The following is a 144,179-nucleotide window of genomic DNA, read 5'->3' on the forward strand; positions in this document are numbered from 1 at the left end:
TCTCATTATAACCTCATTGATCTTCTCATTATAACCTCATCTGGGGATAAGCCCCGTTTTCCACTAGAGGTTGATCTCTCACTGTTATCAAAAATATTGGTATCCCATCCAATTTTATTCCAGGTTTGGTCACAATTTGTTTTCCCAATTTATTTTTAGGAACCTGTTCTGTCTTTTTCCTATTAGCTGTTTTTGGGGACACTGGAAACATTTTTTCATTTGTAGGGTGCCACACAATATCCCATACCACTTTCTCTGTAAAACGGGTTCCCCTAATCATTCAAAAATTTACTAGGTGTCCCAAATTTGCATATTACTTTGCTGCAGTGGTTACATTTACCCTTTTAGTCCAGGAGGCCAGAAGGTTTATTCATATACTTGTGTCTGCCCCTGGCTCAACTATATTTCAAAACATGTTTACTTTTATACTCTGGAACAATTTGTTCCACCTTTTGATAAGCTGTATAATCCAAATTAGTATTTACTCTTCCCTTCGTTCATTCATTTTCTGAACCCAAACCCCCATTGTGATGCTAGATAGCACCAGGCGGACTGAATTAGCCCATCATCCCTCAAATTTGACAAAAAGCACTCCAGTTAACTAGAATTGGGACACTGCATCACCGGCACCGTCGTGTTATTATTTTGCAATTTCCCATTTGTCAACATCATGTCACATTAAAACTTTCCGGTCAGGTACGACGCATAGCATTGTGTTCCCCTGCAACCACCTGTACTCCACCTGTAATAATGCCTCTGGCACCTCCCTTTCCAAACCAGTTAGTGTGCCTGCAAATTACTGGAGATGGCGCTCACCAATATGCCAGGTTCTCCGAATTCTCCTGTAATAAGCTTCGACAATTCATGTGATTTAAAACATCTCTGAATAACTCCATTGGACATGCGTGCTGTCCCAACACACATGTACATCCATGGCCCATGGAAGGGTTGTACCCACATTAATTTGGGAGTCCGCACCTCAATAGCTACTTTTACACAGCTGTTCAGAATTTATTATTCGTATGACCATGAAATTATTTGCCACCTTTGCCAGAGGAGAGGTTACCCCACTTGGTCCCGTTTGTTTGTTTCTGCACTTTCCTCTGCAACTTTTCGGCCATTTGACAATAAATTTTTACCACAGGCCCACTTCCACCTGTAACATCTCAAAAGATAATTATGATATCTTAGGCCATGTGGTTTGGTGGCTGCAATTCGAACAAAAATTCTTCCTTAAAATTGTATCTCTTGAACCGCTTTATTGATTAATGCAAAACTCCAAGGTAATGTAATAGTCATAAAGCGGGTCACGCATCCAAATCCCAATATGATTGGCCTCACAGTCTTGCAGCCAAGAATTGTTATTGTTTGGGAAAAGAAAAACTCCTACCTCTTCTTCTTCTCCAGTCTTCTGAAAAGGTCTTCTCCAGTGGAAGTCTTTTAACCATCTCACTGTTTGAAGTCAGTGACATCCTGTTTGTTACTTACGTTGTCTGTTGCCCAGAATGCCGGTAATAGCTTGCCTTCTCTCCATCTCAAATTGTCACTCCGATCAACCTCCCCTCGATGAGAGAAAGACTAAAAAATGTTGAGTCTCCTCACAGACTCGTATACAACAACAACAACAACAACAGGCATTTTAAGGCCATTTTCCCTGTAAGAGTGGGGGTTACCCTTGCGGTCCCCATGACAATCATCGCCATTTTGCCCTATTTTCTGCATCTCCCCTTGTTAACCCCCTTTCCCGCATTTCTTCTTCCACAATCTTTAGCCAAGTCTTTCTCGGTCTTCCCCGTCCTCTACTTCCTTCTACATTCATTTCCATCACTCTTCTCAACCAGTCACTTTCATCCTTCCTCAACACATGATCAAACCATCTCAACCTGTTCCTCTTCACAGCATCTATCACAGGCTCTATTCCCATTATCTTTCGCAATTCATCATTTGTCTTCCTCTCTCAACGATACTCCACACATCCACCGAACCATTCGCATTTCCACCCTTTCCAGCCTTCGTTGCTGCTCTACGTTCATTACCCATGTCTCGCTCCCATAAATCATAACACTTCTCACACATGCAGCATACACCTTTCCCTTCAGCTTCAACGACACTCCCCTCCTCGTCAGCATGCCACTCAGTTCCCGAAACTTCTTCCATGCACATCTCACTCGAGCAACCGTTGCCGAGTCTGATCCACCTTCTCCATTCAGCATGTCTCCTAGGTAACAAAACGTTTTCACACCTTCCAGCTTCACGGTGTCTCCAAGATCCAACTCAACATTTCCTCCATCTGCAGCTCCCTCTGTGCACATCTTACACTTGTTCATTTTCTCCTTCAGTCCATCCATACTTTCTGCAATCAACACCACATCATCTGCATACAACAACTCCCACGTAAACCCTCCTTTACGTTCCGAGCCAGCACCTCCATCACAGCTACAAATAGTAGTGGACTTAGTATCGACCCCTGATACACTCCCACCTTCACCCAAAACTCACCACTGTTACCGTCCTTCGTCCTTACAGCTGTGCGCGCTCTTTTGTACATTGCCAACACAACTCTGATCAACCATTCCTCCACTCCTAACTTCCTCAATGCCCATGTCACTACTTCACGTGGAACCCTATCGAATGCTTTCTCCAGATCAACAAACCCAAGAAACAACTTCTTCCTCTTCTCCATGTACTTCTCCTGCAACAACGAACAACGACAATGATTTGTCCTACTTCATCCTTCAAGCAACTCACCCCCATCACATCACACCTCCCTTTCGCTATCTGCTTTGCAATCCTGAATACTGCTCTCTGACCCTCTTCCGTATCCAAGCGTTCTCCGAACATTTTCCTACATGCCTCCTGCACCTTTGCTACCTCTTTCTTTGCAGCCTTCTTGGCTGCCTTATAACTTTCATGCTCTGCCTTTTCTGCCCCCATACCCTTCGCCTTCTGCCACTCCTTGAACTTCTTCCTCTTCTCATCAATCTTCTTTCCAACTTCGTCATCCCACCACCATGTTTCCGAGTGCCTCGGTGGTCCTTTTGTCCATCCACATACCTCACCAATGGCTCCCAACAGACTATCTTTCATTGACATCCAACCACTTTCAAGCTCAACCACATCATCCTCTACCATACTCAGCCTCTCTTTTAATGCCTCCCTCACTGTCATCTCTTTCAACCTCCACACCTTCATTCTCGGTTGGTACTTCACCCGCCGAGCTCTCCTCACACCTTTCATCCTTATGTCGCAGACAACCAAGTGGTGCTGTGAAACAGCCTCCTCTCCCGGGATCACCTTTGTGTCCCGGAGGTGCCCCCTATCTCGCCTATGCGCCAGCAGGTAGTCAACGGTTGTCGTCGACCCACAAGACGTGTATGTAACAAGCTTATTATCATCTTTCTGGAACTGAGTATTACAAATCAACAAATCAGCTCCATCAGCAAGCTCCAAAATCCTTTCACCTTCTCCATTTCTCACACCATATCCATAACCCCCATGAACTCCCTCAAAACCGTCCATACTCCTTCCCACATGTCCATTTAGGTCTCCTCCTACCACAACTTCCTCATCTTTCACGTTTTCCATCAGCTTCTCTATTGCACACCAGAACTTGTCCTTCTCTTCATCGCTCCGACCAACCTGCGGAGAATATCCTCAGATGATGTTCACCAAGAGCTTTCCAATCATCATTTTCCCATTATCATCAACCTTTCACTCACTATCGTCACACTCACCAGTCACCACACTGTCTACAAACTCCTCAGAAAACAGGACATCAACACCATTCACGCCCTCCGGGCACCCTTGCCACACAAACTTGTATTTCTGTCCCTGCCTACCCTTCACCATTCTCACACCACTTCCCTTCCATCTCGTCTCTTGCACACAACATATGTCCACTCTTCTTCTGACCAATACTTCCACCACTTCTCCTGATCTCCCTGTCATTGTCCCTACATTCTATGTCCCAAACCTTAGAAACCGATCTCCACGTCGGGCATCAGACGTTTCGTCGTCATAAATGCAATGATTTCCACCCTTGCTCTGATCGGGTTCCCCACCTTGAGTTTTGACGAGGGGAGTGGGGTCCCCCACCGGGTACTTCGGGCTGTACCCTGCCCATATGTAGTTGTAATTGTCATGGTTCTCTTTTTGAGGCAATGTTTTTATGGCCGGATGCCCTTCCTGACGCCAACCCTTTTCGTCGCCTCTTACGACACGCAGGGATACGGTGTACCTATTCTAAACCGGGGTACACACCGGGATACAAGTATACAACACAAGGGGATAATGAAATAAAAAAGAAAATGTAGTGTGGTGCATTGGCTAATAGCCCGCCTGGTGTCCCTGACCAATCTTGGAACCACCAAGCGGCAACCGCACAAGATGGCGTGCAGTTGCGCCCGTAGCAGCCACCGACCCGTGGAGTGATGGCCAACCCCTTCCTCCTCCTATTGTCACGATCCACCACTCGCTTCACCAGCATGCCCCACTCCACACGCAGCCTAATCCGTTGAGGGCCCAGGGAGAGAGAGAGCAAAATGCGCCCGCCTTCCATGCAGCCAGGAACACATAGAACGAGAATGCGACTGCGAACGAGAATGCGACCAAGCACACAACAAGAGAGAGGAAAATGGCAGTCGTTTCGCCTTTTCGTTCCTGGTGCTCGAATGTTTGACAATGACGTCACACTCTCACCAATCACCAAGTGCCGTTGAATCGTCACAACGAATCGTCCTCCAGGGCATGGCCTCATAGCCACACTTGGCGCCCATCGGGAAGATTTGGCTGGGTGGTGTAGTCGTGTCTGGGTACCATCGGTGATCGCATAGTTTGAATTAGGTGCTGATCACATGGTTGGCCGAGTGTGCTTTACAAGAACGAAGGGAAAAATCACAGAGGCGATAACACACTGGGAATTTATTCATATGCCCTTGCTAATTAGCATAGCTCCACCCCTCGCATGGAGACACATGACGCTTACACGGACATCTGGCCCTGACTTAAATACATGAAGGTTTCTTCTTCGTGACATTCGGAGCACACTGCTCGATACAATTCTACCTCGACTAAGGTATTTCATTACCTTCCCCCACACACGTAACAATATGTTTTATGTGTCCGTTTATATTTTTTGTGATTGTCAGCTCTTACACGAGCCTCAATCTTTCATACAAAAAATATATGTGTATAAATATATCCAAAAAGAGCTGTTGGTCTGTCTGTGTGTGTCGCCATTTTTCTCAGAGATGGCTGAACGGATCTTCGTCAAACTTTCAAAGGTTCAATGACTGCTTGGGAGTGTTTAGGTTAAAAAAGAAAGTTGGTTTTTTTGTATTTAAAAAACACTGTTCTGTCGTGCCGAAGCCTTTTTGATTAATGACGGTTTAATATACAAGTACACATTCGCATAGGTAAACATAAAGCAATTACCAGACATTTGAACACAAAAATCAAACAATTCCGGAAACGGTCAAAGTTGGTGGTAAGGCTTCTTCTTCTTCTTCCTGAACATCATCATACTTAACTGAGAAATATGATCAACGGCACATTCAGCAGCATATATTCAATGAAAAGGTAAAATGATTTACATTTGCAATGGATTCTGATTTGGATGCAATTGCTTCTTTTTCGTTTGAGCAGCGCCAGGTACTCCAGTTATAAACACTGATATACTTTAATCAAGGCACAAATACAAATACAACTTTGTGTGGCGAGTAACATATGCTATGTGGCTATGGCCTCATGTGTGGGTGTGGGGGACCAGGAGAAGGGTGTAAATTCTCGATGTAAATGTGCCACCTGATGATGGTGGCAGAGGGTATTACAATTTCCTTTTTCACCTGGGCAACACTGAGGTTAAAGCACTCTTTGCACAGGAAAATTTTTCCTCCTTCCTTTCTTCCCCTCCTCCAAAAAGGAGGGGCTTGTCAAAGCCACCTCCTCCACCCTCCAAAATATGTAAATGTAGGATATTGTTACATTTTGGGGGGTAGATGATGAAATGTCTTCATAAAGATAGGTTTGTATAGGTCTAGCATGGACGGTGGACGCGTGGGAGACATCTCGATGTATTTAAGTAGGGAACATGCAGCTTAAGATTGTTTATGTGTCAGCACAAGGGGAGATGGGGGGCTGGGTGAAGCTGTGTTAACGAGATAGGTTAGTTTTCCCCCACTATGTCATTGCCCCTGTGGCTTTTCCCTATGTTTTAACAACAAGGCTGGCCATAAAAACCTCCGTTTAAACAACAACCACTGACAAAGGCCAAGCAAACAGGCTCCCAAACTAAACCCCGCCTCCAAAAGACCGTAACCGGCACGCCATGCCCCTGATCTTGTGATTGGTCGGGGTGACATCAGAGCAGAGAAGCTTTGAGCAAGTGGAGGGGTCGCTTTGGTCTTTTTGCATGGACAAGAAAGCTGGGCCATTTTTGTCCGTACTGGGAATTTTCTGTGCTTGTGCTGTGGAGACTTTTGGTGCATTGAGGAGGAGGCTGTTGCGGACGTGAAAGAGCAATAAAGCGGCGGTCTTGGTGCTTCAAGCAGAGTGACACGAAAGAGGACGGCCCTCACGAATTACCTAACATTCGTGGCGCCGTGGAGAGCGAATCCGCACCATGTTGTTTGCTTCCCGTGCATTGGCTTCGAGGTTCGACGACCACCAAGCTCCTAAAAGCCATTTGGGGCCAAAGCTGAGCACCGGTCGGCTAAAGGAACATTTATTTTTATTTTATCTTTCCCCTGTGTTGTTTATGTGACCAAATGGAGACATCTCACAGTAGAAAATCTTAGTTTACCTCAACAATCATTTTCTTTTTTGATTTAATTTCATTGTGTAGCATTTTTCATTTGTTGTATTCATTGTGCGTTCAGGAATAAACCTGTGTGCTTCCGTTCAGGTAAGCGCCTTCGCTGCCTTCTATCCCATGCACACCATAAAAATAACCGTCATCTTCGGCAACTCGCCTCGGAATTAAGGACCGTTCGGCTATTCGTCCAAGGCTGGTGTACATCGGCTACAGACAGTACAATATCTTTCCAGTCCCCTCCCCCTTCCTCTCCCCTCACTCCCTTCCTCTCCCCTCACTCCCTTCCTCTCCCCTCACTCCCTTCCTCTCCCCTCACTCCCTTCCTCTCTCCTCACTCCCTTCCTAACCCCTCCATATCCTGCTTCCCCCTCCTTCCACCCTGGCTAGTTTATTTATTGTATTTTTTTTTGTATTCAAGATCAAGGCTCGTGATGATGTTCCTGTGTCCACCGTATGCAATGTTATCAGGAAGTTTAAGGCCCATGACACTGTAGCAAACCTGCTTGGCTGCGGCTGCAAGTGAAAACTTGATCGAAGATTGCAGCAAAGGATTGTTCGAATGGTGGAGAAAGAACATCGATCAACTGCCAAACAGATTCAAGCTGACCTTTCGACACAAGATACGACAGTTTCCACTCACACCATCCATCACCAACTCAATGAAAGGGGCTTCTCTGGTAGGAGACCCAGGAGGATCCCACTGCTGAGAGAGAGATATAAGATAGCCTGACTGGAGTTTGCCAAAACACACCTGAACAAGCTAAAATCATTCTGGGAGAATGTCCTGCAGACAGATGAGACCAAATTACAGCAGTTTTTAAGTAAAGCACATACTCTCTATGTTTACAGAAAGCCAAATGAAGCCTTCAAAGAAAAGAACACCTTCCCCACAGTCAAACGTGGAGCAGGTTCAGTGATGTTTCGGGGTTGCTATGCTGCCTCTGGCACTGGGTGCCTTGAATGTGTGCATGGCATCATGATATCAGGAGATTACCAAGGCATTTTGGAGCGCAATGTTCAACTCGGTGTCAGAAATATGGGTCTCCGTCGAAGGGCATGGGTCCTGCAGCAGGACAATGCCCCCAAACACTTCAAAAAGCACCCACGTATGGTTCAAGCCAAAACGCTGGACTGTTCTGAAGTGACCAGTAATGAGTCCAGATCTAAATCCCATTGAACACCTGTGGGGAGATCTAAAAACAGCAGTTGGGAGAAGGCACCCTTCAAATCTGGGAGAACTGGAACAGTTTGCACAAGAAGAGTGGGCCAAACTGCCAGTAGAGAGGTGTAGGAAGCTCATTCATTGAGGAAGCACTTGACTGCAGTTATTTTGTCCAAAGGCTGTGCTCCCAAATATTAAGTCGAGGGTGTCAATAATTTTGTCAATGCCATTTCTTTTTATTTTCTGATTTAAAAGGATGTATTAAGTTCTGTATCAAAAACAAAGGTTCTGTAATACTAACAGTGAAATAAAGAATTGTGAAGACCAAATACTTTTGTCAATTTTAACTTATTTTTCTAGAAAATTGTGAGTTATTTGAAAAAAGTGCAAGGGTGCCAATATTTTTGGCCACGACTGTAAGTGATTGTGTGAGAGCGAGTCAGTCAGTGAGGGGCTGAGTGAGTGCATCAGTGAGTATCGAAGGCATGAAATGTGTCAAGGGAGACGGCTCTGATTTCCTGTCTGGCGTTGAGGACATCCATTTTTGAGACACCCGAAGGAGCATATTGTACAGAGTGGAGTAGCCTATCTGAATCCATATTGATGATCTAAGATCAAGCCATTGGATAAGAGGAAGGATTTAATGTCAGAAGTGATGATGGATTCCATGACCTTGCTGATGATTGGGAGAAGGATGATTGGTCTGTAGCTGCAAGGATGGTTTTTGAATTTTTTTTTTTTTAGTTTTTGGAATAATTCTTTCTGCTTGGTCTGACCAGTGGCCGCATCGACTTAAATCTCAACATTTTAGGGGGGAGTGGTGAGTTCCCCTCTTCTCTTCTTTAGAAGTCTGTGTTCAAAGGTATGCTAGTTAGGTCCAAAACTTCAATTCCGTGACCATTTTCTGGCTAGTAAGGTTTGACGATTGATTTGACTTCTATTGACATTTTATAACAAAAATAGCCTGTATGTCCCTCCCAAAAATCCCGGCATTTTTCGCCAGAGGCCCGAATCCAAGATGACCGCCGGCACTATCTTGAAAAATTAAGTTTTGAACCAGAACACCTAGAATCACGTGCAAAGACACTTTTTTGGGTAATTTGACCACGAGGATTCCGAATCTGACATTAGTTTGACGTTATGACATTATTTTGACCCAGAAATCCAAGATGGCCACCATCCAGTAGAGCGAAAATGCAACTTTTGTACTTAAACATGTTAAAGAAACTACCTCCATAAGGATATCTTGCAGTAAAGTAATTGATGATTGCATGACAAGTAAACTCATTACACTTCAAAATAAGATATTTTTAATAGCTGTGACTTGAACAGTTTTCAAATGAAGTAATTCATCAATATGACCTTTAATTATATGATTAGTCCGAATCAGAGCATTCTGCTTCACTAGAATCTGAATCATCAGATTCCGATGAATCGCCCCGCCTTTGTACATCATCATCTCGCTCCTCATTCCCCTCCTGGCTCTCATCTTCCTCACTCTCTTCAGCTGGCCCTGGTGCAGGTAGATGTGTCGGGAGAGCAGGTTGCGTGTGGCGGACAGGGTGACAGCGACCACCCACCAGCTCCCAGCCATGTCTGAGTGGCGAGGGGTGGTGTTTCTTGGAGGGATGACACACAAGATATGCCAAGTAGTTTGCTCGGAGGCAGTGTTGGCGTAGGCTGTCTGCATCTGGAGGGAGACGGATAAATGATTTGTTTTTCAGGGTCTTCCACTTTGCTGCACGGGCCTCAGCCATGGTGCTACTCTTTTCGTCACCATAGATGACATGTCGTGTGAACTGGAAGAGCTCCTCTAGCACCTCCTCCTCAAGGTCAAGGCTATCTCCACACAGCGAGAGCTGCCGTCGAGCCACAGGGCTCTTCGCCACCCGGTCATACACCAACTTCTTACCCTTGCCATAGAAGCCTGAGTTGGCATCACAGCCTGTCATTGATGGCGGTAGTGGTGGGTCGCTTTGTAATGTACTGCGTGATGAGAGAGGTGAGAGAGAGTGTGCTGGGAGACAGATCTACCTCCTTCTTCCCCTGCAAAGCAGATAGCAGCTACACCATGAGAGGCGAGAGCTCTTCCTCCTCTTCTAGCTCCTCGACTCTTGGCGGCCATGGGATGGGTTTGATCGACTTGACATCATCCTTGAGCCGCTTAGCCACATTGTGCACCAGTTGTTCACTGCTAACACCGATGGCGGAAAGTGCTGCTTCAACATATGAACCACCCCCAGACGTGTCATAGACTAGGTCGCTCTGGTTTCTCTGAGGGCGGGAGTGGAAGCCGATCTTGCCCTCAAACTCCCGGGTCAGGATATCTTTGATAAAGGATGACTTGATGCTGGATGTTGAGAAGCCATACTGAGATATGATAGAGCTGTAGTCTTTGAGGAGGCTCTGTAGTGACCTTAGCTCACGTTCCTCAAAGATAACTGTTCTGATGTGGTCAAAGAAGATAGTCTGAGCCTCACGGAGATTGACATTGTGCATGCGTGGGAGTTTGTCATCTTCACTCATTTTCTGGTAACTACGCACATATTTCAACCAGCATTTGTTGTGATATCTGATCTCAATCGCATATGTGTCATCAGCTGCATAATCGGACACACAGTCGATTCTGTCTCGCATGCTCTGATCTTCGAGGACCACCGTGTGACTCTTGAACGTTGCCCATGCATTATCATACGAAATCAGGGACAGCTTTGATTCTGGGTGCTTTGCCGACTCCGGTTTACAGCACCAGACACATTTTGTTTTTTCATGTATCAGCCCTTCTACACTTGATCGCAGCCGCTTGGCAGGTGGAGAAGCAGCCGGGGGGAAAGCCTCAGACATGGACAAAGACTGAGATTGGCATTCCTTGACTTCTCGTTTTTTCTGCCTTGTCTTGGCCTGCTCCAGTTTATTAGCATTCCATAAGGTCAGCCTACATGATTTATGGACACATTGTCTGCCGGGACCATTATCCCCAATTGACTGTTGCATAAACGTCTCCGAACTTGTCAAGACCGCTCCATAACAGGGCTTTTTTCTTGAGATTTTCCCAACTCTCAACGGAGGTAACGACATCAGTGGCTTCATTGTAAAGCCCGCCACACTGGAGGACACACGGAACGGTGGACATTCTCTTGACAGCTATCTTCTGAATACTGCGCTTCTCAGTGCTGTCTCATTCGCTCGTATACTCCCTGGAAAGACAGAAATAAGTATATGACATTACACACACAGACAAATAAAAAACAAGAAAATAGCAATTCACTAATCAGGACCTCAATTCCGTGGCCAGTATAAATTTAGCCAAAATAATGTGTTAATTCATGATCATATGTTCTCCCATTTAAAAGTTGCATTTTCGCTCTACTGGATTTTTTTTTTTTTTTTTTGTACACAAGATCGAGGCTCGTGAAAGAGCGAACATTAATCACACAGAAAGACAAACCGACACATAAAACATATAACATCGGGAGCGGTAGACAATATGGGGAGAGATGGGGAAGGACACAAACACAACATTTGAGAGCAAGGACCGAGAGACATGGAGACATCGAGAGATCTGAGAGAGGGCGAGGGCTTTGGGGGGGGGGGGGGGGGGGGGGGATGGGAAGGGGGCGGTGGGAGAGGTATAAAACATATGGACACTGCCAGGACTTCCAGGAAAGAAGTTGGAATTTCAAACAAGGTGGATCTGGGGTGAATTAGCGGGGGTAGAAAAGATCAAGGTTTTGAATGGGGGAAGATAAGAGATGGTGGTGAACGGCTGTTTTAAAGACCTGGAGGGAGGAGTGGGATTGAAGGGAGTGAGGGAGTTTGTTCCAGAGGCGGGAGAAAAGAGGAATGAAAGAGTGAAGGTGAGCAGAGAGCCGAGATTTCGGCAGTTTAACCATCAGAGGGTTGCTGGCAGATCTTGTGCGACCTGTAGGAATATTTGGGGGACAGAGCACAGAGAGAGCTGGGGGTGCAAGGCCGGAGAGGAGTCGGTAGAAGACAGAAAGACCACCTACCTGCCTGCGGTGAGTGAGTGAAAGGCCCTCAGAGATAGCTTCATCGCGGGAGATTCCAATAATTCTGAAAGCTTTGGTTTCAACAGCGTGAAGCCGAGCTAGGTGTGAGGCAGGAGCACCGGCCCATAGGGGAGAACAGTATTCCATTGAGCTGCGGATGAAAGCCTTGTATGTGGTGAGGAGCTCAGGTGTGCCGAGGAAGGACTTCGCACGACGGAGGATGCCCAGTCGGCGACTGGCTTTGGAGGCCAGCTTGGAAATGTGGTTTTCCCAAGAAAGATCATGGCAGATAGTGAGACCCAAAAGCTTGAGCGACAGAACTTCTTGGAGAGAATTGTTGAGAAAGTAGATGGGAGGGTTGTCCAGTCGATCTTTTCGGAGAGACATAGTAAGAGTGTGAGATTTGTCAGGATTGAAAGACATGTTCCACTTGTTTGACCAGTCTGTGATTTTGTCCAAGTCTTCAGAGAGTGAGGAGGCTGCAGACTGCCGATCTGAGGGAAGAGGAATGGAGCGGCAGAGAGTGGAGTCATCAGCAAAGAGATAGAGAGGATTTTCAAGAGAGTCAGAGAGATCATTGATGAAGACCAGAAAAAGCACGGGGCCCAGAACACTGCCTTGGGGAACTCCAGCCTGAACAGGAAGAGGAGATGTGAGAAACCCATTCAGGGCCACACGTTGACGACGACTAGAGAGGAAGTCCGCCAGCCATGCGTGGAGATTTCCATGGATACCAAAGGAGGAGAGTTTGGTGAGCAGAGCGGGGTGCCAGACCGTGTCGAAGGCACGTGATATGTCGAGGGAGACAGCTCTAATTTCCTGTTTGGCATTGAGGACCTCCATCCATTGTTGAGACAGCAGAAGCAGCATGTCCAGAGTATAGTGACCTGGTCTGAAACCAAATTGATGATCAGAGATCAAGCCATTGGAGAAGAGGAAAGATTTCATATCCGAAGCAATGATGGATTCCATGACTTTGCTGATAATTGGGAGAAGGCTGATTGGTCTGTAGTTGCTAGGATCTGTTTTTGCACCTTTTTTGTGCAAAGCGGTGATGTTGGCTGATTTCCAAGCAGATGGCAGTTGACCTTGAGCAAAAGAGAGGGTGGAGAGAACAGAGAGAGGGTGAGATAGAGCAGCAGAGCAGGATTTTAGGACCCGTGGGCTGATGCCGTCGGGTCCAGTTGCAGAATCAGAGTCGAGGGTTGACAGAAACTTTTCCACCTTGTCAGGAGGAAAGGACCCGGAGTCCAGGAGCAGCAGGGTACGACTGGGTATGGTGGGTACAGAGAGGGGTGGGTTTGGGACACAAGATTTAGAGGCAAACACAGAGTTGAGGCATTCAGCTTTTTCACGTGCGGAGTCAGCTGTGTAGCCGTTTGAGGTAAGGGAGGGGATGGAAGGGGAACAAACACCAGAAACGGATTTGACCAGACGCCACCAGGATTTGGAAGAGGGAGACAGATAAGAGAGTTCGGTCTTGAGAACGGAGAGATATTGTTTCCTGGCTCTCCTGAGGGTGGACACACACTTGTTTCGGGCTTTGTGAAAGGAAATGAGATTTCTTTCCGTTGGATTTGCTTTCCAGGAGACGAAGGCAAGTTGTTTCTGGGCAACAGCCTCACCACAAGATTCCATGCACCATGGACGGGAGGAAGGGTATGACAACTGAAGACGAGATGGGATAAATCTGTGCATGAGAGAGAGCAATTTACTTTGGAAGAATTCCCAGGATGAGTTGATGTCAGAGGTGGTAGATGATGTCAGAGGAGACCAGTCAAGATGATTGATGGCTGCTTGAAGACCGTGCCAGTTGGCCTGTGTGAAATGCCAGACTCGTCGACGCTGAGCAGGCTCCCTGAGGATGGTCAGAGAGATGTCCACTTTAACAAGGACATGATCAGATGATCCGATTGGAGCAGAAGAAGCGCAGCAGACATTTTCAGGGAAGTTAGTCATAACCAAGTCCAGAAGAGAAGATGTTCCGTTGACTGAGATCCGGGTCGGGAAATTGACAGATTGTGTCAGTCCCAGTGAGTCGCAGAAGTCCTTTGCTGAGGAGCCATGGCTGGTGAGAGAGGTACCCACACCCAGCCAACTGGCATGATGACAGATGAAATCACCACATATGAGGAAGAGAGAGTTGGGATGAGTAGATAGAAGTTGGTCCATATTATCAGACAGCGAGATGTAGATGGAGTCATCACTGTTTGGTGGACGGTACAACACACATATGAACAAGAGGTGGGAGCGAAGGGGAAGCCGTAGCCAGAGGTATTCCTGGGGGTGAGGTGGAGAGAGTGCAGTGCAGGGCGAGTGAGGAAGAGAGTTTTTGATAAAGATAGCAACCCCGCCTCCAGGACGAGGCTCAGGTCTATCATACCGGAGGAGGGAGTAGCCCGGGAGAGATACTAAGGAATCAGAGACATCATAAAGGAGGAAAGTTTCTGTTAAGCAGTTCACGTCTGGTTTGACAGAAGCAACCTGTATGGAGAGATCAGTTAAGTTTGAACGAAGGCCCCGGATGTTTGAGGTCCATACCGTTAATGAAGAGGAAGGGGGATCATCAGATACAGAACAGGGGGGAGGAGGGGTAGGGTAAGATGTGGAAGAGGTGGAAGGTGTAGGGAGGTGTGTGGAAGAGGTGTAGGGAGAGCTGTTGAAGGTGTGTCAGAGATTTCAGAATAGCTCGGAGAAAGGGAAGGATGGGGCGGACAAAAGGTTTGATGGTGATTGGGTGAGGCACAATGAGGTGTTATTTGAGGAGGGGGAAGAGCGAGGCAGAAGGTTGGGGGAGATGGAGGTGAGAGTTGGAAGGGGGAAGAAGCGGGGAGGATGCTTTGAGGTGGGGGAGTGAGAGGGGGGAAATTGAGAAGCAATGAGGGTGGGGAGATTTGAAGGGGAGGGGTGAGGGGGGAGTTTGGGAGGGAAGGGACAAGGGGAGGGATTTGAAAGGGATGGGATATGGGGGAGATTTGGAGGGGAGGGGTGAGGCAGGAGTCTAGGAGGGGAGGGGCGAGGGGGCGTCTTGGCGGGGAGGGGGTAGTTTAGGAGGGAGGGGGCAAGGGGGGAGATTTGAAAGGGATGGGTGATGGGGAAGATTTGGAGGGGAGGGGTGATGGGGAAGATTTGGAGGGGAGGGGTTATGGGTAAGATTTGGAGGGGAGGGGTTATGGGGAAGATTTGGAGGGGAGGGGTGAGATTGGATTTTAGAAAGTGTACGATTTATGGGAAACGAACATTTATCTCCTCTCCTTCTCCCTCCTTTGTGCTTTGAATATTTCCCTATTGATTCTTCTTTTTTTGCAATTGTCTTTATGTTTTGCTATGCATTATGTTTTGCACTCTGTCAAAGCGTCTTTGGGCTTCCTGAAAAGCGCTATATAAAATAAATGCATTATTATTATTATTATTATTTATTGCAAAATGAGTTTCTTGTGACCTTCGAGTTAAAAATACGTTTAAGGACGCTGGATGGAGGATGGAGTGCAGGAGAGTTTAGGGAATGTAGAAAAAAGGCACTATAGGAGATGGATATTTTTTGGGGGATGAATTGATTTGGTGAGCAATTCGAAAGCAGCCTTTTAAAGAAGAAGAAGAAAAAGGTGTTATAAAATATGACGGAATACATAACTTGAGGGGAAAGTGTAAACATTGAAGGTTAATAACAGTGAAAACTATCTGGGGAAATGGGGGAGAAACACGTGGTCGAAGAACGAACGAACGAATAAGAATGAATAAACGAATGAGAACAGAGAAGGAAATGTTTTTTTTTTTGTTTTTTTTTAGTTGAGATTTACACAAGGAAGTAGGCTATGGGTGAAAAGACTGGGAATACAGAGAACGAAAGTTATTGGATCACAAACGACGGACCGCTGAGAGAAAAACAAAGCCTCAAGGTTGTACAGTGTACACTGTACAAGGCCTCAAGACACGACACGAATTAACACAATTTTCAATACAGGTATGAAAGATTTGCACCGAAAAATCTTCGTCGGGACACAATATACGTACAACACCATAAATAAATACAGTTTTAACGAAAATACAAATGGGAACAATCACTTAACTTCGATTTCAAACCGTTCGCGACGCGGCAAAGGCCTTGCTCGCGACACGGCAAACAGACGATCAATTTATGAAAGATAAACACCGAGAAACAACCAAAGTTGCACACAATAACTTCACACACCGAAAGATAAATACAGTTTCAACAAAATACAATTGTGAACAGACTTAACTTCGAAAAACGTGGAGACCGTGTGGAGCTTCGAAAATCCCTCCCACCGTCTCCGAGATCTCGCGAGACCATCTTGGATGGTGGCCATCTTGGATTTCTGGGTCAAAATAATGTCATAACGTCAAACTAATGTCAGATTCGGAATCCTCGTGGTCAAATTATCCAAAAAAGTGTCTTTGTACGTGATTCTAGGTGTTCTGGTTCAAAACTTGCACAAGATAGTGCAAGATTCAGGTCATCTTGGATTCGGGCCTCTGGCGAAAAATGCCGGGATTTTTGGGAGGGACATAGAGGCTATTTTTGTTATAAAATGTCAATAGAAGTCAAATCAATCGTCAAACCTTACTAGCCAGAAAATGGTCACGGAATTGAAGTTTTGGACCTAACTATGCCCTCCATTAACAATGCTTTACCATTGATGTTGAGAAAAATGTGGTAGCAACCTGCTGTGTGGCTTCCACGTTGGGACCTGTGTAAGTGAGCTGCGTGGCAGGAATCGGTGATGGCATGAAGTGCAGTCAAACAATGATGGTAAATGCTATGCAAGGCTTTCGACTGGTTTGGTGATCAAGTCTCGGTTTGATCAAGTTTACTTCTGGGGATATGGACAACTCCAAACTCTCCACTGACTGATAAAATTGATATTAATGTGCCATTACATATTCACAACAACACAGGCAGTGCATTTGTGCTTTGAGGACCTCTCTTTAATGTGAAACCATTAACAAATTCAAGTTTCATGAAAAATATAGGCAGAAGTGTTCTTTTGATCAACAATTTTACAACAAGGGTGTTCTCCCAATATCACACATGGCAATGAAACATGGACTACAGCAAAGATCGAGTAAAATTGATGTCCAAACTGCCATGGAAAGATGCCATCTGAGCATAACCAAAAAGGGACAAGAAAAACAACGAAATCAGATGGAAAACAAATTTTCTAGACACTGGTCACAATCAAAAAACTCAAATGGAACTTGGCTGGATACATGGGAAGGACAGAGACAAGAATTACAAAACTGCATTCCGCCAAGGCCCTGGAAGAAGCACGGTGAGATCCACGATCAGATTGAGAGATTAAGTTGTGTTAACGTACAGGTTTTTGGCATCAAGTTTTCAACAATGCTCTGTTATGAGAATGTGGAGAACCAAATTAATAAATTTTACATTTTTTTTACCTGTCATCTTATATAAATTTAGCTTGAGTTGGGTGGACATGGATGGGCTTAGCATTCTGAGATTCTTGTTGCCTTTTGGCATCAGGTTGCAGTCATTGTTGTGGATATTCTGGTGAGAGCCAGCCATATGGCTTTCATCAAGGGGATCAGGGGTGCTGGCTGGTTGTCCGGAGTTACAGGTGGTTCTCTGAAGAGTTGTGCTCACATGGTATATGCCAAAAGGGCTGTACGCTTTCACAATCGCGTTCTCTTTACTGGTTCACTGAATATCTCGTTTACTGCTGCGGAATGCTTACAGGAGGGGCATGCACAACCTGGTGTGGGTAATGCTACGTGAATTTAACAAACCTTCATCAGCAAAACTCTTCCCACAGTCAGCCATTTTTTTATGTGAGCACTCCAGCGTGGGTTGCACGATGGAAGTTCAAGCTCTATTTAGAAATAAAATCCTTGTCACAAAAATAACTTTTGTAAGGACACTCTTGTTGGGTTGTCATCTCCACATGTGGGTTTAGGAGGTGCGAGTAAGTTCTCCCAGAACTCAAAATCTCCACCTCCTTTTTCGGTAAAGGATCATTGTTCATGAACCAGTTTGTGAAACTTCATTCTCATAGTTGTATTCCAAGGGCTCGTTTTAGAATCCTCACAAAACCTCTGACAGCCTCCACCTGTAGCTTGTTTGTGGCGATATTCCCTGGAATGCTTTTTATGTGCTCAATTGGTGTTTTCTTGATCATCCGGATTTCCTGTTGCTCTGACAATCACTGGTACAATTTCAGGTTTCTTCCATTTCTCAATGCTTTTGACGTTATTTTTTAAGTCCTGGTATTTCAGATTTCAGGTCTCATGTATGGATGTTGATGTGCCTTTTCAAATGGCTGTTATGATGGAAAGATTTATCACATAGAGCATTTGTGAGGTTGCTCTCCTGTGTGGATCATCATATGCTTTTTCAAACTGCTGTTTTGAGAGAAACCTTTATCACATATCGAGCATTTGTGAGGACGCTCTCCTGTATGGACCATCATATGCTTTTTCAAATCACCTTTTGCAGAGAAACCTTTATCACATATCAAGCATTTGTGAGGACGCTCTCCGGTATGGATCATCATATGTTTTTTCAAATCGTTGTTTTGAGAGAAACGTTTATCACATATCGAGCAGGTGTAAGGACACTCTCCTGTATGGATCCTCATGTGTATTTTCAAATGGCCTTTGTGAGAGAAACGTTTATCACATATCGAGCAGGTGTAAGGACGCTCTCCTGTGTGAATCCTCATATGTAATTTCAAATTGCCTGTTTGAGAGAAACGTTTATCACATATCGAGCAGGTGTAAGGACACTCTCCTGTATGGATCCTCATATGTTTTTTCAAATCGTTGTTTTGAGAGAAACCTTTATCACATATCGAGCAGGTGTAAGGACGCGCTCCTGTATGGATCCTCATATGCTTTTTCAAATTGCTGTTTTGAGAGAAACCTTTATCACATATCGAGCATTTGTGAGGGCGTTTCCCAGTGTGGATCCTCATGTGTATTTTCAAATGGCCTTTTTGAGAGAAACGTTTATCACATATCGAGCAGCTGGAAGGACGCTCCCCTGTGTGAATCCTCATGTGTATTTTCAAATGGCCTTTTTGAGAGAAACGTTTATCACATATCGAGCAGCTGGAAGGACGCTCTCCTGTGTGAATCCTCATGTGTATTTTCAAATGGCCTTTTTGAGAGAAACTTTTATAACATATCGAGCAGGTGTAAGGACGCTCTCCTGTATGGATCCTCATATGTTTTTTCAAATTGCTGTTTTGAGAGAAACCTTTGTCACATATCGAGCATTTGTGAGGACGTTTTCCAGTGTGGATCCTCATGTGTATTTTGATGTTACACGTTGAAGCAAAATCCATTCTGCACACATTACACTTATAACGTATTTGCTTTTCTTGAACATTTTTGTGTTTGTTTAATTTCATGTTAATCTTGGTGTTGCGAGGCCCAGATAAACACTTGTATTTTATGGGAAGTGAGTGTTGATCTTGTGATTGTTTCTTCAAAAAAGGCTTCTTTCTCACTGTCAAGCTGCGACTGGACCTCATTTGTCCCATAATATTTCTTGATTGTCCTGCAGAAATAAAGAACACAATATTTTCTTTTTTTGTCAAAATCAAAATGCTAAATATTTGACACTTTTCTGAAAATTTTATATTTTCGCAACACAAAAGATTGTATGTTAATTTTTTTTACGTTTCCACTCACCAGATGCAAAACAGGCAGCACTTCCGTTTGTCATGTGAATATCATCTGAACCTTCCTTTGCAGAAGCACATTTTGAATCTTCTGTGACAGATGAATCGTTGTCGTGTTGTTTGCCTTCCACATTTACAGGAGAGACATCACCTGTGTACAAATCAGCGTCAGTCTTTTGCAGGGAAATGAGATTGAGAACCATATGAAGAGTTCATAGAACATGTTACGCCACACAATGTATACTTCAATTCAAATATAACAATGAAGTTAAAGATTGTTAAATAAAAATTCCGGATTTTAAGTCCGATTGAAGCAGTCTTCGACATCACCTTTATACACCACCCTATTTGACATGTCCAAGTGCTGCTATACTGGAGGTTTTTTTTGGGGGTTTTTTTGGATACTGAATCGAGGCTCGTGAAAGAGATAACATTTATTTCACAAACAAATCAACCAGACAAACAAAATATATAAAAAGAGGGAGCGGAAGACAAGATGGGGAGAGAAGGGGAAGCACACAAACATACAGAATTAGGTTATTGGAATGAACAAGAAGACGATTTATGTTAAACAGTGTTCAAGTATTTAATTCAATTGAAATAAAATAAAGATTGTGAAAATTTTTCAAAAAAACTTCTGGAATTTACTGGCATTGTGGTGTAGTCGCTATTACCTCACTCTATCTAACAAGTTACATTAGTTATTTGTGCCTGTTGTTTGTGTCCTTTATGATGTCATTCCAAACATTAAGTTTCCTGTTTGGAATTATTTTCAATTTTGTTTGACTGCCAAATCAGCAGACAGAGTGAAAATATTGTTGCAGACACGGGGTTTGGGGTGCATCACGTGTGGGACTTCTCGGACTCTCCCTGACCTCTGAACCTGCAGGCCGCCGTGCCGTGGATAGGTCCCGGGCCCGAAAAGAAGTTAAGCGACTAGTGACACTGATTGAGACCGCCAAACATAGCAACACAATTGATCTCGGCAGGCGATCCGTCCATGGCATGAACAGGCAGGAAGCCTCTCCTTGGGTGGCCAGCGCGTTCAAACAGCAGCGAATGCTCTGGCGTTGCAGCTTTTAAGCTGCTTCCATACTCAATATTCTATACTCAGTCAGCCCCTCTCTGTGGAGAAGTTTGGCGGTGCATCCGTAGCCTGTCAATTAATTTAAATTTTCGCACTGGCATTCAGTGGATTTCCTAAAGCAGGGGTTCCCAACCTTTTTTGTGTTATGGCCCCCTTGGCTCCCAGAGCACATCCCCAGCACCCCCCTCCCTTTCACGAGGGTCGAGTGGCGGAGCGCATGCAAGCAGGCTAGGGGGGTCTGGGGGCGTGCCCCCCAGAAATTTTTTGATTTCTAGATGCTCTGTGGTGCATTCTGAGAGGTGTTTTTTCCTTTAATTGGCTATCTTTTTTGAATGAGAATTGGTAAATTATTACACAGAAAATGAGGAATTCCAAGGAGCCAACATGAACATTTAGTTCTATAGTTTTTTTGTTCCTCACTGGCTCCCAACTACATCGTTTTTGGAAGAAACAAACAAAGCAACGTCGCTCGAATGATGCATGTTTGATATGAGATTTTAATATTATCAGTAGCAACACTATGGACAGCATAAAATAGAACTGTCACACAAGAAAACAGCATGAAAAGGTTCCAAGTCAAGAATATGTGAAAACTAAAAACCTCTTGTGTCTGTATTTAACGCAGTGTGTAATAATCTCACAAAAAGAAACTCAATTCGACAACAACTCAAGTAATTAAAACTAGGGACGTGGTGCATGCGCCGTAAAAGTCAATTAAAAACTCAGTGGGATGGCTGAAATTGCATTTTAGCTACCAATTGGGGTATCTGTGGTTGAGTCACAGTCAGGACACAGCGGAGGTCATCTTCCACATGGAGCCGATTACGCTGTTTCGATTTGATATTCAACAGCGTGGAAAACCCCGCTTCACAGAGATAGGTAGATGAGAATGGCAGAAGCACCCGGATAGCTATCTGTCTGATATTAGGGTAGCGACCCATTCCCACCCAAAACTCCATCAAGTTCTTCTCTTTGAATGTGTCTTTGGCAAATGAATCGTTTCGGAGATCCAGGAATTCATCTTGCATTGCCTCCGGCATGCTCTCCATGCAAAGGTTGACGGAAAAAGGATTCCTCACAATTTTTGCCTCATTGTCGTCGAAATCAGGAAAATACTTATGAAATTCTAGCTCCAGTGACTGCAGATGCTCAAGAATGTCATTTTTCAGTACAGGATGAAGCTCTTTTCCCATGCTGTCTTGCAATTCAGACATTCTTTCGAACATAGCAATGTTTCCTGTGTTCACTTTCCTGCACCAGTTTTGGAGCTTGGCAACAAATCCTCTGAGATGATCGTGGAAAAGAATAATATTAGTCGCTCTTCCTTGGAGCTTGAGGTTCAGCTGGTTCTGCTGAATTATTCTGTGGTTCTGTGTTCAGAATTCTTCCTTGATATCATCTCCCTTGACATAGCGAACGAATGCCAGTAGCTGGGAGCAGGAACTAACATCGGTCGATTCATCAAGTTGAAAAGAAAACAAGCCGAAAGTCGCCGCCTTAATCTCATTGATGATCTGTTGTTTCACATCTACCGACATGTCACGGATACGACGCTGCACTGTGTTATTCGATAAAGACACCTGTTCAACTTTGCAAGCCTCTGCCTTGCCGAGAACCCGTTCAACAATGAGGAGGGTACAAGGCTTGATGAGTGTCTCCCCAATCGAGTGGGGTTTTTTCTTCTTTGCAATTTCAAGAGAAACTTCATAAGAAGCCTGTACAGTTGCTACATTTTGTTGTTGAAAAGCTCCTCCCTCATCCAACTTCTGTCGCTTTAAATTTCTTTCATGCCGCTTGAATAATTCAGGATCCTGCTTTGCATGTTGTGCGTGATTCGTCTCAAGGTGCAACTTCAACTTGAATGGCCTCATGGATTCAGTACTCAAAACCTGGACACAGCACACATTGTGGTTTCTCTTGGCCAGACACGGTAATGGACGTAAATCCAAGCTTAATGTATTCGTCAAGATACTTAATTTTTTTACTCCCAGAAGCCATAATGTCAAATCTGCAAAAGGAAAAAAACAAAACAATATCAAAGACAAATAATAATACTAAGAAAGAAATAAAAAATCGTTTTTAGTATGGTTCAAATTGCCCCATGCCCCGCCCCCCCCCGTCCTGAGAAATTCACCATGGCCCCCCAGGGGGCCATGGCCCGCAGGTTGGGAACCACGGTCCTAAAGGGAAGCCAGACGTGTTCTCCATATTCACTGCTTAGGCTGTGGAACCTCTGCAGAAGTCACACACATACATACGCCCCGTAACCTTCAACATTCCCACACTCACACCATGGTACTTCCCCAAACCATGCACGCTTACAAGCCGCCTCGCAGACCAGCACCCACAACTTACACACACCGGCCATCTCACGATCCCTCGCACACCAATTATTCACACAATCAACTACACAATCATTCTCACTCCATTCACACACATGGGCCACCCCATGACAGTTTACATACTGGTTTACAAATGAGCCATCCCACTGAGGCTTCTCCACACTCTGCCTTATCCTCTCATCCAGAAACCTCTCCAGCACCTTCATGACATGACAAAGAAGTGTAATTCCCCTGTACTTCCTCAGATCTTGAACACCCCCCATCCCCTTTCAAATCGGCCCAATTAACCCTGTCCTTCACACCTCCGGAATTGACCCACCTCTCATACATATACACAAAGAATTAAGTTAAGCACCCCCCCCGTTTTTTTACAACCTCGCACATTACAAGTTTGTTGTCGTCAAAACAGTGTAATATACCCATGATATTGCTATATTTTCTGGAGAAGTGATATTATGGTCACATAAAAACATAACAATCATGCCGTTTTCAATATTTTATTCTGAATAATTTAAGGTGAAATTTTTTGGGAATTTTAGGCATATTTTCACCTCAATTTAAGTATGGAGCTATAGGTCCATCACGGACAGTGTGGATGACGTTTATGTTTTCTAACGTACAGTCATTGTTCTGAGAAGACCTCTAGCGATCTTTGCGTCAATAACGTGTGTAGGACCCACGTGATCGGATCACTGACTCAACCCTACGTCTCATAGACCCTGTAAGCCGTCGTATGCGTTGCTGTGGCAGGTTGTTCCATTCCCGATGTAATGCACGTTCCAATTCATCCAGATTGGCTATTGGAGGGACCATCTTCGCAATTTGTCGTCCCAACATGTCCCAAACGTGCTCGAGGGGGTTCAGGTTCAGGACAGGATTAGGGGGTGCTTAACTTAATTCTTTGTGTAGGGGTGCTTAACTTAATTCTTTGTGTATACATTTAAGAACCTCTTTGTCCACCTGACTCCAACATCTCCTGATGCAAGTATCATTTGTGTTATACCTCAACACCTGGCGCCCTTCCCTTTTTCATCCTCTTCAATGCCGTCCGCACTTCCTTTTCTGTGATCTCGACTTTTCCCTCCACATAACTCTGCAGCTACAGCTCGCTGTTGCTTCCTTCCCGATTAAACAGCTCTTTGAAATATCCTACACACACCTTCAATCATGCAACAGTCTTTGTCACTAGCCCTCTGCTTCCCTCCTTAATCTTCTGCAATTCCCTTGAATGCCTCTCCATACTTCTTCCATTCCTTCTCCATTTCATCCGTTTCTTTGCCAAGTTGCTCATACCTGGCCCTCAACCTCCCCTTGTAGACTTGGGTGACGATTCCCCGACACCATCCCCATGTAATAACCTTCTGACCCCTGCTCTCAACCTCAAAACCTTTTCTTCATCCTCACCACATACATCACAGGCTTGTGCTGGGAGGTAACATGCTCTCCTACCATGACCTTGCAATCCTCAACCCTCCACAACCGTCACTTCCTTACCACCACCAAATCCAGTTCTGTTCTGTCCACTCCTATTGGTTACCGCTTTTGAAAGAATTAACCAGCTATGGCCATCCCATTCCTTGACATCAATGCCACCAGCTCTTGATCCTCTCTATTCCTTTCCCCCAACCAAATTTACCAACACATTCCTCTTCACCCGGCTCCGCTACACCGACATGAGCGTTAAACTCCCCCACAATGCAAAGCATCACCTCCATCCTAACAATTCCTGTCATCCTCTCCAGTGCGTGCCTGAATTTCTGCTTCTACGTCCTAGACTTTCCCGTTGGTGGCCTATATACAGATATAACACACACCATTTCCCTCTAAAACACCACCCATGCCATAACTCACCATCCCCCCCCATGTTTCCACTCTGACCACCTGCTTGCTGATCTCTTCTGAAACTATTATTCCAACACCATTACTCATTTCATCGACACCCACATGCAACAGCTGTACCCCCTTCTGCAAACCTCCTGGCCCTGTCCCCTTTCCCTCTGGTCTCCTGCACACACAACTCTTGCAACCTCCTTCTCTGCATCATCTCCACCACCTCAACCCCTCGCCCTCCTCCACCCCCTCCCCCCTCCTCCACTTCCCCCTGCCATTGATCCCACATTCAAACTACCAAGCTTAACATCGCCTCTGAATCTCTGCCCGCCTGGCAGTGCTAATTACCATCTTGATTAGTTTGGGACACTCAGAGAAAATTTTAAAATATGAATTATGCATTTGTCGGAGTGGGAAAATGGGAAGGTGATTTGGGGATTGGGGGAGGGAGGAAAGAGGTTTTGGTGTTTGGGGTAGTGAAATTAAAGAGAGGGTAATTCATCAATGTGTGTGCCATCCCTTGGATGTTCATTAAACTGGCATCTCATCTGCCGACATTAGTTGGTGGGCATTAGTTGGTGAGCGTTAGGCAGGGAAATACTGCTGGATTCTTATGTTGATGCATCGTTTTACTGTTTTATCGGAATAGGTGAGTTCTCAAGGTTTTGAGGAATATACATTTTGAAATTAGTTCCCTCTTCCAGATCACCTTCACCTGCACGCAAGTCGACATTTTATTTTCTTGTCTACAAAGTCGAGGCTTGTGTAAGAGCAACACATAAAGCACAAAGACATAAACAGAAAACACATAAAACATAAAATAGAGGGAGTGGGAGACAAGAGGGGGAGAGGGAGGGAAGCACAACAACAGTAGAGAACAGGGACTGTTGTAGATCTGCAGAAGGAAGAGGACGGGATGGCGGGGGGGAGGGGAGGGGAAGAGGAGAAACGGTGCTAAACAAATGGACACTACTTGGACAATCAGGAGAGAAGAACGGAATTTGAAAAAGGTGGATTTGGAATGTATTCACGGGGGTAGAAAACATCAAGTTTTGGATGGAGGAAGAGAAGAGATGGTGGATAAGAGAAGATAAGAGAAGTTACCCAATATTGCACATAGATGGTAGATGTCCATACTGCAGTTTCGGAAATTTTGTTCATTACGACTCAGGCCTTGATTTAGGTTTAAATAAACATTTCAGAATTAAACAGATTCTTTTCTTGAGAAGAAAAACCAAATTGTTGTTGGGAGGAAAAAAACAATTTCCACATTTTGTTCGTTTTGTTGACCAGTGGGGTTTTTTTAAATTTCATACATATACAAGATCGAGGCTCGTGGAAGAGCTAACATTAATCACAAAAAAAACAAGCGGACACAAAAAAACATACAATAAAGGGAGCGGCAGACAAGATGGGGAGAGAGAGGGAAGCACACAAGTACAACAGTGGAGAACAGGGACATCGGGAGATCTGTGGGAGGGAGAGGGCTTGGCACTGGGAGGGAGAGGGCTTGGGACGGGGAGGTATGGGAAGGGGGGTGGGGGGAGGGAGGTATAAAACACAAAGACACTGCTAGGACTTCCGGGAAAGAAGTGGGTGTGGAAGTGTAAATTTATGAAGCAAGCAATTTCTATGAGCCTCAACCCTCCATTCCTAGTCTGCAGGTGTCTTTTTGTGGTTTCCATGCAAATTTGGGATCCCCTGCAGTTGGCAAGTTGTCTCCGGCACTGACCAGAATCGTGGCTCGAGAAGAGTAAAAAGCAATGGTGAACCACATGTTGTCACCAATGACTGATGGAACATTATTACAAATAGGGGAATATGTAATACAGATGGGATGTGTTTTTGGAAAATAATGTGATGTTGGATCGAGTGTCTATTTGAATTATATAAGCAAGTTGGAGAAAAGATATTGTTTTCTTGGTAAATAATTAAATAATACAACTGATGCCACAATGTCTAACTAGATAATTGCTGGATCATCAAGGTTTGCTTACCAATGTGCTCGGTGAGCAAGCTTTCATTGTGACTGTGAGTAATCGACTCAGCACGAAGTCTGAACTAGATAAGTGAATGGAAAGTACTCGGTAATTATTGCAGAGTCGAACAATGGAAGCGGATAAATCGCTCTGCGCTGACCGTTGTAAAGACAGTTCAGTGGACGCTTTTTTCTTTCTTACTTGGAGTTTATTTAATAAATAGTTTTATAAAATTGTCAGCGTTCTCAGGAAAATCTCTCAACAAGAACGATAATTAAACACTGAATCAAAATAGCTTATTAGTATTTGATAAGGGTTAGTCTAAAAAAAAACTAAAAAAAACACCTTTAGAGGCCATTTTCCCCCGCAAGCGGGGGTTGGCCTTTTTCGGGAACTGTGGTTGTTGTTGTTTTTCGGTCCCCTTTTTGAAGCAATGTTTTACGGCCGGATGCCCTTCCTGACGCCAACCCTTTTTGCCACCTTTAACGACAAGCAGGGAATTACCAGTGAACTGGTACTCAATTTGCCGACCTCGGAAGGATGACAGGCTGAGTCAACCCCCCTGGCGTTAATTCAGCGATTGACCAGGATTCAAACCCAGGATCCTAGGATCCTAAGCCGGCACCCTCGCCGCTAGCCCAACGCCGGGAGATAAGGGTTAGTCTGAAATATGAAAAATCACTCTCTCTGTTTTTTCTGTTCACTCTGTTCACTGTTCTGTTCACTCTCTGTTTCTCAGTAAAATCTTTTGTGGGATTGCAGTAGGATTTGACTTATGAGAGAAAAGATGAGTTTGCAGATTGAAAAGGGATGGGATTGCTATAGCTATTGAAGTGACTGTTTTGATTGAGAAAATACTTTTCTTATTGCATGCCTATTTTGAAGTTTTAACATGACTTATCACAACCCATGTTACTCGTGTGTTTATTCGTAATATGGTATAATAACCCTTGCATCAAACAATAAATGAATTACAGATAAAACCACAAAATGGTTAAAAAAATGTGCTTTGAAATACGTAAGTGGTCTTTGTTCTTGTCGTGTCGAAAATGAGTAAAAGATATATCCACTTCACTGAGATGACCTTCAGATGTTCTTGAAGGGATTAGAGAGACGGGGCTCCGAGGTGTTTTGCAGGAGACAATGGAAAAGCAGAAAACCACATTAAATAATTTGGAATGCAAACCTGCTGTCAGCAGGCGGCAACCTAATCCTCGACACCGAGTCCCTCCCACCCAAACTTTGCCCAACCAATCCTATTGCTCTCCTCCCCTCTCTTCGCTCCTCCCCCCTCCACTTGTTCCCTCCCACCCAAACTTTGCCCAACCAATCCGACTGCTCTCCTCCCCCCTCCACTTGCTCCTCCCACTTGAAACTGTATAAAAAAATCAGAACGAATGACCAAATAGCCAGGATACTTCACTTGGCTGGTTGATTCTGTATGTTAACTGTATACTGTGCATGCTGGTGTTTAGTATGATATTTCTTTGTGCATCCCTACTGTACCAGGATTTTCACTCTGGACTTTGATCTAAGATTTGTTGTAAATCTTCCTTGTGTGTTTTTGTGAATCGTACCATGCTCTCCTTGGTTTGATAAGGGTCATTGTTTTCTTGCTGTGTATTTCTGGCAGACAGAAAGTGTTGTCGTCCTCGGGAATTAAAATTTGTGACTCTCTTCTGACAAGTTGATGGACATTGAATTTTTTTGGTTCATCTATTACATACTACTGGAGGAAAATATCCCTAACAGGGCATTTCAAAAAAAGTGGATCTGGGGTGAATTAACAGGGGTAGAAAAGATGAAGGGTTTGGATGAGGGAAGATAAGAGATGGTGGTGAACAGCTGTTTTAAAGACCTGGAGGGAGGAGTGGGATTGAAGAGAGTGAGGAAGTTTGTTCCAGAGGTGGGAGAAAAAAGGAATGAAAGAGTGAAGGTGAGCAGAGAGTCTTGATTTTGGCAGTTTCACCAGAAGAGGGTTGCTGGCAGATCTTGTGCGACCTGTAGGAATATTTGGGGGACAGAGCATAGACAAAGCTGGGGGAGCTAGGCCGGAGAGGAGTCGGTAGAAGAAAGAAAGACCACCAACCTGTCTGCGGTGAGCGATTTTGTTTATTTTATTTTTGTTTATCCCCCACATCCTGGGTTGGAGTTTGGTTTCAAATGAATTTTTTTTTTTTTTTTAACGTTCACATTTGTTCATCCAAATCTTTCCAAGAGAAAGAATTATGCAATGCATTTCACTGTTTAAAACAAGGATAAGAGAAGGTGGAGGTACATCATATTGGATGTGGGGGATCTCTTGAAGATCTCCTGGGAGATTGATCGGCTGTCTCCGTGCAGCGGGCCTGTCCCAAGAGAACTATCCAGGGCTATAGAAGAACAACAACAATAATAATGTTTAAGCCCGTCCATGGGTAAAGAGAGGTACTCAAACTACAAGAGGAAAGCATTGCTCGCCATCGCAAATCCCCATGCTTCGTACCAAAAGTAAAGTAAAAAGATGGAAACAAGTTCCACCAGGAATGACCCAATATCAAATCTTGAGGGTTTCCTTTCCATTTTGACCCGTGACGCTAAATCCTGGGGCATGAACTGAGAGTCAAAGAAAAAGTTTACATATTTCATGTGCCCTGCAGTGCTGATTGCACATACAAGGTTACATTAAACAAGACCAAAAGTCTAACAGCGGCGTAGCCAGGATTGTTTGATACTTTAGTTGAAGAGGATAGTATGATGTGGGTGGAGATACCAGTTAGCAAATAATGTCAGTATTAAATTATTTTGAAGTACTCTCAATCTCAAAGCTGTCTTAAATGTGAAGAGATTGCTTTGGGACACTGGTTTATTCTGTACCAGCAAAAGTACCCAGCGTCGCCGGGTAACGATGAGTCGCTTCCTGATGGGAATATGAATGAGGGGAGGGGGAGAAGGGAGAGAGAGGGGGGAAGGATAGGAGGGGAGGAGAGTAGGGAGGAGGAGGAGAAGGTGAGGGGAGGAGAAGGTGAGGGGAGGAGAGAGAGGAAAGGGGGAGGGGGAGGGAGGTGGAGGGGGGGGGGGAGGAATGGGGAAGGGAAAGGAAAGGGGAGGGTGGAAGGAAGGAGTGGGGGAAGGGAGACAGAGGAGGGAGAGAGAGGAGAGAGGGTGGAGGGGAGATAGAGAAATGAGGGAGGGGAGAAGAAGGGAGGATGGAGGGGGAAAGGTGGGGAGAGGAGGGAGGAGGATGAGGTGGGGTGGGGGAGCGAGGGAGGAGCAAGGAGGAGAGAGAGAAGAAAAGGAGGGTGTAGTGAGGAAGTGGGGGGGGGGGGGAGGGGGGGGGAGAATGACAATTTCACACAAAAATGTTCGTCAATGAACAAATTGGTACGTGAAAACAAAAAGGAAGCTCTGTCTGCTGTAACGCCATGGCTTGCAAGGGCAGCCTCAATTGTGTTTGATTGAGGGCAGCCTTGCCTCAACGGCAGCCTTGCAAGGGCAGAAAGCTGATTGCTTCTGGTTGAAATGGCCGGCGAATTAAAAAAACAGATCGATTTCAAGCAGAAAATAATGTGGAAACCACTGAGAGCAGACAAATTTAAAAAAGGGTGTTGTAACATACACAAACTTCCCCGGCCTTGTGACTAAAAACAAAAAGGGAGCTCTGTCTACTGCAATGCAAAAGCAGCCTGAATAGCATTCACTAAATGCTAAATATGGTAAAATTTTGCAGATTTCACTCCAGATTTGGACATTAGTTAGTCTACAGCATCCAATGCTCATATCCGAATCCAGATTTTGATGATAAGCTTCAATTATGTAATGATAAATAGATCGTGCTTCCAAGGCAAGGCACGTTTAAGGAGGCCGAAACAAAATGGTGGGTTAAGAATCCAGCAAGGTGCAGTGTGCTGACCAAGATGGCAGGCCGCCATATTGATAAGCCACCACATCGGGGTTTTTTTTCTCATGATCACCTCTTAATCATCCTCAAAAAGGGTGTTATAACACACCCAAACACCCAGCTTTCATCTTTGCAATGTGTTGGAAGTCCAGGTGTATGCATGCAAAGTTTGGGGCCGCTAAGAGTAGTCGGAAAAGGTTTGTTCTTTGACACCTAATTTTACATTAAGTGAATGGGGAAAGAGCGTTGGAACTTATGGACCACCCACCCAAAAACATCTGGAAATTTCTCCCTCCCCATCTAATCCATTGACAAAGGTTAAATCCTCAATAAACCCCCAAACCCTTTGTTGATTCTGAAACACCCATATTTTCTTTGAACACCTGAGCCACATTTTTTTCGAAGCCCCGCCCACTTTTTTCTAAGCCATGCCCATTTTCCCCAAGCCCTGCCCACTTTCCCTAAACCACACCCACTTTTCCACAGGCCACGCCCACTTTTTGCAAACGCCACCAACTATGACATCATTTTCAATTCAGCCTTGCCCAGGCTTGCCCAGAGATCTGAGGGAATTTCCAAAGGAAACCACACCCACCATTCTTATATAAAGGGTTGAAACACAGGCTAAATGTAAACAATTTTTTACTTTTATTGAGAATGGACTACTGTGCTGAGCTTAAAAGGGATGACTTTGGAGTTCCTTGGAGTCCGACTGCCGCTGTGGAACTAAACCTTAAGCTTGATTAACTGGATTCAAACTTCTTATCAATGGAGGTAAGAGAGTTTCTTTTAATATTTGGAGAGCTTGATTTATTCATATAATAATGTTGTATTAAATTAATACATTGTTATTTTCCCTCACAGGAAATTGTATCTGAGATACAAAATGAAAATACTGCTTTTACCACAACCTGGGATGAAATTATTGATTTGTTTGAAGACGTTTTGAACAACCAGGACCCACAAAACGAGTTTTACCTTGATAATCCAGCCAAAGAGTTATACCTTGGAGACTCACTAAATTTGGGTAAAACATATTATGAGTTCTGCCGAGATGGTTTCAATACCTACCTTGGAGACTCACTAAATTTGGGAAAAACATGTTTTGAGTGCTGCCTAGATGGTTCTAAATGTGGAGCCTACCTTGGAGACTCACAAAATTTAATAATATCAGGAAAAGAGTTTTAGCTTGGAGACTTTTAAAACTGGTCATTTTGGAAACTCTACTTGTGGGGTCTATCTTGGAGACTCTTCCTATGTTGGAGACTCTTATGGATTATACAAAGAATACTCTTTGGATTCTAAACCAATGAACATTGTTCTTTGTTGGATGGTGTCTTATTTAAGGTAAGTACAGTTGATCGAAAATAAATTAAATTATATAAATGGTATTTAATTCAATATCAGAAATGTAATATATTTATTTTACATATATTTCAGCAATATCAAGAATGTTCTCGGAAGAAAATGCTGGAAAATTCTTCCTCCCCATTTCCACTTCTTCAAACTTGAAAGCCTTGAACGACAGTTGGAAGAAAAGGAAAAAAACAACTAAACATTAAAAAAAAAAAAAAAAAATTGTTGCGGATCCTGGATTCGTCGACGTACAAAGGGGGGTTTATGCCCCGTTCCCCCACGAACTCCGGTTCCACTGAGGCCGCCGACCGCGAGCGACTAAACTCATGATTGACGGATTGCTAAGCAATTCCGGTCGCCAACCTCCCAGCCACGCGCCAAAGAGTTTGCTGGTCAAATATTCCCAAATACCTTCAAGACACGCAACCGAAGAAACCGGGGATCAAACCCTCGCTTCCACACTTTATTGAGTGCCGAGCGGATTTGCACAGTGTGGAAAGCGACGTTACCTCACGTGATTTATGGACCTGATTCAAGCCAAATTCGGTCTTGGATGATGCTCGGCCAATGGAAAAAAGACGTATCCGAACAGGTTTGAATGTAACAAAATGTACAGCCTTTTATTTTGAAGGCACAGAGAAACAGAGACGAAGATATAAGCTTATCAATTCCTTACCTAATAATAAACCCCACTGGCACCTTCACACTCACACAGGGAATAACACTCTGGTTATTGGTACCGATGGTGCTTCGCAGGGACCGACTCGAAAGTGGCCACGTGGTTTGGTGTGCGCAGCTCGATCCTCGATCCGGATGTGCAGCCTGGATGAGGTAAAGTCCGAAGGACGAACCGCCGCCTCAAAGTCGGCACGGACGAACTTCAGCGCAGGTTGAGCGAGATTCAGCGCAGGTGGGATGATTCAGTGCAGGTTGAGCAAGATTCAGCGCAGTTGGGACGATTCAGGGCAGGTAGGATGACCAGCTTCAAGATGGGTCGCGGGAGGGGCCAACGCTTGCAGGTCCACCAGATCAGAGCGAGAGATCGGCGAAGCACAAACCAAGAGAGTCGCCTGGTGGAGCCAAAAGCAAGAGGAGTGTCCTCGGCGATGCAAAATCCAAGAGGTGTGTCCTCGGCGAGGCAAAATGCAAGACAGGCCTCGTCGGTGAGGCGAAAATGCAAGAGGAGTCAAAATCCGATGGGCGGGGGTTTTATCTCACCCACCCACGCCTTCAAAATGTTCCACAGCCTCCCATTGGCTGAGGTTTGTCGCATTGGTGTCGACGTGTTCCGACCCGTCATTGGTCACGTTGGTCACGTGGGCCTGTGCTTCTGGCCATGCCTTCCTGCTCATCAGTAATGACTTCCTGAAACCACACGAAGGTTTGAAATCCTGCCTACTCAACGCATATTTGGTCTCCATCACAACACAATGGGAAAGGGCTAATCTTTACATTCAATAAGAAATAACTAACGACTGCAGGCTGCATGTTGTCATGCAATTAACTGTAGGGGGTTTGCCTTTATGGCAAAACCGCAACAATATATATATATATATATATATATATATATATGTATATATATATATATATATTGTTACGGACGCGGTTTAGATGTTACTTTGGGCCGAGCGGATGGTCCACCGCGACCGTTACAGGATCCCCAATTGGCCCGACTCCCCCAACGTTGACCAGATCGCACCACGGATATTCAATCGGGAAACCTCTAAAGCGACCGAAAGAGAAGGAAGAGAGAAGAAGACAGAGTACGGAGGAATAACAGGATTTATTATGTATTTTCACAAGCCAGAGCAACGAGAGCAATCGGTTATATTCAGCGAATGGAAGGAGCGATCAAAATTATTTACAAGCAATGGATGGAACTGGAAGAAGCAGTCACACAGTGCATCGTTAGCTTATACTAGTCTATTTACTTAACCCCAGGACAAGGATTAGGACAGACTACGTTCACACTTACACGGGGGATATTGCAGGCAGGTATGGCTTGAGGATGGATGGTTGTTTTTGGGAGGCAATGGAGGGTCCAGCGTCGATTGCTGCCTGGCGCGTCCTGTTCGTGGCCTGCGGCCCCTTAGCTGCCCCCTTAGCTGCAGCGCAGCTGGTCGCACGATGGCTCACACACACCTGCTCGTTCAGGCATCTTCCTTCTCCCCAGCAACAACGAGGGACAGCAAGCAAGAGGACGGGGTCAAAGCAAGAGCTTGGAGGACGCAAGAGCAAGAGGAGCAAGAGCATGGAGTGCGTCCCGCGGCGACTTATATTGGTTTCCTCACCGAACCTTCGCGCACTTTCTCGGGGGTTCCCGCTCCGCCCTCTCTTAGCCAAACCCCTTGTTCTGGGTTGGATGAGTGGGGCCGCCTTACTCCTCCCCCCTATGATGAGGGGGGCTACCCGTCTTCTCTAGCCACTCCCCTTGTTCGTAATGGCCACAAATGGCGAAAACCGGTCAGCAGCTGCAGGTAAGGCGCCGTCACATTGCACAGCAGTTCAGTACTGCAATAACCGGTTGCTGTGAAAGCTCAAGTGGGGGAATCCCTGGCACTTGAGCTGCCATGGATCATCGGAGGGGCCTACGCTTTATTTCGTTTGATGCAATGCAGAGTCAATCTAGTGGGAAACACATATTTAGCCTACATAGAATAAGGAAATAAACTATTTAAAAAGATATATCGTGGCCTGTGTGTAAGTTTCATGGAATTAACTAGGAGGACAGCTGCGACCATTATTTACATTACGAGGGTGTTACACACAACAAAACCATACTTTTCACATTCGTTACACTTTCTCCAAAATTGTTACACTTCTCAAAACCGTTACCCTTCTCAAAACCGTTACACTTCTCAAATTCGTTACAATATATATATATATATATGTGTGTACCCCGGTTTAAAATAGGTACACCGTATCCCGGCGAATCATAAGAGGCGACTAAGGGTTGGCGTCAGGAAGGGCATCCAGCCATAAAAACATTGCCTCAAACAGGGAACCATGATTGTCATGGGGCCCGCAAGGCTAACCCCCGCTCTAGCGGGGAAAATGGCCTTAAAAACGATCATTCATTCATATATATTGACCCGGACATTTTAGATAACAACCATATTTTTGTTTTAAACACCTTATTAGGAGTCAAAATGGCCACACAAGAAATTCACACAAATTCACAAATGGGGAAATACGTTTTTGGGGGGATATTCAAAATGGCCGCCAATGGGGCATTATAATGTATACTTTCTGGTAAGTATACAATTTATATCCACTAATTTATGAATGAAATTAGAGGCAAATACAAACAGACCCTATATTGTGTTGTTGTACCAAGTTTATATCTAATATATGCTTGATTCAGAAAGTTGTACTGAATTTAGCAACAAGTACGTGCTGTCAAGTCTTCACATATACATGTATGAATTTCTCATAATGGTGTAAACTTAAGTCATATATATGGATCATTAAAGTTGCATCTTCTAGATATACACATCCCGAGTTATTCTGTATAGCACACCCTGAATTATAGATAGTTATTAGCTGACAGCGTTGATAACATATTTCATCATAAAAATGAACTAATGCATAACCCCTCTAAATAATGTATACACAAAGAATTAAGTTAAGCACCCCCCCCGTTTTTTTACAACCTCGCACATTACAAGTTTGTTGTCGTCAAAACAGTGTAATATACCCATGATATTGCTATATTTTCTGGAGAAGTGATATTATGGTCACATAAAAACATAACAATCATGCCGTTTTCAATATTTTATTCTGAATAATTTAAGGTGAAAATTTTTGGGAATTTTAGGCATATTTTCACCTCAATTTAAGTATGGAGCCATAGGTCCATCACGGACAGTGTGGATGACGTTTATGTTTTCTAACGTACAGTCATTGTTCTGAGAAGACCTCTAGCGATCTTTGCGTCAATAACGTGTGTAGGACCCACGTGATCGGATCACTGACTCAACCCTACGTCTCATAGACCCTGTAAGCCGTCGTATGCGTTGCTGTGGCAGGTTGTTCCATTCCCGATGTAATGCACGTTCCAATTCATCCAGATTGGCTATTGGAGGGACCATCTTCGCAATTTGTCGTCCCAACATGTCCCAAACGTGCTCGAGGGGGTTCAACCTGCCACAGCAACGCATACGACGGCTCACAGGGTCTATGAGACGTAGGGTTGAGTCAGTGATCCGATCACGTGGGTCCTACACACGTTATTGACGCAAAGATCGCTAGAGGTCTTCTCAGAACAATGACTGTACGTTAGAAAACATAAACGTCATCCACACTGTCCGTGATGGACCTATGGCTCCATACTTAAATTGAGGTGAAAATATGCCTAAAATTCCCAAAAATTTTCACCTTAAATTATTCAGAATAAAATATTGAAAACGGCATGATTGTTATGTTTTTATGTGACCATAATATCACTTCTCCAGAAAATATAGCAATATCATGGGTATATTACACTGTTTTGACGACAACAAACTTGTAATGTGCGAGGTTGTAAAAAAACGGGGGGGGGTGCTTAACTTAATTCTTTGTGTATATTATGGCCAGAAGCACGAGTTTACACAATGTTGTGCATGTGCCCCGTGATTTCAATACTGTCACATTGTTCATATTATTGACATATTAAAATGTTATGCTTCACCCATTTATATGCTGTCAACTGTGCGTGAACTGTTTTCACATTGTGCACCACACTTGAATGGATACCACATGCAATGCCTTTCTTGGCACAGCTACATGAAGTACATAAGCGTTGTTTGCTCCTACAAAAGCATCTTATATCAATTAGCAGTTCTGAAGGCGCTGGTGCCTTGTCGGTGATAATGGGTAGAACTAAGCCAGCCTCTACCTTGTATCTATATTCCTCCATAGTTAGCACAGTTTTTAGTTGACGCCATGTACTGACTTGGTGATGTACTCGAAGGCTATGGAAATAAATAGCTCTTCCTGTAGGTGGCATACGCTCAAGAGGCACGTACTTTGGAGATATCACATTTAGATAACGCAGTTCATCCAACCCACGTCTTCCTGCTCCACCACTGTACAAGGACAGTACAAATTTTTCTCCAACATCTTGTATTGCATTCTTTGATGGTGTAATATCTCCAAAGATCAGTACATCTGCTCTCCATTTCTGTGATGACATCTAGCATGATGACTCTACCTTTTCGAAAGGTTGTGAACTTGTTCAAGTCTTCCAAGTCCCGCCTGATGTTTCCTGCACGAACCTCTTTGTGTTGTTCTGACCATGTTCCAGTGTAAGTGTCAGTCATGGATCGTAGTGCATCAGTGTATGGTGCTACTATATGTGCAGTAAGAAGCCATTTTGTTCTGGCCGAGTCCTTGTGCGTGATGTTAATGAGACCACCTTGCGTCTTTCCTGCTCTCATCAAGCATTGCTCAATGGTCATATCAGACCATGTTCCACTCCACAATAGTTTCTTATTCCTTCGCACAGTGAACAGTCCTCGGTGCATTGGTTCCTCAAGACAGGGACACAGTTCCTGAGAATCTTGGAGATAAAGCCGGCAACATTTTGTATAGTTATTGTGTCCAGCAGCTGCAAAGAATGGCAACATCTGCTGAGTCGCCTTCAGATGAAGTTCCCAGTTACCAGTTCTTTCAGCCCTGATGAAATGTCGCACAATTGACACAAAGTCCACATACATAACCCACAGTTTTCCTGTCTTGGATTCTTTCTAATTGTTTTTAAAGTCACAAATATGTTTGTGTAATTTGTCCAAGTGGTCATTAGTAGGCACCTCATCTAATAAAATGCCTTGTGCAACGGTATTCGTGTACATAGTCTTTAACCCTGACCACATATCATCAGTGTCCATGTGTTTTGGGATTGCACTAATATTTGACAAAGAGTCCCTGTTAAATGTAACGGATGGTTCACTGGCATCTTCAGTATTGTTTTCATCAGCATCAATATCGATATCGATAGGCTCGTCTTGCAGTTCCACAGGAAACTGATTGTCAAGCGTTCCTCTGCAAATGTCATCCTGGTCATCCAGATAAGCTGTGTCTTCCAGTGACTGAATTAACAAGAGATGCAATGCAGCATCTGTTAATAGACATGCCCTCAATGTTTTTGTGTAAGCTTTACCTTCCATCATCTTTGGCAGAGAGTTTCTTGCATAAACAGTGGCCCATAAATCTTCCAGTCCACTTCCTTCCATCAGTTTGCAGCCAGCACCAAGGAATGACATAAGTTGATGGAATCCACCTAGACGCAGATACATCTTCTCAAACTCTATACGATTGTCCTGCTTTATTTTGTAGCTTTTTAAGTAGAGTGGCTGATCAAATGTTAGTGTTGCACAACATAGTCCTGCTTTCTCTGCCTGGGACTGCACAAAAACCATGGTGCTGTAAACTGCTTCGTTTGTTTGCGGATTGAGAGGGATCATGGGGTTGTATAATACTGTTGTGCAGTGGCAGCTGCCTTTCGTAATATTAGACATAAAGCCTTGCCAGTTTGGTGGATGTATTGTAAGAAGACTGGAATACGCCCATAATGTGTCCAACTGTTCATATTGAAAGACTGATATATTTACTGGTTTGACAGGCTTGATTCTCACCTCTTCCATAAGCGACTTGACAGGTGCCTTATATGGATGTATTATTGCCCCAAAGTCCCCAGCTTGTATAATTTCTTGAGCAGACACATTTTCTCTGTGTATAACCTCTTCCAGACCTGCCGCATCTGCTGTCATTGTTTGGCAGGCAATAACACCCATGACATGAGTTGTATTATGTCCAGTAATGGTATCTTCATTGTAGTCAAAATTGTCTGCTACCCACTGGCAAAACCCTCCACCTTTGTCTTTCTCTATAAGACCAGCAGGAAGCTTATTGACAGATTGTTTTACAGCTGCTGATCTTTCAAATGCCATGACTTGTTCATAGGAAACACTGAGTCCCAATGAAGAAAGCACATCAATAAGTACCCTTGATCTGGTAGACTGGTGGATAAACAGTCCAATGGATAACAGTAGAGGAGGTATGAAAGATTGCTTTCCAGCTGCTTGCATTATTAGATGACAAATAGAGACCTGCAAAAGTTTCTTTTTCAGCTTTGCTGATTCAGTGCGGGACTCTATGAACATAGATGCAATGAGATGTTTCAGTGTCTCTGAGATACTAGCTTCTAGTTTTTCAAGGTCTATACTTGATGGTACTGGGTATACATCTGTTGGCTGATCTACATTCTGTAGATTTTGCATTATGTTGGACCCAACCAATTTTGCCAGCCTGACGTTTTCTGCATTATCAATTGCATCGCTGGTTGACTCTGCATAGGAGTCATGTAAAATAGACGTTGCTCTATCAGTCAGCGTAGTCATTTGATCTGCCTTCAACCTGTGCTATTGTCACCTCTTTTCCGAAGTGTTCCAAGAGGCGACGTTTTAAGTGTTTGATGCTGCATGCTGGAACATCACCAGGCAAATAACACGTAATTTGGGTGCACAGATCTTGTAGCGTGAATTGGCGATTTTTTTGTTCTAGCTTGGTTAACCACGCACAGAGACTGCTGAATGCCTCGTCATTGACCGTGTTCAGGTTTCAGAGATTTCTTATTTGATCATCTGTAAAGTATGAAATGTTTTTACCAGACATAAATGCCTGCATGCACACTCGATGATATTTCGCCTCAACAGCACGAATGTCCCCTGCAAACAGTATTCTTGCTTTGACGTTTACTGCCAGAGTATCAGTTCTATTTTCACATATATTTTGTAGACTTTTTTGTATAGTACTGTTTTTATCCTTACTGATAATCTCAACATTACTGATGTGAGAGCAGCGTTCAGGGTGACGTTGATTGAGCAGCACCAAAGTCAAGTTTTGCATATTTTGGACAAAATAATTATATTTTTCAAAGAAATATGTTTCTATAATGAGTAAAATTTATTTATTTTATTATTTTATATTTATCAGAAAGTATTCACAACATTTTATGTCATATAAACACGTATTTGCGAATCATTATCATCTAAACCTGGGAAATTTATTATTTACAGTTTTCTGATAGGTCATATACTTTGACCTAATAAAAAACAGGTTTCCCCATTTGTGAATTTATGTGAATTTTGTCTGCAGATACATGACAGTCATATAAAGCATTTCGCACCAAAAAACGGTTGTTATCTAAAATGTCTGGGTTCGGCTATTTTCATGTCAATTTCTACTGGACTACTCTACACCCCACCTCAAATGGCTGACACGAAACTCGCCAACCCTTCTCCCGGCACTCTGCCTCCAGCTCACTGCACTTTCCTCTCTTCCTCTCGTGCACCTCCTCCATGTTCTCTTCCCAAGGTACCGACAACTCCCCTAAGATGACCTGTCTTGTTGCACTTGGCAAAATGACAATGTCAGGCCGCAACCTTATCACACAGATCTCCTCTGGGAATACCAATTGTGGCTTTAGGTCTGCCACCACCTGCCAATCACAAGCATCTGACAGCCCTCTTGCTTTCCACCTCCTCCTCTTTCCACCTCTGACCACTTGGCCCTCTTTGACAAACCACACCTCTCCCCCACCAGTCTCCTTCTCCACTCTTCTCTCTCGATCTCAGCACCTCTTGTTGCACCATCTGCACCACCACCGCCAGCACCTGATCATGATCATGTCGCCACCTGTATCTTCCTGCTGCCAATACTACTGAGAATGCACTCAGTGCATGCTGCACCGTTCCCACACAAATAACATCTCTCCTCCTGCAACAACCCCCACAATCTCAAGTTTACTGGTGACGGAAGCACATCATAACCACAATAAATAACTAACGACTGCAGGCTACATGTTGTCGTGCAATTAACTAGAGGTGGTTTGCCTTCATGGCAAAACCGCAACAATATATATATATATATTGTTACAGACACGACTTAGATGTTGCTTGACCGAGCAGAATGGCCGCCGTGTTCGCACAAGTTACCCGATTACACTCGAACGTTGGCCGAATCGCGCTATGCTAAATCAATGAAGGAAAGGACACAACGGCTGGGATTAAGGCAACGACACAAGGGGTACAGTTCTCAAGACCTCCGGAGGAGGATATAATATTGGTTATGCAGAATGGTTAGATTACACGGCAAGAGGTAAAGCACAGCAATATGGGCACTTAGACACAGTCTTATCTTATTCCCGACAGACCACAGACAAACGGGACAAGACTGACTCACACAGGGATTGATGGCAGGGAAGGGCAGGCAGTCGATAGCTCAAGGTGCACCTTGGCTCAGGGGCAGAATCGACCCGGTCCGGTCTAGAGATGCGGGGAGGTATCGTCGCGCTGGAGGTGGCGTCCTTTTCTCTCCAAGCTGAGGCGCATCTGACGTCACCTCCGTCTTCCTGCGCATGCCCAGCGGGGAGTGACACGCCCTCGGCTCGTTAGCTCCGCCCCAGATTGAATCGGTCCGCCGCTTCTTATTGGGTGCGGGGGGTTACCGGGCTCCGCCCTTGACGAGGAGCTGACAGTGAGCCCCTGCGTGGTAACCCCGTCGGAGCACATGTTCAATGGCGGCTAACCAAGCCAGAGTGAGGACGCACACTCCCCGCGCCGCCGCCACGCCGCCGCTGCTGTTGTTGTTGTTGGTGTTGTTGTTCCATGAGGAAGAGATGCGGGGAGGTATTGGGAGGTCCTAAACTTACTAATGGTGCCATACAATCACATTCTGGTGCAACGAAGAGTCAGAATTAATGGAAACGAGTCCATAACTGACATAGACTAAGAATAACTAGCAAGATGTCCTATAGTTGTCTACGTGAGATGCGGTGAACCTGGGTATGACATTTAATGGGGGAAAAAGGGGAAGGTCGGGGCTACAGAGTGTTGTTTACAGATAATGGGACTAGGGAATGGGGGATTGGGGATAGTTGGGGAGTATTGGGGAAATAGGGGAATATTTACAAGCGGATATGGATGGAGGCCAAATCCCATATCCGCAACATTGCACCCTTCTCTACCTCGGGGCATCACGACCCGATAAATTTTTACCTACGTTAGTGTGGCACTCAGATGTAGTTCCCTCTACTATTAACTCAACCCTGAGTGCGACAGTTTTACAGATGTTCACAAATGAGTAAATATGTCCCCCTGCGACGTTGCACCCTTCTCCTCACAGAAACACACCCACAGGATAACCGAATCGCGGAAAGAATCCTCAAACTAAACATACAGCCGGTAGGGAACATTATTTACACAAGACTACACTGATATTTACACTACGATCCAGGACCTGTTTTGGAGGAACACATGCAGATGTTATGCATAGAGAGAGCACGCATGCCAGCATCGATACACCAACCCACGAGTGCTCTGTGGCCTTACGGCCTTTAATAATGTGCAGAGCACCCCATCCAAGCACCAAAAGCACCACCCCATAACACAGTCAGCACCATCCGGTGCACCAATAAAATGTTCAACGTCACCGGTGGTGTCGCAGCCGGCCGATGTTCTGCCGCTGGTCTTGCCTTCTTGAAGCACTTGGCCTTCTAGCTTCCTTAAAAAATAAAGAAAGGCGCCAACTGCGTCCATTTCTGAATTGTGGCCGTCAGGGGGCCAACGAAAAGTGGTTCACCTGTATGGCATAGGTGCCACGTTGACCCATAGGTCCATCAACGGGTGGTGCTTGCCCACAAGAGAACTGCGGTCCATGGTGGGCGGCCACAAAAATTGCGGTCCATATGGTGTATCGATCCAGGCAGCAAGCAGCGAAAGTACAGGCCCACAACTGCGGAGCCAGCACCTCTCTCTCCTCTCTCTCTGCCCCAAAGCCAGATCCTCGGAGGTGGGAGACAAAAAAAAGAAGACAAGTGAGTAAGGTGGTAAGGGCGCAAAAGTGCACGCAATATAAGATGATGCACACTGGGGGCACATGGGAACCAGGTGAGACAGGTACGTTCCTACCATACGCCCCCCCTCCCCCCACCAGGTAACCTACATTGCCCCTCCCTTACCCCTTACTGTATCCACAAAACACAACACTACCCATAAACATCTACTTTACAAATCAACAAACGTCCCTACTGTCTTCCCCGTTCCTCCCATAAACCAAATTTGTCTTCGCTCCCTCCTAACCAATCAAATTTGCCATTTCCAACTCTCATCACAATTTGCCATCTCCAACTCAACATCAAAATTTGCCATCACCAATTCATCATCAGTCCCTCCTAAGGATGCAATGAGATGTTTCAGTGTCTCTGGGATACTAGCTTCTAGTTTTTCAAGGTCTATACTTGATGGTACTGGGTATACATCTGTTGGCTGATCTACATTCTGTAGATGTCCTCTGTAGATGATCCCGGGTGTGGATCATGTCCCTCTTCGCTCCCTCCTAACCAATCAAATTTGCCATTTCCAACTCTCATCACAATTTGCCATCTCCAACTCAACATCAAAATTTGCCATCACCAATTCATCATCAGTCCCTCCTAAGGAGGGAGAGATGGAATCACCCCAATGTCTCATCCACGTCGTGATGCGTCTCACAAATCCACACAGCAATTCTCATTTCCTGCAACACAGAACAAAGAAAACACAGGTGTGGAGTCATCATCATCACCTCAGGTAAGTGGCTGCGTATGGTGCGACGGGTTCATCAATCCTAACTATTTCCTAAATGACTTTAACAACTTTACATTACCCGGGGTCTTTCCCTGCCAATCCATTGGCCAACTTACACTATGGGTTCTAAAAACCAATTCCCATTGACCAAACTGTGGTGCCTCTCAATTTGGGGTCTCACTCCCCCGATTCATCACTCGGTGCTCTCGCACAATTTCTGGGCTGTGACGTGTAGCTCTCCCAGCAGGTCTACCCACCTGCACACCTCCACCACTGTAGGTGCCACCCGAGCTTACCTGCTCCTCACCCTAACCTAACTAACTGGGGAAGGCCCTCTCGCACTCTCACCCCCTCAGTGCCCTCTCTGGCACGGGCTGCCCGATCCACACCCGGGATCCTCAGGCACCCACTGACACTAACGGCTCCCAGAGCCCACCTGCGGCCTCACCTGGCCGACATCCTCACAGTGGTGGAGTGCCCAAACCAACTACACACACTAACAGGCTACACGCCCAGCCATTTCCACAACACTAATGCACCCATCCACAATACCATTCTGCAACCGCACCACAAATGCCAATATCCAACCACAATTTACCTATGCCCTCTACCTAACACTTACACTACCCGCCCCAGGTACTCGTGAAAGGGGTCCACTCTTCCCCCATCCACACCTTCGCACCATGCACACCACTCCGTACCACTTACTCCAACTCTCTCCACACCACTCATTCCAATACTCCATGTACTCCACACACCTGTACTTGCACACCTGTGCTCTCACACCTGGTGCTACCTGCACCCTTCTCTCCCCAAGCACATTCGCGCTGATCCACAACACTCACTACTCATACACTGCTCCACACACCTGTCCAGTTCTCACACAGCATCATCTCATCTAACTACTCCCCTCTGAAACTTGCGCTTCCCAGTCGTCCCTTTAAACTATTGCGCTCCCTCGTCATTATCATCCATACTAATCTACCTGCGTCCCCTCTACAGGTATCAGTCACTAACTAATCTTAACGTTACCTAATGTCATCTTCGCTAGATCCCTATCAATATAACCTAACCCACCCGGGCTAGTTTTCACTGCCATACACCCCATAATCTATAGCGCATTTGCCCCACCTTTGTGAGGGATGACAGAGTTGCCATCCCACCACATCGGGCATCTCCCACTACCAATTTTGCACATCAAATTTCAACAAATTAAAAATTTGCCAATCACTACTCATCATCTGCCAATCATTACTGCCAATCCTTTGCCAATCATCAAATTTTGTTTTTTTTCTAATTTTGGGTCCAAAACACTTACCTCATCACACAGTCTACTCACTAATGCCTCTCGGTGCGCCAATTCCTGTCCAAAGCCCGGCTTCGTAAAAAGCCGAGCAATGAATGCGGGTTGTTTGGTGCCAGCGGCTGGATACGTCCCACATTCGGGGCAGGGAAGGGGGCTTACCCGGCCCGAGACCCCACGCACCACCTTGGCGTGGAGCCATCCAATGTCCCGATCTCGACCTGCCGGCACGTCTCAACAAAAAGTGGTCGCCATGACGACCCTTCCTATCGGGCTGCCCGCTCCGCCCAGTGGAGCCCGGACGCGGCCGTTCCACGCGAGGCCCAGCGTGGATCGCGCACGGCGGTCCTTTCGAACCCGCCGTGGCTCGGATCCCCGCTGGTCCTCGCGACACGCGAAGCTGCCCGACGCGCACCGAGGGCCGATTCGGCTATAAGTCGTTCTAACCTTTAACCCGGTTACCGTCGATGCTTCACCTGGATGCTTACATGCATACGCTACCCCTTGCTTGCTCCTACCTTTCCTTACACACCCAGGTACCCTCATTCCGCTCACCGACTTGGTCACACACCTGACCACCGAACACCTTGGCACACATTCGTCGCTCGCACACCTCACCAACACACCTCTTTGCGCCCCTTTCTCGGTCACCTCCTTTGTGACAATCACAGGTGTGCTCTCACCCGCACACCCAACCACGTGCCTCACGACCAACTCAAATGTGCATTCCCACACATGCTCTACCATTCCAGGTGTGCATCCTTTCATTCCAGGTGTACATCCTCGCTCACCTGTCACAACCAACTCACGCTCCTTGTCACTCTCACTACTCTCACCACCACTCGTGACAACGCACTCACCCTTACTCCCGACAGCGCACTCTTTCCTCATGCACCTGTCCGTTACACACCTTCCTCGCGCACACTCTCCCGTTACACCCTCTGTAACACTCACCACAGGCGTGCATTCTCCCTTTACACCCTCCGTAACACTCCTCACTACGCGCTTCCATGTGCTCCCTCGCACACGCGCTACGACCGACTCACTCTCGCCAGCACCCTCACTCCTTGGCACACACTTTTTCCTCACACACCCCAGAGTCGGACTTTCTCGCACACCTCCTTTTTCGCACACCAGACCTGTCGCACACTTCACCAATGGCCTCTCACGAACACCCGGGTCCATCTCGACCCCCAAGCTTCATAAATCACCTGGCGCATCATACGCACGACCATATTGGTCACCACTTACACCGGGTCCTCTTCCTCTTCGCTTCTCCTCCATCACCTGCGAATCCCTCATCCGGTTAATGAGCACATCATCACGATCCGAACACAGACTTTGGACTAATTCTTTTACTTCCTCCTTTATCTCTTTCTTATCCTCTCTCCGTCGCTTCTTAATTTCGCTCACCCCTTCTTCCACTTCTTCTAATTTCTGCTTCACCTCCTTCATCTCCTCGTGCGCCCCTTTAAGTTCTTCCTCTAACTCCACCTTATTTTTTTCTATGTGCTCCCGCACCTCCCGCTCTTTAACCTCCATCACCTCTACCACTTTGTTCATTTTCCTCGTCAGGTCCTCATGTACCGTCTAACACTCTTTTTTAATTACCCCTACGTCCTTTTTCATCTCCTTCTGTGTCGATTTTAAACCCTCTATTACCGCTGTGTTCTTCTTTACCTGGCCCCCAACTCCTTTTGTCCCACTGTCAGTTGTTCTACTCCCAGCGTCAACTCCTCTATACCACCTTGCAATTTTACAGTCCCCTTTCTCACCTCCTTCTCCATGCGCTCCTTACAGTGCCTCACCTCCTCGCGCATTCCTCCGACCTCCTCACTCACACCTCTTCTGATCTCTTCTCCCATCACTTGCATCTCCTGCCCAGATGCCACCCTCATCTGCTCCATTTCCTCCCTGTGAGCATCCAATTTCGTTTCTACCCCCATTCTGACCCCCTCTATCTGCTGCCCCATTTGTTTAACTTCCCTTTCCGCTTGGTCCCTCATGTCCCTCAATTTGCCTTCCATACCGTTTTCTAACCCCTCTAACCCCTTTTTCATCCCTTCCATTTGATTCTCCTGAACGGCCATTCTGTTTTCTACCCCCATTAACCCCTCCTGTATTTCCCCTAATCTATTGTCTAATCCCTCAAATTTGTTTCCTAATCCCTCTATTCTACTCCCTAACCCTCCGATCTGGGCCCCCATGTCCTCCCTCAATTTCTCGCTATTGGACCCCATTTCGCCCCCCATGACCCCCATTTTGCCCCCCAATTCGTCCCTCATTGCCCCCATACTGTTTTTTAAACCTCCAATTTGGTCTCCCATTTGTCCCATAAGGGCCCCCATCATTCTGTTTTCCATTTCTTCATTATTCTTGTCCATAAGGGCCTTCATTTGCATAAAAAAAGGTTCAAATCCACCGGTGGCGCTACAACGGTCGCGGGCGCGGTCGCCGTGGCCATGTGCGAGGCGCCATTTTGCGCACCCGTAACCTCGTGCGCGACGACGCTATTTTGCGAACCTGCCACCCTCACTGCTTCGCTCTCCTCTTGTCCCTCATGTCCCTCAATTTGGTCCTGGATCGACCCTGCCTCACTCTCCTCTACCGGAACCCAGCCGTCTTGATCCGCCATAGCGCGACTTTCAAAATTCGGGTTTTTATTTTTGTAAAACAAAATCAAATTTCGCCGTTATAATTTCGAGCGCGTGAAGCGCGCTTCGGGTCCAATCCCACTTCCCGACACCAATTGTTACGGACACGACTTAGATGTTGCTTGACCGAGCGGAATGGCCGCCGTGTTCGCACAAGTTACCCGATTACACTCGAACGTTGGCCGAATCGCGCTATGCTAAATCAATGAAGGAAAGGACACAACGGCTGGGATTAAGGCAACGACACAAGGGGTACAGTTCTCAAGACCTCCGGAGGAGGATATAATATTGGTTATGCAGAACGGTTAGATTACACGGCAAGAGGTAAAGCACAGCAAGATGGGCACTTAGACACAGTCTTATCTTATCCCCGACAGACCACAGACAAACGGGACAAGACTGACTCACACAGGGATTGATGGTAGGGAAGGGCAGGCAGTCGATAGCTCAAGGTGCACCTTGGCTCAGGGGCAGAATCGACCCGGTCCGGTCTAGAGATGCGGGGAGGTATCGTCGCGCTGGAGGTGGCGTCCTTTTCTCTCCAAGCTGAGGCGCATCTGACGTCACCTCCGTCTTCCTGTGCATGCCCAGCGGGGAGTGACACGCCCTCGGCTCGTTAGCTCCGCCCCAGATGGAATCGGTCCGCCGCTTCTTATTGGGTGCGGGGGGTTACCGGGCTCCGCCCTTGACGAGGAGCTGACAGTGAGCCCCTGCGTGGTAACCCCGTCGGAGCACATGTTCAATGGCGGCTAACCAAGCCGGAGTGAGGACGCACACTCCCCGCGCCGCCGCCGCTGTTGTTGTTGTTGGTGTTGTTGTTCCATGAGGAAGAGATGCGGGGAGGTATTGGGAGGTCCTAAACTTACTAATGGTGCCATACAATCACATTCTGGTGCAACGAAGAGTCAGAATTAATGGAAACGAGTCCTTAACTGACATAGACTAAGAATAACTAGCAAGATGTCCTATAGTTGTCTACGTGAGATGCGGTGAACCTGGGTACGACATTTAATGGGGGAAAAAGGGGAAGGTCGGGGCTACAGAGTGTTGTTTACAGATAATGGGACTAGGTAATGGGGGATTGGGGATAGTTGGGGAGTATTGGGGAAATAGGGGAATATTTACAAGCGGATATGGATGGAGGCCAAATCCCATATCCGCAACAATATATATATATATATATATATATATATATATATATATATATATATACATATATATACATACACTCAACCCTCGGCTATCACGCCTAATTGGTGCCGCTATCGGTGCGCGTTAGCCGAAATCGCGATAGCCAAACTGAAGAACGTATGGTGATAATTCTAATTGGTGCCACGACCCCCAAGTTGACCACATATTTAACCTATTTTTGCCACTTTTTTACCAAGTGTTTCTACCATATAAAGAAACATTAACATATAAAGAAACATTAAAACAAATATCACAATATGTAAATAAAAATAAAATGGTAAAAAAGTACTTTTTTACCATTTTATTTACCTTTTTGGGAACGATGAGGGGCTTAGGTGGTTGGGTAGGTTCCGAGGCTTGGGTGGAGTCTTATTGACCACCCCTACGTGCCTCTAACTCGTCCAGGATTGCGTCAGCTAAAGCACCAGAGAAGCGCTCAACGTCAGAGGGCTCGTCAAAGACAGAGGGCTGTGCCTCGTTGCGACGCCATCAGCACGGTCGGCGTCATGGGGGGGCATTCGCGGGGCATGCCCACCCAAATGAGTTATTGCACCCCCCCCCCCCCAACCCACCCGCAGGCCAAGCCTTTGGCGCCAAACTTGCACGTCGGCTATATTTTGTGCAGAGAGAGAGAGAGTGTGTGTGTGTGTGTGTGTGTGTGTGTGTGTGTGTGTGTGTGTGTGTGTGTGAGAGAGAGTGAGAGTGAGAGTGAGAGTGAGAGTGAGAGTGAGAGAGAGAGAGAGAGAGAGAGAGAGAGAGAGAGAGAGAGAGAGAGAGAGAGAGAGAGAGAGAGAGAGAGACTTTGCAGCATGTTTTAAAATTGGAACTGGGTTGGTGTGTTGGTTGTTGACGGCAAACTCTTATTATCAAGCATTTGCATCAAAGATTGAGGTCTCGAACGGCAGTTTGTGCCCACCCCCCACCCCTGCGGTTACCCTAATGTTCCCCGGTTAGACTTGTTCTGACGCCGAATCTGGCCGTAAGAATTCGGTGATCTGGCGTTGGCGGAGGGAGTTGACGTGGGCATGATACTGCTCCTCGTAACCTGCCAATGCCGTATTAATAAAGGAGCACCTTGCTTCACTTTTGATTGTTAAATCTTATCTACGTTTCTACAATAAGCACGGTTTTGGTAAATACCTCGCACTGTTGGCTCAGTTATCCCAAATTTCTTTCCAACACTTCGCTTTGTTTCACCATTGTCTATCAACTGCACAATTTCGAATTTCTAAGCATAAGTTAAGTTCTTCCTCTTCTTGATTTCCCTTGATTTCTCTTTCCCCATGCTCAGTGATGCCGTAGCACCCTTTCCACCATTTCCGGTGCGCTATAGCGCGTATTTGGGGCGCGATAGTCGTGTGTTGTGCAGTTTTTTAGGTAGCCGCGATAGCAAAGAAACGCGATAGCTCTGTGTTTGCCTCAAAATCTTGTGTCCCAAACCCATCTCTCTCTGTTCCCACCTTCCCCAGTCGAACCCAGCTGCTCCTGGACTCTGTGTCCTTCTCTCCTGACAAGGTGGAGAAGTTTTTATCAAACCTCGACTCTGATTCTGCAACTGGACCAGATGGCATCAGCCCACGGGTCCTAAAATCCTGCTCTGCCGCTCTATCTCACCCTCTCTCTGTTCTTTTCACCCTCTCTTTTGCTCAAGGTCATCTGCCAGCATCTTGGAAATCAGCAAACATTACTGCTTCACACAAAAAGGTGCAAAAACAGATCCTTGCAAGTACAGACCAATCAGCCTGGTCCCAATTATCAGCAAAGTCATGGAATCCATCATTGCTTCGGATATCAAATCCTTCCTCTTCTCCAATGGCTTGATCTCTGATCATCAATTTGGATTCAGACCAGGTCATTCTACTCTGGACATGTTGCTTCTGCTGTCTCAACAATGGATGGAGGTCCTCAATGCCAAACAGGAAATCAGAGCTGTCTCACTTGACATATCACGTGCCTTCAATACGGTCTGGCACTCAGCTCTGCTCACCAAACTCACCTCCTATGGTATTCATGGAAATCTCCACTCATGGCTTGCGGACTTCCTCTCTGGTCATAGGCAACATGTGGCCCTGAATGGATTTCCCTCATCTCCCCTTCCTGTTCTGGCTGGAATTCCACAAGGTAGTGTTCTGGGCCCTGTGCTATTTCTGGTCTTCATCAATGATCTCTCCAACTCTCTGGAAAATCCTCTCTATCTCTTTGCTGATGACTCCACTATCTGCCGCTCCATTCCTCATCCCTCAGATCGGCAGTCTGCAGCCTCCTCACTCTCTGCAGACCTGGACAAAATCACAGACTGGTCAAACAAGTGGAACATGTCTTTCAATCCTGACAAATCTCACACTCTTACAATGTCTCTCCGAAAGGACCGACTGGAAAACCCTCCCATCTACTTTCTCAACAATCCTCTCCAAGAAGTTCTGTCGCTCAAGCTTTTGGGTCTCACTATCTGCCATGATCTTTCTTGGGAAAACCACATTTCCAAGCTGGCCTCCAAAGCCAGTCGCCGACTGGGCATCCTCCGTCGTGCGAAGTCCTTCCTTGGCACACCTGAGCTCCTCACCACATACAAGGCTTTCATCCGCAGCTCAATGGAATACTGTTCCCCCCTCTGGGCTGGTGCTCCTGCCTCACACCTTGCTCGGCTTCACGCTGTTGAGGCCAAAGCTTTCAGAATCATTGGAATCTCCTGCGATGAAGTCAACTCCGAGGGCCTTTCACTCACTCACCGCAGGCAGGTTGGTGGTGTTTCTGTCTTCTACCGACTCCTCTCCGGCCTTGCTCCCCCAGCTCTCTCTGTGCTCTGTCCCCCCAATATTCCTTCAGGTCGCACAAGATCTGCCTGCAACCCTCTTATGGTTAAACTGCCAAAGTCTAGGCTCTCTGCTCACCTTCACTCTTTCATTCCCCTTTTCTCCCGCCTCTGGAACAAACTCCCCCACTCCCTTCAATCCCACTCCTCCCTCCAGGTCTTTAAAACAGCTGTTCACCACCATCTCTTATCTTCCCCCATCGAAAACCTTGATCTTTTCTACCCCCGGTAATTCACCCCAGAGACCTTGCAGTGTTCATATGTTTAATACCTCTCCCACCTCCCCCCAATATCCCTGCTCTCAAATGTTGTGTTTGTGTCCTTTCCCCTCTCTCCCCATCTTGTCTGCCGCTCCCCTTGTTTTTTGTGTGTCGGTTTGACTTTTTGTGTGATTAATGTTAGCTCTTTCACAAGCCTCGATCTAGAATACAAAAAAACAAAAAAAAAATAGCCGAGTTCACGATAGCCGAGGGTTGAGTGTGTATGTGTGTGTATGTGTGTGTATGTGTGTGTATGTATATATATATATATATATATATATATATATATATATATATATATATATATACATACATACAGTGGAACCTTGACTTACGAGTGCCCCAACTTACGAGTTTTTCGAGATACGAGCCGTCGCTCGGGCGGTTTATTGCTTTGAGATGTGAGCCGAGATCCGAGTTACGAGCTTTCGCCACCCGGTCACGTGGTTATCTTGCCGTGCAAGTACAGTATCTCTGTCGTATAGCGCTGCATTTTTGTTTTCGCATGTTGGTTATTTTGAGTTTACGCCGCCAGGTGGGTTCTGGTCACGTGGTTATCTTGCCGTGCAAGTACAGTATCTCTGCCGTCAACTTGTTCAGAGTGCCGGCGATAGCTCGCCTTCTCTTTGTGGAAAACACGGTACTGAGAAGAAGAAGAGGATGATGTGCTTGGATATAAAACACGCAATCGTCGAAAAACATGAGCGAGGTGTCGAGGAGGACGTATATAACGGCAGAGGAGAAGAGCATGCCAGGCCACAACTTGTGGATATAAAACACGCAATCGTCGTGTTTTATATAAAACTTGTGCTTGGATATAAAACACGCAATCGTCGAAAAACATGAGCGAGGTGCCGAGGAGGACGTATATAACGGCAGAGGAGAAGAGCATGCCAGGCCACAACTTGTTCAGAGTGCCGGCGATAGCTCGCCTTCTCTTTGTGGAAAACACGGTACTGAGAAGAAGAAGAGGATGATGTGCTTGGATATAAAACACGCAATCGTCGAAAAACATGAACGAGGTGTCGAGGAGGACGTATATAACGGCAGAGGAGAAGGGCATGCCAGGCCACAACTTGTGGATATAAAACACGCAATCGTCGTGTTTTATATAAAACTTGTGCTTGGATATAAAACACGCAATCGTCGAAAAACATGAGCGAGGTGCCGAGGAGGACGTATATAACGGCAGAGGAGAAGAGCATGCCAGGCCACAACTTGTTCAGAGTGCCGGCGATAGCTCGCCTTCTCTTTGTGGAAAACACGGTGAGATCCTTAACATCCAACAACTAATGGGACACAAACGGGGCGCCCAGTTTAGCGGTACACACATTGATGAATCACCCTGCCTGTGATTCACCCATGACAGGTTATAGCTGGGTCGGGATTCAAACCCAGGCTGGACAGTTTAGACTTTAGAGTCAAGTGTGTGTACCTCCAGTCCAGGCCATCCTGCCAACTTGTATGCTGCATACAGGTGAAATATAAAGCGCGAGATATTTTTATATATACTGTATATTTTAAAAAAAATTGGTGTGGTTTTTGGCGGGCTGGAACGGATTAATAGCATTTCAATGCATTTCAATGGGGAAATTTGATTTGAGATACGAGCAATTTGAGTTACGAGCTCGGTCACAGAACGAATTAAACTCGTAAGTCAAGGTTCCACTGTATATACGTATATATATATATATATATATATATATATATGCGGGGCTTGAGACCCCTGCCCCCCTTGTGTCCTTATATTGTTTGACCAATTACCAAATATAAACCAACCATGTTTGCTTTGCTTAAAAATATCATATCCTTTAGATCCTTTGAAACCCTGCTTTTCACTTTAAAAGACTTACTTTGCCTGTCATGTATCTCAAGGATGATATACTTTGTGTGACTTTTTATAGCATGTCTCTTACTGTCGAAATATCCTTTTGGAACTTACTATATCCTTATAAAGAATTATATGTCTTGTAAAAGCCAGGCCCTGATGGTATTATCCTTCACTCTGTGAAGACCAAACCGTATCTTCCCAGTCCCCCTTAACTGTGCTAGATCACTTTTCATGTTTGACATTTTAACGACTTGCTGAACACTTTCCCTCAATTAACTGGTTTCTGGAGAATCGTCAACATGGTTGACCCATGAGTGACACCGAAGACCACTCCGTCCTTCTCTTTGTCTTGAGCTAAAAACCACACCCCAATATTCCCTTTATAAAGTGAAACTCGACCGAATTATTTTAGAGCATCATGTTGGAATCCTGGTCCTTGTGGGCCTCAGTTTAAGCATTTTGCTTTCCACAAGCTTGTGTGTTTGATGAATCAAATAAATATCTCAGTTGTTCCTTCTCTCAATCATGAGTCTTGAGTCCTAAGTCACGGATCCATTATATATATATATATATATATATATATATATATATATATATATATATATATATATATATATATATATATATATATATATATACATATATATATATATATACATATATACACAAAGAATTAAGTTAAGCACCCCTACACAACGAATTAAGGTAAGCACCCCCTAATATATATTCTTTGTGTATATGTATACATTGGCATATATTCTAAGGTATGTGAGATCAAATAATGATTGGTATGACATTAGCAATTATCCATTGATGAAAATGAGTGATCAAAGTGAAAAAAAGTGATTGGTTGAGTCAGTGATCCGATCACGTGGGTCCTACACACGTTATTGACGCAAAGATCGCTAGAGGTCTTCTCAGAACAATGACTGTACGTTAGAAAACATAAACGTCATCCACACTGTCCGTGATGGACCTATAGCTCCATACTTAAATTGAGGTGAAAATATGCCTAAAATTCCCAAAAAATTTCACCTTAAATTATTCAGAATAAAATATTGAAAACGGCATGATTGTTATGTTTTTATGTGACCATAATATCACTTCTCCAGAAAATATAGCAATATCATGGGTATATTACACTGTTTTGACGACAACAAACTTGTAATGTGCGAGGTTGTAAAAAAACGGGGGGGGGGTGCTTAACTTAATTCTTTGTGTATATATATATATATATATATATATATATATATATATATATATATATATATATATATATATATATATATATATATATATATATATATACATATATACACATATATACACATATACACAATCATGTGAAAAAGTAAGTACACCCCATATAAAGTTTTGACTTTTTCAACATATTTCAACATACAGCTATTTGATCTTCATTTCAACAATATTGACAGGTAAAGGTGATATAATATAACAAATATCATGAAACATTTACATTTTGTAGTCTATTGTACAATTTAAATAAACATAAATGTAAATTTCCCATGTGAAAAAAGTAAGTACACCCCTACATTTATCACTACTTCAAATACCTAAAATTAGAATCAGGTGCACCAGCTCAGGTGCAAATGATTAGAACATCGTCAGAGAGGATCTTGGAGGAACCTGTCTTATTTAAACCTCAGACATTTAGTTTGGTTTGCTCTTTGTTGTTAAAGTGTGCGGCATCACCATGCCGAGATCAAAAGAGCTCTCTGAGGCCTTCAGAAAGAAGGTTATAGATGCCTACGAGTCTGGGAAGGGATTTAAAAAGATCTCCAAACAATTTGAAATCAATCATTCGACTGTCCAGAAGATCATCTACAAGTGGAGAAGATCCAAACAACTGCCAACTTGTTCAGGCCAGGCCGCCCCAGCAAGTTCAGCCCGAGAGCAGACCACAAGATGCTGAAAGAAGTCTCGAAGGACCCCAGAATGGCATCACAGGATCTACAGGTAGCTCTTGCCACTGTTGATGTCAAAGTGCACGAGTCTACCATTAGAAAGAGGCTGCACAAATTTGATCTACATGGGAGGTGTGCCAGGAGGAAACCTTTGCTGTCCAGAAAGAACATCAGGGCAACACTAAAGTTTGCCAATGAACACCGAGGCAAAAACGAGCACTTCTGGAACAATGTGCTCTGGACAGATGAGTCAAAGGTAGAGCTATTTGGCCACAGTACCAGAAGACATGTTTGGTAAAAACCAAAGACAGCATTTGACCACAAGAACCTGATACCAACTGTAAAGCATGGTGGTGGAAATATTATGGTTTTGGGCAGCTTTGCTGCATCAGGGCCTGCGCAGCTCACCATCATAGAATCCACTATGAATTCTTCATTGTACCAGAGGGTGCTTGAGGATAATGTGAGGCCATCTGTCGGAGAGTTGAAGCTCAACCGAAGATGGACCTTGCAACATGACAATGACCCTAAACATACCAGTAAATCCACCAAGGAATGGCAGAAAAGAAAGAAATGGAGGGTTCTGGAATGGCCAAGTCAGAGCCCGGATCTAAATCCCATCGAGATGTTGTGGGGGGATTTGAAACGAGCTGTGCATGCAAGAAACCCCTCAAACATCGCACAGCTGAAATAATTCTGCATAGAGGAGTGGGAAAAATTTCTCTCAGTCGATGTCAAAGACTGGTAGACAGTTATACGAAACGCCTGCTTGAGGTTGTTTCTGCCAAAGGGGGCAATACCACCTATTAGAGCCAAGGGTGTACTTACTTTTTCCAAATGCGAAATTTGCATTTACATTTATTTAAATTATACAATGGACTACAAAATGTAAATGTTTCATGATATTTGTTTTATTATATCACCTCTATCTATCAATATTGTTGAAATGAAGATCAAATAGCTGTATGTTGAAATATGTTGAAAAAGTCAAAACTTTACATGGGGTGTACTTACTTTTCACGTGACTGTATGCCTCCAAGAAGGGCTGTGGGATGCCAGATTTGGACAGCGTGTCATTCAGCATTCTGACGGAGATATAGGTCATTAGGTGATGGTGACGTGTTTGGAAGTATGAACCTTGCGAATGTGAGGTGGAAGGGGATGAGTGGCTGTTATAGTGCCGTCCCCCCTTGTGCCAACCCCTGGACTGATGGCGCTTTGATCTCGCAGCCTGGTGCGGTTGGGGCTGTGGCTGGGGTGAAGGTTAGAATCCAGTATTTTACAATCCCTAGCAGAGTGGATTGGCAGTTGGGCATGTTTAATGAGTTTACCAAAATGGTGGCTCCTGAGCTGGGGAATGAGTTCTGGAGCAGGGGAATGAGTGCTGGGGAAAATGAATTCAATGTTGTATGTATACCGTATTAGTGTGTTGAGCAAAGCTGTGGGATACCACTCAATACCAGGAGTGGTGGAGAGCTGAAGTGAATTCTGCAATAGGGTGCCAGAATTTGCCCTCTGGTGACAAATGATTTTGTTAGAAAACTATGTGTTTGCAAGTTTGGTTGGTACTTGAGCTGGCCAAGAAATTATGCAGTCCGATGAAGTTGTGTCCTTTGAATGGGAGCTGGAGCCGTGTTGGATTGGGGCTTGTGGCTCGCCATTGTCTGTCTGCCTGTAAAAGGTGGGCAGAGGGCAGATGGAGTAATGATGCTCTAGCCTCCTGCTTGGCAGAAGGTAATTGTGGTCATTGCTGGTTTCACCAGTTGCAGGAGAAGTACATGGGGAAGAGGGAGAAGTTATTTATTGGGTTTGTTGATCTGGAGAAAGCAGTCGATAGGGTTCCACGCAAAGTATTGACATGGGCAATGAGGAAGTTAGGAGTGGAGGAATGGTTGATCAGAGCAGTGATGGCAATGTACAAACGAGCGCGCACAGCTGTGAGGGTAAGGACGGGAACAGTGGTGAGTTTGAGGTGAAGGTGGGAGTGCATCAGGGGTCGGTACTAGGTCCACTGCTGTTTGTGGCCGTGATGGAGGTGCTGGCTCAGAACGTAAAGGAGGGCTTACCGTGGGAGTTGTTGTGTGCGGATGATCTGGTGTTAATTGAAGAGTAATGGAAATGAATGTAGAAGGAAGTAGAGGACGGGGAAGACCGAGAAAGACTTGGCTAAAGATGGTGGAAGAAGAAAATAGGGCAAGATGGAGAAGATTGTCATGGGGGCCGCAAAGCTAACCCCCGCCCTCGCAGGGAAAATGGCCTTAAAATGCATGTTGTTGCGTTGTTGTTCGCCCCTGTCTGTCTGTCCGATTTGTGTTCATGAAGTCCATGTAGCGAGCTCATGGGCCAAAATTGAGCTCTCGAGAGCTGAGGTGATTTTGAACCTGAGGATGCATCTCTCGAGGGACCCCTGGCTGGTCTGAGGTGTGAAATATGGTGATGTTATCTTGTGGACAATTTGTGAATGGCTAGACAGACGCACCTGGTAGGGGAAAAGGGTTTAAAGAGCTGATGGTAAAGGCAGGAAATAAAGAGAAATGGTTATGGACTGTTGTTTTTGAAGTGATAAGGGTGGTTAGGTTGCACTGGGGAAAAGTGCACCAATGGATGGAAAGTGGATTTGGTTTAACAGAATTGTGCTGGGTTTCTACATGCAGGTAGATCCCGAACAAAGAGGTGACTGGGTAGTGGTGAAGATCGGATCACAGCTCTGCAGACCAGGTGAGCAGAGCTCCACCAGGTATTTTGGCATCACATCAATTAAATTATTGCTCATAAGGGGAGTGTATAGGGCAATTTCCCCTAGGAAAATGTGTAAAGAAATGTGTTACTTTACATGGTTGACTCTAGGTTCTAGAACCTAGGCCAAAATGCACAGGAGGGTGGAGTTGATGATTGCAGATGGAGAGTAGCTCGAGAACTTGGAGACAATTTCGTAATTTTCAGATAATTTTCCAGTGAGTTATACTGGTGTGAAATTTACTTATCCAGGTATTGATAGGATAAGAGAGAGGTTATCAAAGGAACCAGTGTTGATGTATTTTGATATTTAACTACCAGCTGCTAATGATGTGAATTGTGATATGGGTCAATGTAAAAAAAATTCTTACACAGGTGAGATGAGATGAGTGAGATGAGTGAATAATATTAGATGCAGGCAAATACATATATAGGAAAATTGTGCTTCAGATTTAATTTGCAGGAATGAGATGTTTCTGGGATGGAAGCAATACAGGATCATGTTTACAAATATTTGTTTACAAAAAATGATGTTTGCAATATAGGAAGACAACAAAGCAGGATGGAGAAAATGTGGTGAGTTTCTCCATTGACTGATTATAATTGGGGGGATAATGGTTGGCAAATCATGTATCATTAGATGCGGGAAAGATGATTAAAGGGAGTTATTTTTGGAAATTGGTGAAAGTAAATATGGCATTTGAATTTCCAGACACGACGCAGGAAATGTGACTATGAATGGCTAACCATCTGAGAGATGAGGCTCGAAATATCATCAGATAACTAAATGCCAAGTGGATGGGGGGGGGGGGGGGGGGCTAGGAAATTGATCTGTGTGTGTCAGTAAAACTTGCAATACAGGTACAGGTGAACAGACCATGGTGGGCCGAGAGCGGGAAGAAGATAAACGAGACATCCCCATGTGGAAATTGCTGTCCCCAACCATAATCATGCGTCCGCAAAGGGGAAAGTCCGGGTTTGCCACCCCCCCCCCCTATTCCTGCGCAGTCCTAGGTGACCCGAGCTCGCAGGATCGGCATCAGTGGCTACGTTTGCATAGCGTTGAGTTGTGATCCCCAAAAATGCGCGTCCCGTTAGAATGCACGGTCCGGAAGAAAGAAGAGTACGCGTTCCGTTAGGGTGCGCGGTCCGGGGGAAAAAGAAGAAGAATACGCTGTTACGGTTTGTGACCTTTTTCCTCTTCCTTCCCCCACACCCCCCTGTGAGTTAGACCAAGTGGTTTGGTCCATGGGTATAAAGCCTATGATTGGCTGTGGGACAGGGGGAGTGTGCCCCCCCGCACATTAGAAGTGTGTCCCCCCCCCCCCCCCGCACAGATGATCAGAAAAAAAAAACCCTCGCCAATTGATTAAGAAAATATTTTGTGATAATCTTTTATTGATTTTAATTATACAATTAATCAATCAATTATTGTACACCTCTCCCTCCCAATGCAGTCTCTATGAGCTGCAATGCGTTATTGCCGGGCGCCGGATTCGCCCCGGCAATGCCGCGCTGTAGGATATTTAATTATTTGGCATGGGGGCGGTAGACTCTGTATGTATCTGTACTTGTGATGTTTTATTTGTAGATGCACCAGGTCGATTGCATTAAAGCCTCGTTACTTCTGAGGTCTTTGTTGCTCCATTTCATATTACGTGTGTGTGTGTGTGTGTGTGTGTGTGTGTGTGTGTGTGTGTGTGTGTGTGTGTGTGTGTGTGTGTGTGTGTGTGTGTGTGTGTGTGTGTGTGTGTGTGTGTGTTAGGGTGGCCCTTATTTTTGAAAGTTTGAAATATTAAGCTCTCACCCTCGACAACCGGTCCATTTGCCCTATAAACAAACCAGTCCAAATGTCAGCTACATTCATAAATATTTAGAGGTAGTCCAGCACCCTTGAACATTCCCCCTGTGGGCCATGTGATTGAAGTCACGTAACACTAAAAACACATATCACAGAAATAAATAAAAACCGTTTGATAAAACATGCTTGCGAATAATTATCACATCCATGGACAAGAAATATAAAATATAAAAAAAATAAAATATATATAAAATCGTGATTCCTGAAGGTACCTGGACTACCTCTAAATATAAACAGACTTGTATGAAATTTTGACTGCAGTTTCCATCCCAAATGGATCACATTTAGGTCATGAGCACATTCAAATTAACATTTTAAAATTTTCACCCCGTTTAAGGGCCACCCTAGTGTGTGTGTGTGTGTGTGTGTGTGTGTGTGTGTGTGTGTGTGTGTGTGTGTGTGTGTGTGTGTGTGTGTGTGCGCACGTGAACCACTCCCCCCGGTGCAGTGTGCATGATGGGTGAGGGATGGGGGTGGGGAGGGAGAGGATTTGAGCTCTTGAAGTCATATTTTACCTGAGATGTAATTATACATTTCAAACTGTATTTCCCATGTGCACTCACATGCATTCACATTTTATCAGAAGTAAATAAATTGTGTAAATTACATCATTTGTGGATCTGATAAATTTCCAGTAACCATTTTGTAAAACTGAATGCGCAGCATCGAAAGGAAGATGTCCAAATGTCACACACGTCCATGCCCGTGGGATTCCCACGGGTGACCCCACTCGTCTATATAATATTCTCTGGAGGTGATTCTGTCTGAGTCTGTCCGTGGGTGTGTCCTCCTCCGTTGAGGGAGTAGGTCCCCCCATTCTGGAAGGGGCTTCAAAAACAAATCACCACCATTTTCTTTCCTCGCACAGCTCTGAGGCTTCTTTTGTTAGGCCCATGGTGTCTTGCTCTCTCTCTCTCTCACGGCTTTATCTCGACTCGAATTCGATATCTCATTTCATTTTTCACAGTCGCAAACATGGTTTTAGACTCGGTTTCAAAAAACGGGAAGAAAATTCGATGAAAGTTACCGTTTATAGAACGAAATGCATTTTCAAAGGCCTGTAACATAAAGTTCATTGAGAGTCCCTCACGGCTTTATCTCGACTCTCATTCACCATCACAGTCGCTAGGATGGTTCAAGTCTCAGTTTCAGCTGAAGTTGTTCCAACAGCCGTTTTTGAATGTGTTGTTCAATGTGTTTGAATTAACAAATATTATGTGGGCACCGGAAAGGAGAGAGGGGAAGGAGAGGAAGGAACGTTCCCAGGACTTTGTTATTTATATTATTACTTAGTAAAAGTACAGTGACTGAATACTGAAGTTCGGGACGAAACCGTAGACTAATTATATATTTACATATTCCTGGGGTGTATAAAGTTTGTTTAAAGCGAGTCAACTCTTCTCCAACCATGGAATTAAACAATACAGTACTTCAAAAATGTCCATAATAACGTAAACTAATTATGGAATACAATATTTATTAATAACGTTTGGTTTTCATCTATTTTTACTTTGTAAAGCGAAACGTATTCAATACATTAAAGTGGAAAATGAAGAAGAGTCATGGGGACCATCGGCCTGTGATGTGCATTTTAAGACTGAATCAACACGTCTTCAATCATAAATTACTTTTTGAAGAAACAAAGGTACATTTTGATTACAACTCAAGCAAAGGAAACCAGGTAATGCCTGTTTCGTTCAGAGAGATTATACACTGCCCAAAGAAGATGCGTTTCATAGCTATAGGAAATAAAATCGTGATATCTTTAATAAAAATTTTTTTTTGTTTTCGCACTAGTTTTCAAGGCTGAATCAATCGTGTCCACATCCAGGATTAATAATAAAGAAACTCAATTTCACATGTGCATGGACATGTAATTCACAGATGTGAAATAAATAAATAAACAGACGGGAAATTGCCGGAGGTTATTTTTTTCGTTCTTATTTTATAAGCTATGTGCACGTACACTTTAAAGAAGTTTATTTGAAATCTTTAATTTTAAAAATGTCATTTTGTATGCTGTAACCAAAAGAGTAACTTTGGTAATTGCCAGACAGAAAGGTGTAAGGTATTGTTCTCAAACACCGCCCAAAATATTTTTCCCAGGGACGTTTCCATTTGAGCTGTATTCTTTATATTGTGGCGGACACAAAAGCCCACTGGCGTGGTGACATCATTCCACGCACCAAGTGGGCGGTGGCCACGCCCGAGGGGTAGGCGTGGCCTCATGCGGATACACCGGGCGACCAGCCCGGAGGAGTTCAGTGTTACAGTGTAGTCTTACAATAAAGACGTTTATATGTTACCGCTTGTCCGCTTCCTCCTTGCTCACAAGCAGCGCGCGTAACGCCGCGCTTTACTGGTGACCCTCGACGTTGGATCTGCCGTAGCGATCCTTCCGAACACGACGCCATTGCAATGGCCAACGACAAGTCAATGGCGATTAAACTTCCCGAATTTTGGGAGGCCCAGGCCGAGGTCTGGTTCGTTCAAGCCGAAGCCCAATTTCAGCTTCGGCGCCTCACCAACGACGACCTGCGCTACTGCCATGTCGTCGCCTCCCTCGGGCCCGGCACGGCCGCTCGAGTTGTGTCCGTCCTTCGCCACCCACCGGACGGCCACAAGTACGAGGCACTCAAGCGGCTACTCCTAGCCACGTTCAGCCTCACGGACGACGCACGGGCCGACCGCCTCCTGGATCTCCCCGAGCTCGGTGAGACGTGCCCGTCGGTCCGAATGGACCATATGCTGTCACTGTTGGGCGACGAAGCCCCCGGTTCGCTATTCCGGGCGCTTTTCCGTCGCCAACTTCCAGCGCAGGTTCGCCTCGCGTTGGCCGGGACCGGGCTAACGGAACCCCGAGCATTGGCGGCCGAGGCGGACAAGTACTTCGCCGCTTCGGACACGCGGGCGAGCGTTGGCGTGGCCGTCACGGCCTTCGACGCTGTTGTTCCACAGCATCATCTTCTACAGCACGCTGAGTTTCAGCAGCATGCTGATACGCACCTCGTGAACGCCGCCACGCCCCGCCCACCGCCGCGGCGAAAACCGCCACCGCGGGGAAACCCGTCGACTCCACCGGCCTGGCGGAGCCAGCCGCGCTCCTCCAGCTCCACCACCTGGTGCTGGTTCCACGCCAAGTTCGGCCACGAAGCTCGGCGGTGTCATCCGCCGTGCTCCTTCAACGGGTCGGGAAACGCCCGGGCCGGCGCTCAATTGTGGCGATGAGCGCCGGCCGTTCGAGCAGCCTGCTGTTCATAACGGACACCTTCTCCGGGCGCCGTTACCTGTGCGACACGGGAGCACAGGTGAGTGTCATTCCCGCCGGCACGTCAGACAAGCACGCCGCGGGTGGGGGCCCCGCACTGCTTGCCGCGAACGGGACGCCCATCCGTACGTACGGAAAACGCTGCCTCTCTCTGCGGTTGGAGGGCAGGTTTTCCGATGGACGTTCGTCACCGCCGACGTGCCCATGGCACTGCTTGGCGCGGACTTCCTGTGCGCTAATGGGCTCCTGGTCGACGTCAAGCGCAGACGGCTTGTCCAGGCCGAGACGTTCAGCTCTCTCGCATGTGCGTTGCCCAGCTCAACGAGCGGCTTGCCAAGCGGCTTGCCGAACGATTCGGTTCCGGCCACGTTGGTCTGTACGCTTCCGGCAGCGGACGCATTCACCCGCCTCCTCGCCGGCTTCCCGGCCCTCACGCGGCCCACCTTCTCGGCGGGGGCCGTCAAGCACGGGGTGGCCCATCACATCCCCACCGTCGGGCCACGGTCTACGCCCGGGCACGCCGCCTCGAGCCGACGAAGCTGGCGGTGGCAAAAGCGGGGTTCGCTACCCTGGAGCGACTCGGCATCGTTCGGCGCTCAGAGAGCGCTTGGGCGTCGCCGCTGCACATCGTGCCGAAGCCCGGCGGGGGATGGCGACCGTGCGGGGACTATCGCCGTCTCAATGACGCCACGACTCCCGACCGCTACCCCGTCCCCCACATTCAGGACTTTTCCACCCGTTTGGCGGGCAGGTCCTTCTTCTCGAAGGTGGACCTCATACGCGGCTACCATCAGGTCCCCGTCAGGCCGGAGGACGTCCCGAAGACGGCGGTCATCACGCCATTCGGACTCTTCGAGTTCCTGCGCATGCCCTTCGGTCTGAAGAATGCGGCTCAGGCGTTCCAGCGACTGATGGACAGCGTCCTGCGCGACTTGGATTTTGTCTACGTCTACCTGGACGATATCCTCGTCGCCAGCGCGTCCCGCGAAGAGCACCTACGCCACCTCCGCACGCTCTTCGAACGCCTGGGCCAGCATGGCCTGATTGTGAACCCCGCAAAGTGCCGGTTCGGCGCCGCCACAATCGATTTTCTGGGGCACCGTGTCACCAGGCACGGAGCCGTCCCCCTGCCGGCCAAGGTGGAGGCGGTGAAGGGGTTTCCGCGCCCCCGCACGATCAGAGGGCTGCAGGAGTTCCTGGGCATGGTGAACTTTTACCATCGGTTCCTGCCCCGTATCGCCCAGCTCCTGCGCCCCCTGCACGAAGCTCTCCGAGGTAAGCCGGGCAAAGGCGACGTTACCTGGACAGAGCAGATGGACACGGCGTTCATGGGCGCGAAGCTCGCCTTGGCTAACGCCACCATGCTCGCGCACCCGGCGCCCGATGCACCGATCACCCTCACCACCGATGCCTCGGACTACGCGGTGGGCGCGGTGCACGAGCAATGGGTGCGTGGAGCTTGGCAACCGCTGGCGTTCTTTAGCCGGCAGCTTCGCCCGCCCGAACGCCGTTACAGTACCTACGACCGCGAGTTGCTCGGACTTCACTTGGCGGTCAGGCACTTACGCCATCTGCTCGAGGGCCGGGCGTTCACTGCCTTCGTCGACCACAAGCCGCTGATCTTCGCGATGGGCAAGGTCACCGAGCCGTGGTCGGCCCGGCAGCAGCGTCACCTCTCGGCCGTGTCCGAGTACACGACGGACATCCAGCACGTCGCGGGGAAGGACAACCCGGTGGCGGATTGCCTTTCCCGGGCCGTCGCCCACGCAGTCCACCTCGGCATCGACTATGCCCGGATGGCAGCGGACCAGGCCGCTGACCCCGACGTCCAGGCCTTGCGGACCGCCGTCACGGGCCTCCGCGTCACCGAGGTGCCGTTCGACGGCGCGGGCGCGGCCCTCTTGTGCGACGTCTCCCTCGGGCGTCCTCGCCCCATTGTGCCCGCGGGCTGGCAGCACCAGGTGTTTGACGCCATCCACGGCCTGTCCCACCCGGGCGCGAGGGCCTCCCAAAGGCTGATCGCCGACAAGTTCGTCTGGCATGGCCTCCGGAAGGCCGTCCGCGGCTGGGCCAGGACATGCCTCGCGTGCCAGCGCGCCAAGGTGCACCGGCACACCCAGGCCCCGTTGGCCCCGTTCACGGTGCCGGAACGCCGGTTTGACCACGTCCACGTGGACCTGGTGGGACCTCTGCCCCCCTCGCGGGGTTTCACCCACGTCCTCACCATGGTGGACCGCACCACCCGGTGGCCGGAGGCCGTGCCCTTGGCGTCGACAACGGCGGCCGATGTCGCGCAGGCTTTCATCGCCACCTGGGTCGCCCGGTTCGGCGCCCCCTCAGACATCTCATCCGACCGCGGCCCCCAGTTCACCTCGGAGCTCTGGGGGGCGGTTGCGCAGGGGCTCGGGGTCCGGCTGCACCGAACCACGGCCTACCACCCCCAGACTAACGGCCTGTGTGAGCGATTTCACCGCTCATTGAAGGCCGCGCTCCGGGCCACCCTCCGCGACGGCGGCTGGGTCGACAGGCTCCCCTGGGTCCTGCTGGGCCTCCGGACGGCGCCCAAGGAGGACCTGCGCGCATCCGCGGCGGAGTTGGTCTTCGGGCAACCGCTGCGGGTGCCGGGCGAGTTCCTCCCCGACTCCACGGCACCATGGTCCGCGGCACAGCAGCGCTCCGCTCTGCAAGAGACCGCCCAGAGGTTCGCCCCGGTGCCAACGGCATGCCACGGGCACCAACCGACGCACGTCGCCCCGGAGCTTCGCACGGCGGAGTACGTCTTCGTCCGCCACGATGCCCATCGGACACCACTGCGGCCCCCGTAAGACGGGCCTTTCCGCATGCTGGAGACCGGGGCGAAGCACTTCACCCTGGACATCGGCGGTACTCCTGACCGCGTTTCGGTAGACCGCCTCAAGCCGGCCCACCTCGATGTGGACCATCCACCGCCAGTGGCCCGACCCCCACGTCGGGGCCGCCCTCCTGCGGGCGGACCCCCGGCACCGCCCAGCCCCGCCGCCACGGCGCCCCCCGGTCCTGCACCCATCCCAGGGGCAGCCAGGGGCATCCCACCTGGTATCCCTGCACCCCGGACGCCGCCGATCGCCAGGGGGCGCTTCGGCCGGGTCATTCGTCTGCCCCACAAACTGGCCCTCCAGGTGCGCGGGAATTCTGGGGGGGCGTGTGTGGCAGACACAAAAGCCCACTGGCGTGGTGACATCATTCCACGCACCAAGTGGGCGGTGGCCACGCCCAAGGGGTAGGCGTGGCCTCATGCGGATACACCGGGCGACCAGCCCGGAGGAGTTCAGTGTTACAGTGTAGTCTTACAATAAAGACGTTTATATGTTACCGCTTGTCCGCTTCCTCCTTGCTCACAAGCAGCGCGCGTAACGCCGCGCTTTAATATAGTCGGAATGTTTCATTCTTTAGACGTAGTCACAATGAAAAGTTACAATGACGTACTCTGCACATGGGGAGAGGGGCGGAGCATCGTTTGTGTCACCACTTAATCGTGGTAACAATTACGCGTTGTATTTGTAACTGCTATTTCCAAAATGAATAAAAGAATGAGGGAACAGAACGAGACCGCCAATGAACATCAACACAGACTTGCACGGGATGTTGAATAACAAAAACATTGGAAGGTAATGTGTGCTCAGTAAACATATACAAGAGCAGCTGTAATGAATCCGGATGAAGTATCGGATAATATTGTTGAAGATCATCATGACGGGCCGATTCCGATGACGTCACCATGCGTGTACTGTTCTCCGAAACATTTCACAAATGAATGAACAGCACAAGGGGGCGGATTTACATTGTGTTGCTCCAAAAGGAAAGTTAAATTACCTCGAATAGTTTCTGTACCTGCTCGATTGGAACAACTGCCGGAGTGAGTGGTGGAGAGGAGTAAAGGGAAGCAAGGAGTTGGAAAGGAGTGAGGGGAGAGGAGTAAAGTGAAGAGAGGAGTGTGGAGGAGTTGGAAGGGAGTGAGGAGAGAGGAGTAAAGGAAAGAGGGGAGTGAGGAGGAGTTGGAAAGGAGTGAGGGGAGAGGAGTAAAGGGAAGTCAAGGGAGTGAGGAGGACTTGGAAAAAAGTGAGGGGAGAGGAGTAAAGGGAAGAGAGGAGTGGGGAGGAGTTGCAAAGGAGTGTCAGCAGAGGTTAGGGAGCACGAGCAGATTTACACCATGATAATATCATGCTCTGTCTGATCCTTTTAATGACCTGATCTAACATGTTATAATATCATGCACGGGGTTTTTTTGTTTTTTTTTGTATACTGAATCGAGGCTCATGAAAGAGTTAACATTTATTTCACAAACAAATCAACCAGACAAACAAAATATACAAAAAGAGGGAGCGGTAGACAAGATGGGGAGAGAAGGGGAAGCACACAACCACAACATTTGAGAGCAGGGAGAAGTGTGGGAGGGAGAGGGCTTGGGGGCAGGAGGCGTGGGAAGGGGCGGGGGGGGGGGGGGAGGTATAAAACACAAGGGGACCGAAATTAGGGGGGTAGAAAAGATCAAGGTTTTGGATGGGGGAGGATAAGAGATGGTGGTGAACAGCTGTTTTAAAGACCTGGAGGGTGGAGTGGAATTGAAGAGAGTGAGGGAGTTTGTTCCAGAGGCGGGAGAAAAGAGGAATGAAGGAGTGAAGGTGAGCAGAAAGTCTTGATTTTGGCAGTTTAACCATAACAGGGTTGCAGGCAGATCTTGTGCGACCTGTAGGAATATTTGGGGGACAGAGCCCAGAGAGGGCTGGGGGGGCAAGGCCAGAGAGGAGTCGGTAGATGACGGAAAGACCACCAACCTGCCTGCGGTGAGTGAGTGAAAGGCCCTTGGAGTTAGCTTCATCGCGGGAGATTCCAATGATTCTGAACGCTTTGGTTTCAACAGCGTGAAGACGGGCTAGGTGTGAGGCATGAGCACCAGACCAGAGGGGAGAGCAGTATTCCATAGAGCTGCGGATGAAAGCCTTGTATGTGGTGAGGAGCTCAGGTGTGCCAAGGAAGGACTTCGCACGACGGAGGATGCCCAGTCGGCGACTGGCTTTGGAGGCCAGATTTGAAATGTGGTTTTCCCAGGAAAGATCATGGCAAATAGTGAGACCCAAAAGCTTGAGTGACAGAACTTCTTGGAGAGGATTTTTCAGAAAGTGGATGGGAGGGTTTTCCATTCGGTCTTTTCGGAGAGACATCGTAAGAGTGTGAGATTTATCAGGATTGAAAGACATGTTCCATTTGTTTGCCCAGTCTGTGATTTTGTCCAGGTCTGCAGAGAGTGAGGAGGCTGCAGACTGCCGAACTGAGGGATGAGGAATGGAGCGACAGAGAGTAGAGTCGTCAGCAAAGGGATAGAGAGGATTTTCAAGAGATAACCTGATCTAACATGTTATAATATTGTTAGGGTTTTGAGAACCCTGCACTTGTAAATTGTTGGAAATATACCCCTTTGTAAATAATTCTTTTTGTAAATCCCTCCATTCATTGTAAAGGTCAGAGGTCGTCCCCTAGTTAGTCCACATTGCAACACGTAGCGAATCATAGGCCCTCTTCGTAGTTCTTTCATTATTATGTGTTCCAGGTAAGGCTGTGTTTCCAATAGTTGACTCTACGTTGCATCAATCAAATAAGATAGGACCCCTTCAACTTCCCCAATCGTCTCTTTAAAGTGCCAGTAAGGCGGCGTTCGCCGCCGTTGCATTGGGCTGTTTCGTTGGCATCACACCGCCAAAACTCCATTACGCACGAGACCAAGAACGGAGAAGGGGGGTGGAGCCGCCGGATCACGGGCATGGCACCAACTCATCATCAAAGGTGGAGTCAGAGAGCCCTTACCAACCAACCAGCGCCGAGGTGAGCCAACCGGTAGGCGTGCCCTCGTAGCCCGCGGCTTGATTTCGGGGAGGGCAATAAAAGGAGGTGTGAGGAACTGCTTATGGAGATGAGTGAGGGAGCATGAACCGAGATGCATGAGAGAGTTGGAGAGAGACGTGTAAGGAGGCTGATGACCGAAGAGGAAGAACCAGCGCTGACGACCGGGTTTTCGCCGCTGAACCTAACTCTGGAACGAGGGCGTGCACGCGAGACACCAACGGCGTGCTGCGATCCCCGGGCCTCCCTGCCCGCCAGCTCTGTGGACCGTCTGCCCCTCTCATTCTGCCACCCATTCCTGCCTGAATTTCCCATTTGTGTACGTGTTTGTGCTGTTTGTATTGTCCTGGGTTTAAGTAAGACTGTTTAAGGATTTGCGCTGTCTTCTTCTTCTTCTTCTGTATATTGCTTTCGTTCCTTCTCTTTCTTTGGTTTTGTATAGTTAATTCATAAATACCTGTTCCGCCTTATTCTTTTGGTTTCATTCTCGTCCGATTGCTTTAGTGATTTCCCAATTGAGTACCTGTGGCGCAATTTCGGCAGACCCGCTTATAATCGGGTTTAGTCCTTTGTTAACGGCCTGCGTCGCAGCTCACTTCGCTCGGCACAATCCATCTATTATGCTGCAGCCCGGGCAGGAGTATTTCCTCGCGTACCGTAAGGCGCTGGTACTTAGGTCATAGGAAGAATTGGCCTACTACCTTATTCAGCGCTGACCGGGTGTGACGTCATACCCCCAGGACCGGTCAGACGGCCAGCTTAACAAGACAAGGGGATTAACCCCTCCCCACCCCCCCCCCCCTTGCTAACGGGAGTGCCGTCCCCCGGATCCGTAACAATTGGTAGTCAGGAGTTGGGATCTGGAACCTGGGACTAAATTCGGTTAGACCACATGTTGGACACCAATTGTGCTATTGGCCGTAGCAATTGGTGTCGGGGAGTGGGATGTGAGGCCCGAACCAAATTTTTAAGAACATCGGAAAAAAATTGGTCGAAATTACGAGCGGCCGAAATTTTATTTAATATTCCAAATTAAAGTCGTGCCATGGATAGTCAAGGCGATCGGATGCCGGTAGGGGAGTTAGAAGAGGAGTTAGAGGCAACCCAGGACCCCAGGGAGGAATTGGGAGAGAGGACGAGAGCGACGAGGATGTGGTAAAAGGGGTGTCAGGCGCACGAGATGGCGGCGCCTCGCACGAGGTTGGAGGCGCACAAGATGGCGCCTCACACGTGGCGGCGAGAGCCGCGCCCTTTGTACCAACGGCGGTAGACATGCAATTATTTATGGCTGAAAAGGAAGCCTTTATGGTCAAGACGTATGAACAAATGGGAAATGGACTGGGAAGCCAAATTGGAGTAATAACGGACGAAATGAGGGCCGATAGAGAGGGAAGGGAAAACAGAATGGGTGACCGAATAAAAAAAAATGGGGGAGAACATTGACCGCGAGTTGGGCGAGCAGGTCCCAGGGGTACGCGACGAGGTAACGCGGCTTGAGAAGCGCGGGAAAAGCGAGGTGGAGCAAAGCGCAGGTAACTGGACCGGGGTAGAAATCGCGACCCGGGGTATGGGGAAGCCGGCTGAGGTAGAGAACATTTTAATAAAGCCAGCGGTCGTCGAGGAGAAAGAAATTAACAAATTGGTTATACAGACTTGGCATTTAATATGGAATATTTTTTTTGTGGGGGTGAACTTACTTTTCAAGATGTCTTAGAACCAAAAGTTCATTGGAATTATGTTGAAATTATTCTAGATTTTGTGAATGTGACCTTTAAAAGAAACAAAAACCACATTTGACATTTCAAAACAAATAAATTGATCCTTGAAAGTGATGTAAACTGATATCGAACTAAATTCATGGACAGTACTGTGTTAAACTTCTGTGCGTTTTCCAGAAGCATCTCTTTATTTTGCACATTAGCCAAAAAAATTTTTAACAAAAACAAAAGTTAAATTACGACTGGGATTACCGACAGTAAAATTACAGTTCAGTACTTCGGGTAACCCGCACGAGCATTCAGGAGAGCACGTACACGTTGAGGCATGCTGTTCACGAGATTTGCCAAGGTTTGGACATGAATCGCTTGCCATGCAGTGACAATAGCCTGCTGCAATTCACGCACAGAGGCAGGCTGCTGGTCCAAGTGGTCGATTTGACGCGTTAATTCTGCCCAGAAGTTCTCTATCGGATTCATATCCGGGGACATGGCAGGCCACTCCATATGCTCTACACCACGGTCAGCAAGAAAGTGTTGGATCATGCGAGCACGATGAGGCCATGCATTGTCATCTTGGAAGACAAAGTTTCCTCGAAAGGCTGCACGAGCAAATGGAAGCAATGTTTCTTCCAGAATGGCCCTGTACTTGAACTGGTTCAGGTTTCCATTCAGAACAACCAGGTCAGTTTTGCCCCCTGCATGAAAAGCAGCCCAAACGGTCACCCCACCACCTCCAGCTTGGACTCTTGGCACTATACAATCTTTGTTGTAGGCTTCATGCACTTGTCTGCGCACTCGGACGCGGCCATCTTGACGATAGACCAGAAATCTAGACTCGTCACTGACGGTCACATGATTCCAGTGTCCTGGCTGCCATTGACGGTGCTCTCTGGCCCACTGCAATCGGCGCTGGCTGTGTTGTCTGGTCAGGCGTGGCTTTCTCAGGGGACGCCTGGCACGATAGCTTGTTTGAACCAGTCGTTGGTTGACTCACCTTCTGGATACAGGCACATTTGTCAGTTGCTGCCACTCAGCCCTAAGCCGATTAGCTGACTTGGTACGGCCATTGCGGACTAACCGGTGCAGCTGGCGATCATCTCTCCTTGTGGTTCTGCGTGGACGTCATGGCCTCGGTATTGGAGTAGGGACACCCCTCTGAGCATTTCGTTTCAGGATCTTTGACACCTGACCTTGAGTGATGCCATACTGCCGAGCAATAGCACGCTCTTTCATGCTGTAATTTCGTAAAGCCACCACTCCATGACAAACAGCATTGTCGAGTTGACGGACCATCTCCAGACGAAGCGGCAATAACTTTTGGAGACGTGCAGCAGTTGTTTTCCACTAATACAGAACGCAACAACCCTTGTATACCCGACTGTGAAGCCAATCGTCAAATGCACCTGTCCGTACATTTTGCCACGCCACCTGTGATATAATCCTGTTGTTGACTTCTTGCTGCGAAAGACAATCAGTGACATGGTTCTTTCAACAAAGACATCACCGAAGGGTAAAAGAAACTCACCAGATTGATATACTGAGTTCAGAAAGTAAACCCAAGTCAAGAAAAAAAAAATTCCATATTAAATGCCAAGTCTGTAGTTGAAATTGGGATTGAAGAGACGGCAGAGATAGGAATGGAATCGGAGGAGATGGATAATGTACAAAATCTAAGCTCACACCTTGATGCCGTGCTTAACCCCAATAAAGGTTTGCAGGTGTTGGAGCAGGGAGGACGAAGAACCCCCAAGGTGAGACGGGCTGTGTATGGTGCGAAAAGATTTTTCGGAAAAGTGTTTGGCACGTGATTGGGGTCGACATGGCACCCGGGCGTTTGTGGGAGGTCAGTGGTGCGCGTGTAAGAAAAAGTGTGCATTGGAGAGTGAGTGTGTGACAGAGTATGGGAGTGATACCGGGTGCGAGAGCGAATGCACGTCGGAGGGTATGTGTGAAACAGAGTGTACGGAGTGTGACACGGAGAGTGAGTTGGTGGTGGAGCGGGTGTGAGAATGCATGCTTGGAATGGTTGAGAGTGTGCGAGAACGCACACCTGAGTTGGTTGTGGCGCATGTGCGGGAGGGCACATCGGAGCACGTGAGTGGGTGGATGCAAGAGTGCACCCCCCATGAGTGGTACGGAGTACGTACCGGGAGAGTGTGCGCAAGAAGGTGCGCGAGAGGTGTGGTGTGTAACAGGGAGTACAGTGGTGGAATGGACGGAGTGTGTGGAATGCATGAGAGGCGCTGAGCCGCCGGGGTTGGTAAATGTAAAAAGGAACGGGTGGTGTGAGCATGTCCAGGGAGCATTGACGTTAAACGGGATAGCGGTTAGACCGACGTTTAACCGACGCGAGCTCTCGGTCCGTGCCGGGCTGTGGGCATTGCGGGAGCCGGCGGGGATCGGTGCAACGTCGCTTCTGTTCGGAGCGTCGTGCACGATCTGGGCCGCGCCTCGCCCCGCACGGTCGAGTCAGGGCCTTGCCGGGCAAGGCGACCGGTCCGGTTCGAGGGCAGGTAGGAGGGATCAGAATGGCGCCCCCTTGTGGTGGCGGCGTTCCACCCAGGCAAGGTTGGCCCATCGCGCTTGGGAGCGAAAAGGCCCTGCGTAGGGATGGTGCTTTAAACCTCGGCCCAACCAAACCTCCTCCCCTGAACCGAATGCCGGACGGACCCAACCACGGAAGACAAACCCCTCGCATTCATCGCTCGGCTTTGCGAAGCCGAGCCTTGAAAATCTAATGACGCACCGAGGCTCGAAGTTTAATGGACGATGGTAGGGATAGTGAAATTGATTGGCAAATTGGATTGGTAAATTTGATTGGCGAAGATGGTTGGCAGTAAAGATTGGCAAGTTTTGATTGGCAAGAATTGGATGGGCGAAATTGAAAGTGGGAGATGCCCGAGGTGGAGGGATGGCAAATCCACCATCCCTCACATCCATCCGGGCACATGAGCAATAGTTATGGGGTTTTGGCAGTGTAAGCTCGCCGAGGGCGGGTTAGGATAAATGGATTAGGGACCTAGAGAAATGGCAATCGGTAACTGTAGGGTTAAGTAGCGACATTGTACAAGTAGTGGGGGATGTAGAATAGATTAGGTGGATTATAACGACGAGGGAGCGCAATAGTATAAGAGGCGACTGGGAAGCACGAGTTTCAGAAGGGGGGTAGTCAGCTCAGATGATGCAGTGTGTTTGTGGTGTGGTTTATTGAATGAGGAATTGGTATGAGAGTCTTGCTGGTGAGCATATTGAAATGAGGAATTGAGAGGCAATGCTCGGGAAAGATGTGTGTGTGAGCGTGGGAAAATCTGAGTGCCTGAGGCAATGGCTTGGAGAATTGAAAGTGTATTGGGCAGCGTATTGTGAAAAGTGTGAGGTGATTGTGCATTGTATTGAGCGAATGGTCCTGGAGGAAGGAGGGCGCAGGGAGCACCAGGTGTGTGTGAGCACAGGTGTGTAGGTGAGGCACAGGTGTGTGGAGAATGGTTGGATGAAATGAATGATATGGAGTAAATGGAGTATGGAATGGATGGTGTGGAGTGAGTAGCGTGGAATATGTAGAGTGGAGTGGTTGGTGCGAAGGGAGTGGATGGGGAGGATGGACCCCTATCACGAATACCCGGGGAGGGTAGTTTAAGAGTAGGTAGAGGGTGGAGGCAAATTGTGGTGGATATTGGCATCTGTGGTGCGTGTGGCAGAATGGTCTTTGGGTGGGTGCATTAGTGAAGTGGAAATGGCTGGGCGTGTGGCCTGTTAGTGTGTGTGTGGTTAAATGGGCACTCCGCCACTGCAAGGATGTCGGCCAGGTGAGGCCGCAGTTGGGCTCTGGGAGCCGGTAGAGTTGTGAATGGGGCCCGAGGATCCGGAGGACGGACCCGGGTAGCCCAGTGCCAGAGAGGGCACCGAGTGGGGAGAGCGCCAGAGGGCCTTCCCCCAGTAGATAGGTTAGGGTAAGGAGCAGGTAAGCTTGGAGGCAACTGCAGTGGCGGAGGTGTGCAGGTGAGCGGACCTGCTGGGAGTGCCACACGACCCAGTCCTGAAATTGTGCAAAGGCACAGGGAGTTGAATCGGGGGAGTGAGACCCCAAATTGGTGAGCACCACAGTTTGGTCAATGGGAGTTTGGTTCTTAAAACCACAAAGTGTAAGACGGCCAATGGTTTGGCAGGGAAAGACCCCGGGTAGAGTAAAAGTGTTAAAGTCATTTAGAGGATAGTTAGGATTGAAATCTCCTCGCACCATCTACATCCACTCACCTGAGGTGACGACAGGACTCCACACCACACCATGGTTTGGTTATTTTTGTTGCAAATGTTTTGGAGTGTAAGATGCATCATGACGTGGGGGTGACATTGTGCTGGTATTCCATCTCTTCCTCCTTAAGAGGGATTGATGATGAATTGGGTGATGGCAAATTTGGATAGACATTGGGATTGTAATGAATTTGGTATTAGGGGAGATATGGGGAAGACGAGAAAGTAGTGACGGAATTTGTAAATGTGTAGAGTTGTGTAAATATGGGGTAAGGGGCAAGGGTAGATTAGGTGACAGGGGGGGTGATGTACGATAGGGATGAGCTTTCTCCGCTCGCTCTCCATGCGCACCTCACCTCTGCATTGCCTTGTGTTGATGTGTACCCTTGCGCCCTTACCCATTGCTGACTCTGCTTTGTCTTCCTCCCCACCCATGGACCGTGCTCTCTTGGCACTGAGGGGAAGTGTGCGGGAGCCACATCTGTGTGCCCGAGCCGCCGCTGCCGGCTGCCTGGACCGATGCACCACTTCATGGACCGCACGACTTGCGGCCTAGCACCACCTTATGGACCGCACAACTTGCGGCCTAGCACCACCTAATGGACCCCACGTGTTGGGGCCTGGCCCCTCTGCTGGGACCGGCCATGATGGCCAGGGAAGAGTTGGCTTGCGGACCACGGTGAGGTGGCCCCTTTTGCCCTACAGGTGGACCACCCATAGTTGGGCCCTGTGGGCCATAAATAAAAATGGACGCGTTTTGTGCCTTTTTATTATTGCAAATAGGCAGCAAGCCACCAAGAAGGACAATACAACATCTGGAAGAAACATCGGCCAGCAGAGGGAGCAGACGAAAGAAGACCGTGCAACAGTTTTTTTTTTTTATTGAAATGTATGACTGTGCACTGGATGGTGCTTGATGGTGCTTGCTATGGTGTTTTTGGTGCTTGCATGCTCGGGGATGCATTGCAATATCAATTCTGCATCCCCGGGCATGTGAAGGTGGTGTATCGGTGCAGTGCATGCTTTTCCTCTCTCACACAGGGTTCTTTTTGTTTCCCAAAAATGACAGGTCCTGGGTTTGCCATGTAAATACAAATAGTGGCTTGTAAATAATGCTCCCCACCGTAAATGTGTAGTTTGAGAATAATTCCGCAATTCGGTTATTCTGTGGGTGTGAATCTGTTAGGCAGGATGCAACGTGGCAGGGGGACATACTTAATTGTGTTTAAAATTGTCGCACTCAGGGTAAGGTTAATAGTAGAGGGTAGAGTCCCTGTATAAAGAGAGTTGCGCCATGCGCTGACCCGAGATTTCTGGTCACGTGATTTGGTGGCGCCATTTTGTGTCTAACTTCACCGTGCGTGAACGTCAGCTTGGTACGGGAATGTTGTTTATTGCCAAACAAAATGACTGGTTGTTCTGCTTTTGGTTGTTCAAACCAATCTGGGAAATATAAGATGTATAGATTTCCAAGTGATAAAGTCAGAAGACGAATTTGGGAAGCGAAAGTCAGACGAAAGAGCTGGAAAGCGATCGACTCCTCGAGACTCTGCCAGGTAGGCCCACGCCGCTTGATGATCGATGTTCAAAAGCAATTCTATCTGCTCGGTTTTTTTTTGGTTGTCTGTCCGTTGAAAACCCTTTTAAAGGGAAGTGATTTGTGTTTGTTTATAATCTTCAAGGAGCTGACCAAAAATGCATTTCCGTGGGAAGAACCCTGCTCAATTTTTTTCGGGTAGTCCTAGCGGACCGCATATTGTCATTGATTGATGAAATGTCCCGGTACAGTGACATTGCCTGGTCTGCGGTTGGGTAGTCTGCGGGCAATGTCACTGTACTTTTTCAGAGGGAATTAATTTTGATTTTATAGGGGTGGGAAACCCATGGTCCGTTTTGTTTTCAGTTGTCTGTCCGTCCATTCAAAACTTATTCCAAGGCAAGTTATTTTTTTGGTTTAAAATCTTTAGCCTAATCGGCAATCATAAAAGCAATTTTAGGGGGGGCCTGCTCAATTTTTTTGCGGGTTGTGCAGCCATCCATACGTCCAAAATTTGACGAGTTATTGTTTGCTTTGTACAGTGCTCATGCGTCTTGTGGCATATTTGCTCAAATATTTCCCACCCCGGGATTTATGGCCAAATTGTAGTGATAGAAGATTTTGCACATTGGACAATCCCTATATATTTAACCTGGTGACAGCTATCGTTCCCAAAACATACAATATTTCTAGGTGATTAATGCAGTAAAACAGGTGTATTTGTGTACCACATTTAAAACTGGCTCAACTTTCAAAAGCTGTTATCCCTGTTTGATATCAATATACATGTGGTCGATAGAGCTAGCGATTTGTCTGGCCATCTTCCGGAAGATTGTCCATGTGATTTTCTGTTGTGGAAGTACTAGTACATGACAGCTCATTAAAATTAAACTGTGTTGTGTTAGAATAAAAATTTCAATAAATAAATACATCAAGGACACATTGTATGATTGCAGGAACATTTCGATGTGAATCAGTTTGAGAGGGGGCGAGCTGATGACAAAAAGAGGTTGAAGTGCTCTGCAGTTCCAACAATATTTAGCTACAGGAAACCCATGAAGCTGCGCAACTCCCCCAAGAAGCGTGGACCGTCCAGAACTGAGAGACTACATCTACCAAACTTGTCCGACCACACCTACTCCACTCATGAACGTATTGACTCCTCAAATGAATCTCAATGTAAGCATTGTTTTATTTATTACAAAATCATGGCAGGACATGTTCAATAAATGACATATTTTAAACGATTACAAAATGACAGGCATGTGCTTGTCTATATTTGTATAGCTCTTTGAACTATAATTGTACGTTCAGATTATGATGACTATCTTCCTGTTGCCATTTTCTTTTTACATTATTCTAAATATTTTGCAAAATTAAATTGTAAAAAAATTGTGTTATATTTAACGTTAAGTATAAAATTATCTTTCCCGATTACAACATTTATCTACAGAATACTGAGCAATTGTACATTCCAATTTTCCAGTTGGCCATTAATTGTATATGTGCTCTTTTGTAGCTGAGAGTGAACCTATGGACACTGATACACAAGAGGGCCAAGATACTAGTGATTCTATTGAAGAACGGCTGCTGAGATTGGAGGAGAAAAATAAAAAACCCACACTCCTTTCTAAAAGTTATTAAAATTCAGAGAACGACAGCATTGGTTTGTCTTACTTATAATGTTAGCTCTTATATGCAGTGTTGGCTTGTAATATGCATTGCCATACCACTTTTAATATCACCACATAGCTCTTTTTCACGGCAATAGCTGAGTTTTTGACAAAACAAATATCACCTGTATGTAATAATAAGACTAAATATGTGTAGTAAAATTTTTTTTAGCAGGTTTAGAATATATCACCCCATATTATACGTTCCATATATAGCGAATGTACATGTATATCTAATCCGAAATTTTTTTTTAGCAGGTTTAGAATATATCACCCCATATTATACGTCCCATATATAGCGAATGTACATGTATATCTAATCCGACACACTTAGACACAAAATGGCGTCCAAATTTGAGTTGACACAACTCTCTATATACAGGGACTCTAGTATAGGGGTATTACACCTGAGTGTCACATTAAGTTGAAGTTTTTTCGGCCTGGCATGTGCCTGGAGGAATGAGGGTGCTGTGTTAGGGTTTTGAGAACCCTGCACTTGTAAATTGTTGTAAATATATCCCTTTGTAAATAATTCTTTTTGTAAATACCTCCATTCATTGTAAAGGTCAGAGGTCGTCCCCTAGTTAGTCGACATTGCAACACGTAGCGAATCATAGGCCCTCTTCGTCGATATTTCATTATTATGTGTTCCAGGTAAGGCTGTGTTTCCAATAGTTGACTCTACGTTGCATCAATCAAATAAGATAGGCCCCCTTCAACTTCCCCAATCGTCTCTTTAAAGTGCCAGTAAGGCGGCGTTCACCGCCGTTGCATTGGGCTGTTTCGTTGGCATCACACCGCCAAAATTCAAGAACGCAGGAGGCCAAGAACGGAGAAGGGGGGAGGAGCCGCCGGATCATGGGCGTGGCACCAACTCGTCATCAAAGGTGGAGTCAGAGAGTCCTTACCAACCAACCAGCGCCAAGGTGAGCCAACCGGTAGGCGTGCCCTCGTAGCCTGCGGCTCGATTTCGGGGAGGGCAATAAAAGGAGGTGTGAGGGACTGCTTACGGAGATGAGTGAGGGAGCACGAACCGAGATGCATGAGAGAGTTGGAGAGAGACGCGTAAGGAGGCTGATGACCGAGGAGGAAGAACCAGCGCTGACGACCGGGTTTTCGCCGCTGAACCCGATTCTGGAGCGAGGGCGTGCACGTGAGACACCAACAGCGTGCCGCGATCCCCGGGCCTCCCTGCCCGCCAGCTCTGTGGACCGTCTGCCCCTCTCATTCTGCCAGCCATTCCTGCCTGAAATTCCCATTTGTGTACGTGAGTTTGTGCTGTTTGTATTGTCCTGGGTACAAGTAAGACTGTTTAAGGATTTGCGCTGTGTCTTCTTCTTCTTCTGTATATTGCTTTCGTTCCTTCTCTTTCTTTGGTTTTGCATAGTTAATTCATAAATACCTGTTCCGCCTTTTTCTTTTGATTTCATTCTTGACCTTTATTCTTGATGCTTCAGTGATTTCCCAATTGAGTACCTGTGGCGCGATTTCGGCAGAATCGCTTATAATCGGGTTTAGTCCTTTGTTAACGGCCCGCGTCGCAGCTCGCTTCACTCGGCGCAATCCATCTATTACTCTGCGGCCCGGGCGGGAGTATTTCCTCGCGTACCGGAAGGCGCTGGTACTTAGGTCATAGGAAGAATTGGCCTACTATCCTATTCAGCGCTGACCGGGAGTGACGTCACCCCCAGGATCGGTCGGACGGCCAGCTTAACAAGACAAGGGGATTAACCCCCCCCCCCCCCTTGCTAACGGGAGTGCCATCCCCCGGATCCGTAACAATATCATGCATGTTCTTATCCTTTCAATGACCTGATCTAACATGTTATAATATCATAGATGGTCTGATCCTTTCAATGGCCTGATCAACCATATTATAATATCATGCATGTGCTGATCCTTTAAATGACCTGATCAAACATGTTATAATATCATGCACATTCTGATCCTTTCAATGACCTGATCTAACATGTTATAATATCATGCACGTTATGATCCTTTCAATGACACAATCTAACATATTTTTATGTCATGCACTGTCTTATAATATCATGCTCTGTCTGATCCTTTTAATGACTTGATCTAACATGTTATAATATCATGCACGGTTTTTGAATGACCTGATCTAACATGTTATAATATCATGCATGTTCTGATCCTTTCAATGACCTGATCTAACATGTTATAATATTGTTACGGATCCCAGCGTCGGCCTTTCCCTTTAAGAAGGGGGGATTAATCCCCGCGCTAATGACTGACCGACGTGGTCCCGGGGGTATGACGTCACGCCCGGTCGGCGATGGGTAGGGTATTAGGCCCAACCGTCCTATGACCTAAATACCAGCGCCTCCCGGTACGCAAGGGAATACTCCCCGCTCACGGCCGCAGCGTAATGGATGATTTGCGCCGAGCGAAGCGAACTGCGGCGTGAGCCGTTTACCAAGACTAGACCCGATTTATATTCGTAACGTTGGCCAAATCGTGCCACAGGTGTGCAATGATGGAAACCTCTAAAGCGACCGAAAGAGCATGAAGAAGTAGAAGACAAAGTAGGGAATAACAGAGATTTATTATTATTTACACACAACTAAAGCAGAAAAGAAATGAAATATGATTTACAAAGCAATGGAAAGAGCAGGAGACACAGTGCAAATTAATAGCTTATCTATAAACAGTCTTACTTATAAACCCCAAGGACAAGACAAAAGACAAACTACGAGCACACTTACACGGGGGATGATGACAGGAATGGCAGGAGGTGGATGGCTGGAGGGAGAGGAAGGTCCAGCTCGGACCGAAGCACGGTCGGGTCGGGAGTGGGCAGCCGCCGTTCCTTCGCGGCCACGTTGGCACCGCCGTCAAAGCCCAAGCTGCGGTTGTGCAAGCTGTCACGGTTCGAACTGCGGCAGTGGCAAAGCTGCGTGGTGGAGCCAAGCTGCGTGGTGGAGTCAACGCTGCGTGGTGGAGTCAAAGCTGCGTGGTGGAGTCAAAGCTGCGTGGTGGAGCCAAGCTGCGTGGTGGAGTCAACGCTGCGTGGTGGAGTCAAAGCTGCATGGTGGAGTCAAAGCTGGGTGGTGGAGTCAAAGCTGCGTGGACCCAAAGCTCAGCTCTCGTATCTCATCTGCTTCGTGTCTCACCTCCTCCCATCTCTCCTGTCTCTCTCGTTTTTTGGGGGGCGTCCCGTGACGGGTTATATATGCCACACCCTCAAACCTTCGCGAACCTCCTCGACGGTTCTCTCCACGCCCTCTCAAAGCCAAACCCCTCATCCTTGGTTGGTCGGCAAGGGCTGGCTCACTCCTCCCCTCTATGACGAGGTGGAGACACGCCTTTCCTCTCCGAGCTCACCTCGTGGCTAATGGAGTCAAAGGCGCTGCCCATCAGCCAAAACCGTAGTGGCGAATGCAGTTGGCAATAGCTGACAAAAGGGGGATCTATCTTATTTAATTGATGCAACGCAATGAACTAGTGGAAACGAAGCCTTATGCTGACATTTACTAAGGATATAACTACTGAGGGAACTTAAGATTGGCTACGTGTGTGCGATGGATTAACGAAGGGCGACCTTTGACCTTGATACTACAATTGGAGGGTGATTTTTACAGGGAATATTTACAGCATACAAAAGGGGAAAATTTACATCAGATTACCCACACAATTCCCATATCCCCAACACTGCACCCTCCTTCCTTACGGGACGTCCCGGTCCAAAAATTTTACCTTTAATGTGACACGCAGGTGTAATTCCCTCTACAATTAACCTGACCCTGAGTGCGACAATTTTAAAACAAATAAATATGTCCCGCTAATTGCGTTGCACCCTGCCTAACAGTTTCACACCCACAGCTAACCAAATTGCGGAATTATTTTCAAAACTAAACATTTACGGTGGGGGAGCATTATTTACATTGGCATTATTTGACTATTTACAAAACGCAACCCAGGACCTGTGATTTTTCTTTTGGGGAGACCAAAAAAAAAGAAATTCCTGTTGGGAGGGAGGAGACAGCACGCATTGCATCGACGCACCAGCACCAAAGCACCAATCACCAAAAGCACCGTTCGGTGCAACAGTCATCACAGTTCGTAATAAAACACACAAGATAACAACTGGTGGTGGTCTTCCTCTTCGCTGCTGGGCCGATGTTCTTCCTGATGTTTTCTTTCTATTCTTTGCTTCATGCGGCCTATTTGTGGAATAATAAACAGCACAGAACGTGTCCATTTTTATTTAGGGCCACAGGGGCCAACTAAGGGTGGTCCACCTGTGTGGCATAGGTGCCACCTTACCGAGGTCCGCAAGCAAAACCCTGGGCCATCGTGGCCGGCTCCAGCAGAGGTGCCAGGCCCCAAAACGTGGGGTCCATAAAGTGGTGCTTGGCCGCAAGACGGCGGTCCATAAGTGGTGCATCAATGCAATGCATGCTGGTTGCGGGAGTTCTGGCACACCATGGCGGACTCCCGCACGCTCCCCTCGGTGCCCAGAGAGCACAGTCCTCGGGTGGGAGACAGGGGAACAGAAGCCAAGTGAGTGAGGGGTAAGGTCACAAGGGTACACATCAAACAAGGCAATGCAAGGCGAGGTGCGTCTGGAGACGGAGCGGAGAAAAGCTCGTCCCTACCGTACGTCACCCCCCCTGTCACCTACTCTACCCTTGCTCTTACCCCATATTTACAACAATCTACACATTTACAAATTCGTCGCTACCGTCACGTCTTCCCCATATCTCCCCTATACCAAATTCGTCTTCACTCCCACAACTTCAAAATTTGCTATCACCAATTCATCATCAATCCCTCTTAAGGAGGAAGAGATGGAACATCAGCACAATGTCACACCCACGTCATGATGCATCTTACCATCCAAACATTTGCACAACAATAATAAAATCAACACATGGCATGGTGCGGAGCTTTGTCCCCTCAGGTGAGTGGACGTAGATGGTGCGAGGAGATCCTCAATCCTAACTATCCTCTAAATGACTTTAATACACTTTACACTACCCGGGGTCTTTCCCTGCCAAACCATTGGCCATCTTACACTCTATGCAGTTTTAAGAACCAATTCCCATTGACCAAACTGTGGTGCTTCCTCAATTTGGGGTCTCACTCCCCCGATTTCAACTCCCTGTGCCTTTGCACAATTTCCGGGCTGAGTCGTGTGGCTCTCCCAGCAGGACTACCCACCTGCACACCTCCACCACTGTAGTTTCCTCCGAGCTTACCTGCTCCTTACCTAACCTATCTAACTGGGGAAGGCCCTCTGGCGCTCTCCCCACTCGGTGCCCTCTGGCACTGGGCTACCCGGGTCCGTCCTCCGGATCCTCGGGCCCCATCCACAACTCTACCGGCTCCCAGAGCCCACCTGCGGCCTCACCTGGCCGACATCCTCACAGTGGTGGAGTGCCCAACCAACTACACACACTAACAGGCCACATGCCCAGCCATTTCCACGACACTAATGCACCCATTCAATCACCATTCTTCCACCACGCACCACAGATGCCAATATCCAACCACAATTTACCTGTACCCTCTACCTAACTCTTAAACTACCCTCCCCGGGTATTCGTGATGGGGTCCATCCTCCTTTCCCCCATCCACACCTTCGCACCATCCACTCCACTCCAGTTTCCATCATACTCACTCCACACCATCCATTCCATACTCCATGTATTCCAGACCATGTATTCCAGACCATTTATTCCATACAACCATTCTCCATACACCTGTTTTGTTGCACACCTGTGCAATCCCACCTGGTGCTTCCTGCACCCTCCTTCCTCCAAAGCTCCTTCAATCACTATGACTCACTCATGCACTGCTCCATACACTTCCATGCTCAATACAACTCACACTTTTCACAATACACTTCTGAATACACTTTTACACACACACACGGCATCATCTAAGCTACCTGGTGCCCTGCTAAAACTCGCGCTTCCCCCGTTGCCCCTTACATTATTGCGCTCCCTCGTCATTATCATCCAACTACCCTCTCTATGTCCCCACTACATGTCCAATGTTGCTACTTAAACTTAGCGTTACCTATGGTCATTTCTAGGTCCCCATACATTATCCAAACCCTCCCTCGGCGAGCTTACACTGCCATAAACCCCATAGCTATTGCTCATGTGCCCCGTTTGTGGTGTGAGGGATGGCAGAGTTGCCATCCCATCACATCAGGCATCTTTCACTATCACCCCCCCAGTCCTCTGACACTACGAGCCCCCGTCGCAAGAGGTACTGGGTCCTGCCTCGGCATCTAGAGCCGAGGCGATCCACGAGGGTGCCTGCTCGCCGGCAGAAGGTCTTAGACGGTCGGCATGGACGATCCGAGGGAGAGCCCGTGGCCCCATTTTGATCTTAACGACCACGTCACAGACTTGCGACAGGACGACTCCCGGGCCTTGCCAGGGGGAGGTGAGTTTTGGGCACCTATCCTTCCGCCTCTGGGGATTAAAGCACCAAATCTTCATCCCCGGAGCGTACTGACTCCACTGGCTCCGGTCGTCGTACCTGCGCTTCATCCTGACCCCCACCAGATGGAGCTGGCGGCAGGCGAAGGCATGGACCCTCTCCATGCCTTCCTCCAGGTGACGTGCGTAACCCTCCCTCGGCGGTGTATCTGTGGTGTCTGGCACGGGACCGCATAGCAAGTCGGCGGGAGCCCGCAACTCCCGCCCATACATAAGCAACGCTGGACTGCATGCGGTGGCTCCGTGCTGGCTAGTTCGGTAGGCCATTAACAAGTACGGGAGATGTTCGTCCCAGTCATCCTGACGGGTGGTGGTGAACAATGCCAGTTGTTGGATCAATGTTCGATTGAATCTTTCCACCATCCCGTCAGATTGTGGCCGCAAGGGCGTGGTCCTGGTTTTTCGAATTGACAGGAGTCTGCACACATCTTTTAGTAATTGGCTTTCAAAATTTCGACCCTAATCGGTCTGCAGCTCCTGTGGAATCCCATGCCGACATACAAATCCTTCCACGAAGGCCTGCGCTACAACCCCGGCTTCTTGGTTGGGGAGGGCGTAGGCCTCCGGCCATTTGGTAAAATAGTCCATTACAACGAGGATATACTTATTACCTTGGCGGGTGCGGGGCAGCGGTCCTAGAATATCCATAGCCACCCGCTCAAGGGGGGCCCCCACCTGGTGTAATTGAACGGGGGCCCTCATCGTCCGTGCTGGTCCCTTTTTGGCAGAACAGGCGTCGCATCTCCGACACCAGTCCTGTATGTCGCGCCCCATATTCACCCAATAGAACCTCCGGCGGACCCGAGATGTTGTCTTTGTCCTGCCCAAATGGCCGCCGGAGCGGGTACCATGCACCTGTTGTAATATGATGTTCTTAAATTTGTCAGGGACTATTACAAGCCTGGAAGTTCTCTCAGAGGGAACCTCCACCCACTTGCGATACAAGATGTTGTCTTTCAATTCCAGGGTCTGCCACTGAGCCCAATACGCATTTGTTTGCGCCCCGAGGGGGCTGACCTCTTCCCCCTTTGGTCTTTGCCCCAATTTGACCCATTTGAACACCGGCCCCAGAACGGGATCCTCCTGCTGGGCCGTGCTCCATGCCAAATGTCCAAATTCTTCATCTGCGGTTGGTGGCAAAATTGGCCCTCTCACCCGGGTTTCCCGGACGACGAGAATCTTGGCGGAATCGCCAAATTGCTCCCTCTCCTCGTGTCTCGCACAAAATTTGCAGTTTTCCCCCAAACAAGGACGTCGAGAGAGTGCGTCCGCATTACCATGGGCCTTCCCAGCCCTATGGGTCACATCAAAATCGTACTGCTGCAACCTTTCCAACCACCTTGCAATTTGGCCCTCCAGTTCCTTGAACCGAAGGAGCCATTGCAAGCAGGAATGGTCAGTTCGAACCAAAAATTTCCACCCGTACGGTTCATGGCAGCCAGCATAGCCAATAATTCCTTGCGGGTTACGCAATAATTTCGCTCGGGCCTACTTAAGGCCCGACTATAATAACCAATCACTCTCTCCACGCCCTCCTGTGTCTGAGACAAAACTGCGCCCAATCTTTCCTGGCTCGCATCCGTGTCCAGGGTAAATGTCCCATCATTAGTGGGGTAAGCTAGAAGGGGTGCGGATGTCAAACACCCCTTCAATTTTAGGAAGGCCCCGTGGCACTCCCTTGTCCAATTAAATCGCGCCCCCTTCTCCGTAAGCCGGTGGAGGGGACGGGCCATCTCCGCAAATTTCGCCACAAAGCGCCGGTAGTAGGAGCAGAGTCCGAAAAATCCCCGCACCTCCTTGATGGTATGTGGTGCGGGCCACTCCTCTACCGCCGTAATTTTGCCTGGGTCCGTTTTTACCCCCTCGCGACCGATAACGTGACCTAGATAGGCCACCTCTCTTGCAAACAAGGTGCACTTACTCGGGTTCAGCTTCAACCCTGCCTGTCTGAGGCACCCGAACACCTGGTCCAAACTAGCTGAAGCCTGGGGGAAGGTCTTGGCATGTACTAGGACATCATCCAGGTATACCAGGCATGATTGCCATGGCATGCCGCCTAGTACATGTTCCATTAATCGCTCAAAGGTGGCGGGGGCGTTACACAAACCAAACGGCATCACAGTGAACTGATACAGCCCCTCACCTGTGGAAAATGCCGTTTTCTCCTTCCCTGCCTGATCCATCTCCACCTGCCAATACCCACTCTTGAGGTCCAAAGTTGAGAACCAATTTGAGCCCGCAACGGCATCGAGGGTGTCATCAATTATTGGCAGGGGATATGAGTCCTTGAGTGTCACGTTGTTTAGCTGGCGATAGTCCACGCAGAACCGCGTGGCCCCATCTTTCTTTTTAACCAGCACAACGGGTGACATCCAGGGACTTCCCGAGGGCTCGATCACGCCTGCGTCGAGCATTTTTTCAACCTGCTCGTCAGCTTCCGCCCTCTTGCTCCAAGGGAGCCGTCGGGCGGCCTGACGAATAGGCCTGGCCTCACCGGTGTGGATCTGATGTTTCACCAGGCCCGTACGTCCAATATCCTCAGTGGACAAGGAGAAGAGATCCAAATGGGATCCAACCAGTTTGTGTAAGGCCTCCCTCTGGGTACCTCCCAACTCTACGCTACTATGATTTACCATCTCGCCAATGGGATCGGCCCAATTCCTAATATTTATTGAAGGCTCCCCATGGGGCCGGCTCGGCTGGACGTTCTCGCCCCTCACTGATGCGACTTCGCTAACTGGGGTGCAGCCAGCTACCTTCGTGCCCCTCACTATAGTGCGTGGTTCTGTACTAATATTAATTACTCGAATGGCCACCATCGGCCCGTCCGTTTTTACAAGGGTGCGGCCCACGATTAAACCAGGTATGGATCGCGCTGCCACCGGTTCGACCAGGCCGCAGGACTCCTGCCATGTTGGGCGAGCTGACCACCGGGCCGGCACTATTGCCTCGGCCCCCGGAGGGATGGTCACGGCCTCAGGAGCCTCCAGCTCCACCCTCTCGGCCGTGCTCACCCCCTCCAATGGTAGCTCTTCCACTCCCACTTGCAGGATCCCTCGGCTCAAGTCGATTTTACAACCGCTGGCAGTCAACAAATCCAACCCTATTAAGCATGGGTCGCACACCTCCGCCACCCAAACCTCTATCTCTCTCTTTACCAAGCCCAACTTGAGGGTCACAAAACCACGCCCTATGATCGGAGCCGTTGCCCCGGTAGCCAGCTGCAAACTATGGTTTTCCAGACGCTGAATTTTACCCCAGCCGTCTGCACTCGAATTAAGGATCACGGGGCTGTTGATCGTGGCGCTGGCTCCCGTGACCACAACAACGTCTACCCCCACGCCGGCAATTTTGCACCGAATTGTTAAGCAACCTGTTCCAATTTGGCCACAATGAATGACCTGTCGTGTCAATGAGGGCTCCTCTCCATCCCCTACTGCCGAACACCGCCCTGCATGCCCGGCACGTTCAAGTTTCCCGGGCCCTGGCGGGAGGGTGTCTGAGGTCGGCTAGGCCGATCTATACTGGGCGGAGTTGAGGGCACCGGCTGGCGGGGAACGTCCCGGCGCGGAGCTCGGCACTCCCACGCACGGTGACCCAGCCGAGCACAATTATAACACCTCACCTGGTAAGGTGCTTGCCTCTGGTATTCCAAATTTTCCCCCCTGAATGTCCGAATTGGGGTACTTTGCCGTGGACTACCGGGTGCCACCGCTGGAGCCGCCTGCCATGGTCCAGGTCCCGCTAGGTGCCGATCCACCAGCCTCCGGACCATGCTCTCCAGGTCAGGGCCCCCCATCACGGGCCCTACCTGACACACCGCCACTGCGTGGCGCTCGCCTCCCCGGGCCAGGGGCCTCGCTGCTTCCCAATGGGCTGCAGCGTCGGCCGCCTGACTCAGGGTCTGCGGGCGCCACATGGCGAGCTGTTGTCGGAGCTCCAGATCCGGAAGGGCCTGGATAAAGTGATCCAGCACCAGGCTTTCCTGGGAACTCGCTGCCATGTCTGCGTGTGCAATCCCGACTGCGTGGCGAATGTCATGGGCAAGTTCCCCGATGGTCTCCTGGGGCTTGTGTTTTCGCTGAGCAAGCTGCGCTTTAACAAGCTCGCTTTGCTGTTCAATACCAAAACGATTAATTAAGGCCGCACGGAGAGCTGACAGGGTGAGAGCACCCGGTGGTAAAGCTGTCAGCACCTCCGCCTCCGCACCGAGCAGTGCCCCCACAAGGTGTACTCCACCTTCGTCTGGATTCCAACCATTGCCTCTGCACACATACTCAAACTGCGCCAGGTACGCCCTCAAATCACTCTTGCCGTCGTACGGCGCGAGTGGTACCTTGTGGGTGCCCGAAGGCCGAACCCCGCGCGTCACTACTTGCGGGATCGACGCGGGACCAAACCGTTTGGGCTCCCACAGTACGCTATTCCCGGGGGGCTCCCGCGCATCCCCTGTCCCTTCAAACACTACCCCTCTTGGTGTCGATGCCTGGGTCACCCTTCCGCAACCCGCTACCCACTCCATACCGGCACACCCATGCTCACCAGCACCCCCCCTCACTCCCCATGGCCAGACCTCCTTGCACACCTCCTTTATCCATACACCTCACCATTGGTTCCTCACGAACACCCGGGTCTACACCACCCCCCAAGCCGACTGAATCTCCCCTCACACCATATACATTTCCGAGTATATCGCCACTCACCTCGGCACCTCTTCTTCGCTCCTCCTCCGACACCTGCAAACTCTTTATTTGGTTAGTGAGCACACCATCACGATTTGAGCACCGACCTTGCACATATTCCATCACCTCCTCCTTTATCTCCTTCTTAGTTTCCCTCCGTCTCTTCTTAATTTCACTCACCCCCTCTTCCACTTCCTCTAATTTCTCCTTTACCTCCTTCATTTCCCAGTGCGCCCCCTCTATCTCTTCCTCCAACGCCACTTTAACCGTTTCTATGTGCGTCCTCACCTCTCGGTCCTTTGTCTCCATTACTTCTGTCACCTCTTCCAACCTCTTCGTCAACCCCTCATGTACCATCTGACATTCCTTCTTTGTCGCTATTAATTCATTTTTAATGTATTTTTGTGTCGCTTTTAACCCCCCGATTATTGCAGTGTTCTTTTCCACTTGGTCCACTAGTTCCTTTTGTCCCACTGTCAGCTGTTCTACTCCCTTCGTCAGACCCTCTATGCCCCCCTGTAACCTAGCCGTATTATTCCTCACCTCTTTCTCCATACGCTTCTCACCTCACTTTACCTCCTCACGTACCCCCGAGACCTCCTCGCTTACACCTCGTCGTATCTCCTCCTTCATCTCCTCCATCTCTTTTGTAGATGCCACCCTCACCTGTCCCAATTCATCCCTCTGAGCATCCAATTTACCTTCTAACCCGATTTTCACCTCCTCTATCTGGTTCCCCATCTGTTTGATTTCCCGGGCGGATTGCTCCCCTATTTCCCTCAATTTGCCTTCCATCTTGTCTTCTAGCCCCGTTAACCCATTCTTCACCCCTTTTATCCCGTTGTCTAACCCCTCAAATTTATTGTCTAACCCCTCAAATTTGGCTTCTAGCCCCCCGATTTGATTTTCTAATCGCTCCCCCATCCTTTGTTCTAGACTACCCAACCCGTTTCTCAATTGCTCACTGGTACCCCTTGCTTCGTCCCTCATTAGTCATTGCTCCCAATTGCTCCGTATCAGCCCTCAATCCCGCAAGTTGGTTTCCCAATTCTACAATTTGGTTTCCCATGTCATTCCTCAATTCCATATTCCCCATTTGGATGATTGCCTGCAGCTGCGCTATGAGGCCCTGCGTGTCAAAGCCCGCTGGTAGAGCGGGCTCGGCTACCGCACCCACGTGCGAGGCGCCATTTTGTGCACCTGAAACCTCGTGCGTGCCGCCATTTTGTATCTCGACAACCTCGTGCGCGAGGGCGCCATTTTGTGCACCTGATACCCCCTCAACCACATCTTCCCTGTTCTCCTCCTCCCTTTCCTCCATATACATTTCCCTGGGGTCCTGGGTTACCCCTAACCCCTCTTCTAATTCCCCCACCGGCATCCTGTCGCCTTGATCATCCAAGGCGCGATTTTCAAATTTGGAATTTAAAATTAACTTTTGGCCGCTCGAAATTTTGAGCGCGCTATTCGCGCTTCAGGTCCGAATCTCGCTCCCGACACCAATTGTTACGGATCCCAGCGTCGGCCTTTCCCTTTAAGAAGGGGGGATTAATCCCCTCGCTAATGACTGACCGACGTGGTCCCGGGGGTATGCCGTCACGCCCGGTCGGCGCTGGGTAGGGTATTAGGCCCAACCGTCCTATGACCTAAATACCAGCGCCTCCCGGTACCCAAGGGAATACTCCCCCGCTCACGGCCGCAGCGTAATGGATGATTTGCGCCGAGCGAAGCGAACTGCGGCGTGAGCCGTTTACCAAGACTAGACCTGATTTATATTCATAACGTTGGCCAAATCGTGCCACAGGTGTGCAATGATGGAAACCTCTAAAGCGACCGAAAGAGCATGAAGAAGTAGAAGACAAAGTAGGGAATAACAGAGATTTATTATTATTTACACACACCTAAAGCAGAAAAGAAATGAAATATGATTTACAAAGCAATGGAAAGAGCAGGAGACACAGTGCAAATTATTAGCTTATCTATAAACAGTCTTACTTATAAACCCCAAGGACAAGACAAAAGACAGACTACGAGCACACTTACACGGGGGATGATGACAGGAATGGCAGGAGGTGGATGGCTGGAGGGAGAGGAAGGTCCAGCTCGGACCGAAGCACGGTCGGGTCGGGAGTGGGCAGCCGCCGTTCCTTCGCGGCCACGTCGGCACCGCCGTCAAAGCCCAAGCTGCGGTCGTGCAAGCTGTTACGGTTCGAACTGCGGCGGTGGCAAAGCTGCGTGGTGGAGCCAAGCTGCGTGGTGGAGCCAAGCTGCATGGTGGAGTCAACGCTGCATGGTGGAGTCAAAGCTGTGTGGTGGAGTCAAAGCTGCATGGTGGAGTCAAAGCTGCGTGGTGGAGTCAAAGCTGCGTGGTGGAGTCAAAGCTGTGTGGTGGAGCCAAGCTGCGTGGTGGAGCCAAGCTGCGTGGTGGAGCCAAGCTGCGTGGTGGAGTCAAAGCTGCGTGGACGCAAAGCTCAGCTCTCGTATCTCATCTGCTCCGTGTCTCACCTCCTCTCATCTCTCCTGTCTCTCTCGTTTTTTGGGGGGCGTCCCGTGACGGGTTATATATGCCACACCCTCAAACCTTTGCGAACCTCCTCTACGGTTCTCTCCACGCCAAACCCCTTATCCTTGGTTGGTCGGCAAGGGCTGGCTCACTCCTCCCCTCTATGACGAGGTGGAGACACGCCTTTCCTCTCCGAGCTCACCTCGTGGCTAATGGAGTCAAAGGCGCTGCCCATCAGCCAAAACCGTAGTGGCGAATGCAGTTGGCAATAGCTGACAAAAGGGGGATCTATCTTATTTAATTGATGCAACGCAATGAACTAGTGGAAACGAAGCCTTATGCTGACATTTACTGAGGATATAACTACTGAGGGAACTTAAGATTGGCTACGTGTGTGCGATGGATTAACTAAGGGCGACCTTTGACCTTGATACTACAATTGGAGGGTGGTTTTTACAGGGAATATTTACAGCATACAAAAGGGGAAAATTTACATCAGATTACCCACACAATTCCAGTATCCCCAACGATATCATGCACGTTATGATCCTTTCAATGACCTGATCTAACATGTTATAATATCATGCATCATGCATGGTCTGATCCTTTCAATGACACAATCTAACATATTATTATGTCATGCACTGTCTTATAATATCATGCTCTGTCTGATCCTTTTAATGACTTGATCTAACATGTTATTATATCATGCACGGTTTTTCAATGACCTGATCCAACATGTTATAATATAATGCATGTTCTGATCCTTTCAATGACCTGATCTACCATGTAATAATATTGTTGCGAATATGGAATTTGGCCTCCATATCCGCTTGTAAATATTCCCCTATTTTCTCCGATACTCCCCAACTCTCCTTTACCCCATTCCCTAGTCCCATTGTCTGTAAACAACACCCATTAGAGCCGATCTTCCCCTTCATCCCCCCATTAAATGTCGTGCCCAGGTCCCCCGCACCACACGTAGACAATTATAGGACATCTTGCTAGTTATTCTTAATCTATGTCAGTTAAGGACTTGTTTCCATTAATTATGACTCTTCGTTGCACCAGAATGTGATTATATGGCACCTGTTAGGAAGTTTAGGACCTCCCCATACCTCTCCGCATCTCTTCCCCATGAAGAAGCGCCAACTACAACAACAACAACAAAAGAGGGGGGCGGCGCGGTGACGGCATGGGGAGTGGGCGTCCTCCTTCCGGCTCGGTTAGCCGCCATTGACCACGCGCTCCACGGGGTTACCACGAAGGGGCTCCCTGTCGGCCCCTCGTCAAGGGCGGAGCCGGTAACCCCCGCACCCAATGAGAAGCCATGGGCCGATGCCATCTGGGGCGGCGCTAACGAGCCGAGGGCGTGTCACTCCCCGCCGGATATACGCGGCCCCGCGCCGGACGTGACGTCAGATGCGCCCCCAGCTTGAGACGACAAGACGCCACCTCGAGCGCTGAGAGACCTCCTGCATCTGTTGGGCCGCGCCATCCTGTCCCTGAGCACAAGGTGCACCTTGTGCTGGCCATCAAATACCCGCTTTCCTTGTCATCAATCCCCGTGTGAGTCAGTTTTTGTCCTGTTTCTCTGTGGTCTGTCGGGAATAATATAAGGTTGTGTCTAAGTGCCCACCTTCCTATGTTTCCCTCTTGTCCCTGTAATCTAACCTTCCGCCTTAATATAACCTCCTCCGGAGGTCTTGAGAACTGAACCCCTGGTGTCGTATTGTGTCATTATAACCCAGCCGGGTGTCTTCTCTTTCCTATTGAGCCAGCATAGCGCGGCTTCGTCGACGTTCGAGTACAATCGGGTAACTTGTACGGATACGGCGGCCATCCCGCTCGGCCCACCATACCATCAAAGTCGTATCTGTAACAATTGGTGTCGGGAGTGAGATTCGAGGCCCGACCAAATTTTGGAAAAAAAAAAAAACGAATAGAGGAAAAAAAAAAATTTGGTCAAAATTTGGAGCGGCCGAAATTTGTTTTGTTTTACGAAACTCGAATTTTGCAAGTCGCGCTATGGCGGATCAAGACGGCTGGGGTCCGGTAAAGGAGAGTGAGGTAGGGTCGATCCAGGACCAAAATGAGGGACAGGAGGAGAGTGAAGCAGTGAGGGCGGCAGGGTCGCAAAATAGCGTTGTCACGCACGAGGTGGCCACGGCGTCCACGCCCGCGACCGTGGCAGCGCCCCTGGTGGATCCGAACCTTTTTATGTTGCAAATGAGGGCCCTTATGGAACAAATGGGTGAGCAATTGGGAGACCAAATTAGAGGTTTGAAAAGCAGTATGGGACAAATGGGGAACCGGATGGATGCTCAGGGTGAGCGATTAGAGGGCCAAATGGGGGTAATGAGGGACGAAGCGAGGGGTACCGTTGAGGGGTTAGACAATAATTTTAAGGGGTTAGACAATAATTTTAAGGAGTTAGACAAGAAATTTGAGGGGTTAGACAACGGGATAAAAGAAGTAAAGAATGGGTTAACGGGGGTAGAAAACAGAATGGCCGCTCAAGAGAATCAAATAGAGGGAGTGAAAAATGGGTTAGAGGGGTTAGAAAACAGTATGGAAGGCAAATTGAGGGACATGAGGGACCAAGCGGAAAGGGAAGTTAAACAAATGGAGCAGCAGATAGAGGGGGTCAGAATGGGGGTAGAAACCAAACTGGATGCTCACAGGGAGGAAATGGAGCAGATGAGGGTGGCATCTGGGCAGGAGATGCAAGTGATGGGAGAGGAGATCAGAAGAGGAGTGAGTGAGGAGGTCGGAGGAGTGCGCGAGGAGGTGAGGCACTGTAAGGAGCGCATGGAGAAAGAGGTGAGAAAGGGGACTGTAAAATTGCAAGGTGGTATAGAGGAGTTGACGCTGGGAGTAGAACAACTGACAGTGGGACAAAAGGAGTTGGGGGACCAGGTAAAGAAGAACACAGCGGTAATAGAGGGTTTAAAATCGACACAGAAGGAGATGAAAAAGGACGTAGGGGTAATTAAAAAAGAGTGTCAGACGGTACATGAGGACCTGACGAGGAAAATGGACAAGGTGGTAGAGGTAATGGAGGTTAAAGAGCGGGAGGTGCGGGAGCACATAGAAAAAAATAAAGTGGAGTTAGAGGAAGAACTTAAAGGGGCGCACGAAGAGATGAAGGAGATGAAGCAAAAATTAGAAGAAGTGGAAGAAGGGGTGAGCGAAATTAAAAAGCGACGGAGAGAGGATAAGAAAGAGATAAAAGAGGAGATAAAAGAATTGGTCCAAAGTCTGTGTTTGGATCGTGATGTGCTCATTAACCGGATGAGGGATTCGCAGGTGATGGAGGAGAAGCGAAGAGGAAGAGGACCCGGTGTAAGTGGTGACCAATATGGTCGTGCGTATGATGCGCCAGGGGATTTAAGGAGCTTGGGGGTCGAGATGGACCCGGGTGTTCGTGAAAGGCCGTTGGTGAAGTGTGCGACAGGTCTGGTGTGCGAAAGAGGAGGTGTGCGAGAAAGTCCGACTCTGGGGTGTGTGAGGAAAAAGTGCGTGCCAAGGAGTGAGTGTGCTGGCGAGAGTGAGTCGGTCGTAGCGTGTGTGCGAGGGAGCACGTGGAAGCGCGGTGTGGTGAGTGTTGCAGAGGGTGTGACGGGAGAGTGTGCGCAGGAGTGTGCGCGAGAAAGGTGTGTGACGGACAGGTGCATGAGGAAAGAGCGCGCTGTCAGAAGTAAGGAAGAGTGTCCACCTGTGGTGAGTGTTACAGAGGGTGTAACGGGAGAGTGTGCGCGAGAAAGGTGTGTGACGGACAGGTGCATGAGGAAAGAGCGCGCTGTCAGAAGTAAGGAAGAGTGTCCACCTGTGGTGAGTGTTACAGAGGGTGTAACGGGAGAGTGTGCGCGAGAAAGGTGTGTGACGGACAGGTGCATGGGGAAAGAGTGTGCTGTCAAGAGTAAGGGTGAGTGCGTTGCCAAGAATGGAGGTGAGAGTAGTGAGAGTGACATGGAGCGTGAGTTAGTTGTGACAGGGGAGCGAGGATGTACACCTGGGATGGAAGGATGCACACCTGGAATGGTAGAGCGTGAGTGGGAATGCACGCTGGAGTTGGTGGTGAGGCACGTGGTTGGGTGTGCGAATGAGGGCACACCTGTGATTGTCACAGAGGAGGTGACCGAGGAGGGGGCGCGAAGAGGTGTTTTGGTGAGGTGTGCGACCAACGAATGTGTGCCAAAGTGTTCGGTGGTCAGGTGTGTGACCAAGGCTGTGAGTGGAATGAGGGTACCTGGGTGTGTAAGGAAAGGTACGAGGAGCATGGGCACGGCTGGATGTGTGAGCAAGGAACGGGCCGCGGGATGTAAGCATGCAGGTGAAGCATCGACGTTAGACGGGGTAGAGTTTAGAACGACTTATAGCCGAGTCGGGCCCTCGGTGCGTGCCGGGCCTCGCTTTGAACGGCCGCGTCCGTGCTCCACTAGGCGGAGCGGGCGGCCCGATAGAAAGGGTCGTCATGGCGACCACTTTTTGGTGAGACGTGCCGGCAGGTCGAGATCGGGACATTGGATGGCTCCACGCCGAGGTGATGCGTGGGATCTCGGCCCGGGTAAGCCCCCGTCCCTGCACCGAGTGCCGGACGCATCCAGCCGCTGGCACAAAACAACCAGCATCCATTGCTTGGCTTTACGAAGCCGGGCTTTGGACAGGGATTGGCGCACCGAGAGGTATTAGTGAGTAGACTGGGTGATGAGGTTAGTGTTTTGGACCCAAAATTAGAGAAAAACAAAATTTGATGATTGGCAAAGGATTGGCAGTAGTGATTGGCAGATGATGGGCAGTGATTGGCAAATTTTTAATTTGTTGCAATTTGATGTGCAAAATTGGTAGTGAGAGACCCCCGATGTGGTGGGATGGCAAATCCACCATCCTTCCCATGTGGGGGGCAAATGCGCTATAGCTTATGGGGTGTATGGCAGTGAAAACTAGCCCGGGTGGGTTAGGATATGGTGTGTAGGGATCTAGCGAAGATGACATTAGGTAACGTTAAGTTTAGTTAGTGACTGATACCTGTAGTGGGGACGCAGGTAGATTAGTATGGATGATAATGACGTGGGAGCGCAATAGTTTAACGGGACGACTGGGAAGCGCAAAGTTCAGAAGGGAGTAGTTAGCTGAGATGATGCCGTGTGTGTGTGAGAATTGAACAGGTGTGATTGCACAGGTGTGCAACGGGACAGGTGTGTGGAGCAGTGTATGAGTAGTGAGTGTGTGGATCAGCGCGAATGCGCTTGGGGAGAGAAGGGTGCAGGTGGCACCAGGTGTGAGAGCACAGGTGTGCAGGTACAGGTGTGTGGAGAGAGTTGGAGTGAGTGGTACGGAGTGGTGTGCATGGTGCGAAGGTGTGGATGGGGGAAGAGTGGACCCCTTTCACGAGCACCCGGGGCGGGTAGTGTAAGTGTTAGGTAGAGGGTGCAGGTAAATTGTGGATGGATATTGGCATTTGTGGTGCGGTTGCAGAATGGTGTTGTGAATGGGTGCATTAGTGTTGTGGAAATGGCTGGGCGTGTAGCCTGTTAGTGTGTGTAGTTGGTTGGGCACTCCACCACTGTGAGGATGTCGGCCAGGTGAGGCCGCAGGTGGGCTCTGGGAGCCGGTAGAGTTGTGGATGGGGCCCGAGGATCCGGAGGACGGACCCGGGTAGCCCAGTGCCAGAGAGGGCACCGAGTGGGGAGAGTGCCAGAGGGCCTGCCCCAGTTAGTTAGGTTAGGGTAAGGAGCAGGTAAGCTCGGAGGCAACTGCAGTGGTGGAGGTGTGCAGGTGGGTAGACCCACTGGGAGAGGTACACGCCGCAGCCCAGAAATTGTGCGAGGGCACCGGGAGATGAATCGGGGGAGTGAGACCCCAAATTGAAGAGCACCACAGTTTGGCCAATGGGAATTGGTTTTTAGAACCCATAGTGTAAGAGGGCCAATGGTTTGGCCGGAGAAAGGCCCCGGGTAGTGTAAAGTTGTTAAAGTCATTTAGGAGATAGTTAGGATTGATGAACCTGTCGCACCATACGCAGCCACTTACCTGTGGTGATGATGATGACTCCACACCTGTGTTTTCTTTGTTTTGTTGCAGGAGATGAATCGCTGTGTGGATTTGTGAGACGCATCACGACGTGGATGAGACATTGGGGTGATTCCATCTCTCCCTCCCTAGGAGGGACTGATGATGAATTGGTGATGGCAAATTTTGATGTTGAGTTGGAGATGGCAAATTTTGATGAGAGTTGAAAATGGCAAATTTGATTGGTTAGGAGGGAGAGAAGACGAATTTGGTATATGGGAGGAACGGGGAAGACAGTAGGGATGTTTGTTGATTTGTAAAGTAGATGTTTATGGGTAGTGTTGTGTTTTGTGGATACAGTAAGGGGTAAGGGAGGGGCCATGTAGGTTACCTGGTGGGGGGGGGGGGCGTACGATAGGAACGTACCTGTCTCACCTGGTTCCCATGTGCCCCCAGTGTGCATTACCTTATATTGCGTGCACTTTTGCGCCCTTACCACCTTACTCACTTGTTTCTTCTTTTGTCTCCCACCTCCGAGGATCTGGCTTTGGGGTAGAGAGAGAGGAGAGAGAGGTGCTGGCTACGCAGTTGTGGGCCTGCACTTTCGCTGTTGGCTGCCTGGATCGATACACCATATGGACCGCAATGTTTGTGGCCACCCACAATGGACCGCAGCTCTTTTGCGGCCAAGCACCACCCGTGGAAGGACCTATGGGTCAACGTGGCACCTATGCCATAAAGGTGAACCACTGTTAATTAACACCACTGAAGGCCACACGAAGAGCAAGAGACACCTGCAGGGTTAGGGGTTGTCTCATTTATTTTTAATCATTGAACAATGGTGACTGCACCGATTGGTGGTGGGGTGGTGCTGTTGATGCTCGGGAAGGGTGCTCTGCACGTTATTAAAGGCCGTCGGCCACAGAGCACTCGTGGGTTGGTGTATCGATGTTGGCAAGCGCGCTCTCTCTATGCATAACATCTGCATGTGTTCCTCCAAAGACAGGTCCTGGATCGTAGTGTAGATATCAGCGTAATCTTGTAAATAATGCTCCCTACCGGCTGTATGTGTAGTTTGCGAATTCTTTCCGGATTCGGTTATCCTGTGGGTGTGTTTCTGTGAGGAGAAGGGTGCAACGTCGCAGGGGGACATATTTACTCATTTGTGAATATCTGTAAAACTGTCGCACTCAGGGTAGAGTTAATAGTAGAGGGAACTACATTGCGTGCCACACTAAAGTAGGTAAAAATTTATCGGGTCGGGACGCCCCGAGGGTAGAGAAGGGTGCAATGTTGCGAATATGGAATTTGGCCTCCATATCCGCTTGTAAATATTCCCCTATTTTCTCCGATACTCCCCAACTCTCCTTTACCCCATTCCCTAGTCCCATTGTCTGTAAACAACACCCATTAGAGCCGATCTTCCCCTTCATCCCCCCATTAAATGTCGTGCCCAGGTCCCCCGCACCACACGTAGACAATTATAGGACATCTTGCTAGTTATTCTTAATCTATGTCAGTTAAGGACTTGTTTCCATTAATTATGACTCTTCGTTGCACCAGAATGTGATTATATGGCACCTGTTAGGAAGTTTAGGACCTCCCCATACCTCTCCGCATCTCTTCCCCATGAAGAAGCGCCAACTACAACAACAACAACAAAAGAGGGGGGCGGCGCGGTGACGGCATGGGGAGTGGGCGTCCTCCTTCCGGCTCGGTTAGCCGCCATTGACCACGCGCTCCACGGGGTTACCACGAAGGGGCTCCCTGTCGGCCCCTCGTCAAGGGCGGAGCCGGTAACCCCCGCACCCAATGAGAAGCCATGGGCCGATGCCATCTGGGGCGGCGCTAACGAGCCGAGGGCGTGTCACTCCCCGCCGGATATACGCGGCCCCGCGCCGGACGTGACGTCAGATGCGCCCCCAGCTTGAGACGACAAGACGCCACCTCGAGCGCTGAGAGACCTCCTGCATCTGTTGGGCCGCGCCATCCTGTCCCTGAGCACAAGGTGCACCTTGTGCTGGCCATCAAATACCCGCTTTCCTTGTCATCAATCCCCGTGTGAGTCAGTTTTTGTCCTGTTTCTCTGTGGTCTGTCGGGAATAATATAAGGTTGTGTCTAAGTGCCCACCTTCCTATGTTTCCCTCTTGTCCCTGTAATCTAACCTTCCGCCTTAATATAACCTCCTCCGGAGGTCTTGAGAACTGAACCCCTGGTGTCGTATTGTGTCATTATAACCCAGCCGGGTGTCTTCTCTTTCCTATTGAGCCAGCATAGCGCGGCTTCGTCGACGTTCGAGTACAATCGGGTAACTTGTACGGATACGGCGGCCATCCCGCTCGGCCCACCATACCATCAAAGTCGTATCTGTAACAATATCATGCACTGTCTGATCCTTTCAATGACCTGATCTAACATGTTATAATATCATGCTCTGTCTGATCCTTTCAATGACACGATCTAACATGTTATAATATCATGCACGGTTTTTCAATGACCTGATCTCACATGTTATAATATCATACACGGTCTGATTCTTTCAATGACCTGATCTGCCATGTAATAATATCATGCACTGTCTGATCCTTTCAATGACACGATCTAACATGTTATAATATCATGCACGGTCTGATCTAACATGTTATAATATCATGCACCGTCTGATCCTTTCAATGACCTTCTTTTTTTTTTTTGTATACTGAATCGAGGCTCGTGAAAGAGCTAACATTTATTTCACAAACAAATCAACCAGACAAACAAAATATACAAAAAGAGGGAGCAGAAGACAAGATGGGGAGAGAAGGGGAAGCACACAACCACAACATTTGAGAGCAGGGAGAAGTGTGGGAGGGAGAGGGCTTGGGGGCAAGAGGCGTGGGAAGGGGGAGGGGGGGGGGGGAGAGGTATAAAACACAAGGGGACCGAAATTAGCGGGGATAGAAAAGATCAAGGTTTTGGATGGGGGAGGATAAGAGATGGTGGTGAACAGCTGTTTTAAAGACCTGGAGGGTGGAGTGGGATTGAAGAGAGTGAGGGAGTTTGTTCCAGAGGCGGGAGAAACGAGGAATGAAGGAGTGAAGGTGAGCAGAAAGTCTTGATTTTGGCAGTTTAACCATAAGAGGGTTGCAGGCAGATCTTGTGCGACCTGTAGGAATATTTGGGGGACAGAGCCCAGAGAGAGCTGGGGGGGGGCAAGGCCAGAGAGGAGTCGGTAGAAGACGGAAAGACCACCAACCTGCCTGCGGTGAGTGAGTGAAAGGCCCTCAGAGATAGCTTCATCGCGGGAGATTCCAATGATTCTGAACGCTTTGGTTTCAACAGCGTGAAGACGAGCTAGGTGTGAGGCAGGAGCACCAGACCAGAGGGGAGAGCAGTATTCCATAGAGCTGCGGATGAAAGCCTTGTATGTGGTGAGGAGCTCAGGTGTGCCAAGGAAGGACTTCGCACGACGGAGGATGCCCAGTCGGCGACTGGCTTTGGAGGCCAGAATTGAAATGTGGTTTTCCCAGGAAAGATCATGGCAAATAGTGAGACCCAAAAGCTTGAGTGACAGAACTTCTTGGAGAGGATTATTCAGAAAGTGGATGGGAGGGTTTTCCAGTCGGTCTTTTCGGAGAGACATCGTAAGAGTGTGAGATTTATCAGGATTGAAAGACATGTTCCATTTGTTTGCCCAGTCTGTGATTTTGTCCAGGTCTGCAGAGAATGAGGAGGCTGCAGACTGCCGATCTGAGGGATGAGGAATGGAGCGACAGAGAGTAGAGTCGTCAGCAAAGAGATAGAGAGGATTTTCAAGAGTCAGATCATTGCTGAAGACCAGAAAAAGCACAGGGCCCAGAACACTACCTTGGGGAACTCCAGTCTGAACAGGAGGAGGAGATGAGAGAAACCCATTCAGGGCCACACGTTGACGACGACCAGAGAGGACGTCCGCCAGCCATGCGTGGAGATTTCCATGGATACCAAAGGAGGAGCGTTTGGTGAGCAGAGCGGGGTGCCAGACCGTATCGAAGGCACGTGAAATGTCAAGGGAGACAGCTCTAATTTCATGTTTGGCATTGAGGACCTCCATCCATTGTTGAGAAAGCAGAGACAGCATGTCCAGAGTAGAGTGACCAGGTCTGAAACCAAATTGATGATCAGAGATCAAGCCATTGGAGAAGAGGAAAGATTTCATATATGAAGCAATGATGGATTCCATGACTTTGCTGATAATTGGGAGAAGGCTGATTGGTCTGTAGTTGCTAGGATCTGTTTTTGCACCTTTTTGTGCAAAGCAGTGATGTTGGCTGATTTCCAAGCAGAGACCTGATCTAAAATGTTAATCATACATGTTTTCATCCTCTCAATGACCTAATCTAACATGTTATAATATCTTGCACGTTCTGATTCTTTCAATGAGACAATCTAACATGTTTTTATATCATGCACTGTCTGATCCTTGCAATGACCTGATCTAACATGTTATATCATGCATGATCTGATCCTTTCAATGACCTGATCTAACATGTTATAATATAATGTGTGTTCTAATCCTTTCAATGACATGATCTACAACAACAACAACAACAACAACAACAACAGGCATTTTAAGGCCATTTTCCCTGCTGGAGCGGGGGTTAGCCTTGTGGGACACATGTTAATTTCCCTCAATGACCTGATCTAAAATGTTATAATATCATGCATGTTCTGATCCTTTCAACGACCTGATCCGACAGGTTATAATACCCCCTGTTTCCACGAGGCTGGTACTCATTTTGCCGACTTCAAAAGGATGACAGGCTGAGTCAACGCACCTGGTATTATTTTAACGAAGTGACCCTAAGATCTTAAGTGAGCCACATTAACCATGAAGCCAACACCAGGATTAGTTTCACAAGTGATGAAGTCGAACTCTCGGTAGCACACAAACCTCCGCCAGGATAAGCAGGTTACGTTTTGTATCCACTGATAAGGTGGATCTGGATTCGAATCTGAACATAAACCGAATCACCTCGTTCTTGTCACTTTCCCATCTCTGAGTTCCAAAAAAAAAAAAAAATCACATATAAATCCTTGTTCTAGGGCTAATATTTCGGAAATTATCACTATTTTAAAATGTGAAAACAGCCCATTTTTGGGTCTTTGTGTAACAAGGAGTTAAATGTGAAGACGAGTGGCCCAAATTCAGGTGTTTAGTGTTGCAAAGCGTCATAACTTCCTTAATACCTGAAATATGGAAATAAAACTTTCAGTGAACAAAACCCATGGGATATACATTTTGATGGCTCAATTTATACTTCATAAATCATGCAATTAACATATTGTCAATTAGCGATATCAATTACTTCAATGAATAAGTTAACTTTGTGAACTCAAAGAAAAGCATCTCCGATGCAGAACTTAGTTCATTGATAAAGTACTGAGTCTGAAGGTAGAAAGCCAATCGATGTTAATTAAATCTTGTTTAACTCGTATTTGATGATGTAAGAGCTTGCAAACCATAACCATGAAAATTTGGAACAATGGACCCCGAGTTCATATGAAATGAAGGAGTTTTGCTGATAAAACTTCAACAAGAACTTCAATTTCATGTTTCCGGACCCTTTTTTATCTATCTATAATTCCAGTAATCTCTGTCTGTACGTTTGTACGTTTGTACGTTTGTACGTCTGTACGTCTGTTTGTCTGTGACCGCTGTTTCTCGACAACCACGGGTCCGATATACTTTTAACTTGCCAGGTATATTGCTGGGGACCCGAGGATGTGCCTTTTCAAGGTTTCATATTAATCGGACAATTACTTACCGAGCTATGTCCAAAAAACGATTCAACCAATCAGAGAGCAGCGAACTATCGCGTGTGCCGAACGTGGCGGACACACTCTGCCTCGGATGGCACATTTGAGAGCGTATTCATTTATTTCACGTTTGCAAACTATGTTGGCGTTAAACTATGTTTTAAAACTAATAAAAACGAATTTGCGATTCATTCGCTTTCCTGCGCGTTTGTGCACGCGATGGCGATTTCTTTACCAAACTCCGGAAGCCGTTCGCTTTGGACCAAACCATTGCATGTAAATAGAGGGGGGTGTTCTGTGGTCGTTGCGAATGGACCAAACCATTCATGTAAATAGAGGGGGGGGATTGTCACTGTACTCGCAAGCCGTTCGCCGTTCGCTTTGGCGTTGCGAATGGACCAAACCATTTCATGTAAATAGAGGGGGGGGATATAATTTTAGATATATATATAGTACGGGCATGCCCTAGTATTCGGAAAGATAATATTGACAGATATCGATTACGGATAACCGTCCCTGCTGCACAGGCCTCGATCAGTCACCGATCGAGTGGATAAACAAGCAAATAAAATCCTCATTCATCCACGTTATAGATGCATCATTTTAATAACATACCTATGAATAACAATTAAAACTTTTAAACTTCCATTATAATGCCATACTTACGAAAAAAAGCCGTTATTATCGTGTTTTTATAACGAAGACTGCACGACGAAAAACGGACTGCAAAAAAAATTCACGAGCCGCCATTACCGGATGTGATGTGTTCTTTACCGGATGTGATTGGTTTTTTTCATTACCGGATGTGAAGAATCCCTTCAAATGATCGTTTTGCAAATCTCTTCGTGTGAAACTCCGAGTAAAAACTTACATGTTATAATAAAATAAAATGAAAAACTCCGAACAAAAACTTTGTCTCCCGCTCCCTTTATCATGTTTTATGTGTCAGTTTGACTTTTTGTGATCAATGTCATCTCTTCCACAAGCCTCGATCTTGTACTATACAAAAAAAAAATTCCATTTCCTCAGAAGAGCCGACCGGATCACGAAGAACTCCGTCACAACTAGAGTTTAAAGTTTTCAAAATCACCCGGAAGCTTTACGACGTTACTGACTTCTTCCTGTTAAAGCAGTTCATTCTTCTTCTCCCTCGGAATCACCGATGTCCACCATATGAGAAAGTAGTTGATGCCTCATTGATCAATTGGCGTCAGATAAAGAACTGAAGCCATACATCGGCCATTTTACCACTCCTATTCACCATGCATGAGAGTACACTACTCACAATAAGTTAGGGATATTGTGGGAGTGAGTTTATTATTATTTTTATAGGGGTTAGGGTTAGGGTATTGAAATCAACAATGCTAAAGCGCGGTGCTACGCGCGCTTACTTGTATAACAAGGAGGAAGCGGACAACGCGGTAGGTTTAAAGACTTTATTTAAAGAGCTCCACTATCGCACTGGAGCGCTCCGGGCTGCGCACCCGGTGTATATCCCGCGGCCACGCCTACCCCTCGGGCGTGGCCGCCGCCCACTTGGTGCGCGGAATGATGCCCTTACGCCAGTGAGCTTTCCTGTCCGCCACACGCGCCCCCCCAGAATTCCCGCGCACCTGGAGGGCCAGTTTTCGGGGCAAACGGATGACCCGGCCGAAGCGCCCTCTGGCGACCGGCGGCGTCCGGGGTGCAGGGATGCCAGCTGGGATGCCTCCGGCTGCACCCGGGATGGGTGCAGGACCGGGGGGCGGCGTGCCGGCGGGCCTGGGCGGTGCCGGGGGTCCGCCCGCAGGGGGGCGGCCCGACGTGGGGGCCGAGCCACCGGCGGTGGGTGGTCCACGTCGAGGTGGGCCGGCTTGAGGCGATCCACCGAGACGCGGTCGGGAGTACCGCCGATGTCTAAGGTGAAATGTTTCACCCCGGTCTCCAGCACGCGGAAAGGCCCGTCGTACGGGGGCCGCAGTGGTGTCCGGTGGGCGTCGTGCCGGACGAAGACGTACTCCGCGGTGCAAAGCTCCGGGGCGACGTGCGTAGGCGGGTGCCCGTGGTGCGCCGTCGGCACCGGGGCGAACCTCCGGTATGTCTCCTGCAGCGCGGAGCGCTCCTGCGCCGTGGGGTTGGTGCCGTGCGACCATGGTGCCGTGGGGTCGGGGAGGAACTCGCCCGGCACCCGCAGCGGTTGTCCGAAGACCAACTCCGCCGCGGATGCGCGCAGGTCGTCCTTGGGCGCCGTCCGGAGGCCCAGCAGGACCCAGGGGAGCCTGTCGACCCAGCCGCCGTCGAGGAGGGTGGCCCGGAGCGCGGCCTTCAACGAGCGGTAGAACCACTCGCACAGGCCGTTGGCCTGGGGGTGGTAGGCCGTGGTCCGGTGCAGCTGGACCCCGAGCCCCCGCGCGACCGCCCCCCAGAGCTCCAAGGTGAACTGGGGGCCGCGTTCGGACGAGATGTCTGAGGGGGCGCCGAACCGGGTGACCCAGGTGGTGATGAACGCCTGCGCGACGTCCGCCGCCGTCGTCGCCGCCAAAGGCATGGCCTCCGGCCACCGGGTGGTGCGGTCCACCATTGTCAGGACATGGGTGAAACCCCACGAGGGGGGCAGAGGTCCCACCAGGTCCACGTGTACGTGGTCGAACCTTCGTCCGGCACCGTGAACGGGGCCAATGGGGCCTGGGTGTGCCTGTGCACCTTCACGCGCTGGCAAGCGAGGCACGTCCTGGTCCAGCCGCGGACGGCCTTCCGGAGGCCCTGCCACACAAATTTGTTGGCGACCAACCTCTGGGAGGCCTTCATGCCCAGGTGGGACAGGCCGTGGATGGCATCAAAAACCTGGCGCTGCCAGCCCGCAGGCACGATGGGGCGAGGCCGCCCGAGGGAGACGTCGCACAAGAGGGCCGCGCCGTCGAACGGCACCTCGGTGATGCGGAGGCCCGTGACAGCGGTCCGCAAGGCCTGGACGCTGGGGTCGGTGGCCTGGTCCGCCGCCATCCAGGCATAGTCGATGCCAAGGTGGACTGCGTGGGCGACAGACCGGGAAAGGCAATCCGCCACCGGGTTGTCCTTCCCCACGACGTGCCGGATGTCCGTTGTATATTCGGACATGGCCGAGAGGTGATGCTGCTGCCGGGCAGACCACGGCTCGGCGACCTTGCCCATCGCGAAGACCAGTGGCTTGTGGTCGACGAAGGCCGTGAATGCATGGCCCTCGAGCAGATGGCGGAAGTGCCTGACCGCCAGGTGAAGCCCGAGCAACTCGCGGTCGAAGGTACTATAGCGGCGTTCGGGCGGGCGAAGCTGCCGGCTGAAGAACGCCAGCGGTTGCCAAGCACCACGCACCCATTGCTCGTGCACCGCGCCCACTGCGTAGTCTGAGGCGTCGGTGGTGAGGGCGATCGGTGCATCTGGCGCCGGGTGCGCGAGCATGGTGGCGTTAGCCAAGTCGAGCTTCGCGCCCGTGAACGCCGCGTCCATCTGCTCGGTCCAGGTAACGTCACCTTTGCCCGGCTTCCCCCGGAGGGCCTGGTGCAGGGGGCGCAAGAGCTGGGCGATGCGGGGCAGGAACCGATGGGAAAAGTTTACCATGCCCAGGAACTCCTGGAGCCCCTGGATCATGCAGGGGCGCGGAAACCCCTTCACCGCCTCCACCTTGGCCGGTAGGGGGACGGCCCCATGCCTGGTGACGCGGTGCCCCAAAAAGTCGATGTCGGTGACGCCGAACCAGCACTTGGCGGGGTTCACGATGAGGCCATGCTGGCACAGACGTTCGAAAAGCGTGTGGAGGGGGTGTAGGTGCTCTTCGCGGGACGCGCTGGCGACGAGGATGTCGTCCAGGTACACATAGACGAAATCCAAGTCGCGCAAGATGCTGTCCATTAGTCGCTGGAACGCCTGAGCCACATTTTTCAAACCGAAGGGCATCCAAAGAAATTTGGAAAGACCGAATGGCGTGATGACCGCCGTCTTCAGGATGTCCTCCGGCCTGACGGGGACCTGATGGTAGTCGCGTATGAGGTCCACCTTCGAAAAGAAGGACATGCCCGCCAACCGGGTGGAGAAGTCCTGGATGTGGGGGACGGGGTAGCGGTCGGGGGTGGTGGCGTCGTTGAGGCGCCGGTAGTCCCCGCACGGTCGCCATCCCCCGCCGGGCTTGGGCACGATGTGGAGCGGCGACACCCAAGCATTCTCGGAGCGCCGCACGATGCCGAGCCGCTCCAGCGTAGTGAACTTCGCTTTAGCTACCGCGAGCTTCGTCGGCTCGAGGCAGCATGCCCGGGCGTAGACCGGTGGCCCGGCGGTGGGGATGTGGTGTTCCACCCCATGCTTGACAGCCCCCGCCGAGAAGGTGGGCCGCGTAAGGGCCAGGAAGCTGGCGAGGAGGCGGGTGAAGTCGTCCGCTGCTGGAAGCGTACAAACTAACCTCGCCGGGACCGTACCGCTCAGCAAGCCGCTTGGCGAGCCGCTCGGTGAGCCGCTCAATGAACCGCTCAACGAGCTGCTCAGCACGCAAGCAAGTGAGCTGAACGTTTCAGCCTGGACGAGACGTCTGTTCTTCACATCTTCCAACAACCCGTGTGCACAGAGGAAGTCCGCACCGAGCAGTGCCATGGGGACACTTGCGATTACGAATGTCCACACGAAGTGTTGCCTTCCGAACCGCAGGGAGAGGCAGCGCTTCCCGAATGTGCGTATGGGTGTTCCGTTCGCGGCAAGCAACGAGGTGCCCCAGCCCGCGGTGTGCTTGTCGGACCTAGAGGCAGGGATAAAGCTCACCTGTGCCCCCGTGTCGCATAGGAAACGGCGCCCGGACAAGGTGTCCGTTATAAAAAGAAGGCTGCCGGAATGGCCGACGCTCAGGGCCGCTACCGAGCACCGGCTTTGTAGTTTCCTGACTTGCCGAAGGAGCACGGCGGGCAACAATTCCTTGCCTTGTGGCCAAACCTGGCGTGGAAATGGCACCAGGTTTGCGGCGAAGGTGGAGGCCGCGGTTTTCGCGGTGGTGGTGGGCGTGGCGTGGTGTGGCGGCGGCCATGCGGCATGCATCAGCCTCGGGATCCACGAGGTGTGCTGCATCAGCATCAGGGTCAGCCTCGGGATGCGCGACGGCCGCGCCAAAACTCGCCTGCGTGTCCAAAGCCGCAAAGAACTTGTCGGCCTCTGGAGCGAGAGCTCGGGGTTCCGTCGTCACGGAACCGGCCAACGCGAGGCGGACTCGTGCCGGCAGCTGGCGTCGAAATAACGCCCGGAATAGAGCGTTCGGGGTTTCGTCGCCCATCAGCGACAGCATATGGTCCATGCGGACCAACGGTCGCGTGTCGCCGAGCTCGGGGAGGTCCAGGAGGCGGTCGGCCTGTGCGTCCACCGTGAGGCCGAACGTGGCGAGGAGGAGACGCTTGATCACCTCGTACCTGCCGTCGGCCGGTGGGTTCCTCAGGACCGACACGACGCGGGTGGCCGTGCCGGGCCCGAGGGAGGCGACCACATGGCAGTACATGGTCTTGTCAACCGTGATGCCTCGAAGTCGGAACGGGGCTTCTGCCTGCAGGAACCATACTTCAGCTTGCGCCTCCCAGAACTCGGGGAGTTTAATCGTAACTGCGTTGTTTGCCATTGCGATGGCGTATTCGGTCGGTCAGCGACGGCTGATCCAACGTCGGAGGGTCACCAATAAAGTGCGGTGCTATGCGCGCTTACTTATATAACAAGGAGGAAGCGGACAACGCGGTAGGTTTAAAGAGTCTTTATTTCAAGAGCTCCACTGTAGCACTGGAGCGCTCCGGGCTGCGCGCCCGGTGTATATCCCACGGCCACGCCTACCCCTCGGGCGTGGCTGCCGCCCACTTGGTGCACGGATTGATGCCCTCACACCAGTGAGCTTTCGCGTCTGGTATATCCACAAAACCGAAATTCTGGTATATCCACTTGCCTGCACGAACAGCACAGTTTTATTTTTGTTTTCTCCTTTATGACACGAGGAGGAGGAAAGTCTATCAGAATGATGGGTGCACAAAAATAAACACAACACAGAGGATTACAATAAATAGTTGTGGATTTTGTAAGATGGATTATTTGCAATAAATAATAAACAGTCCAAGAAATGAGACCTTCCCTGGGGAGGATTAGAGGTTATGACAGAAAATAGTCTAAACATTGCATGTTGAATTGAGAGCAATGTTACAATTGTGGGAGCTGTGCTCGCACGATAAAAAGCGGACAAAATGAACGACGCCAGGAATGAAGTTTCACTGAGCTATTTATTTTCAGCTCACTCCAAAGAACTCAAAAGCACTGAATCAGCCCATCGAACGGGCGGAAATTTATAGGTAAAGCTCAACACACAAAAGCCACGCGTCTCAGGCGGGCGTGGTATGCAAATAGGTAAGCCAGGTGTTCGCCCGGGAAAGGCAAGTCTGGACACGCCCGGGCGAGTCCGGACAAGTGACCGCTCGCCGGTTGCGTCATCGGCCGGTGCAAGGTAATTGTGTCATGCTTCCGGTAACCGCTACATGCGCCCCCCCCCCCCCCCAGAATAAACATGCACCGAGAGAGTCAGTTTGAGGGGGGTCTTGATGACCCGGTCGCAACGACCGCTGGCGATTCGTGTGGTGGTGGTAGGTGGCGTGGTGGTGGATGGTCGGGCGGGGGGCTTGGTTGACAGGGGACGGCCCCGTCGTGGAGGAAGGGCCAACCGTGGAGGTTGGTCGAGGTCCAAATGGGCCGGCTTGAGGCGGTCCATGGAGATGCGGTCCAGCTTGCCGCCAATGTCGATTACTGAACGACTTGTCGTCCCTCTTCAGGACCCGGAATGGTCCATCGTACGGCGGCCGGGGCGGTCCCCGGTGTGCGTCGTGCCGGATAAAAACGTACTCCGCAGTGCAAAGTGCCGGGGGACGTGGGGTTGGGGGCAGCCGTGGTGGGACGTGGGCACGGGGGCAAATCTCCTGGCGGCCTCCTGGAGGACCAAGCGTTGGTGAGCCGTGGACCAGGGGCTGGTGGCGTCAGGGATGAATTCGCCCGGCACGCGCAGTGGCTGGCCGTCGACCAGCTCGGCGGTGGAAGCCTGGAGGTCCTCTTTAGGGGCCGTTCGGAGGCCCAATAGGACCCACGGGAGCCTGTCGGCCCAAACGTCGTCCTGGAGGCTGGCCCTGAGAGCGGCCTTCATCGAGCGGTGGAACCGCTTGCACAAGCCGTTGGCTTGGGGGTGGTAGGCCGTGGTGCGGTGTAGCTTGACCCCCAAGGCCTGAGCGACCGTGCCCCAAAGCTCGGAGGCGAATTGCGGGCCTCTGTCAGAGGAGATGTCCGAGGGTGCGCCGAAACGGGCAATCCAGGTGCCAATGAAGGCCTGCGCCACATAGGTGGATGTCGTTGATGCCAGGGGGATGGCATCCATCCACCTGGTGGTCCTGTCCACCATCGTGAGGAGGTGGGTGAAGCCCCGCGAGGAGGGCAGGGGTCCCCCCAGGTCCACATTGACGTGGTCGAAGCACCGCGCGGGCATGTCGAATGGTGCCAACAGGGCCTGGGTGTGCCGGTGGACCTTCGCGCGTTGGCAGGCGACACAGGCGTTGGCCCAGTCGCGGATGTCCTTACGGAGCCCGTGCCAGACGAACTTTTCTGCCACGAGCTTCTGTGATGCTTTCCGGCCCGGGTGGGAAAGGCCGTGGAGGGTGTCAAAAATGTGCCGCTGCCATCCGGTGGGCACGATGGGGCGAGGTTGGCCCAGGGAAACGTCGCACAGGAGAACCGTGCTTGTGTCCTCGAAGGGGACGTCGGCCAACCCCAGGCCTGTGTCCGCTGTCCGGAGGGCTTGCACCATGGGGTCGGCGGTCTGGTCGGCCGCCATGCGGCCTAAGTCCACACCCAGGTGGACGGCGTTCGCGCCGGACTGGGAGAGGCAATCGGCCACAGCGTTGTCCTTGCCCGCGACGTGCCGGATGTCCGTCGTAAATTCGGACACGGCGGAGAGGTGGCACTGCTGGCGGGCCGACCATGGCTCCGTAACCTTGGCCATGGTGAAGACCAGGGGTTTGTGGTCCACAAACGCCGTGACGGGCGGCCCTCCAAAAGATGGCGGAAGTGGCGAACAGCCAGATAAAGGCCGAGGAGCTCGCGGTCGAAAGCGCTACACTTGCGCTCATTAGGGTGAAGCTGCCGGCTGAAGAAGGCCAGCAGTTGCCAAGCCCCGTTCACCCACTGTTCATGCATGGCGCCCACCGCGTAGCCGGAAGCGTCCGTGGTGAGGGCGATGGGTGCGTCGAGCGCCGGGTGCGCCAGCATGGTCGTGTTGGCTAGGGCCAGTTTAGCACCCCTGAATGCTGCGTCCATCTCTGTGGTCCAGGCGACGTCGTGCTTGCCCGTCTTGCCCCGGAGGGCTTCGTACAGGGAGCGCATGAGTTGGGCGGCACGAGGCACGAACCGGTGGTAGAAATTTACCATCCCCAAAAATTCCTGCAAGGCCTTGATGGAGCGGGGGTGCGGGAAACTTGTGACTGCCTCCACCTTGGTAGGCAGCGGGACGGCCCCACGCTTCGTGATGCGGTGCCCCAGGAAGTCGACGGCCGTTACGCCAAACTAGCATTTCGCCGGGTTGATGATGAGGCAGTGCTGGCCGAGGCGCTCAAAAAGCATGCGCAGGTGGATGAGGTGCTCCACCCAGGAAGTGCTGGCGACGAGAATGTCGTCCAGGTAAACGAAAAGGAAGGTGAAGTTACGCAGCACATTGGGAATCAGCCACTGGAAGGCCTGGGCCGCATTCTTAAGGCCGAACAGCATGCAAAGGAACTTGAAGAGGCCAAAAGGTGTAATTACCGCCGTCTTCGGCACGTCGGCCGGCCGGACGGGTACTTGGTGGTAGCCCCGAATGAGGTCGACCTTGGAAAAGATCACCCGCCCCGCCAAACGGGCGGAAAAGTCCTGTATGTGTGGTATCGGGTACCGGTCGGGGGTGGTGGTGTCGTTGAGGCGGCGGTAATCGCCGCATGGTCGCCATCCGCCACCCGGTTTGGGCACGATGTGCAGGGGCGAGGCCCACGCGCTATTCGAGCGCCGCACAATGCCCAATCACTCCAGCACGTCGAATTCTGCCTTCGCCATGGCGGGTTTGGCCGGGTCGAGGCGGCGAGCCCTGGCGTAGACTGGTGGACCTGTGGTCGGGGATGTGGTGTTCGATGCCGTGCTTGATGGCGACGGCCGAAAACGTCAGCTGCGTGAGGGCGGGAAACTCGGCGAGTAGGCGGGTGAAATCGTCCACGGCCGGGAGCGCGCAGGCTAGCTTGGTTGGTGCGGAGCCGCTCAATGAGCAAGCGAGCGAGCTGAAAGTCTCCGCGATGATGAGCTGACGCCGTTTGACGTCGACCAAAAGCCCATGCGCGCAAAGAAAATCTGCACCCAGCAAGGCCATGGGCACATTCACCGTGATGAAGTCCCACCTGATGCGCTGGCCCCCGAAGCAGAATGCGATGCTGCGCAAACTGAAGGTGCGGATGGAGGAGCCGTTTGCGGTGACCAAGGCGGGGCCGCACAGCGCGGCCTGTTTATCCTGCACTGAGGCAGGTATCACACTCAGCTGAGTGCCGGTGTCGCACAAAAAACGCCGCCCGGACGCTGTGTCCGTGATAAACAGAAGGCTGCCTGAATGGCCGACGCTCATGGCAGGCAGCGAGCGCCGGCCTGGTCATTTCCCGACCTGCCAAAAGTGCATGGTGGGCGGCACGTTCTGGCCTTCTGCCCGAACCTGGCGTGGTAATAGCACATGGTCCGCTCTGGTGGAGGCTCCGGTGGTCGCGTCGGGTTCGGTCGACGGGGCGTCGCGGCGGCCACTGCCGCCAGTGGCGCTAACTCGGCCGGTCATGGCGCGGGCATTGCCTGGGTCGGCCCAGGGTTCCAGGCGGCCGCTTCGACGTGTCGCCTGGCCGAGAAAAATTTATCGGCCTCCTTGGCCAGGGCGCGAGGGTCCATGATGGGCGAATTAGCCAAAGCTAATCGGACCTGCCCGGGTAGCTGCCGGAGGAACAGCTTGCGGAAGAGGAAATCTGGGCTGTGGTCACCGAGTAGAGCAAGCATGTGGTCCATGCGTTCGGATGGACGGGCCTCACCCAGCGTCCCTGAGGTCGAGTAGTTGTCACGCGCGTTCGGTGTCCGTAAGTCCAAACGCACTGAGGAGTAGGCCTTTGAGCGCGCCGTATTTGTCGGCGTTCAGCGGGTTCTGTAGGAAGCTCAGTACCTGGGCCACGGTGGAGGCGTTGAGCACGGAGACCACATGGTGGTAGCGCGTCGAGTCCTCCGTGATGTTCCGCAGGGCGAAGAGAGAATCCGCTTGGGCAAACCAGATGGCCGCGTGCGATTCCCAAAAGCCCGGGAGCTGCAAAGCTACAGATGACTCTATCGCCATGTTCTTGAAAAGGGGTCACCAATTGTGGGAGCTGTGCTCGCATGATAAAAACCGGACAAAATGAACGACGCCAGGAATGAAGTTTCACTGAGCTATTTATTTTCAGCTCACTCCAAAGAACTCAAAAGCACTGAATCAGCCCATCGAACGGGTGGCAATTTATAGGTAAAGCTCAACACACAAAAGCCACGCCTCTCAGGCGGGGTGTGGTATGCAAATAGGTAAGCCAAGTGTTCGCCCGGGAAAGGCAAGTCTGGACACGCCCGGGCGAGTCCGGACAAGTGACCGCTCGCCGGTTGCGTCATCGGCCGGTGCAAGGTAATTGTGTCATGCTTCCGGGAACCGCTACACAATGTTACTTGATCAGCTTGTAATTATATCCAAGTTTGTGGAGAGTTAAGAGGCTGCTTTTTGCCAGAACTGTCGATCTGAGGGTTTAGATGTGGAGTAGCAGAGGGTGAAGTCATCAGCAAAAAGATAAAGATTTTCCAGAGAGTCAGAAAGATCATTGATTAAGATAAGAACGAGAAAAACACTCTTCAACGTCATGACGTCGAACAATATGCCTCCACCCACATTATTACATCATCATAATACTTGCACCAAGTTTCATTTTACCTGTCATGATTTTACCATCACATTTTTACCTGGCATGACCTTTGCCCTTTGACCTTAATCTTTACATAATTATACATATCTGTACCAAGTTTGAATTATATCGCTTTAGCCGTTGTCAAGTTATGGACCGATTACACTTTAACCTTTGACCTCTTGACCCCAAAATCTAATCAGTTCATCTTTCCATCATCGTGCATACCTGTACCAAGTTTGAATTGGATTGCTTCAGCCGTTCTGAAGTCATAGCGAAAACCTATCACGGACGGATGGACGGCCAACCTGAACACATTAAGCCTCCATCAACATCATCGGTGGAGGCATAACAAGCACAGGGCCCAGAACACTGCCTTGAGGAACTCCAGCTTGGCCAGGAAGAGGAGATAAGAGAATTCCAATTAGAGCCACACGTTGACTATGACAGGAGAAAATCTGTGAGCCATGCGTGGCGATGTCCATGGCTACCATAAGAGGAGAGTTTGGTGAGCAGGATGGAGTGCCAGACCATATCGAAGACTCGAGATTTGTCAAGGAGACGGCTTTGATTTCCTCTCTGGTGTTGAAGACATCCATCCATTGTTGAGACAGACGAAGGAGCATGTCCAGAGTAGAGTGGCCTGGTCTGAATTCATATTGATGATCTGAGAGTAGTGTATATATGTTGCTTCTGGGACACTCTCATTTTCCCATTGACTTACATGTTAATTTTCCTCTTAACCTCATTGCCCATTAACACCTCTATTTCTCCCACCCTAATCTTTATGAACCTTTTGTCTATAGTACCTATCCTTAATGTTGTTCATTAGACCACTCAAACACGACAAATATTTGTTTTCCCTTATAGACCTATAATCCTTCTTCTACATATCATCTGGCAGATTATCTTTGACCCACTCAAACATCGACCCATTCACTTACATGTTAATTTTCCTCTCACCTCTTTACGAACCTTTTAGCCTTTTGACACCTATCCTTAATGTTGTTCATTAGACCACTCAAACAATGATCCCCCCTTGGTCTTATGGTACTCTTACTTTCAATGATCCTGAGTAGACCACTCAAACATTGATCCTACAAATATTTGTTTATGCGTGGGAAATAATTTAATTCTCTTGCCACTCTCTTCACCATCTAATATATTAACAAAGTATATGTTTGAGTTTGGTTCTTTATCAAGATATTTTAACTGAGATAAAATAAAATGATAAACCTCCCTCAATGTTCTTGTCTGAGCACCTCCTGTGCCACACACTTTTTGGTAGGCTATGCCCACTTTTTACTAAGCTCCGCCCACTTTTTGTTAAGCCCCGCCCACTTTTTGTTAAGCTTCGCCCACTTTTTTGTTAAGCCACGCCCACTTTTGGTATGTCCACTCCCTTTTTGGTAAGTCCCGCCCACTTTTGGCAAGCCCCGCCCCCACTTCTTGCTAAGCCCCACCCACTTTATAAACTCTGTCATTGTATCATTTTTAGTTAAGACATTACATCATTTTCAGGGAATTTCCATCACATCATTTCCAGTGAAGACATGCCCAGGGAATTTCCACAGGAAATGACACACCCAGTCCTTCTTATAAAAGGCACCGACCACACAGGCTTTTTCAAACACTCTTTCTGCTTCACTTGAGAATGGACTACTATGCCGAAATTGAATGGGATAATTTTGGTATCCCTTGGAGTCCTACTACCTGTGTAGCGCTCAACCTTCAGATTGATGAACTGGACTCGAACCTCTTGTCGATGGAGGAAATTGTATCTGAGCTACGAAATGAAAATTCTACTTTTAACACAACTTGGGATAAAGTTCTTTTTTTGTTTGAAGATCTTTTGAACAACCAAGACCCACAGAACGAGTTCTACCTTGATGACCCAGCCAAAGAGTTATACCTTGGAGATCCACAAAATCGTGAAAAAGAGTTCTACCATGATGATACTTATTGTGAGTTATCAAAACAAAACCCACTGAATGAGTTCTACCTTGATGACCCAGCCAAAGAGTTATACCTTGGAGACTCACTAAATTTGGGAAAAACAAATTATGAGGTCTGCCTAGATGGTTCTAACTGTGGAGCCTACCTTGGAGACTCACTAAATTTGGGAAAAACAAATTATGAGGTCTGCCTAGATGGTTCTAACTGTGGAGCCTACCTTGGAGACTCACTAAATTTGGGAAAAACAAATTATGAGGTCTGCCTAGATGGTTCTAACTGTGGAGCCTACCTTGGAGACTCACTAAATTTGGGAAAAACAAATTATGAGGTCTGCCTAGATGGTTCTAACTGTGGAGCCTACCTTGGAGACTCACTAAATTTGGGAAAAACAAATTATGAGGTCTGCCTAGATGGTTCTAACTGTGGAGCCTACCTTGGAGACTCACTAAATTTGGGAAAAACAAATTATGAGGTCTGCCTAAATGGTTCTAACTGTGGAGCCTACCTTGGAGACTCACTAAATTTCATAAAATTAGGAAAAGAGTTTTACCTTGGAGACTTTGAAAACTGGTTTCGTTTTGGAGACTCTGAATGGGGGTTTTGTTTTGATAACTCGGAATGTGATACCTATCTTGGAGACTCAACAGGAATGTGGTTATACCTTGGGAACTTGGAAAGTTGGTTTTATTTTGGAGACTCTACCTGTGGGGTCCATCTTGGAGACTCTTTGGATTCTAAAGCAATGAACAATGTTCTTTGTTTAATGATGCTTGATTTAAGCAATATCAACACAGTTCGAGGAAGAAAATGCTGGAAAATTCTTTCTTCCCATTTCTACTTCTTCAAACTTGAAAGCCTTGAAAGACAGAATTGGTAGAAGAGGAAAAAAAATAAATGAAATACGTATTTTAAAAAAGAAGAAAAAAAAGAAATACGTATTTTTAAAAAAGAAGAAAAAAAAGATTATGTTAGGGTTAGGGTGGGATTTTGAATGTGAGGGTTAGGGTTGGGGTTGGGTTAGGGATGGGGTTGGGTTAGGGATGGGGTTGGGTTGGGGATGGGGATGGGTTAGGGATGGGTTGGGTTAGGGATGGGGTTGGTGTAGGCATGGGTTGGGTTAGGGATGGGGTTGGGTTAGGGATGGGGTTGGGTTAGGGTTGGGATTTTGAATGTGAGGGTTAGGGTTGGGGTTGGGTTAGGGATGGGGTTGGGTTAGGGATGGGGTTGGGTTGGGGATGGGGTTGGGTTAGGGATGGGTTGGGTTAGGGATGGGGTTGGTGTAGGCATGGGTTGGGTTAGGGATGGGGTTGGGTTAGGGATGGGGTTGGGTTAGGGATGGGATTGGGTTAGGGATGGGGTTGGGTTAGGGATGGGGTTGGGTTAGGGATGGGGTTGGGTTAGGGATGGGGTTGGGTTGGGGATGGGGTTGGGTTAGGGATGGGTTGGGTTAGGGATGGGGTTGGGTTAGGGATAGGGTTGGGTTAGGGATGGGGTTGGGTTAGGGATGGGGTTGGGTTGGGGATGGGGTTGGGTTAGGGATGGGGTTGGGTTAGGGATGGGTTGGGTTAGGGAAGGGGTTGGGTTAGGGATGTGTTTGGGTTAGGGATGGGGTTGGGTTAGGGATGGGGTTGGGTTAGGGTTTGTATATTATTATGACTCACTCACACATACACACACACAAAAGTTAAGCCCCAACTGAAAAGTTGAGGGATTCTGTGTTTGGGGTTCACAGATTTAAAAACGTATCTCCATTATACAAATACAAAAGTTAAGCCCCAACTGAAAAGTTGAGGGATTCTGTGTTTGGGGTTCACAGATTTAAAAACGTATCCCCATTATACACACACAAAAGTTAAGCCCCAACTGAAAAGTTGAGGGATTCTGTGTTTGGGGTTCACAGATTTAAAAACGTATCCCCATTATACACACACAAAAGTTAAGCCCCAACTGAAAAGTTGAGGGATTCTGTGTTTGGGGTTCACAGATTTAAAAACGTATCCCCATTATACACACACAAAAGTTAAGCCCCAACTAAAAAGTTGTGGGATTCTGTGTTTGGGGTTCACAGATTTAAAAACGTATCCCCATTACATTTTATTTATTTATTTATTATTTTCAAGGGTATTATCTGCATACTTGTGTTTTTTGTAATTCTTGCGAGTAAAATGAACCCAAGATTTCTTCTCCATTTAAATCATATAATTTGTAGGTCCAAGGGACTGTATCCATTACATCAATGATTTTAAATAATTCATTCGTCCATTTTTGTGTATTTGCGACCGTTTGCCCTTCACGTGACTCGTGGTGGTCCCTCTCGGCTCTCCCCCCGTTGGTATTTTTGTGCACATAAGATTGTTCACGGTTCTGTTTAAATATTATTTAAATATGTATAACCTTTCCCCTTCAGTGTTTTACTCAGTGGTATTTTACAACACGCTGTTTTTCTTCCTATTTAAAAGGCTTTTCTCAATTTCCTCTCCAACTCATTCCACCTCAAAAAAAAGAAATTCAATATCTTATACGTCTCCCTCACTACATGGTCTAAATTCACATTCATTCCATCCCTCCTCCATCATTCTGAACCGGATTGCTAACTTGAAAATCACAACAAACCCAATTTGTTTTCAATGTTCGTCTTTCATTAATCATCCACTTTCTAAACTCCCCTCTTGCCCCTCCCATCCAAATGCCTCCCCTTGCACCTACACTCCTAAACTCCCCCCCTACCCCTCCACTCCTGAACTCCCCCCTTGCCCTTCCACTCCTGAACTCCCCCCTTGCCCTTCCCCTCCTAAACTCCCCCCTCACTCCTCCCCTTCAAAACTCCCCCCCAACCCCTCCCATTCAAATCTCCCCCCATACCATTCCTCTCCAATTCTCCCTCCTCCCCCCTCCTCCTCAAAGCTGCCTCCTCCCCACTTCGTCTCCCTTCTATCTCATACCTCCACCCCCCCCCAACCTTCTTCTTTCCTCTGCCCCCCCTCAAACAACCCCTCTCTGTGCCTCATCCCTTCACCTTCAAACCATTCATCCTCCTCATCCTTCCCTTTCTTGGAACTCTTCTGCAATCGCTGACACATTAACAACTGCTCTCCCTACCTCCCCCTCTCATCCTTCATCTTACCCTACTCCTCCCCTCCCCTGTCCTGTACCCGATGCTCCCCCTCTCTCTTCATTAACGGTATGGACCTCAAACATCCGGGGCCTTCGCTCAAACCTGACTGATCTCTCCATACAGGTTGCTTCTGACAATCCAGACTTGATCTGCTTAACAGAGACTTTCCTCCTTCAAGATGTCTATGATTCCTTAATATCTCTTCCTGGTTACTCCCTCCTCCGGTATGATAGACCTGAGCCTCGGCCTGGTGGTGGGGTGGCTATCTTTATCAAAAACTCTCTTCCTCACTCTCCTTGCAATGCCCTCTCTCCTCCTCACCCCCAGGAGTACCTCTGGCTATGGCTTCCTCTCCGCTCCCACCTTTTGTTCATATGTGTTCTGTACCGTCCCCCAAACAGTGATGACTCCATCTACATTTCACTGTCTGACAACATGGACCAACTTCTATCCACTCATCCCAACTCTCTCTTCCTCATATGTGGTGACTTCAATTGTCATCATGCCATCTGGTTGGGTGTGGGTTCCTCTCTCACCAGTCATGGCACCTCAGCAAAGGACTTCTGTGACTCACTGGGATTGACACAATCTGTCAATTTCCCGACCTGGATCTCAGCCAATGGAGTATCTTCTCTTCTAGACTTGATTATGACTAACTTCCCTGCTAATGTCTGCTGCTCTTCTTCTGCTCCAATCGGTTCTTCTGATCATGTGCTTGTCAAAGTGGACATCTCTCTGGCCATTCTCAGAGAGCCTCCTCAGCGTCGACGAGTCTGGCATTTCACTCAGGCCGACTGGGACGGTCTTCAAGCAGCCATCAATCGTCTGGATTGGTCTCCCATCTCCACTGCCTCTGACATCAATTCTTCCTGGGAATTCTTCCAAAGCAAACTGATCTCTCTCATGCACAGATTTATCCCATCTCGCCTTCAGTTGTCTTACCCTTCCTCCCGTCCATGGTACACTGAATCTTGTGGTGAGGCAGTTGCCCTGAAACAACTTGCCTTGCCTCTTGGAAGGCTAATCCAACTGAAGGAAATCTCAGTTCCTTCCACCAAGCTCGGAACAAGTGTGTGTCTACCCTCAGGAGTGCCAGGAAGCACTATCTCTCCTCACTCAAGAATGAACTCTCAAACCTGTCTCCTTCCTCCAAATCCTGGTGGCGTCTGGTCAAATCCGTTTCTGGTGTTTGTTCCCCCTCCATCCCCTCCCTTACCTCAAATGGCCACACAGTTGACATCGCACGTGACAAAGCCGAATGCCTCAACTCTGTGTTTGCCTCAAAATCCTTAGTCCCAAACCCATCTCTCTCCGTTCCCACCTTTCCCAGTCGAACCAAACTGCTCCTGGACTCTGTGAACTTCTCTCCTGACAAGGTGGAGGAGTTTTTGTCAAACCTCGACTCTGATTCTGCAACTGGACCAGATGGCATCAGCCCACGGGTCCTAAAATCCTGCTCTGCCGCTCTATCTCACCCTCTCTCTGTTCTTTTCACCCTATCCTTTGCTCAAAGTCATCTGCCAGCATCCTGGAAATCAGCAAACATTACCGCTTTACACAAAAAAGGTGCAAAAACAGATCCTTGCAACTACAGACCAATCAGCCTGCTCCCAATTATCAGCAAAGTCATGGAATCCATCATTGCTTCGGATATGAAATCTTTCCTCTTCTCCAATGGCTTGATCTCTGATCATCAATTTGGTTTCAGACCAGGTCACTCTACTCTGGACATGCTGCTTCTGCTGTCTCAACAATGGATGGAGGTCCTCAATGCCAAACAGGAAATCAGAGCTGTCTCCCTTGACATATCACATGCCTTCGATACGGTCTGGCACCCAGCTCTGCTCACCAAACTCTCCTCCTATGGTATCCATGGAAATCTCCATGCATGGCTTGCAGACTTCCTCTCTGGTCGTAGTCAACGTGTGGCCCTGAATGGATTTCTCTCATCTCCCCTTCCCGTTCAGGCTGGAGTTCCCCAAGGCAGTGTGCTGGGCCCTGTGCTTTTTCTGGTCTTTATCAATGATCTCTCCGACTCTCTGGAAAATCCTCTGTATCTCTTTGCTGATGACTCCACTCTCTGCCGCTCCATTCCTCTTCCCTCAGATCGGCAGTCTGCAGCCTCCTCACTCTCTGAAGACCTGGACAAAATCACAGACTGGTCAAACATGTGGAACATGTCTTTCAATCCTGACAAATCTCACACTCTTACTATGTCTCTCCGAAAAGATCGACTGGACAACCCTCCCATCTACTTTCTCAACAATCCTCTCCAAGAAGTTCTGTCGCTCAAGCTTTTGGGTCTCACCATCTGCCATGATCTTTCTTGGGAAAACCACATTTCCAAGCTGGCCTCCAAAGCCAGTCGCCGACTGGGCATCCTCCATCGTGCGAAGTCCTTCCTAGGCACACCTGAGCTCCTCACCACATACAAGGCTTTCATCCGCAGCTCAATGGAATACTGTTCTCCCCTATGGGCTGGTGCTCCTGCCTCACACCTGGCTCGGCTTCACGCTGTTGAATCCAAAGCTTTCAGAATCATTGGAATCTCCCGCGATGAAGCTATCTCTGAGGGCCTTTCACTCACTCACCGCAGGCAGGTAGGTGGTCTTTCTGTCTTCTACCGACTCCTCTCCGGCCTTGCTCCCCCAGCTCTCTCTGTGCTCTGTCCCCCAAATATTCCTACAGGTCGCACAAGATCTGCCAGCCACCCTCTGATGGTTAAACTGCCGAAATCTCGGCTCTCTGCTCACCTTCACTCTTTCATTCCTCTTTTCTCCCACCTCTGGGACAAACTCCCACACTCACTTCAATCACACTCCTCCCTCCAGGTCTTCAAAACAGCTGTTCACCACCATCTCTTATCTTTCCCCATCCAAAACCTTGATCTTTTCTACCCCCACTAATTCACCCCAGAACCACCTTGTTTGAAATTCCAACTTCTTTCCTGGAAGTCTTGGCAGTGTCCATATGTTTTATACCTCTCCCACCCCCCCCCCCCCTTCCCATGCCTCCCCCCAAAGCCCTCTCCCTCCCACAGTTCTCTCGATGTCTCCATGTCTCTCGGTCCCTGCTCTCAAATGTTGTGTTTGTGTCCTTCCCCCTCTCTCCCCATCTTGTCTACCGCTCCCGATGTTATTTGTTTTGTGTGTCTGTTTGTCTTTCTGTGTGATTAATGTTCGCTCTTTCACGAGCCTCGATCTTGTATACAAAAAAAAAAAAAAAAAAAAAAAAATAACCTTTCTCAAAATGACTTTTCCATTTGTATATTCTTACAATATCACCAACTTTGAACTTGGGCTTTCTCAAATTAATCTCCTTTTCATATTCTAATTTTGTAAACGTTTCCGATGGTTTTGATTTTGTTGATGAATGAACTGTATTATTGTAATCATCTACAATATCCTGAATTAAATATACCCATTTTTGAGAACTGAGTTGTGTGAATTTTTTATACTAGGGCATGCCCGTACTATATATATATCTAAAATTATATCCCCCCCCTCTATTTACATGAAATGGTTTGGTTCATGAAATGTTTTGGTCCATTCGCAACGCCAAAGCGAACGGCGAACGCTTTACATGAAATGGTTTGGTTCATGAAATGTTTTGGTCCATTCGCAACGCCAAAGCGAACGGCGAACGGCTTGCGCGTACAGTGACAATCCCCCCCCCCCCCTCTATTTACATGAAATGGTTTTAATTAGTTTTAAAACATAGTTTAACGCCAACATATGGCATGCCCGTACCCGTACTATCCGTAATGGCGCACGCTCTCACAGGAGCTCCGGAAGGTCGCATATCGCAGGAAAGCGAAAGAATCGCAAATTAGTTTTAATTAGTTTTAAAACATCGTTTAACGCCAACATAGCGCCAACATAGTTTGCCGACGGGAAATAAATGAATACGCTCTCAAATATGCCATCCGAGGCAGAGTCTGTTCGCCACGTTCGGCACACGTGATAGCTCGCTGCTCTCTGATTGGTTGAATCGTTTTTTGGACATAGCTCGGTAACTACTTCTGCGATTAATTTAAAACCTTGAAAAGGCACATCCTCGGGTCCCCAGCAATATACCTGGCAAGTTTCAAGTATATCGGACCGGTAGTTGTCGAGAAACAGCGGTCACAGACATACATACATACATACATACATACAAACATACATACATACAAACATACACACAGAGATTAGTGGAATTATAGATAGATAATTTCTCTTTCAAAGTACGATTAAAACGCTCAATAACAACTGCCTTTCCTTCATTAAAGATGCTGTATAATTTAATACCCTTCCCCTTAAGAAATTTCATGAATATTTTGTTGTAGAATTCTGTTCCCTCATCGGTCCACAGTTTCTTTGGTTTTCTTTTATCCCTATCAAATATTAGGTTAAAGGCTAACATTAAAGTATCACCCCTTTTATTTTTTAAAGGGACAACCCAGGCAAATCTACTCCTCAAATCAATAACGGTTAAAGCATACCTGTATCCCTTATCATTATTTAGTTCAATTAAATCAGCGGACGATATGTGGTCGGTGTATTTAGAATAAACTTTCCTTCTTTTAAACTTTGTGATTATAGGTTTGTGTAATTCATTAGCCAAAAGCTCCTCAGTCTTGATGACATCATTGGAGTCTAATAGTTTTTTGAGGGTGAATAACCAAGACCAAGTTTCAATTTGACACTTATCATTTTTTTTACAATAAACCGATCAACTTTCTCTCTCAATGTATGATTTCGTATCAAGGACAAATTATACAACATTTCTCTGTCTGCTTCATGTTTTTCATCCAATGTAGTGGTATTCCCATAAGCAATATCATGCTTCATACACACTTCATCAACCCTATTTATAGGTTTAGACCAAGGTTTAGGATTGTCAGCCTCATCTAATCTTTTATCCAAGTTTGTTCCTGGACCACAGAAAGAATATCCAGGTAGATGTAGTTCCCCAGGAATTCCAGTTGTTGTAAATTTACTTCCTGACAGAAACTTTTGTATGTCTCCTCCTCTTTTAGGAGAGATGAATTGGCACTTTTTAGAGCCACACACTTGACATATTCCTTTTTGATAAACTCTATTATTTTTAGCTTTAACATAAGATATTTTTAGATTTAGTTTTCTTTTTACATTTGAGACAATAACTCATATTTATTGATCAGAAAAATTCCGACAGAGTATCAAAACCTTTTTGGTTTTCAATATATACATTTCTATCTTAATTTTTAAAACATAAAGAATCCTTAGGAATGCCTTCACTCTCTCCTCCATTTATTTACAAATAAAAACTAACTAAAGTCAATAACATCATCAACGATATGACCTTTGTCTTCTTCATGTAAATCTCCTTGCTGAACTCATCTCAGCCATTCTTGAAACCAATATTTTCACAGCATTCATTCATTCTTTATTTTCCTCTTCGGTGAGTTGAGATTGATCTTCTTGCTGTAATACATCCACTCTTTTTTGAATTGCTCTGATTTCCATCTCCCTCTCCTCCCTCTCTCTTTGCTCCCTCTCCTCCTTCTCTCTTTTCTCCCTTTCATCCTTCTCCTCAACTCCTTCCTCATCCCTTGCTACCCTTGAGTTTGAGCCCCAAAGAATATTATACATATACTCATCTGGATTTTGAGATATTCTTGTATCTATCATTATTTTTCTCATAATAGGATACCAATAAGATTTGTTGATGATTTCTAAGAGAGTTTTATATTTCATAACTTTGAGAAGTTCATTTTTATTTAATATTTTAAACAAGTCTCTATTTGTGGGTTTAGCAATATCAGTATAAGGCCAGTTTTTCTATGACAAAATTCCCATGTATATGCTCCACATCATAAGGTATGTAATACCGAGCACCCTTTTCTTGTAGGTATCCCTGAATACAAAAATTATAATTCTCTTGTAGTCTTTTTCCTGCCATTTATGTATCAGAAATATATGTGAGATTAATATTATGACAGGTAATACCACCCCATCTTCCCACTACCAAATCGGTTTGTATTCCTCGGCTTTCTATCCTTATCTCATTACCTTCCTTCTTTGTCATGCTAACCATCGCTATACTATCATATATTTTTCTTTTCTTAAAATCATGTATTTGTTGTTTACTAATTGTACTTGCACATAAATCCTTATCCTCGCCAAGCGGATAATATTCTTCTTTACGAGACTGATTCAAATCATGTAGGTCTTCTAAGTTTATTGAAAAATACCAATTATACCCTAAATCAGGCATATCATACCTCCATTTATTAATTCGCATATTAACTATATGTCCTTCTTTAAAAAATTCAATTGTAAGCAGGTAGTTAAATTCAATGAGGAAAGGTGTATGGTCAGTATAACCAGGTGTTGTGGTTGTAAATTTTACTTGTTTAACAAAACGTGCTGTTTTCTTTAAATATATATATTGTGATAAATCACTGTATCTAATTAAGTCATTCGCATCTGTAGGGTTTGGATAATTGATTAATTTATAAGTATTCTTCATATTAATATTTTTACTTATACTATATTTTTGTCGTTCAGCCTGTGCCTTTGTATAATAATTTGATAAATCAATATCCTGAGAGGATTTTCCAAAGATAGAACCATCTTTTCCAACATAAGTCATTTATATTAGATTAAAAATGATATCATAAAAATTTTCATTATTGTTGAGTTGAAATAATACATATAAACATAATTGACCACAACATTTAGAATTAATTTCTTGAACTTGAAATGTTTGATAACACCATTCTGTAAGAATTGTATTACTTCAACAGGTGGTGGTATACCATAACTATCAAAATAATATTTATCCTGACTATTATGAATACAAACCCAATGAAAACCATTCTGTGTGTCTAAATTCATAATAATATTATTTGTATTCTTATTTATATGTATTAATTCATCTCTCATACAAATAACCACATTATCAATTTTTAGTGTTTTACAATACTTAGCTAGTTCTATATTTGACGTTGTATTCTTTCCAAATTGTTTAAACCATTTATCCATTTATTTATGAGAAAGATACAATCCATTACCCCGTTTCGTTAGTTTAACACCCGCTTGAGCGATAGAGGAAAAGCATATCTCCAACCAACAATCTAGCTTTATCAGGTAGACTTTCAAGTTTTTGAGCAAAATCTACAATTACACCACTTCCACTAATTTGTTTCTCCAACTCCTTGTTATGTCTTTCCAATTTTTTTGAGCTTTTAGTTGTGCCTTCCTTTCGTTAGCAGTTTTTACCGCTGCTGAAATACCACCAGTCAATGCTCCCGCCACACTTAAACCAGCAAATAAAGGAATTAGAAACGGGAGAAATCCTCCTCTTGACTCGTCTATTGAATATTTCTTTAACATAGGTTTTGTCATTTTAATTTTAAGTGAACCAGTATCATTTAGTGTTTTTGCTTGTGTGTGTGTGAGTAAAACATCAATTCTTACAGCTCCTTTTCTTTGAATTGTATTAACATTAATAATACAAGGCTTTTGATTTTGAATACAAGATGTTAATTTATGAAGATTGATTTGATTAACATATACCGGTTCTTTCCGACTCATTTATTTATGAGAAAAAACCTATGTGATATTAATCATAACACCATTATCTGTATTAATCTGTAATTCTGTTTCCTCCAAAAGCAAACAATAAACATCAACTTCTTCATTCTCTCCTCTTTCAATGTATAGAGAAGTATCCACTCTATTAGACTTTATAGTTTCCTTTTGAGAACTCAGGTCAACTTACTTTTTCCACATGCGAAATTTGCATTTATGTTTATTTAAATTAGACAATGGACTACAAAATGTGAATGTTTCATGATATTTGTTATATTATATCACCTTTATCTATCAATATTGTTGAAATGAAGATCAAATAGCTGTATGTTGAAATATGTTGAAAAAGTCAAAACTTTACATGGGGTGTACTTACTTTTTCACGTGACTGTAGATCATGTGCATGCAATTTCAGATTTTTAGGATAAGGAATTAGATTAAAACAATTTTGGCTTGTATACTACTTCACCTGTGATGTCTTCATTATCATGCCTTTGTTCCTCAATGGGAGTACTTGACAATGCGCCAAATATCAAATAATTTCCATTCTGTGGTTTCTGACAAATAATTTTTTCATTATTTGCTTTTAATCAAAGATGGCTGCCATACCACGTGACCTACGCTTTCACAATTATCAGAAAAACATTCTGAATGGGTGTCACACCTACCCTGAAAGTTTCTTCTCAATCGGACATATGGTTGCTGAGAAAAACGAGGTTCAGCCCATACGGACGGACGGACAACCCGAAAACATCATGACGATTTTAACCAAAGCTTTAAAAAAATTGTTTCATTAATCAGCAGGTTGGTGCGTAATTAAATTCGCACGTCCACACAGATCAAGTCTCTCACAGATCAAGTCTCTCACAGATCAAGACTCTAAAGATCAAGTCTCTCACAGATCAAGTCTCCAACAGATCAAGACTCTCCCAGATAAATTCTCGAACAGATCAAGTCTCTCCCAGATAAATTCTCTAACAAATCAAGTCTTTAACAGATCAAGTCTCCCAGATCAAGTCTCTAACAGATCAAGTCTCTCCCAGATAAATTCCCGAACAGATCAAGTCTCTTCCAGATCAAGTCTCTTACAGATCAAGTCTCTTACAGATCAAGTCTCTTACAGATCAAGTCTCCAACAGATCAAGTCTCTCACAGATCAAATCTCTCACAGATCACGTTTCTAACAGATCAAGCCTCTCACAGATCAAATCTCTCACAGATCAAGTCTCTAACAGATCAAATCTCTCACAGATCAAGTCTCTCACAGATCAAGTCTCTCACAGATCAAGTCTCTCACAAATCAAGTCTCTCACAGATCAAATCTCTCACAGATCAAGTCTCTAAGTCTAACTGATAGAGCAAACATATATGGTTCGTTATGTCGTTATGTATATTTGTTTATATGCGACTAAAACGTCTTCTGCTTCTTCAACTAAAATTAACACCCTCTTAATTACGTTTAGACTGCTGAGACCCCTCAGACCTTTGACGACCCTTTAATTCCCCCAAGACTCTCAAGAGAACCAAGACCCCTGAAGATCCAAAATACCCTCAAAGACCGAAAATACCCTTAAAGACCCAAAACACCCCAAAGACCCAAAATACCCAAAATACTGTCGCACGAACCCTTCCGGTTAATACCAGGGACCGCGGATGGACCAAACCGGATCTACTGGAGGCAACGACCAACACGGATTGTGCTATCAAACCGGGAAGAGAAGAAGTGAAGAGGAAGAAGCGGCTGAAGCGCGTACCTGTGGAAGGCGAACAAACTCAAACGGACACAAGATTTGCAGGGAATGGAAAATAATACAAGGGTTTATTTACAAGAAGGATCGGGACAAGGAAACGCGACGATAAATTTAAGTTCTAAATTGGGATCCCACACACCAGACTTCAAATACGCCATACAGGGAACGAATGAAAGGAAAAGAACTCGTCGTGTGGTGGAAATGTGGTGCGTCTTAACTGTCCGTCATCTTCTCGTGTCCACCATCCACACGCGGCTCCGTTCGGCGCCGCTCGTGCGCCACCAGGCCTCGCTCCAAGCTCCAATCGATCGCACACTTCGACACTGCAGCTCGCTCCGCTGCACACCACGATGTCCTGCCCACTCAGCACCAAAAGCACCGAGCACCACTCCAAGCACCACGCAGATGGCGCACCAACGACCACCAGGGACCTCCCAAGACCAAGAAGGGGAAGCACAGAGACAAGAGAAACCATGAGCACGAGGCAGCCAGGAGAGAGAGCTGCTAGCTAAGAGCTGCTGAAATCAGAGCTGCTGAAATGTTGTGCAGCACAAGATAGCCAGAGAGGGATGTGCAGCGCAAAAGGACAGAGAGGAATGTGCTGCGCAGGAGCACAGAGAGGGACGTGCTGCGCCGGACAAAATGTCGTCCGGCCCGCCCTTTTTATAACCTTCCTCCTCTTCGTCGAACTTTCCAGTCCCCTTCTTCAAAATGAGTCGCCTCCCTTTAAGCTGTGTCTTCGTTCTCCTCCCCTGATTGGATGCAGGTTCGCACTCGCTGGCTTTCTTCCATTGGTCAAGTGCCTCTCGCTCCAACCAATCACAGCCCACACCACCCGATGTTGCCAGGCGAGTTGGTGGTGCGGCTGGTGGCAGCCATCATCGGTGGTGCCCCCATTGGCTTCCTGTCCATCTTGCAAAGTCTTTGTCTGGGAAGGGAATTTAATTAATGTGTGCACTAAAGGGCATAACTAAGTGTTTACAGGTGTGTGTTGCCATAAGGGACAAGGGTTTGATTACCAGGTTTGACACACAGGGGTTTATCTTTAATCCCTAGAACTACCTAGCACACGAACATCCTGGTATGTTCACAGGTATACTCCTTAACCGACAAAACACCCCAACATAGAACTTATTACAGGTAGATTCCCTATCGCGACAGACGAAGCAGGTTAACTATTCAGATTTACCTCACTCTAGATATTGCTCTAACCCCACGCCCTACCCCCCCCCCCCCCCCCCGACATAACAATACCCTTGAAGGCCCTGAGGCTCAAAAATACCCCGAAGACCCAAAAGACCCCGATGACCCAAAACACTCTGAAGACCCAAAACATCCCAAAGACCCAAAACACCCCGAAGACCCAAAAGACCCTGAAGACCCAAAAACACCCCGAAGACCCAACATACCCTGAAGACCCAAAAGACCCCGAAGACCAAAAAGACCCAGAAGACCCAAAACACCCTGAAGACACAAAAGACCCGGAAGACCGAAAAGACCCAACAGACCCCAATGACCCAAAACACCCTGAAGACCCAAAACACCCTGAAGTCCCCAAAGACCCTTTAGACCCAAAAGACACTTAAATACCCTGAAGAACCAAAATACCCCAAAGACTCTTAAAGACTCAGAGTAAACAAAAGACCCTCAAGACCCAAAAGCCCCAAAAGCCCCTGTCCACTCGAAAGACCCAAAATACCCTTAAAGGCTCAGACGATCCAAGAGACCCTGAAGATCCAAATGGCCCTGAAGACCCAAAACACCATGAAGACTCAAAAGACTATCCCTCTGATTCGGAAACAGCGTGTGGTGAGGTGCGCGGAGCGTGCTGAGTCACGCTAGTTCAAACAATGGGAAAAATAACTGTGAAAATAAATGCGTTAATTTGTGGGCACTTAGCTCAGAGCTGCTCTTGAATCTCACAGGAATCGTCCCGGTTCGTCAAAGGCCTCTACTTCCTTGCGCGGGAATCCACAGGCCGCACTGCCCATGGGCGGGAATTAGGCCTCGCTGCACAGTCCGCTCACTCCTGGCTCTGTGCGCGAAGCGAACGGGCTGCGCCCGCTCGGTCACTCCAGCCGCGCTTGTCCTCATGATCTCGTTCACCAACACCAAAACCAGAAGATGCGAGGAAGTCCAGAGCCTCGACCGTTCTCTATCAAAGTCCGGACCCAAGAGAAAGATGTCGGTGCATGACCGTTCGTTGTCAAAGCCAGGACTCGAGAGACGAAGAAGAGGAGCAGAAATCAAGAGTGAGGGAAAGCCTTGAGGAGAAAATTTCGGCAGAGCATTCTTTTATACCCAAGGCCCTGACGTTATCTCACGACGTCTCCGTGTCCACTTCTATCAGCGAGTCCCATCTTGGCAGTCCTTGCACCAATCAATCCCAGACCAATCACTGCTCTTTGGGGCGTGGCCCCACGGCCCTGCCTGTGCCTGTGTGCTCACCAGGTTGGTTGGTGTTATCAGCGGTATTGCTCAATGTCCTGCTTGTTTAGGTTGGTTTTTGTGAATGGTTTTTGGTTGGTTGGTTGGAATGTGAATGGTTGGTTGGTTTTTATTTAGGGTTATTAATGCGCGATTTCTTTCTTATGTGTGTGCTGTGTGTGTGTGTCATAAGGAACAGAGGAAAAATAACAGAGGCCATCACATACAGGGGATTAATTACTCATAATCCCTAACTAATTAACATAACCCCACCCCTCGTGATGCGAACGAAGACACGAGCTACACGACATACGGACTGACTTATGTACATCAAGATGGCCACATGACATTTGGAGCATACTACCTATGCAATTCTACCTGGACTAAGGTAATCACTGCTAATAGTCGATTTGATATTTCCTGAACCTAGAAATGTTCATGAACCTAGAAAGTGCATTTTTGGCTCATGTGTGCTTGTGGGGAAAAAACTGAGCAAGAGCGGTTTGGGGCAGTCGGCATCGTGAAGAAGAGAATCAGCATGGGTGGTGGACTGGGTCCTTGTTGTGCTTCCCCGGGATGGCAGAGGGACTCGCAGGAGAACCGGCTGCGAGAAGTACCTCGCGTTGGGATGTTGAGGAGCACGACTCCGCGCCAGTTTGTGCGCTTCCGGCGTGGTGGTTTGGAGGCGATGAACGCTATGCCCCTCGTTCAGAGGAGAGCTAACTGCCGGCCAGAAGAAACGTTATTTATTTTTACTTTCGTTTTTCCCTTGTTTGTATACGAGTCTGAATGGAGACGTCTCAAATTAGGAAATAGTTTTTACCTCAACTTTCATTTTTATTGCTTCACATTAATTTTAATAAATTCCTTATTTGTTGCATCTTACTTTTGTGTGTCGTGTCCGTTTACTTGTTTGTGGGTTTGAGAAATACACCCCGTGGTGGCCATCCGATCAGATAAGTCTTCGGGCCTTTCCCACGTGCGCAAAAAGTTAATCCCACCAGGTTTTGAACTGCTGCCTCAGAGTTAACTGTTCGGCTATCTGTCCAAAGCTGGTCTTCATCGGCCACGGACTTGACAATATCATTCCACTCTTCATATGTGTACAAACCACTACTCTTCATTCAAACCCTTAGCATGTTGTAGAAAAAAAAAACCAAATAAGTTTTAATTCCATTTGGCTGTTTCTTATCTCCATCTGTATTTAGCGAGTGAGTACAAATGACACCGACATGTAAATGTGGGTGTTCCAGACTTATTAAAAGTATACTTTCCAGGTGTACGTAACATCACGTTCTGATTTAAAGTTACATGACAGCGCGTTCAACGTTTTGTAAATTCATGTTGCTCCTCTGGTTTAAGGCCCATAATTCACTCTTTTCGTTGGGGTATTCCCTTCGATTTAATAACACAACATCTCATATGTGGTGAAAAACGTACAGTACTGGCTGAACATTCCCATAATTATTTCCCTCGTGAAGCTGTCAGCCACCACCAGACTGTCAGTCAGTCAGATCTTACCCCAGCCATGCCCCTTCACCTGCACCCCAAAGACCTTGGGCACCATTTGTTAAATCACCATAAAATTTTAACTGTTATTTCCACGTATAATAACCTCATTGATCTTCTCATTATAACCTCATTGATCTTCTCATTATAACCTCATTGATCTTCTCATTATAACCTCATTGATCTTCTCATTATAACCTCATCTGGGGATAAGCCCCGTTTTCCACTAGAGGTTGATCTCTCACTGTTATCAAAAATATTGGTATCCCATCCAATTTTATTCCAGGTTTGGTCACAATTTGTTTTCCCAATTTATTTTTAGGAACCTGTTGTCTTTTTCCTATTAGCTGTTTTTTGGGACACTGGAAGCATTTTTTCATTTTTTGGGTTCTACACAATATCCCATACCACTTTCTCTGTAAAATGGGTTCCCCTAATCATTCAAAAATTTACTAGGTGTCCCAAATTTGCATATTACTTTGCTGCGGTGGTTACATTTACCCTTTTAGTCCAGGAGGCCAGAAGGTTTATTCATATACTTGTGTCTGCCCCTGGCTCAACTCTATTTCAAAACATGTTTACTTTTATACTCTGGAACAATTTGTTCCACCTTTTGATAAGCTGTATAATCCAAATTAGTATTTACTCTTCCCTTCGTTCATTCATTTTCTGAACCCAAACCCCCATTGTGATGCTAGATAGCACCAGGCGGACTGAATTAGCCCATCATCCCTCAAATTTGACAAAAAGCACTCCGGGTTACTTGAATTGCGACACTGCATCACCGGCGCCGTCGTGTTATTATTTTGCAATTTCCCATTTGTCAACATCATGTCACATAAAAATTTTCTGGTCACGTACTACGCATAGCATTGTGTTCCCCTGCAACCACCTGTACTCCACCTGCAATAATGCCTCTGGCACCTCCCTTTCCAAACCAGTTAGTGTGCCTGCAAATTACTGGAGTTCTCGCCACCTGTTGGAGCTCACCAATATGCCAGGTTCTCCGAATTCTCCTGCAATAAGCTTCGACAATATAAAACATCTCTGAATAACTCCATTGGACATGCATGCTGTCCCAACACACATGTACATCCATGGCCCATGGAAGGGTTGTACCCACGTTAATTAGAGACGCCCCACCTCAATAGCTACTTTTACACAGCTGTTCAGAATTTATTATTCGTATGACCATGAAATTATTTGCCACCTTTGCCAGAGGAGAGGTTACCCCACTTGGTCCCGTTTGTTTGTTTCTGCACTTTCCTCTGCAACTGTTCGGCCATTTGACAATAAATTTTTACCACAGGCCCACTTCCACCTGTAACATCTCAAAAGATAATTATGATATCTTAGGCCATGTGGTTTGGTGGCTGCAATTCGAACAAAAATTCTTCCTTAAAATTGTATCTCTTGAACCGCTTTATTGATTAATGCAAAACTCCAAGGTAATGTAATAGTCATAAAGCGGGGCACGCATCCAAATCCCAATATGAGTGGCCTCACAGTCTTGCAGCCAAGAATTGTTATTGTTTGGGAAAAGAAAAACTCCGACCTCTTCTTCTTCTCCAGTCTTCTGAAAAGGTCTTCTCCAGTGGAAGTCTTTTAACCATCTTACTGTTTGAAGTCAGTGACATCCTGTTTGTTACTTACGTTGTCTGTTGCCCAGAATCCCGGGAATAGCTTGCCTTCTCTCCATCTCAAATTGTCACTACGATCAACTTCCCCTCGATGAGAGAAAGACTAAAAAATGTTGAGTCTCCTCACAGACTCGTATACAACAACAACAACAACAACAGGCATTTTAAGGCCATTTTCCCTGCAAGCGCGGGGGTTAGCCTTGCGGTCCCCATGACAATCTTCTCTATTTTGCCCTATTTTCTGCATCTCCCCTTGTTAACCCCCTTTCCAGCATTTCTTCTTCCACAATCTTTAGCCAAGTCTTTCTCAGTCTTCCCCGTCCTCTACTTCCTTCTACATTCATTTCCATCACTCTTCTCAACCAGTCACTTTCATCCTTCCTCAACACATGACCAAACCATCTCAACCTGTTTCTCCTCACAGCATCCAGCACAGGCTCTATTGCCATCATCTTTCGCAATTCATCATTTGTCTTCCTCTCTCAACGATACTCCACACATCCACCGAACCATTCGCATTTCCACCCTTTCCAGCCTTCGTTGCTGCTCTACGTTCATTACCCATGTCTCGCTCCCATAAATCATAACACTTCTCACACACGCAGCATACACCTTTCCCTTCAGCTTCAACGACACTCCCCTCCTCGTCAGCATGCCACTCAGTTCCCGAAACTTCTTCCATGCACATCTCACTCGAGCAACCGTTGCAGAGTCTGATCCACCTTCTCCATTCAGCATGTGTCCTAGGTAACAAAAAGTTTTCACACCTTCCAGCTTCACGCCGTCTCCAAGATCCAACTCAACATTTCCTCCATCTGCAGCTCCCTCTGTGCACACCTTACACTTGTTCATTTTCTCTTTCAGTCCATCCATACTTTCTGCAATCAATACCAGATCATCTGCATACAACAACTCCCACGTAAACCCTCCTTTACGTTCCGAGCCAGCACCTCCATCACAGCTACAAATAGTAGTGGACTTACTACCGACCCCTGATGCACTCCCACCTTCACCTCAAACTCACCACTGTTCCCGTCCTTCGTCCTTACAGCTGTGCGCGCTCTTTTGTACATTGCCAACACAACTCTGATCAACCATTCCTCCACTCCTAACTTCCTCAATGCCCATGTCACGACTTCACGTGGAACCCTGTCGAATGCTTTCTCCAGATCAACAAACCCAAGAAACAACTTCTTCCTCTTCTCCATGTACTTCTCCTGCAACAACAAACAACGACAACGATTTGTCCCACTTCATCCTTCAAGCAACTCACCCCCATCACATCACACCTCTCTTTCGCTATCTGCTTTGCAATCCTGAATACTGCTCTCTGACCCTCTTCCGTATCCAAGCGTTCTCCAAACATTTTCCTACATGCCCCCTGCACCTTTGCTACCTCTTTCTTTGCAGCCTTCTTACTTTCATGCTCTGCCTTTTCTGCCCCCATACCCTTCGCCTTCTGCCACTCCTTGAACTTCTTCCTCTTCTCATCAATCTTCTTTCCAACTTCGTCATCCCACCACCATGTTTCCGAGTGCCTCGGTGGTCCTTTTGTCCATCCACATACCTCACCAACGGCTCCCAACAGATGACAGACTGTCATCTCTTTCAACCTCCACACCTTCATTCTCGGTTGGTACTTCACCCGCCGAGCTCTCCTCACACCTTTCATCCTTATGTCGCAGACAACCAAGTGGTGCTGTGAAACAGCCTCCTCCCCCGGGATCACCTTTGTGTCCCGGAGGTGCCCCCTATCTCGCCTACGCGCCAGCAGGTAGTCAACGGTTGTCGTCGACCCACAAGACGTGTATGTAACAAGCTTATTATCATCTTTCTGGAACTGAGTATTACAAATCAACAAATCAGCTCCATCAGCAAACTCCAAAATCCTTTCACCTTCTCCATTTCTCACACCATATCCGTAACCCCCATGAACTCCCTCAAAACCGTCCATACTCCTTCCCACATGTCCATTTAGGTCTCCTCCTACCACAACTTCCTCATCTTTCACGTTTTCCATCAGCTTCTCCATTGCACACCGAACTTGTCCTTCTCTTCATCGCTCCGACCAACCTGCGGAGAATATCCTGAGATGATGTTCACCAAGAGCTTTCCAATCATCATTTTCACCATCATCAACCTTTCACTCACTCTCGTCACACTCACGACATTGTCTACAAACTCCTCAGAAAACAGGACACCAACACCATTCACGCCCCCCGGGCACTCTTGCCACACAAACTTGTATTTCTGTCCCTGCCTACCCTTCACCATTCTCACACCACTTCCCTTCCATCTCGTCTATTGCACACAACATGTGTCCACTCTTCTTCTGACCAATACTTCCACCTCTTCTCCTGATCTCCCTGTCATTGTCCCTACATTCCATGTCCCAAACCTTAGAAACCGATCTCCACGTCGGGCATCAGACGTTTCGTCGTCATAAATGGAATGATTTCCACCCTTGCTTCGATCGGGTTCCCCACCTTGAGTTTTGACGAGGGGAGTGGGGTCCCCCACCGGGTACTTCGGGCTGTACCCTGCCCATATGTAGTTGTAATTGTCATGTTTCTCTTTTTGAGGCAATGTTTTTATGGCCGGATGCCCTTCCTGACGCCAACCCTTTTCGTCGCCTCTTACGACATGCAGGGATACGGTGTACCTATTCTAAACCGGGGTACACACCGGGATACAAGTATACAACACAAGGGGATAATGAAATAAAAAAGAAAAAGTCGTGTGGTGCATTGGCTAATAGCCCGCCTGGCGTCCTTGACCAATCTTGGAACCACCGAGCGGCAACCGCACAAGATGGCGTGCAGTTGCGCCCGTAGCAGCCACCAACCCGTGGAGCGATGGCCAACCCCTTCCTCCTCCTATTGTCACGATCCACCACTCGCTTCACCAGCATGCCCCACTCCACACGCAGCCTCATCCGTTGAGGGCACAGGGAGAGAGAGAGAGCAAAATGCGCCCGCCTTCCACGCAGCCAAGAATACAGAGAACGAGAATGCGACTGCTAAGTCTGCGACGACTGCGACGACCAAGCACACAACAAGGGAGAGGAAAATGGCGGTCGTTTCACCTTTTCGTTCCTGGTGCTCGAATGTTCGACAATGACGTCACACTCTCACCAATCACCAAGTGCCGTTGAATCGTCACAACCAATCGTACTCCAGGGCATGGCCTCATAGCCACACTTGGCACCCATCGGGAAGATTTGGCTGGGTGGTGTAGTCGTGTCTGGGTTCCGTCGGCGATCGCATAGTTTTAATTAGGTGCTGATCACATGGTTGGCCGAGTGTGCTTTACAAGAACGAAGGGAAAAATCACAGAGGCGATTACACACTGGGAATTTATTCATATGCCCTTGCTAATTTGCATAGCTCCACCCCTTGCATGGAGACACATGACGCTTACACGGACATCTGGCCCTGACTTAAATACATGAAGGTTTCTTCTTCGCGACAATCGGAGCACACTGCTCGATACAATTCTACCTCGACTAAGGTATTTCATTACCTTCCCCCAGACACGTAACAATATGTTTTATGTGTCCATTTATATTTTTTGTGATTGTCAGCTCTTACACGAGCCTCAATCTTTCATACAAAAAATATATGTGTATAAATATATCCAAAAAGAGCTGTTGGTCTGTCTGTGTGTGTCGCCATTTTTCTCAGAGATGGCTGAACGGATCTTCGTCAAACTTTCAAAGGTTCAATGACTGCTTGGGAGTGTTTAGGTTAAAAAACAAAGTTGGTTTTTTTGTATTTAAAAAACACTGTTCTGTCGTGCCGAAGCCTTTTTGATTAATGACGGTTTAATATACAAGTACACATTCGCATAGGTAAACATAAAGCAATTACCAGACATTTGAACACAAAAATCAAACAATTCCGGAAACGGTCAAAGTTGGTGGTAAGGCTTCTTCTTCTTCTTCTTCCTGAACATCATCATACTTAACTGAGAAATATGATCAACGGCACATTCAGCAGCATATATTCAATGAAAAGGTAAAATGATTTACATTTGTGATGGATTCTGATTTGGATGCAATTGCTTCTTTTTCGCTTGAGCAGCGCCGGGTACTCCAGTTTTCAACACTGATATACTTTAATCAAGGCACAAATACAAATACAACTTTGTGTGGCGAGTAACATATGCTATGTGGCCACGGCCTCATGTGTGGGTGTGGGGGACCAGGAGAAGGGTGTAAATTCTCGATGTAAATGTGCCACCTGGTGATGGTGGCAGAGGGTATTACAATTTCCTTTTTCACCTGGGCAACACTGAGGTTAAAGCACTCTTTGCACAGGTAAATTTTTCCTCCTTCCTTTCTTCCCCTCCCCCAAAAAGGAGGGGCTTGTCAAAGCCACCTCCTCCACCCTCCAAAATATGTACATGTAGGATATTGTTACGTTTTGGGGGGTAGATGATGAAATGTCTTCGTAAAGATAGGTTTGTATAGGTCTAGCATGGACGGTGGACGCGTGGGAGACATCTCGATGTATTTAAGTAAGGAACATGCAGCTTAAGATTGTTTATGTGTCAGCAAAAGGGGGGTTGGGGGGCTGGGTGAAGCTGTGTTAACGAGATAGGTTAGTATTCCCCCACGATGTCATTGCCCCCTGTGGCTTTTCCCTACGTTTTAACAACAAGGCTGGCCATAAAAACCTCCGTTTAAACAACAACCACCGACAAAGGCCAAGCAAACAGGCTCCTAAACTAAACCCCACCTTCAAAAGACTGTAACCAGCAGGCCACGCCCCTGATCTTGTGATTGGTCGGGGTGACATCAGAGCAGAGAAGCTTTGAGCAAGTGGAGGGGTCGCTTTGGTCTTTTTGCACGGCCAAGAAAGCTGGGCCATTTTTGTTCGTACTGGGAATTTTCTGTGCTTGTGCTGTGGAGACTTTTGGCGCATTGAGGAGGAGGCTGTTGCGGACGTGAAAGAGCAATAAAGCGGCGGTCTTGGTGCTTCGAGCAGAGTGACACAAAAGAGGACGGGCCTCAAGAATTACCTAACATTCGTGGCGCTGTGGAGAGTGAATCCGCACCATGTTGTTTGCTTCCCGTGCATTGGCTTCGAGGTTCGACGACCACCAAGCTCCTAAAAGCCATTTGGAGCCAAAGCTGAGCACCGGTCGGCTAAAGGAACATTTATTTTTATTTTATCTTTCCCCTGTGTTGTTTATGTGACCAAATGGAGACATCTCACAGTAGAAAATCTTAGTTTACCTCAACATTCATTTTCTTCTTTGATTTAATTTCATTGTGTAGCATTTTTCATTTGTTGTATTCGTTGTGCGTTCAGGAATAAACCTGTGTGCTTCCATTCAGGTAAGCGCCTTCGCTGCCTTCTATCCCACGCACGCCATAAAAATAACCGTCATCTTCGGCAACTCGCCTCGGAATTAAGGACCGTTCGGCTATTCGTCCAAGGCTGGTGTACATCGGCTACAGACAGTACAATATCTTTCCAGTCCCCTCCCCCTTCCTCTCCCCTCACTCCCTTCCTCTCCCCTCACTCCCTTCCTCTCCCCTCACTCCCTCCCTCTCCCCTCACTCCCTTCCTCTCCCCTCACTCCCTTCTTAACCCCTCCCTATCCTGCTTCCCCCTCCTTCCACCCTGGCTAGTTTATTTATTGTATTTTTTTTGTATTCAAGATCGAGGCTCGTGATGATGTTCCTGTGTCCACCGTATGCAATGTTATCAGGAAGTTTAAGGCCCATGACACTGCAGCAAACCTCCTTGGCTGCGGCCGCAACTGAAAACTTGATCGAAGATTGCAGCAAAAGATTGTTCGAATGGTGGAGAAAGAACATCAATCAACTGCCAAACAGATTCAAGCCGACCTTTAGACACAAGATACGACAGTTTCAACTCACACCATCCATCACCAACTCAATGAAAGGGGCTTCTCTGGTAGGAGACCCAGGAGGATCCCACTGCTGAGAGAGAGACATAAGACAGCCTGACTGGAGTTTGCCGAAACACACCTGAACAAGCTAAAATCATTCTGGGAGAATGTCCTGCAGACAGATGAGGCCAAATTAGAGCAGTTTTTAAGTAAAGCACATACTCTCTATGTTTACAGAAAGCCAAATGAAGCCTTCAAAGAAAAGAACACCTTCCCCACAGTCAAACGTGGAGCAGGTTCAGTGATGTTTCGGGGTTGCTGTGCTGCCTCTGGCACTGGGTGCCTTGAATGTGTGCATGGCATCATGAAATCAGGAGATTACCAAGGCATTTTGGAGCGCAATGTTCAACTCGGTGTCAGAAATATGGGTCTCCGCCGAAGGGCATGCGTCCTACAGCAGGACAATGCCCCCAAACACTTCAAAAAGCACCCACGTATGGTTCAAGCCAAAACGCTGGACTGTTCTGAAGTGACCAGTAATGAGTCCAGATCTAAATCCCATTGAACACCTGTGGGGAGATCTAAAAACAGCAGTTGGGAGAAGGCACCCTTCAAATCTGGGAGAACTGGAACAGTTTGCACAAGAAGAGTGGGCCAAACTGCCAGTAGAGAGGTGAAGGAAGCTCATTCATGCAGGAAGCACTTGACTGCAGTTATTTTGTCCAAAGGCTGTGCTCCCAAATATTAAGTCGAGGGTGTCAATAATTTTGCCTGCGCCATTTCTTTGTATTTTCTGATTTAAAAGGATGTATTAAGTTCTGTATCAAAAACAAAGGTTCTGTAATACTACCAGTGAAATAAAGAATTGTGAAGACCAAATACTTTTGTCAATTTTAACTTATTTTTCCAGAAAATTGTGAGTTATTTGGAAAAAAGTGCAAGGGTGCCAATATTCTTGGCCACGACTGTAAGTGATTGTGTGAGAGCGAGTCAGTCAGTGAGGGACTGAGTGAGTGAGTGAGCGCATCAGTGAGTATCGAAGGCATGAAATGTGTCAAGGGAGACGGCTCTGATTTCCGGTCTGGCGTTGAGGACATCCATTTTTGAGACAGCCGAAGGAGCATGTACAGAGTGGAGTGGCCTGTCTGAATCCATATTGATGATCTAAGATCAAGCCATTGGATAAGAGGAAGGATTTAATGTCAGAAGTGATGATGGATTCCATGACCTTGCTGATGATTGAGAGAAGGATGATTGGTCTGCAGTTGCAAGGATCTGTTTTTGGAATTTTTTTAAATTTAGTTTTTGGAATAATTCTTTCTGCTTGGTCTTACCAGTGGCCACATCGACTTAAATCTCAACATTTTAGGGGGGAGTGGTGTGTTCCCCTCTTCTCTTCTTTAGAAGTCTGTGTTCAAAGGTATGCCCTCCGTTAACAATGCTTTACCATTGATGTTGAGAAAAATGTGGTAGCAACCAGCTGTGTGGCTTCCACGTTGGGACCTGTGTAAGTGAGCTGCGTGGCAGGAATCGGTGATGGCATGAAGTGCAGTCAAGCAATGATGGTAAATGCTATGCAAGGCTTTCGACTGGTTTGGTGATCAAGTCTCGGTTTGATCAAGTTTACTTCTGGGGATATGGACAACTCCAAACTCTCCACTGACTGATAAAATTGATCATAATGTGCCATTACATATCACAACAACACAGGCAGTGCATTTGTGCTTTGAGGACCTCTCTTTAATGTGAAACCATTAACAAATTCAAGTTTCATGAAAAATATAGGCAGAAGTGTTCTTTTGATCAACAATTTTACAACAAGGGTGTTCTCCCAATATCACACATGGCAATGAAACATGGACGACAGCAAAGATCGAGTAAAATTGATGTCCAAACTGCCATGGAAAGATGCCATCTGAGCATAACCAAAAAGGGACAAGAAAAACAACGAAATCAGATGGAAAACAAATTTTCTAGACACTGGTCACAATCAAAAAACTCAAATGGAACTTGGCTGGATACATGGGAAGGACAGAGACAAGAATTACAAAACTGCATTCCGTCAAGGCCCTGGAAGAAGCACGGTGAGATCCACGATCAGATTGAAAGATTAAGTTGTGTTAACATTCAAGTTTTTGGCATCAAGTTTTCAACAATGCTCCGTTATGAGAATGTGGAGAACCAAATTAATAAATTTTACATTTTTTTTACCTGTCATCTTCTATAAATTTAGTTTGAGTTGGGTGGACGTGGATGGGCTTAGCATTCTGAGATTCTTGTTGCCTTTTGGCATCAGGTTGCAGTCATTGTTGTGGATATTCTGGTGAAAGCCAGCCATATAGCTTTCATCAAGGGGATCAGGGGTGCTGGCTGGTTGTCCTGAGTTACAGGTGGTTCTCTGAAGAGTTGTGCTCACATGGTATATGCCAAAAGGGCTGTCCGCTTTCACAATAGCGTTCTCCTTACTGGTTCACTGAATATCTCGTTTACTGCTGCGGAATGCTTACAAGAGGGGCACGCAAACCTGGTGTGGGTAATGCTACGTGAATTTAACAAACCTTCATCAGCAAAACTCTTCCCACAGTCAGCCATTTTTTTATGTGAGCACTCCAGCGTGGGTTGCACGATGGAAGTTCAAGCTCTATTTAGAAATAAAATCCTTGTCACAAAAATAACTTTTGTGAGGACACGCTTGTTGGGTTGTCATCTCCACATGTGGGTTTCGGAGGTGCGAGTAAGTTCTCCCAGAACTCAAAATCTCCACCTCCTTTTTCGGTAAAGGATCATTGTTCATGAACCAGTTTGTGAAACTTCAGTCTCATAGTTGTATTCCAAGGGCTCGTTTTAGAATCCTCACAAAACCTCTGACAGCCTCCACCTGGAGCTTGTTTGTGGCGATATTCCCCGGAATGCTTTTTATGTGCTCAATTGGTGTTTTCTTGATCATCCGGATTTCCTGTTGCTCCGACAATCACTGGTACAATTTCAGGTTTCTTCCATTTCTCAATGCTTTTGACGTTATTTTTCAAGTCCTGGTATTTCAGATTTCAGGTCTCATGTATGGATGTTGATGTGCCTTTTCAAATGGTTGTTATGATGGAAAGATTTATCACATAGAGCATTTGTGAGGTTGCTCTCCTGTGTGGATCATATGCTCATTCAAATCACCTTTTCCAGAGAAACCTTCATCACATATTGAGCATTTGTGAGGACGCTCTCCTGTGTGGATCATATGCTCATTCAAATCACCTTTTCCAGAGAAACCTTCATCACAAATCGAGCATTTGTGAGGACGCTCTCCTGTGTGGATC

The 144,179-nt window shown here is 47.7% G+C and overlaps 2 protein-coding genes and 1 long non-coding RNA gene across 7 annotated transcripts in view; 1 reads left to right on the forward strand and 2 right to left on the reverse strand.

The window, feature by feature from the left end:
• Positions 1-16,904: 16,904 nt before the first annotated feature.
• LOC137428885 (uncharacterized) lies at positions 16,905-104,844 on the reverse strand. The gene is made up of 3 exons (XM_068118739.2): positions 104,746-104,844; positions 19,655-19,795; positions 16,905-19,520 (listed from the first exon to the last, which is right to left on the reverse strand). The coding sequence occupies exons 2-3, from the start codon at positions 19,686-19,688 to the stop codon at positions 18,301-18,303; spliced, it is 1,254 nt and encodes a 417-aa protein (XP_067974840.2). The 5' UTR covers positions 19,689-19,795; positions 104,746-104,844; the 3' UTR covers positions 16,905-18,300.
• Positions 77,916-78,608, forward strand: LOC137429281 (uncharacterized). The gene is made up of 2 exons (XR_010984865.2): positions 77,916-78,127; positions 78,468-78,608. It is a non-coding gene; the product is annotated as an uncharacterized LOC137429281 (long non-coding RNA).
• A 37,738-nt stretch (positions 104,845-142,582) lies between the features above and the next one.
• The window catches only part of LOC137428882 (uncharacterized), a 40,389-nt gene continuing 38,792 nt past the window's right edge, over positions 142,583-144,179 (reverse strand). For all 5 annotated transcript variants that reach the window (XM_078780761.1, XM_078780759.1, XM_078780758.1 and 2 more), the window contains one exon: positions 142,583-144,179. This exon is cut by the window's right edge. The gene's annotated coding sequence lies outside the window, so the exon portion shown is untranslated.

Source organism: Myxine glutinosa, chromosome 6, assembly GCF_964187855.1.
Source record: "Myxine glutinosa chromosome 6, kmMyxGlut1.1, whole genome shotgun sequence".
Classification (NCBI taxonomy): domain Eukaryota; kingdom Metazoa; phylum Chordata; class Myxini; order Myxiniformes; family Myxinidae; genus Myxine; species Myxine glutinosa.

What these genes read in the sequence shown, in the direction of transcription:
- LOC137428885 (XM_068118739.2), bottom strand. Translation starts at nt 19,688, where the DNA reads ATGACAAACGGAAGTGCTGCCTGTTTTGCATCTG. An exon ending in TGCTGCCTGTTTTGCATCTG is followed by an intron (nt 19,521 to 19,654) that starts GTGAGTGGAAAC and finishes TTATTTCTGCAG; the next exon opens with GACAATCAAGAAATATTATG.